This window comes from Ricinus communis, chromosome 7 (genome assembly GCF_019578655.1).
Source record: "Ricinus communis isolate WT05 ecotype wild-type chromosome 7, ASM1957865v1, whole genome shotgun sequence".
Classification (NCBI taxonomy): domain Eukaryota; kingdom Viridiplantae; phylum Streptophyta; class Magnoliopsida; order Malpighiales; family Euphorbiaceae; genus Ricinus; species Ricinus communis.
In genome coordinates this window covers 8,087,890-8,205,333 of record NC_063262.1, presented here as the reverse complement: position 1 = coordinate 8,205,333, position 117,444 = coordinate 8,087,890, and the positions used below count along the sequence as shown (strand labels likewise).

The following is a 117,444-nucleotide window of genomic DNA, read 5'->3' as shown; positions in this document are numbered from 1 at the left end:
ATAAGATTTAAGAATTAATATAATTAGTAATATGTTTTTATTTTTTTTATTAGTCATACCCTAGAAAAATAAAAAATCGATATACCTTCGACAAATGATAAAATAATTATCTATTAAATTAATATAATATAAATTTTAAAAACTTTTTATATACTAAAATTTTATATAATTAGTGAAGAAAATTCACTACTGTTTCAACTTCTACCCACTTTATGAAATGGTCTATGCTACAATCAAGAACTTTTTTTGCCCCGAAGTTTGAGGACAAAGACCTAGTATATTCATCCTCCAAACTGTGAAGGGCCTAGGATTTATGGGAGATTAAAGGGTTACTAGTAAGTGATTTACGTTATGGTATTCTTGACATTGGTGCAAGTCTGAACAAGGAGAGTTGCATCTTTGTACATACTTAGCCAGTAATATCCTTGTTATATGGCCTTACTTTTAATTGTGGTCACTCCTACATGTGCCCTACATATCCCTTCGTGGGTCTCTCTTAAAATGTACTATCTCTAGTCTTTGTTCACACATCTAGACCAAGGGTATGAAAAAGGCATAAATGAAAGATTCTTTGACTATCTTATGGCCTCATTACGGTCTTCAAGTAGTTGCTCTTCATCTAAGTATTTTATGATCATGAGCATCCATAGGTCATAATCTTGGATGACCAACACTTGGGACATGATTAGGAAGCCTACATAACAAGTGTGTTAGCTTATATGTTCCCCTCGTGGAATCTGATTGATTTTCCATCTTCCCCCTATCTCTACTATCTCTTTTAGTAGACTTATTGCTCGATGGACATATTATTTTAAGTTCTCATCTTTTATTTTATGGAAACCTATAACTTGATTAACTATAAATATTGAGTCACTTTGAATTTTGAGATATTCTGCTCGGACTACTTTTGCCATACTTAAACCTATGAGCAAAGCTTCATATCTATTACATTGTTAGATGCTTTAAAGAAAAAGTTTGCAAATTATTTAAATAAGACATTGTTCGGTCCTATTAGGAGTACTCCTATTCCTGCTAAATGAACATTCGAAGCTCCATCCACATATAACCTTCAAGTGATCAGTTGTTCTGTACGGTATTCCTCGGTTTTAGGCATGCTTATCTCTACCATGAAGTCTGCTGAGACTTCAGCTTTCATGGCAGTTCATGGTTCATATCTAACATTGAATGCCCTAATCTAGACCGACCATTGTATCAACCTTTCCGAGGTATCGAATTGCTGGAGAGCTTTCCTGAGAGGCTAATTAGTTATAACAACTATTGTGTGAGCCTTAAGATATGGTCACAATTTTATTAATATTATGGTGATTGCAAGTATCGGCTTCTCTATGCTGGTGTATTTTATCTCTGCTCCTTTCAAAACTTTGCTCATATAATATATTGGTTTTTGTTCACTCCTCTCTTCCCTGATCAATACAGACGCTATCGTCTCATTAGTTTCTGACAAGTATAAGTAAAGAGTTTCATTGTGCAATGGTCAGCTCAGTAGAGGTGGGGAGGTCAAGAATGCCTTCGAATCTTCAAACGCTTCTTGACATTCTTTTGTTCATTAAACATTTTTTATTTCTTTTAATGTTTGGAAGAATGGCGAGCATCTTCTGGCTGAACAAGAGACAAATTTTCCCAGAGAAGTGATTCTCCCATTATGTGTTTATACTTCATTTAAATTGCTTAGTGGTCTCATATCTATTATTGCTCGAACTTTCTCAGGGTATACCCCTCTAGAAAATCATAATACTAAGACATTTTCCTACCCTAACTCTAAAAGCACACTTATCTGGTTAAGCTTTGGATGATGTCTATAAAAAATACTAAATGCTTCCTCTAAATCTCTCGCATGGTTTTCTGCCTTCTCTCATTTGATGATTATATCATCAATATAAACTTCAATGGTTTTACCTATTTGGTCTTCAAACATTGCATTCACCATTCTCTGGTATGAGTCCCTCACATTCTTTAGACTAAATGGTATAACTCTGTAGCAATAAGTTCTAGTATCAGTGATAAAGAAAGTCTTCTCCTTATCTTGCTCAAGCATAGGTATTTGGTGGTAACCTTGTGTAATATCTACAAAGTTATACACCTCATACCCACTTGTTGAATCTATAAGTTGATCAATATTTGTCAAAGGATAACTATCCTTTTGGGAAAGTTTTATTAAGGTCAGCGAAATCAATACACATCCTCCATCTTACCATTGGATCTCTTCATCAAAACTACATTGGCCACCCACTATGGTTACACAAGTCTCCTAATGAAACCTACTTTTAGTAACCTTGTTCACCTCTTCAGCAATTGTCACCTCTCTCTCAGGTGCATGATTCCTCTTCTTTTGCTTCACTAATTTATACTTCGGATCTATATTTAGCTTGTGAGACATAAGAGAAAGATCTACTCCCTCTATCTTTTTTAGCGTTGAGGCTAACAAACTTCTTCTTTTGAGGAGAATTATTTATATTTCTTAAGCAACCTGCTCAGGAAATCTATTCTAATCATTACCTTCTTCTTCGGCTCTCTTCTAAGTATGAGCGACCTTAGTTCTCCATGTGGTTCTGCCTTTACACCCCTCTAACTAGGCTGCTCGATCATGCTCTCCACTGGCAACGATTCATATACATTCTTTAGAGATGTCATATAGCCTTCTCTGACCATTCTATTATTTCCTTTTACAGTGACAACTCTTTTCGGTGTAGGCATCTTCATTTTTAAGTAGGAAATACATGTCATAACTTTTGTCTTATTTAAGAATGGTCGTCCCAAGAGGGCATCGTAGAAAAATGGAATGTTGACCACTATAAACTGAGTTCTTACTCTCTTTTTTAGAACTTTCACCATTGCTCTTCTCTCATATTTCCTCTCTCATCTCCAGATTATTTCAAACTGATCCTTTTGGTCGGATAAGTTGTCCTCCTAATCCTTGCGAAGGAGAAGGGACATACTTTAAATCTAAGATTGCATCTCCCAATTCCTAATAAACCTCAAGAGTTATCAGGTTTACTAAATTACCATGATCTATCAAAATTATTCTTATCCAGAAGTTTTCTATGTAGGATAAGATCACTAAAGGGTCTGAGTATGGTATATCCACCCCTTCAACATCCTCATTTATTATATTTATTATGCTCATCTTCTTTCTTTTATTCTCAGTTCTTGACATAATAGACTGCTCCTCTCCAAATTGTCTTAATTTCTCCATCCTTCTTAACTTTAGATTTTTTTAATCTCTTTCACCATCTTTTCTATTTCTCCTCAAGCAATCCTCTATTCTGTCGAAAAACTATTTCAAATGACTCTTTGGATCAATCTCGTTATTTCTCTCTTTAGGTCTTTACAATCTTCTGTGTCGTGCCCATGCTTGTCTATGGAATTTGCAACATTAGCTTTTGTTTCTACTATCATTATTTCCTTCTCTCATAGGTCTTGGCCATTGTATCTCCCATATATTCCTATGAATGTGCACCGCAATATTTAATTGAGAGTTATTCAGAGGGATATAACTTGGTTCCTTAAACTTATACCTTGCTCGACCATTCGATCCTCGGCCAGATCTGCCTGCTCAATTGTCGTCTTGCCCTGCTCTTCTGAGCTGCTCATCTTTATTTTTATACTCTCTACTATCCATACCCTTCCTTTTACCTGTTTAGTAATCCCCATCTAATATTATAAAATCTTCCATGAGCTCTTGATACGTATTTGGTGGATCGGTAATGAGAAAATCTTTGAACTTGGTCATGTTGGTATTGTTGGTCACAACATCTATGGTTGCTTCATAGTTCAATCTTTCCAGTTGAACAACTTCCTTACTAAACCCCTTCACATAATCTTTTAAGATCTTCTTTTCTCCCTGAGCTCACTTTTTAAGATCGCTAGACTTCTTCTTCAAAGGGATACTAGTAATGAATCGTGCTCGGTAAGCTAAAGCTAATTGCTTAAAGTCCTGCATGGACTCCACGGCTAAGATCTAATACCACTTTTGAGCAGCATCTTTCAGTATTGTAAGGAAAACTCTACATAGGATTGAATCTGATACATCCTACAATACCATCTTAGTTTGAAAATTTGAAACATAACTCTCCGGATCTCTTAGGCCATTATAGGAATTTAGGATAGGCATCTTAAATCCAACAAGGAACTTAGCCATGAGAATTTCCTTTGCTAGAGGATTTCCAGTTGTGAAAATATCCTCTCTTAGATGCTTTTCTTTTTATCTATTTAAAAGCTTCCAAAACTTTGATTCAATGTTCACTTTCTCATTGAATTACTCAAGTACAAGGACTTATATAGACTCTCCTTTGTAAGACTCCTTACAATACAAACTAAAAAGAAAACAAATATTATATAAAATAGAAACATGTATAGTAAGAGACAAATACAAGAGATATATATTATTTAGGAGATAAATAAAATTATATCTTCTATAACAAGGTGCTAGAAAGGTTGTTGTTTGTAAATAGTTTAAGATAATAAGTTTACTATTACCTGGTGGGAAGATATTTCAGTAATATGATGAGCTATAGTGAGCAGTAAAAGATGCAAGTTATGGGGCTGTTGGGTTTAGATTATAGTTTAGATGTTGGTTTAGTAAGCCATGATATATATTGTATGATTTTGAATACTATGAATGTGAATGCTATATTATTATTAATAATAAAATCATTACTATAAGTCTCTTTCTGTCTACTAAAAAACCATTAACTAGATGCAAATATATTTAAGAATGAGATGAAACACGATCTAGTCATTTTTCTCCGGACAGCCTTTGAATCCAAAAGATCGTCATACTGTAAGTCTTGTTGTCCTTTGTCCTTTGTCCTTTGTCTTTGGATTAAGAAAGAGACTCACTCTATGAAGAAGAAAAGAAAGAGTGCAACAGAATAAAAGAATATGGAGAATGCAAAGAAAAGAAAAGAAAAAGGAAGTATTAATAAAAGTTAGTGGGTAAATTTTAAGGTTAGGGTTGCAAGTTAAAGAAATAGTGGGATATGGTTAGGATAAAAAATAGAGTCCACTATTTAAATGGTATGGCGTTTAGTTGTTTGCTATGTTATTTTCTGATTGCTACATAGGCATAAATAATTGAAAATTTTAAAATTTAGTTATTAAAATGAAATAAATAAAAGTTGGGTACCCAATTTAAAATATAGTGTAAAATTTAGTTATTAGATCGACAATTAGCTCAATTAAATGTCAACTCCAGTTCGTGTATATAAGTATAGATATTATATATATAATTAGTTGTGGTTTGCTAGCATATTACTGACTGCTATTATTATATTTTATAAATATTTTTTGTCTAAAAGACTAGAATTGAAATTTTCATATAAAATTATTTATATGTATAATTTTGACTAACCACATTTTGATATCTTTGATATCTTTTTTAACCTAAATGAATTTTTAATTGCTAAAATTCTGTGTGATGTGTTAGTAAATAATAACTATTAAAATAATAAGTTAAGAAAATATTTAATTTAATAAAATTTTTAATATTTCATGATTTTATATTTTATTAAAATAAAATGAAATTATTTTCATATGAATTGATAAATAGTAAAAATCGATCACTCACTATCAAACAATCAAATTGTGAAGAACATCTCAAGATTATAAAATCATATATGAGTAAAATACAAAGTCTGCTAGAACTAGGTTATCATGTTTAAAACAAAAAAGATAAGACCAATAAAATTGAAAGTTGCATCTAATGAATTGCTATAATCCAATTAGAATATGGACAACTAACATAGCCTATGTAAGGACAAGAAAGCATAAGAGATTGCAATTATAATGTGGATTAATTGTTTGATATAAGTACAAGTAAGTGTAATGTGGTTAATGCTTTACAATTTAAACATGTGGTTGTTTTTAGATAAATAAAAATATGTGATTACAAATTATAGAAAAAAAATATCTCATCATTAAAAAGTCTTGATTTATAAGAATTTAATCATATTTACTTTGATCGGCCATCATTATCAAATTTTTTGTATTTGATAATATGAATTTGAAGTTTAATAACTTCTAATTTTATTATTTGATCTTTAAATCACGGTTTAAGAAGTTATTGATCTAATGAGATCAATTTAACAGTTAAACAATGACATTTTATATTATTAAATTGAAACTCGGAATATATGATAGTGACCGATGATCAGAGTAAAGATAACTAAATCCTTGCTAATCAATATTTTCTAAGGATGAAATATTTGCTCATATCATAATTCTTAATCACATACCTCATTTGTCTAAAAAAGAGACACATTTCAAATTGTTAAATAGTAAGACGAAAAGGTACTTTTTTATATGTATTCCTATTTTTTTTTTCTATTCCTACTACTACTTGACAGATTTCGCTATCAGATTGAATTGTTAGATAACTCTATTTAATACTATATTAATATTTTTACAGGATTTTTAGTAATTAAATAAATTAAAAAATTACTGTTGATAGTTAAATATAGAATAATTTTATAATATATTAGCAAAATTGTCAAACGTTAATTTGATAAATTTAGATCCATAACTTATAAAAAGTACTTTGGAAATTTATTAATTAATTATTAAATACATTGGTAAATATAAATAATATACTATTAATTATAAAATTAATTATTTTATTATACTAATAATGCAATAAATTTAAAAATTAGATATCATCACTATTCATATAATTTTTTTTGATAAAAATATTTCTATAAAATAAAATAATGTTTATATATTACAATTAGTTAATTATTACATGTATATTCAGAAACTTTTATATTTCAAGTTTTAGAAATATCAGATGTGAATTATTTATACATCGGTTCACTGAGCGTAACTAAAATTTTATATAGGAATCCAATATACAAAATATCCCATCTTATTTTGTTAACCCAAATATGTCTCATCAATAATATAAAATATTTTTGGAAACTGGAGTCTTATTTCCACCACCACATTCATAAGAAGATTAATATGCCAAAAAGAAATAAGTTTCAGTTTGGCCCCTAAACTTATTGCAGAACACCAAATCGACTATTTTAACTTTTATTGTCCAATTTAGCACAAAATTTGTTAATTTTGGTCCACTTCAACCCAAAAGCCAATGCATGGCAGTCACAGCCTTCCTAACGAGAGTAAATGCTTTTATTCAATAATTAAAACTAAAAAAAGTCTTGTCTCTCTTCAGTCATGAAGATCAAAAGTGCTTATTTTTATTCTTTTTTCTTTTTTTCTTAAATTTACCTTCATCAACCATATTATTTCAATTGTGTAACTAAAAAAAAAATCATTGCAAAAAGATTGCTATATATATAAAAGGAAAAGAGCCCAGTGTGTGAAAATTCAATCAAACCTCTGATATTATCAAGCTAAATAAAAAAAAAATAAAAAAAAAAAAGAAAAGAAATACCATCAACCTGCTTTTCATCTCTTTTTGGTTCTACAAAATGTGTCTTTTAACTCTAGCTTCGTACCTTTTATTTTCAACTGAATTGCTGTACCATTCATGAGCTACTTCTCATAGTCTTTGATTGAGCAAATTATTAATCAACAAAAGAAAAAGAAGTGGAGAGACCAACACATCTAAAAGTTGGAATGTATGCCACGCTATTTTACATCTAAAAATTTGGGTTAATTGTACTAAAAATAGTAAGTTTTGTGTTAAATTAGCTAAAAAGAAGTATTTAGGATTTATCCGGTCTCCAGTATGTTTAGGAGCCAAATTGAACTTTATTCTGTGCCAAAAATTGTCAAGTCATATTAGATATCTAAATATATACTTGGCTACTTTAATTTTTTTTTTTCCTAATACTCTAAAATATATAGATAAATAATAATAATAATAATAATAATAATAATAATATACTATTATCATTATTATTGACACTAAAAGAAACCAAATTTATCATTATTATTAATGTTATGTTAATTTTACAATTGTAAAAGTAGCAACCATAGTATGTGGAAGCAAAAAATGGTCTTTGTTTTGAAAACGTTAAATGAAACAATAGCGCAATATGAAAAGCAACCATGTAGCATGTTGCCACTATATTTAAGTTAGCAACCATTTTTATGTGATCGCTAACTCAGACGCTATATTGGATGTTGATCAAAGAGCAATTCATAATTAGTAGTCATTAAATCCTCTGCTAATTTTGGTATTCGAATCAGCGACCACTTATACTAGTTGCTATTGCTTTGCTCGTTATTGGTATCTATATGCTATGTATTTGGTCATTAGTCTCAAGAAGGTAGCAAAATAGTCGTTAATAGTGGCTAAATACAGACCACGTGTGAGTAGTAGCTAAATTAAGATCTTTTCATAATCTTTTTGTTGTGAATTATTTAATTTTTTAATATTAGTTTTGATCTTGTAATTAGAGATGATTCTAGTTCTGTAATTGCTTCAAAGAATGGTCTCCTCTGTTGCCCACTAAATCATGTTGCTAAAGCAGCCTCTTATAAGGATCTTCAGTTGGGCTAAAAGCTATGGCCTAGCTATTATTATCTTTGAATCAGATTGGCAAATTCTGGTGCAAGCTCTAACAAAGCCTACTGAAGATCGCTCTATTTTTGGTTCTCTAGTTAAAGATTATATCAGCTAATTAACGACTTAGTCAATTGCAAACTCTTGTTTGTTAGACGGTCAGCTAATCATGTCTGCAGTCTGATCATGGAGAGCGTGGTGCTACCTCTCCTTCTTTCATTTGTAATGCTCTTTCTGTTGATTTAAGGGCAAATGTGCATATTTCCTAACGTTTTGAGCGAGAAGCACATAAGCCCCTAATTTTATTTTTGGCGGAAAGATACATGATAAGACATTGTTGCTTCATCTAAGCCCTTAATTAGACGGGGCTTCTTATAGGATTAAACAGATGTTTCCCTCAGCTGATCTGGCATCATATTAACGGTAGCTAATCCTAAAATTGAAATTAAAAATTGGGTAAGGGGAAAAAAGTCAAGGAGATTTTGCGGCATTAGATCGATGGCTTCTTCTTCTTCCTCCTCAGCAAGCTCTAAAAGGTGATCAAACAAAAAAATTCTTTCTGAAGGACAACCAAAATTCTACAAGTGTAGAGACAGAGGTATGAAGGTGAAGGCACCCAGGTGAACATCATGGATTTTTGGGTGCCCTAATTATAAGATAAGATGTCCATTTTTAAATTTATAATTTGTTTGGCAGCAGTGGTAAGTAAATGCTTGTGGATTTATTTGATTGAATTTACAGTTTAGGTTGTGGATATTTTGAGTGGTATGATGATGCATTAAGTGCTAGGGTAAATGAAATAATCAATGATCTGAAATTAGAGAACAAGGTATTGTTAGCTGAAAATAAACAGTTAAAGGCAATGGACAAAGGTGTTGCATCAGATTTGGAGTTGGATAATAAAATTGGCAATATATGGAGAGAGATAAAGAGCTTGAAAAGATCTACTATGGACAAGGCTGAGAAGGCATGAAGGAAGTTGTTCAGGGCATATGCTGTGATTGTTTTAAGTTGTCTATTCTTTAGTAGTTTATATACTGCTTTAGATTTAGATAGTTATAAATTTGTAGTTGGGTATTTGTTAAAGCAATAGCAATATATGATTTAAAATAATCCAATGAAGATAAAAATTAATTGTTTTGCCCAGTTTATTATCAATTTCTTTACATTTTTCTTTAATGTGAATGTTGGGCAGCTGAAAACTTCAATTTATAATAAGAAATGAAATATGTCTAACATCAATCTGTCTTAATAAGATTTATAAACATAAATCTATCTTCAAATTATAAACATATAATTCATTGCAAACTTATCACATAATGTTTAATAACAATGAGATTCGTAAAAGAAGCATCCATGTGCTTGCAAAAACCAAAAGCAATAGTAGCACAAGTAATAACCAAAACTGAAGTGGCTTTTCCGAAACACAAAACTATTAAACCCTTAAATTTGTTATCTAGTTGCATGAGAATTATTACTCTTGTGAACTTGGCCTTTCCTTCTTTCCACCTGCTCCAGCAATTGCCTTGCAGTTAAGGTAGCTTTTCCTCTCCATTGCAAGCCTGGACGTTGAAATGGAAGGTCAGTTGCATAGGTGAGCTCTGATCCAACTCCTCTGAAGCTGATAGTCCTCTCAATCCTTTGTAAAGTAGTCCCAGAACTTCCTCTAGCTTGTCCTCTCTTTATGTCTCTTTCATTAGGGATTGCAAATCTCACAACAAGATTAGTATGAACTAGCATTTCCTCCTCACCTTCTGCAATTACTCTCTCACTGGGCAAGCCAGGCTACAAAAATACGAACTTATAATATCAAGCAGAAAGCACATTGATCTATAAGCAGTCACAAAATAGACAGCAGAAGCACTTACATTGTAAGTAGTCTTCCTTTTTATTGAGGTGAACATGGCAGTCATAACCTATTATTTGACTTCTTCTACCCCTAACACAAGTTCCTCCCATACTTCGAGTTGTTACCTCTGACTAAGTACCACTACTGCTACTTAGCGCAATGTTGACTCTTGGTTGATTGCTGCTACTTGGTGCAGTGTTGCCTCTTGGTATATTTTTGCTAGATCTTGTATTGACCCTATCTTGTCTGGATCCAATTGGTGCAGGGTCTACTCTCAAAAACCTTAGTATAAATGAAATTAATTGAAATTAATTTAACATAATAATAATTAAAATTAAATTAAATTAAAAACTAATAAAGGCTAACTTGGTTACCTTTATTTGAGCATCAGCTCCTATTGTGTCCTTCTTTCTTACATAATATACAATATTGTTTTTTATCTTTCTTGGACATTTTAGAACCTTGACTTGGGGCATGTGACTCGTCGCTTGCCCTCACTCTCTTCTGCTTAGTCTGTTACTCATCTTTACAAATGGTAGAGATTTTATGGGTTGGTGTTCATCAAGCTTCATAAATTTCTTTCCAGGTACAGGTAGTAAAGGGTATTGGTACTTTGCCAGGTAGGGTAGATTAATAGTAAAACTAGTTAATATCAGAGATAGGGTCAACCTTTGAGTTGTATAGGGCATAAATAGCATAAAGGGTTTGAATTCCAGTTAGGTCCCATGCCTTAAAGGTACACAAATGCCTATCCAAAACACAGTATGCATAATCTCCTTCTCCGATTTCATAACCTACGTCCCTATTAAAAACCACTCTACAACCTACAACAAGTTCTTTGTTGTCTTGATACAATATCATATAAGAGGGACTCAAGTCATTATACCATTTCTCACATAACTTCTTATTGTCCTTAATTTTACCCATAGTTTGTAGCCTAATGTCTCCAGCATAAACACAATTAGTTTGTGTCTAGCAATTAAAATCCAATGAATTAAAACTTCACTTATGTTATTATCAACCATGTAGCATTTACTCCTACTATTAAAATAAGTCTTACACTAATTGTGTGGAGGATATCTCATGAGGTCTTCTGCAGCCTTTTTATTTACGCTTCTGTAATACCTGAAATTTTTTTTTAATAATGATAATATTAATAATAATTAATAATTAATCTTTTATTTAAATAAATTTTACTTTATTTTTATTTGGTTTAAATTGGAATGATTAAATGGAAATCTTAATGCTAGACAAATAAAAGAGTTATTTTCTATATCCTATTAGTTTGATTTTTAAGGAATTAATTAAGTAAATTCTATGAGAAATAAATAATATTTTTGGTTAATCAAATTTTCCCCCAAATGAATATATATAAATTAAATTCTATAATTGAGAGTTATGGAAGAATTTGTAAAGGATATTTTATAAAAGATTTATTGAAAAAAAGGCATTTTAATTAGCTAGTGGTGTTAAATTTTAAATTAGAAAATATTTAGCAAATTGATTAATTAAATTAATTGTGTTAGGACTAAATTGGAAATTATTTTGGAATAAGGATTAAAAGTATAATTTTACTAATATGGGATTTTAATGAAAATTTATATGTTTGGTATTTTTATAATTAAATATGTCGTCAAGGGATTTTTGGTAATTTTATATTTAAAAGTAAGGGTAAACATGTAATTGTCTATTTTCAATAATTCTAATTTGGCTCAAATTAAATAGTTAGGGGTTTAATTGAAAAGCTAAAAATAAGTTTAGGGGTTAATTAGAATTTCTACAGGACAAAATTGTTGTAATTAAAAAAGTTGAGGGACTAAATGGTAAGGAAGAAAAGTTTGGGGACCAATTGTCCATATGAAAAGGAAAAAGAAAAGAAAAGAAAAGAAAGGAAAAGATCGGGGGAGAGAGAAGGCGCAGTGGAGAAGGAAAATTTGGGGCTGCGGTCGTCGATGGCCGACCGTCGGGGTGCGGCACGCTGGCCGACGAAGCAGCTAGCGTCGGCAAGTGCAGCGGCAGCGGCACCAACGGGCAGCGACAGCAGCACGCGCGAGGAGGAAGGCAGCGACTTCCGGATGCCATTCAGGGAGTTTTTGGCTGCGTTGGCGGCCGAGTCGGGTGGCAATCGACTCCCCTCGGTGTGAGCTTTCTTTTGGCTACAGCGGCGACGCGAATGGTGGCCGGAAATGAAAGTTCGTGGTGGAGAGAGAAAGTGGGTGGCAGCCACGTTTTTCGGCTTTTCCGGTGAGCTTCGGCGAGGGATGGATGATCAGAGGACATATCCGGACTCTCCTCAGCTCAAGCTTCGCAATGGCACCGTTTTCGTGGCGATCGGACTCCGTTTGCAAATCGACGATCGAGATTGTTCGTAAATCTCTCCGGATGATCAGGGGCCGGATCGGAAGATCGGAAGCAGGGATTGTCATCAATGCGTCGTTTCGAGTCTGTTGGTGTGTTCAGATCGTTGATCGGACTCCGATAGCTGGAGGCGAGTCGACCGAGCGATCAAGCGTCTCGGTAATTCTCTGACCCGTTGATTTTAGAATTCTTTGGTAAAATTATATGCTTATTGAATTGTGTTGACCATTAGAAAATATTATGTGTTAAAATATTTATTTGTCGGACTGCCTGCCTTAGGTTGTGTTTTGGAATGTGTGGTGGAGTCAGGAAATTAGTGAAGTCTCAAGGACCCAACTCCCGTTAAAATGAATTGTTGAATATTTGAAGTGTTTTCTGGCAGGTCCTGGACTCGTTTTACGGGGGGTAAATGTTTATATTGTAGGGGAGGTTCTACCGAATTTTCGGTAGAATTTACCCGAGTCGAAATTTTTAGACAGTCAGTCCTAAGGATCTAGACCTATGATTAATTGTCAACTGTTTCAGCATTATTGATTAATTGTTTTGCGTGATTAGATAAATCCGTCAGTTCGGCTCGCTCCACCCTAGGTATCGGCGCAGAGCTAGGAGGTCGTCAAAGCTATAAGTTAAAGTCATATATCTGCTTACGTATGTCATGCTAATATTTTATATGATATATCTGATTAAATGATTAATATTTTGATTATTTAGTTATGTACAGTTATATATATGTTTCATTTTCTCTACATTACGATTTTATCAATTTTGTGTTTACTCGAGATAGGACAACAGTAGAATATACTATTTTGATGAGTGCACCGGTATAAATTCGAGAGTGATAGAAAATAGGTAAAATGGTAAATTTAAAAAAAGGGGTAAATTTAGGCTTGCCCTGGTCGAGCATTGCTCTCTAGGCTTAGTAGAGTGTGTTTGCCGGAGTAAAGGTCCTTGGTCGAGTATTGCTCTCTGGGCGCCGGCTTATTTGGAAACCTAAGTGACCAGACTGGAGTTAAGGACCTTGGTCGAGCTTCACTCTCTGAGCGTCAGTCTTATTGGAGTAAGAGAGCTGAAAGGCTAAGAGTGTTAGTGATAATTAGTAGCTGAACTGGATTTAAGGACCCTGGTCGAGCTTCGCTCTCTGGGCGCCAGTTCTATTAGAATGAGAAAGTTGAGATGTTAGTGTTGAGATTAGTCGAGATGTTAGTGTTGAGAGTAGGGTTTTGCTGAGGTACCCCGACCCGTTGTATGTGAAGGTTATATTTTTATTTTTATTTAATATTGTTGCATGACTTAATGTTTATTTCAAAATAAATAAATGTGTTATTGAAGTGTTTGTAACTATTTTTCCTTGGATATATGATTTTAACTCACTCTCAAGACTGACACTCTCAATTTCATTATTTTTCAGATCTGTGATTATTAGTCTTCCCGCGGCTCTTATCTAGCAACCCGATCCTTCATCATCGGGTGATGTAATTGATTTGATATGTTAACTTGTAAAAAAATCTTAAATTTTCCGCAGTAGAATTAATAGAATTATCTGTTGTAATTCTATATAGTTTCAGGTCTCGCCTATTTCTTCTGGCAGACCGAATAAAATATGTAAAATTTAACGGTTAAGATAAATTGTGGCATCAATAATTTTATATGAGATTTATTTTAAGTCAGTGAGTGTCAGGCTTACTACGGAATTCAGTGGCCTTACACCTATCCATTCCCTAGTGCCGGTCATGGGCCCACAGCTCGGGCCGTGACAGCTTCCAAGGGCTTCCAACTTGGCCTTAAAATCTTCTTGATATGTGCTCCAAGCAAAAGTCTAGAACTTCTTTTTAAACTCTCTACCTCTCCATTTTTACTCCAATTAGCATAAATATGCATCGCAAACGATGCTTGGGGGAGCACAACATTAACAGCATTAATTATTCCCTACAGTAAAAACATAATCAACAACTGATTATTCATATCAATAATTAAATACCTAAATTAAGTTCAAGGGAAATAAGTGAAGAATTATCATACTCTTTGCATGTCTAATATGAGAATAAGGGTGGCTCCATCTCCAAACTGTAACTCTTGTGTAGCAACAAAGGAACCACCTCTAATTAGCTTATTTTCCTTATTATTAACTGCCCAAGCTACTGGTACAACTTGATTATCTCCATCAATTCCCACAGTAGTTAGTAATTGACCCTTGCATACTCCTTCTAAAAAACAACCATCAAGACTAAGTATAGGTCTACAATCCCCAATCCAATTTCTCTTACAAGCATCAGACTTCATAAATATTCTCCTAAAAATCGTTCTACCTTCTACCTTCTTTTAACTCTTCTCTACATAACTCTATTTCTGTCTTTGTACCAGGATTTGACCTTTTCAGTGTTGCAGTATATGCCTCTAAATAACTGAATTCAATACTAAAACTTCCATCAAGTTCAATCATCATCATTCTTTTGGCCTTTTTATATATGTGAAAACTCACATTGATTTTCAAGTTTCTTTCTACCTCACTCTTCATTTCTGCCATAGAGATTAAAGGCTTCTTGTACACCTTATCCTTGAAGTACTTAGCCATGAAGGTACCACTAGCACTTAGGATAAAAAACTGCCTAAAGCACCTATGTTTCTCAACCAATGTTTTGACTGCTAAACCAAGATTCTTACAAATCTTTAAAAATAAACATAAAGAAAGGGCAACTATCCTCACTCACACACTTCATTTTTAATCTAGCAGGTTCATTTGAATTGATTTTTAACTTATATCCTAATTTGATAGCATAATTTGCTATAGCTATTCTTGCCTCTACAATAGAACCAATTTCATGCCTAGCATAAAAACCCTTTTCCCACCATCCTCATCATAATTAACTCTTTCTTTAGGAACTTTTGTCTCATCTAAATCAATTGACTCTTCATCACTTTCATCCTCACTTGCATTGCTTTCATCCTCATCATCATTGTCCCTAGCTTTCTCATCACTCACATACCTTTCTGGCCCTATATAACTTTGTGATTGACTCTCCTCACCAATACTAAAGTGGTTGCATTGTGTAGGTATATGAGCATTACCCTTAGTACCTCCATCAAGCTCCTCAAACAATGCCATAGCCTCATTTGCATCAGTCCTAGCCCCTTCTATATCAGGCTCAGCTCCACTTGCATCAGCCCCAAGCCCAACTAGATCACCCTCCAGCCCCAACTGCATCAGGCCCAGCCCTACTAGCATAACCATCAACCACAATTGCATTAAGCCCAAACCTACTAGCAGCACCCTTAGCCCCAACTAGCTCAGGTCCTTCAATGGCTAATAACCTTGGCTTAAATATAGGGTCATTCATACAATGGTCAATATAGAACTCTACTTCCCCTACCCAAGAATTCTTTCTTATGTAGTTCATAACTCTCCTAATGGACTCATCATCATCAACTAAATACAGTCCATCCTTCAACTTTTTCCCAACCTCTAACACAAATATTTTTTTACATTTCAGATTCTTAAATGTTCCTCATATTTACTCTTAATGTCATTATAGCACAAATAATCAATATCAAACTTATACACAACCTCCACATCACCACCTACATAGTTCAATCTTGGATTATAAACCCAAGTACTATTATAATAAAACCTTAAATTTATTATGTCATCCATTCTATAAATGGAAAAAAAAATTAAAAAAATACTTCTATCAGCATATCATAAAATAAAAACTCAAAAAAAAGGTCAAAGAATCTATCCAAATAATATACATTATATATACATTTTAAATAGCAAAAATAAAAAACAATAGCTTTTTGATAAATTTGTTATTACGTATATATGACATATCTTTCTTATCGCTTTCAATTTAGCTTTTTCCAGTAGCAATTTCACTAAAATATTTACTACAACTAAAAATTTCATTCTTAATTAGAATTAAAATAGTGAAGAACAAATTGAAGACTGTTTTTTTTTTAGGGTTGCAATTGGTAGTTGGGAGTTTAGGGGTATTAACACTCCTTTCAGATACATCATTTATTTTGGGTTCCTCTCACTTAAGTTTCTTTGTCAGCTTAGCTGAGGAAAAACGGTTGTTTATTTCAAATAGAAGCCCCGTCTAATTAAACGCTTAAGATAAAGCAAAAATATTTTGTAGTGTATTTTTACGCTAAAAATAAGATTAGGGGCTCACTATTTCCCTTCATTTCATAGGAGACCCTTCTCTACTCAAAGACAAAAATGCCGAGCTCCTTAGCAACCTTACCTGTAAGAAGCTTAGCAACTTCCAAAGTTACAAAGACATTTTCCTAACCAGAGTCATGCTTAGGGAAGATTCTAGCCAACCTTTCTGGAAAGAAAAGTTCTTAGCCGGTTTACCTAAGATTTTAGGTGAAAGAGTTACGAATACCATAAGAGAAGCCCATAACGGTCAAATCCCTTATGATTTCTACACTTATGGTGAGTTAGTTAGCCTAACCCAGAAAGAAGGTTTAAAGATTTGTCATGACCTTAAGCTTCAAATACAACAAATGGGAGATGAAAAGACTAGGCAGGGAACTAGGTAGTTTCACAACGTTTGAGTACAACCCAATAGAGCCCGTGTCTAGTCGCAAAGGGAAATGCAAAGTTGATTCTTATTCAAAATCTTTCAAAAAGAAACGATTTTCAAAATATAGAAAGCCTTCTAAAAGCAAGGAAAATTTCTATAAAAAACCGTCTTCTTCCAAATTTCTTTCAAAATTTCCAAAGAAAGATTCCAAAAAAGATTTTTCAAAAATTACATGATTTAAATGTGGTAAGAAAGGCCATACTTCAAAGTATTGTAAATTTTCAAAAAGACTCCATGAGCTTCAAATAGAAGAAGAAGTTTCACAAAAAATTTCTGCTCTTCTAGTTGATTCATCTGAATCAGAGTTCTCAAACAGTGAGGAAGAATTTCAAATTGATGAAATCAAAACCTCAACTGATTGTTCTGAGACAGATTCAGAGAGCTCTTCAAATAACATTAATATGCTCACTAGGCAACAAGAAGCTCTTCTTGAAGCTGTAAAGCATATTAGTGATCCTTTTATTCAAAAACAGGTTTTAAAAGAGATTTTAAAAACTGAATCTCTGGTTCCTTCTTCTAGTAAGAATACTTATGATCTTACTATGATTTTGGACAAAGGGAAGAAGTTGAAAAACCCTCTTCCTACTGTTCAAGAACTCCAGAAGGAGATTAAATCCATCAAAACAGAACTCAAAGAGTTGAAAGAAAAACAACAAAATGATTCTGTTTTGCTTCAAAGCCTGATCGTCAAACAGAATAGTGATTCTGATTCTGATGAGGAAAATGATTTTCAAAACCTTGAAGTTTCTGAAAATGTTCCTGAAAACTTTATCAATGTTTTAAAGGAAATTACTTCAAGAAAATATTTAATTCAAATAAAGCTTGTTTTCCCTGGTGATTTCCAGATAGAAACCATCGCGTTGTTTGATACAGGAGCAGACCTCAATTGTATCAATCATGAATCGGTTCCTAGAAGGTTTCATCAAGAAACCAAAGAAAGGCTGACTTCAGCCAATTCTTCAAAGATTAAGATTGCTGGTAAAACTGAAGCCGCAATTCTTAATAACAATATTGCTTTAAAGAATGTCTTTATTCTTACAAAGGATCTTCAGCAAGCTGTTATCTTAGGGACTCCGTTTATCAATTTGATAACTCCCTTTAAAGTGACAACTGCTCGAATCATTTTCAAAGCTAAAGATTCAAAGATTGTTTTCCCTTTTCTAGAAAAACCAAAAAAGAGAAATTTGAATCTTATCAAAGCACATTCTATTTACAATTTTGAAATCAATGCTTTGATCAAAGGTAAACAGACCCATCTTTCTCATATTCAACAAGATGTGGGTTTGAAGAGAATCCTTGATCAACTGCAAAATGATTTTATTCAAAGAAAAATTTCTGATTTTCAAATGAAGATTGAGAATGAACTCTGTTCTGATCTTCCAAATGCTTTTTGGAATCGAAAGCAACATATGGTAGATTTGTCATATGAAAACGATTTTTCAGATAAGCAAATCCCTACTAAAGCCAGACCCATTCAGATGAATGAGTCTTTAGAGAGCCATTGCAGATTAGAGATTAAAGATCTTGAGTCTAAGGGTTTAATTTCAAAGTCTAGATCACCTTGGTCTTGTGCAGCTTTCTATGTCAATAAGAATAGCGAAATAGAAAGAGGAACTCTTAGGCTAGTGATCAACTACAAACCCTTGAACAAAGCTCTTAAGTGGATTAGGTATCCTATTCCAAATAAGAAAGATCTTTTACAAAAACTGCATTCTGCATTCATCTTTTCAAAGTTTGACATGAAATCAGGATTTTGGCAAATCCAGATTGATCTAAAAGATCGTTACAAAACGGCATTTACTGTCCCATTCGGTCAATATGAATGGAATGTGATGCCTTTGGATTAAAGAATGCCCTTCCGAATTTCAAAAATCATGAATGACATTTTTAATCCATTTTCAAAGTTCGCATTGTCTACATAGATGATGTTTTAATTTTTCAAATTCCATTGAGCGGCATTTTAAACACCTAGAAACGTTTTTCTATGTTGTTAAGAAAAATGGTTTAGTGGTTTCAAAGTCTAAGATATCTCTTTTCAAACGAAATTAGATTTTTTGGTCATTACATCTCTCGGGGTACAATTACTCCAATTGAGAGATCCCTTGCATTTACTTAAAAGTTTCCAGATAAAATTTTGAAAAAAACTCAGCTTCAAAGATTTCTTGGTAGTTTAAATTATGTCATGGATTTTTATCCTAATTTAAACTGTCTCTCGCAAAGCCCTGCATGATAGGCTAAGGAAAAACCCTCCTCCTTCGTCCGATCAAAGATACCAAGATAGTCCAAAGTATTAAAAAACAAGTTTTAGAAATTCTTTGCCTGCATCTAGCTGATCCTTCTGCATTCAAGATTGTAGAAACAGATGCATCAGAGTTAGGATATGGTGGGATTCTAAAGCAAGTTCAAAATTTCAAAGAATGTATTGTCCAGTTTACTTCTGCTCACTGGAACGATACTTAAAAGAATTACTCTACTATCAAAAAGGAAATCCTTTCGATAGTTCTCTGTATTTCTAAATTTCAAAGCGATCTTTTAAATCAAAAATTTCTTTTAAGGATTGATTGCAAGTCTGCAAAAGAAGTTTTACAAAAAGATGTCCAAAATATTGCTTCAAAATAGATTTTCGCCCGTTGGCAAGCAATTCTATCTGTTTTTGACTTTGAAATTGAATTTATTCGATGAGAATCAAATTCTATTCCTGACTTTCTGACTAGAGAGTTCTTGCAAAAACAGGAGTGAAAAATGCCAAGAAAATCAAAGTCCAAAGAAGAAAAGTCCACGGCTAGTTCAAAACCGGCCCAAATTCAAAGCCCAGTGAAGGAAATTCTCCCTTCAACTTCAAAGTCCATCAAGACTTGGACTGAGATAATCCAAGAAGAAATTGATCAACCAGATCCAGTTCAACAACAAATGGATCCTTTCAAAGCCGATCAAGCCAAACAAATTCAGAAATGGCTTGCTCAGCAAGACCCTGAATTTATTCAAAGGGTGGAAGAATACAAAAGACAAATGGTTCAATCCCTGTCTGAACCATCTACAAAGCAAATTATTCCAAAGCCAGAAGCGACTCCAAAGTCGTCCTCTTCCTCTACAAAGGGTAAAGGTATACTATCTATCCCTTTTCAAAATACCGAGATAGAGATTTTCCCTCCAAACCTATCTCAAAACTCAAATAGTTTTTCAAAGCCAAACTCTCAGGAGATTGTTTTGACGCAATCAAAACGTTTTAAATCAAATGAGTATTTGGAAAAACCTATTTTTCAAAATGTTTTAACCATTGAGGAAGGATTCTGCATAGAAAGCCCCTCAAAATTGGTTTCAAAGATTTTCCCTCCAGGTTAGTTTTTTAAACCCTGGAATATTTCAAAGCCTCGAGCTTATTACCAGTCAATCCTCGAGGTTACTTGGTTCGTACCAAATTCAAGCATTTCAAAAAAGACAAAGCCCATAAAGACCCTACATATTCAACATGCACAATCCAAAGAATCCTTCACCCGTCTGATTGGGGTATGGATTTACACTCTCCTCGTTCCTTCCCTACTTTTCTAAAAAGAACCTACCCTTCAAATCTAAACACCTCTTTCTCCTATTGGGATTACCAGCAAGCCTGGTTCAATACCTTTCTTATCCAAAACGAAGGAAGAAGCCACTCCTGGCTATTCTACTTCGACACCAATATCCAAACCTCCAAAATCCCTTACTGGTTTAAACAGTGGTGGAATTACTACGGTAATGCCCCTGAGACTCTTATTCCCAAAGTCTTACCCATGTTCAACCTCTTCAAAGCAAATTACAAACCAAATTCCATGGAAAGCGTTTTTCCCGCTTCTCCTTTTCTGCTCAAATTTCTTTTTACCCGGGTATGTATGGTACTTTCACTTCAACTGCTTCCGGGATGGTGAGATTACACTTATCCGTCGATTCAAAGTAAAATGGTGGGACAAATTCAACCACCAAGACAAACTGTCCCTAAAAGCCGCTCAAAACTTCTTGACCAAACATAGCTTCTTGCCTCCTCCTAAAGAACAAACAACGTTCTTGGCATGTAAGTCTTTTCTCCTTCCAAAGCTTGTCACCCCAAACCAAGAAGATTTCCTACAACTTATAAAACAGTTTGTCCGAGATGGCCTTCTTCTAAAGGCAAATCCAAAGCCTCATCATCATCCTCTTCCAGTTACATCACTGCATTCGATTTGGATGATCCAAATGGGAGACGATTGTTATGGGATACTCAAAGTCTCATAAATATTATCTCCTTCTTTAAAAGCCCATGGGTTGAAAACCAGAAATGGTAGCCCAAGGTTATTTGTGTTGGACCAAAAAGCCCACACTAAAGCCCAGAAAAAGAAAAGAAAAAGAAAAAAGAAAAAGAAAAAGAAAAGAAAAGAAAAGAAAAAGACAAAAGACAAAAGAAAAAGAAAAGTCAAAAAAGCAAAAGATTCCTTCAAAGCATGGCCGACAACTTTCTCAAAAGACGGTTGGCATTATCAAAAGACTCCAAAGCATGTGAAGCATCTCCACAAGACTCCAAAGACAAGTGGAATCATTTCTACTCTACTAAGCAAAGCATCCAAAGCCCGTAACAAGTATCCAAAGCTCCAAGACCTCTATATATAGAGGAGTCCTCCTTCTTCATCCCTCAGAACTTAGAAGAGAGAAGAAAGAATTCTAGAGAGAGAAGCTCTTCTGTTATCTAGTTCTCAGTTTGAAACCACTAAACCATTTTTTTTAACAACATAGAAAAACGTTTCTAGGTGTTTAAAATGCTGTTCAATGGAATTTGAAAAAATTAAAACATCATCTATGTAGACAATGCAGAACTTTGAAAATGGATTAAAAATGTTGAAAATCTAGGTTGTGTTTGGGATGGAATTGGTTCTTTGTAAGGGGCATAGATAACAGAAGGAATTTTGGATACCCTTCCAATATCTATGGTCGAGGTTGAAGAACCATCATCAGAAAATCTAGAGGAAGTTAACTTTCTGTTGATCTTTTGGATCAATCTGGATTTGCCAAAATCCTGATTTCATGTCAAACTTTGAAAAGATGAATGCAGAATGCAGTTTTTGTAAAAGATCTTTCTTATTTGGAATAGGATACATAATCCACTTAAGAGCTTTGTTCAAGGGTTTGTCCTCTAAGGGGTTGTTGGGTAACAAGTGCATTTCTTCTTTTTAATATCTGTGAAATATTTTTTGATGATTTTAATTTTCTTGTATTGCATTTCCTGGGGATTGTAGTTCAAGTGGTCGAACACATGTCATGTTCGAGCCCGTCACCCCAACGGATCCATAAGTACTGTTTTACCTACTCCAGCTCCCCCGAATAGTCTGATTTTTCCTCCACGGCGATAAGGAGCTAGCAGATCTACTACTTATTCCATAAGGGCTTATTCGATTCAATCGTACCACGTAATCCGTTAAAAGACGTTCTGAATGAGTTACTTCAGCTCCATACAATAACTGTCCTAGCTCTACCCTATCATTTGTTTCATTTCTTCTGGAACAATCACAAACACTTTTTTGATTATGGAGCTACTACCAGAAATTCAATGCGTGGATGATCTCGTAGTTCTTGGTCTGTGAAGATACGTTATTAGGTGCTCCAGATTTTACCATGACTGCAATTTTAGAGAGACGCGAAAGCGAAAGCCTATGGGGTCGTTGTTAGGTGCTTTTCGTGAACGAATTTCATAATCTTTCGCCATGTTTTCTTCATTTTCTCCCTCTTGTTGTTCCAAATCGTCAATTAATTTATATGACCAATGAGGAACTTGTTTATTTATTTCTTTTATTCCAAGAGAATTATTTTTAAATGTTTTATTTTTTGAATTCGCTAGAACTAGATCAAATACAAATTTTAGAATTTGTAAGAATTCTAAATTTATTTTTTCTTTTTTGTAATCTGAAAATAAAGGGAGCCCCTTAAAATTGAAACTTGATGTCGATTTTCGGGCAATTCATTAATTAAGTTTAAGAAATAAGCAATTTCTGATGAAAATGATTTTCTATCTGTTTTTTGTTCAAATTATATATATATATATATGTTTTGAACTTGCAAATAAAGAAAAAATAATAAAAGAACCCAACAAGCTTTATATATGAGGGAGTTTCGTGCTTATTTCTTCCTCTTATCGTTCATGCAGTGCAGTGCAGGTGGTTCTGAATCTGATAGAGAAGCAGGTGCCCCCCATTCTCTTTTGTCCTACAAATCCACACCATAAATATATATATCACACACAGATTTTCCTTTTCTTGTGTGCTTCCACCAACTCGATCACCGTCATTACATTGATTTCCTTTTCTTTTCTTTTTTTAATTAATTTCCATTTAAAAAAATTAAAACTAAATTCTTACAATAAATAACAAAATAAATAATAAATGAATCCATACAAAAAAAGAAGTCTCTGACATCTTGATAGAAATTAAACTTTTTTTTTATTTGATAATAATCTTGATAAAACAAAGTTGATTATTATTTCTAAAAATAATAAATTTAATAATTACTTTTCCAAATTATATACCTACAATCTGATCTATTATAAACGAAAATAGGAAGAAAGAGAAAAAAGAAAAAAGAATTGACAAGGTGTTTGCGTTGTTCCAGGAACGGAACCAAAATCTACAGTGTCTCTCACTCATACACAATCCCTGTCTGTCACAATAAATTCAAAAGCTTCACAGCTCCCAATGCGTTACTTAGACAACACACCAAGCGTTTCCCTTCCCCCGAGCGTTCCACATCATATCTCCTTTCATTTTCCCCCGCCGTTCTTAGCCTCCAATTCTACCGTCTCACATTCAATGCCTTTATTATAATAATTAGTATTATTATTGTTATTGCTGTTGTTGTATTCTAGGTCCTTAATAACGCACCCTCTCCCTCCCCCTCCCCCTCCCCCTCCCCATTCACTTCACAATCCATGCAATCCCACCACCTCCTTTCTGTTTCCTTCTCTCCACGTGAATCCATCCCCCTTCCTTTTTGTTTTTTTCTTCTTCAGAAACAAATAAAAGGCATACAAACAAAAATCCTTGTGTCCTGTCAAATATCTCTCTCTCTCTCTCTCTCTCTCTACGTGTGTGTCCTAAATGTATTAAAGAATCTCCTCTATATATATATATTCTCCCTGAGTTACTCTTTCCTTTCAAGTGTCGATCAAAAGGTCTCTCTTTTCTCTTGTTCTCTCTTTATTTTCTTGGATCTTGCTTGTCATTTTTAACAAATGGAACACTTGGGTGCTGGTTTGGTTGCCAAGGACACTAGCTGGTGGGTGTTTACACTTCCAGCATTTCTTGGGTCCAGAAATCTGTTAGATGGGTACATCTTTCTAACTCTCTTTCTAGGGTTTCTTTCGCTTTCCCTTCTCACTTGGGTTTTTGCTGCTGGCGGTATTGCATGGAGATATGGTAGAAACCAGAAAGGCCATGTTCCTATTCCAGGTCCTAAAGGCTTACCTTTCTTCGGTAGTCTCTTTACTTTAAGCCGTGGCTTAGCTCATCGTTCTTTAGCCTCCATGGCTTGGAAACGAGCCAACTCTCAACTCATGGCTTTTAGCCTCGGTTCTACTCCTGTTGTTGTGTCATCTGATCCGCACACTGCTCGTGAAATCTTGACTTCTCCTCACTTTGCTGACCGTCCGATTAAAGAGTCGGCTAAAAGCCTCATGTTCAGCCGAGCTATTGGGTTCGCTCCTAATGGTACTTACTGGCGGCTACTAAGAAAAATTGCTTCCTCTCATCTATTTGCACCCCGGCGTATTTCAGCTCATGAACATCTCCGTCAGCTAGAATGCGCAGCCATGTTTCGTACTATAGCTAACGAGCAGGCGCACAACGGTTTTGTCTCGTTAAGGAAACACCTTCAATTTGCTTCCTTAAACAACATTATGGGTAGTGTGTTCGGCAAAAGATACGACCTTGCGCACGATAGCGAAGAGCTTGAGGAGTTGAGAAACATGGTTAGAGAAGGGTTTGAACTATTGGGTGCTTTTAACTGGTGTGATTATTTGCCATGGCTCAGTTACTTTTATGACCCGTTACGTATAAATGAACGTTGCTTGAAACTCGTTCCTCGAGTTAAGAAACTCGTTAGATGTATTATTGAAGAGCATAGACTCAGTGAATCAAGAAAAGAAAGTGATAGTAGTGATTTTGTTGATGTCTTGCTCTCTCTAGATGGTGAAGAAAAACTCCAAGAAGAAGACATGGTTGCTGTCTTATGGGTGTGTATTTGTGTATTTATGTATTTATCACTAGTTTCTATTTGGCTTTTTACTTTTTCATATTTCTTGCTAATTTGGTTTGGGTTTCTCAGGAAATGATATTCAGAGGGACTGATACAACAGCACTGTTAACAGAGTGGATCATGGCAGAGTTGGTATTACATCCTGCAATTCAAGAAAAACTACAAAAAGATGTAGACACAGCAGCAAAAGATGGGAGCTTGACAGACGCAGAAGTGGCAAAGTTGCCTTATTTACAAGCAGTAGTGAAAGAAACTTTAAGGGTCCACCCACCTGGCCCACTCCTTTCATGGGCCAGGTTATCCACGTCAGATGTCCAGCTCAGCAACGGAATGGTCATCCCAAGCAATACTACCGCAATGATCAACATGTGGGCAATCACTCATGACAAACAGGTGTGGGAGGATCCCTTGGAATTCAGGCCAGAAAGATTCATAGATGCTGACGTGGACGTCAGGGGAGGTGATCTTAGGCTTGCACCTTTTGGCGCTGGACGGAGAGTATGCCCCGGAAAGAACCTAGGGCTAGTGACCGTGAGCCTTTGGGTGGCTAAGCTGGTGCACCAATTCAAGTGGGTTCAGGATGTGGGCAACCCAGTTAAGCTTGGAGAGGTGTTGAAACTGTCTTGTGAGATGAAGCATCCTCTGCGTGCTGTGGCTTTACTAAGGAAGTGATCCATGTTGCTTTTGTTACGGAGTTTTAAATTATTTTTATTAGGGTGTGGGCTAATTAGATAATTAGTGTGGAAACTATTTTACATAGGCAGCAGCTATTATACGGTTAATGGGTTTGCTTGCTTCTAGTTAGAAGTATTGGTAAGTGTTTGAATGGGCTCCAGTTTTGTGTTGTGCCTTCGCGTGGAGTGCCCTTTGATTTGTGAATCATATTTTGAGATATAATTACTTACAAATAGTTCACCACTACATTCTCCTCTTTATTTTTTTTTTTTTTTTCTCTGAAATGGAACTTCTCTATTAGTTAAGAATATTTCACAAAGTCTTACATTACATTTCTCTATTATATATCAAAAATAAAAATAAATTTTTCATACTAATTTTTTAATTTAAAGTGCATAATTTTTGTAATAAAAATTATAATTAAAAAATACTTAAATATAAATTTTAATTTTTTATCTTTAATTTTAGATATTAAAAATATCAAAAATATTAATTAATAAAATATATCAAAATTTATAATATATGTATTAAATTTAAAATAGAAAATAAAGCTTTACTTTATATTTGAAAAATAAGTGATATAATTTTTATATTAAGGAATTTGATATATATAAAAGATACATATGGAATGTTTAAAGGCTCTTTAATAAATTCTATTTTTTTTAAATGTTTTAAAAGTTACATTTTTTTCTTAAATTTAAAGAGAGGGGTTTTTAAAGATATTTTATTATTATTATTATTATTATTTTTCCTTCCGTCTTCACTAAGAGCATTATTTTTTTTCTATACACATTTTTTTTCTTTTTATTATTAATAAAAACTGATTGCCTTTGTGGTAGATAAGCCTAGTGCACCTTTTACCGATTTGATTATACTATAATGGGCAAGAAATTGATTTTCATTTTTATTTATTTATTTACCATGTCAATGAATCTTTTTGTTGCCTATACGTATGCAAGGAATAAATGATGAACTGATTTTGCCATGATAAAATAGCTGCTAAAGACTTTCAAAAGCCTTCATGAGGTGAAGAATTATCTATATGTGACTGAACGAATATATATATATGTTAACAAGCTTCAATTTCCTCTAACTATGCATGGCAATACTAGTTAAATAAAATAAAATGTGTTTTAAAATTAGTTGAAATGAATGAACAGAAAATATTTAGTCTTTGGTTATATAAAATAATTACTAGAAAAAAAATAGGACAATTAATTAAATTTTAAATTTATTTATTACAATAATATTGATAGAAAGAGTAATTTTTCATGCCTTGGAATTTTTAACATCTTAAATTAAAATATAATTAATTTCAATTTTTCTTAAAAAAATAAAAAATATATTCTCGTTCTATTCTCTTTATTTCTTAAAAAATTTAATAGTCAAATACAATTAAAATCAATTCTCATTTTATACATTTTTATTCATGTTTGATTACCTTCTATTCATGAACCGTCTAAAGGAGACAAAAAGATATGTTAATCAATCTTTGCACGACAAAAACTTAATTACTTTTTACATGCAAAAGTAGTTGGTCTTCACTTTTATCTCTCAGCATGTATTACCTATAAAAATTGTTCTAACTTTAATGCACAAACTCTTAGCCGTAGATTTTTAAATAGATTTAATGTATGATGTTATTTTTAGATAAAATTAATTTTATAGTGATATGTGAAATTATTTATTAATTATTCTATTTGTATTAATTAATTTTTAATTATAAATAATTAATAGTAATAAATAAGTCAAAAATCGATACTTAATTTATCTAAAAAAAATTTGTTTTAATATAATAATAGATTTTTACTATAAATTTGCTTCTTTAAAATTAATTTTACGATATGTTCGTATAAAAAATAAATTTAGAATAATATTAAAACAAATTTAATACAAACAGACTTTGGCTCATATGACGGTCACTTTTACTCAGGAGGAGAGGACAGATGGATATACAAAGCGTTTATATTGAAAGTCAATAACAACATTAAAAATTTATATTAGTAGATATGAATAATAACATTAAATATTTTCTGTTGTATTAGATATTTGAACGGTCTTTTCTAAATAAAAAAAAAAAAACTATATCTTTCTATAATTCATTATAGCACTAATTTATGGTTTTCGGATGTTTGTATGAGTTTTTATGTGGCTATTAGAATGCATCCTAATAAACTTAATATAAACTTATTTTAGGGAACATTTTATTGATTTCATCAATGACTAGGTTACTGTAATGGCGATTAATACCTATGAAGAGTTATTTAATAAGTTTAAATATAAAAAAAAAAAAATTAACTAAACTAAACTAAATTATCTTTCTATAAATACTATAAAATTTATTATACATATTTCAATACAATAATAAAATAAAGAAATTAATATTGCATTAAATATATAAAAGTGACAAATAATTTAAAATTTTTTTATTTAAAAAAGAGACAGTTAGTATGAAATGGAGGAATTTTTATTTCCTAATTTTAAATAATAAAATATGTATCAGTGATCAAATATCAAAATATAAAACACTTATATATGTATTGCTCTCCTATTAATTATGATAAATACACTAAATTTATGTAAGAATTCTTCTTAATCATTTTGGGTGAAAAATGCATCGCCTAAACTTAATTTTCTATAGTATAAATGAGATTGAACTTATTGAGTAAAATTAATGAAATAAACTAAAAAGGATTTAATTTATAAGGGTAAAGGTCCAACAAACCAAGTGATTAGTTCTAGTCATTTTAGTATTGGTTGGATTCAAATCAAATTCTATCAGTTGGGCTCTACCCTCACTTATTTTTATCTGACTCCCAGCTTAATCAAATCAATTCAATTTCAATATCTAATAACATAAACATTTGATAACACTACAAAGAGTATAGAAAAGCAATATATTTCTAAATCTAAGGGTTGATATATTATAAAAATAAAAATGCCTATTTCGATCTTCCTACTTTACATAAGAAGCAAGGAGCAATTCATGATTTTATATAAAAATTGAACTTATATAAGCAAACTAACACTCCATCTTAGCTCTTTACAACCTATATAAACACTTCATGTTCTCTCTTTACAACCTATATAAAGAATACTTATTTATAAAACACTAGAAAAGTTTTATTTAAAGGCAAAACCATTCAATCTACCTGACATTTGACCATCTTTGATAATATACCATCACCTTCAAAATTTAGAATTTTGGTCTATTATCTTTGCTTTTTTACTAAGGAAAAACGATCTCAGATACCCTGATCTTTAACCATTTTCTCAAATTTACCCTCACATTTAAAACGTATCAATTTGGTTCATCATGTTTGCGTCTTGTATCATTCCTATCCACCCGTGTTTTGGCGTGTGCCACTAATGACATGGCGTCCACATGTTGCTCTGGTTTGTCTACGTGGTTGCTCTGCTTTGTCTACGTGGCTGAGGACATAGAAGTGCCTCAAAACTTACTGTTTCGTCCCTATTCCTTCCCCAATTTTTTCTCCAATTTTTTTTTTCAATTCTAATTTCTAGGATTTCTAATTACAATATAACTAATAACTTCTATAATCCATTTCTTTAGCTTGTCTAAGGAAAATGATGCTTTCGTTTTAATTTGGCCATTTAGGGGCGGAGCTATGCTCTTATCATGACGATTGGGTGAATAAGAAGAAGTTTGAGGATTGGGGCGAAGCTAAACTCTTACACTGACGAGAAGAAGTTTGACGATTGGAGTGGAGCTATGCTCTTACAATGACGAGAAGAAGTTTTACGATTGGGGCGGAGCTATGCTGTTACACAATTGTAGAAAATATGAAAGAACGTTTGTTACTTTCCAATTTCAGTTTATGTGGTATGGTTGAATATTGTAATGAATGATTAAGTGAAGTTACTTTCCAAGTTCGATTAAGGGAAGTTTGATGAAGGGAAGTTTAATGAATGATTGAAAAGGTTTTGATATCTATGGTATGGTTGAACATTGTAATGAACGTTTGTTACTCTCCAATCAAATTTTGTGCCTGTTTCTGCCAGACAGGAGTTGCACTGCCAGACAAGCTTTATGGTTGATGTAGCAAGGTGTATGATTTTATTTTGTAGTAGATAGGTGGATTGAATCTTAATCAATGGTGAATTGAATTACCAACTTTTATAATTGATTATGCAATGAAGCTCTTATTTTTCTGTTAAGATATTTTGCATGTATTCCTTTTGGCTTTAATGAAGTAAAATGAACCTATAGTTAATATGACAGATTCACATTTGGACAGATAAAATAGGCATTAAATAGCCTTTTAACATTACTATAATATAGAATCCTTACATAAATCATGAGGTACATTAAACATATGTCTTGGAAAAGACAAACACATAAAACAATACATATGAAGGCAAACTAATTGATATGGTCCAAATGACAGTTTTGTTCCATGCAACTTTATAAGCTCTAACAAAAACACAGTACTGCAACTTCTCTAAGGCAACTTTTTAAACTTTTGCATTGGCTTTGGCAAAACATGTTGCCCTTCTTGAATCACTAAATCTGTATTCTTACTAGTCTTTGTCTTTGTAGGTACCAACTTTTGTTTGCCTTTCGAACTAGCTACCATCTTCTCTTTGCCTTTGGAACTAGCTACCACCTTCTCTTTTGCCTTTGTAGCTGTTGAAGTTTGGCTACAAACTTTCACACTTTGTACATGAGTAGCTATAGTTGATCTTTGTTTCTTTGTAGATGTAGTTGATCTTTAGGTGTCAGACCTCTTTCTGGATTGCCTTGCTACTGTTGCTGTTTCTGTATAACCACTAACAGTCCTCACATTCCTTTCCCCTGGCATCTGCATTATGACATTTTATATTTAGAACATGAAACATATGAAAACACACAAAATTAGAGATTCACATCTGACATGTTGAGTACGTACTCTTAAATACATATTACCAGTCTCTGTGGATATGTGCAGGCAATATCTTTTTTTAGTCTGCAATACAACAACACACAACTCATAGGATTACTAAGTATAATTCACATAGAACTAAGTTATGAACAATACCTGAATTCTTTCTTTGGCAATTATTATCTTATCATATGGTGGTTTGGATTGTGAAGGACCAGCTTCTACATCTTCAACTGTAGTCTGATGTGGTACATCAATATTGGTAACATTACTTGTAGGAGCTGGTGGGCATCTACTTCTCCTTCTACTTCTCTGTTACAAGTAGAAAATTCATGAATGAACATACTACTTAATTTGTAATGTGACAGCTCTAACAAAAAAATTATACCTGATTGTCCATAATATCTTTAGATGCAGGTGGATTATCCTTTCTTGGACACCCTTTTTTATTGTTTCCATATGCATAGCAAATTCTACACTGCATCCTTATTCTATTTCTACTTAATTTGTTTGGATCCATTTCTTTTTCATCAACAGCTTTCTTTTTGTTCACCTTAGGTCTTCTTGGCATCTTTCATTCCTGCTACAAACTTTACCTCTTGATGATTACACTTAGGATTGTAAATTATTTTTTTCTCCCTCTTTTTTTTTCTAAAACCACAGTCATACTCATCACTTGAAACAAGAGTATCAACCTCAGCATCACTGTCAGGGTACTCAGAATGGCACTCACTACCATCACTCACATTGCCATCCACTCTAGTATTGCTACTAGCCCCCGCAAACCCAGTGTCATCTCTACCTTGGTCCCTATCCAATCCTAAATTAAATCCATTATCAACTACAGTCTTGCTAAAGTCCTTCAGATTTTGTTTTGCAGTCACATATTCCTCATCCACATCTGAGTCAGAAACATCAGAAGATAGGCTATCCTCATCATCACATTCATCATTTTCAGGGGTATAATCTTCATCCTCACTAGATCCAACATAATCATCAACATTGTTCATACATTCAGGTTCTACTTGATTTTCTCCTTTATTTAACACTTTCAGGTTCAGTTTCATTTTGATTTGCATTTTCAAATCCAATTACAGTCAATGGTTCATCTGCATTGTCATTATGATGTTGATTCTCATTTTCAGTTATAATTTACCCACAATTTGGAATAATTGTTACAGCTTCAGCATAAACTTTTAAAAAGCCATACTCTAAACCTTCTGCAAATATCTTTTTACACTCTTCCTCAGTCTCAACAAAAACTAAGCCTAGTTCCTTCCCTATAGGGTTCCATCTCCTAGGGGGTTCATAGGCAACACTTAAGAAATGTGTATATCCTAATATTTTCACTATCTCCCCAATATCATCCATAGTGAAACTAGAAATGCCACTAAGATTTACAGAACACCCACCAACATAGTTGACTATAGGATTACTAATTAGTGTCCCACCATGATGAAATTCAATAGGAATACTGCAGAAATATACACACATCAATTATATTAGTAATGCAGCAATGCAAATGCCACTTTCTAGTAATAATAAATGCAAATGCATGTAGTAATAAAAAATGCAAATGCAAATGCAAGTGCTCAAAGGTTGTAGTAATAACAAATGTATTTTCCGTACAAAACTCATACCCACGACAATAAGATTCCCCACCACTTGCATTGCTTTACCCATTCAATGTATTAACAAATACATACTTTCGTTGTCTTTTTCTGGAAGGAGCCATCTTGCGGGGGACCACAGGCACGAGCATCAATAATAATGGACCACAGAAGAAGGGACAAAGATAATAGAGCGAAATGAGGCTATATGTGTGGATGAAATGGATAAAAATTTGAAACCCTAGAAATTAGAATTGGGGATAGAATTGGGGGAAAAATTAGGGAAATAACAGGGACAAAACGATGAGTTTTGAGGCACTTCTATGTCCTCAGCCACGTAGACAAAGCAGAGCAACCACGTAGACAAACCAGAGCAACATGTGGACTCCATGTCATTAGTGGCACACGCCAAAACACGGGTGGGTAGGAATGATACAAGATACAAACATGATGGACCAAATTGATGCGTTTTAAAGGTGAGGGTAGATTTGAGAAAATGGTTAAAGATCGGGGTATCTGGGATCGTTTTTCCCTTTACTAAATCTATCCAAGCTCATTTAGGCATGTGCCTTTAATGATGTGACATACAAACTTATTCTATTATTTGCAAGAATAGAATCTACTTCAGACCAAAACTATTCCATCTATCTTGATTTTTTCTATTTTTACAAATTTATACCCTCACCAACGTTTTTTACTAATCAAATATAAAAGAATTAAAGAAAAAGAAAAAAAAAAGTAAAAATGACATTGTTTCTATCTTTTATTATTTTCCTCTTTATCAAAATCTTTTAGATCGAGCGGTGTACTTATAGAGAAATATATTTTAGAGAGAGAAAGTAAAGAGAGGTTTGTATTTATAGAGAAAGAAAAACTATAGAGTAAAATACAAATTCAACAAAAAAATTTATATGATCCAAACAAAATCAATAAGCAATAAGTATCCAAAATTAATATATATCACAAAAAAGTAAAAACAAGAACAATAGACTTCACATTATTGTAAACCAATCAAACAACTAAAAAATCCAAGAAAGAAACAATTACTATAAGATCAGCGAAACTCAAGAAAAATAAACAACCGTAAAAAAAATTAAAAAAAAAATAAAACATCAAGACATCAAAATTACATGTATGTTTATTATGTCTCTAAGTTGTTGATAAGGAACAACAACTTTCGACGCCATTTGATATTCCTCTTCCTTCCCTTTCTTTCTCTATAAACACAAACATCCTTTTTGCTTTCTTTCTCTAAAATCATTATATAAAAAGAAGAATAATGTTGTTTCTACCTTTTTTATAAGAGTATATTTACGAAAATGACCAAAGGTCAAGATAGATGGGATAGTTTTAGTCATGGTTGGATTCCATATTGGCAAAAATAGACACATTTTTATCCACATCATCAAAAACACGTACCTAGATGAACTTAGGTAGATTTGACAAACAACGCAGAGGTAATGGACCAAAATGCTAAAATTTATACGTGAGCGTATGTTTATAAAAATAGTCAAAGATCATGGTAGATAAGATGGTTTGCCTTATTTAAATAATGTGAAACATCTCTATTTTTGAAATACTCACTATACAAATACAATAGAAATTTTATCAAAAACCAATCATGGCATCCCAAAGCAATATTTTATAGATCAGTCCTTGATTAATGTTATCGAAGGAATCTCTAGATTTGGGCACGGGTCGTTTCAGAATCGAACTGCAACTGGATCAATCAAAACTATAATCGACTCAAATGCAGAATCGAAACTGGAAGGGAGAAGGGCAACACTTTTTATAGCAAAGAACCACCCAAGATCGTCAATCTGCTTTCCAAAATTGTAAAGTCTTTCCCGATTCAACATTTATTGGAATCAGAATCGGCAGTTCCAATCCCAAACCGCTCATTTTCTTAAAAAAGTTTAATAACAATAAATAGTAAAAATATTTATTATATTATAATTTAATTTATTATTTATTTCAATTATGATTAACTTCTTTTAAATATTAATAATAATACATATAATAATAATCATAATAACATATATAATATTAAAGATCTTTGATGAATAAAAATGAAAAAGAATAAAATATTAATATTAATATTAAACAAATTATAAAGGTAGGATATGACTCCTCTAGATCCTTAAAGGATCGTAGGCATTTTAATTTTTGGTAAAAAAATTAAGTTTAAGTTTTTCTTTTCTTAATTATTTCCTAAAATAAAAAAAATAGTATGTTTAAATTGACACCAAAAAACTGGCTAGTTTCAAACCAATTCTGAACCATTCAAGGGACAGTTCCAACCCGATTTCAATTTTTACTGAACCGTAAACTGACGGTTTCTGAACCATGGCCATCCCATGGTTCAGCCCTAGAGAATCTCAGCGCTATATTTGAAACATGGCTTGATTTGCTATATCTACTTTTGTGCATGTGCCGGTCGATTACAATTAGCATCCTTATTTGCAACTTAATAAAATGAAAATTGTAAGGAAAATGAAGACTAGAATTTTAATTTATTTTTTTTGAAAATTCTTGCCTCAAGGTAGATGTTGTGTATAGAATCTACATTTTATACAGATTATATCCATGCGCATCAAGCGTGTGCTGATTATACATCAGTTGTAACTTAAAGGCTAAATATATAATTGGGCTTCTGAATTTGTCATATTTTTGTAATTTGCCCTTAAATTTTATTTTGGTTCAATTAGCCTTCCCAACTTCATGAGTTATTACTTTTAATCTCTTAACAGATGGAAGTTATGTGCGTTGCTCACACGCGTGTTGAAAAATATGTTACACTATTGTTAGGGAATTTTGTATTATAAATTAATATTGTTATATTCATAAAATAAAAAATATATAAGAAACTTTAAATTAATAACCAAAACATTGAAAAAAAAAAACCCTAGTTTGTGTTTCACTACAATTCTAACAAACACCATTTCTCTCAAATATTTTATCAAACACTTGTCAAGCAAAGTTCATAGCTTCCATATCTTGCACACATAGTAATAAACGAATTCAAAACATATAAATTCAACTTATATCCATCTTGTATACATAGTATTAAACGAGTTTATAGCTTCCGATCTTATTCATAGTTTATCTATTGATTTTTTTTATATGGTTGGAGTTCAATTATCAGAAAAAGATTTTCTAAAAAACTGATTAATAGACGGGATTTAAATAAAGATCTTTGGATTTTATTATTTCTAACAATCGGTCAATACCTATGATGAATATTTTTATAATGAAATTGATGATTATATATTTTTATTTATATATTATGATTATAATTGCTTTAATTATTGAAAAAGTTGGTGTGGTTGTATGTAGCAACAAAGACGGTATTGTATGATGGGAGGACAATAGTGTTATAGTTCTTGTTAAGGATACTTTAATATTTTTATTTCTAATATAAAAAATAATCAAACACATACATGATTAGAGATAGCTTTTTAATATTTTTTTTCGAGCATGTCCTACACCGGCTATTTCCACCTCAAAGTTGGAGTAATTTAACCTTTAAATAAGAGTTGTGGACTTATTTATAACAAAGGTTAAATTTGGTTCCATTTGATCCCTTAATACAAGTTAAGGTGGTAAACATTCTTTTTTTCTAAAAAATGCATGACTAATTTAACAGGTAATATAATAATTAAAAATATTATATTTATCTATAAACCTAGTGCACCATATAAGTATTTTTAATTATGTACTTTTAAATGTTTTTTAGAAAAAAATTTAGACTCGGTGGTATGTCTTCACATACATATCAAACTAATAAATGATTGGTACATATTTTTCAGTTTTAGATGCTAAAAGTGTGTCAATCATTCAATACCAAATTATAAAAAATCCATACATGTGTGACACTCTCCCATTAATTGTAGTATATACATCAAATTTTGTTTTATATTTTTATTTCTTTGAATACAGTTAAAAATTGTAGTATATATATTAAGTTTTTTGTTCCATATTTTTATTTCTTTGAATACAGTTAAATTGGGTAGATTTTGGCGAGTATCGATGGTTCAGTCCTAACACTATAATTTGTATATATATACACATATATATATTGTTGAGAATAACACCATTGTTATATGTATATATCTGGCTGTTTGTTGTCATAAATGATGAGCACAACTATTAAAAGCATTCCACACAAGAAAACAAAAGGCAGGCAGGCAGGCAAGCAGGCGAGGGACTAGTTGAACTTGAAGTTGAAACCAAGTAAGAAAAAACGTATACAGCTAGCAAATATATATAAAGTGTGCCGTCCGGACATCTAATGGGGACCAGTTCCGGCTCGCTTTTCAAAGAGAAGCAACTCCCAGAAAGGTCAGGTCAGAAGGGCATTCCTCCTCCTCCTCCTCCTCCTCCTCCTCCTCCTATTCTACATATATGTTCCTCATTTTGTCAGTTTTTTTCACCTACATTCACACCCATGCTTTCACTCTCCTCCTCCACATTCCTCTACTTTGACCGTACCATCTCACTTGTACTCTCCTCTTGGGAATTTCAATCTTACATTTCTTTTTCTTCTTCATCATCATCATTTCGTACTCTCTTTCTTTCTTTTTCCTTTTGTTTCTTAATAATTATTCTCATAACAGTCCCCACACACCTACTCTGCCCTGTTTCTCAGAATTCATTTGTTTGTGAAATAAAAAGAAAATATATTCTTAAAGATAACTTTTTTATTTTTTTATCATTGTATATGAAATATAGAGGGAAAGTTAATTTTGATGTTTGATATTCTTAAAAATTCTAATTTCTTTAGTAAAAGAACATTAAAATATTTAAAAGCATCAGCACTTTTATTTTTAATTTAAAGATAATTTTTTTAGAAAAAATCACATTGAAATAGCAAAATAAGTTTTTTTTTTTAAAATATTGTCTATTAATATCCACCAGTAACCACGGCTTATGATGGATGAGAAATGATATATATATATATTTCATAAACAAACATATATTTAATCGATTTTACTTAATTTTTATTTTTATGTTTATAAAAATTTAGATAATGACTTTGTAATTTTTAAACAGTGAATTGTTTTTCTTAAAAATGCTCTAGTTTTTTTCTTTTTTACCAAGACAATGTTTTTTATTGACCATATTTTCCAGGTGTATCATAAGTAATTACAATAAATACTTTATAAATTTATTATAAAAATTCATGAAAAGTTGAAAAGGTAAGATAATTTCTTAAAATAAATTCATATGATATTTTATGAGTATTCAGTAGTTAATGTAATTATAAATCACTTAAAAGTTAATTTTACCATTGAAATTTTACATTATATTAATATCACATCACATAAAAAGAGAGCATGATTAGAAAATCATAATTTTTATTAATTTTATTTAATCTATAGATAAAATTTAATTATTATTGGTTTGACTTTTAAATAATTACAAATCATTTGATTTATGAATTCATAATTCTTTAAATTATATCTAATTCTAATTTTAGTTAAGTTATAAAATTACTTATGTTAATTTTTTATTTGATACAAATATTTTAATACGTAGTATTATTAATTGTTTTGGAATACTGTGGTGCTGTTGCCAAGGATTATTCAAAACATCACATCAGGTTTTTTTTTTCCTCTGCAAGTGTTGAAATGAATGATTTTGGATGAATAATAAAAGAGAAAAATCTCTTATTCTTCTTTTTTATAACAAAGATGGCAACAGCCAAAAGACTACAGACGCAGAGGGTGATAAACAACACACACCACTCATCAAGCCACAACTGAAAACCAGCAGGAGGAGCACTTAACGATGACAGCCAATAGGAAGGGAAACAGCATAGCCAATCTGCACAGAAATTAGATTCCCTGTAGACATGGTGTAACAGGACCGAGCATGGCTTTACATATATGACATCGAGTTTTTATTGATAACAGAGAAAGTCTACGGCAATTGTATTCTTTTACAGAATATTGGTTCGAATGGAATAGATATTCAAGACTATTAGATGAAAATAAAATATATTGCATGCACGAATAAAATATTTATTTAAATTGAATAGATACATCATAATAAATTTAGAAAATATATATATTATGAGTATTTTATAAAACATATATTTTATTATTTAAATTAATATATATTAATTATTTATCAGTTTAATATATAAATAAAATTATTATCAATCCTAAATTAATTCTTTTATTTTATAAACATTTTGCATGCACCAATAATAGTTTCTCAACTTGACTAATACAGTGTCTCAAATAAAATAAAAATAATTTAAAATTTGAAAATGCAGAGAGAGGTAGGGATAGAAGTTGTGCAATGCCGGACCCCATAAAGAAAACCAGTGAAGTTTTCAGGGGCAGTCGCACACATACATTTATATATATATATATATATATATATATATATATATATTCCATATGGGTTTGTAATAGTAGAGTTAATATCTCTGTAAATGCATCAGAATGACGTGTAACGTAGCATGTCAGGGAGAAATTAGGAGGAGAGTAAGAGTGTAGTGATAATTATTGATAAACAAAAACAAACAAGGAACAAAAGCACGTGAAAATGCCAATTATATACTGAACAATTTATAAATCTGGTCTCCAAGCTTAAGTCTCTCTCAATACACTGTTTTCTCTCAGTATTAAAATATTTAAATCTTTTTCTGGTCCTGAATGAAACCAAACAAAAATTACTTTGCATGCGTTGCAGCTAAGGGATTCCACAGATCAAAATAGCAGAACTTTTTGGTTTTCTTTTTCTTTTTCTTTTTCTTTTTCTTTCTGGGCAAAGCAACTAGAGTAGCAAGCAGTATGTTGTCAGGTATCCAATCATATATACACACACATAAATGATGGAAAAAGGGTGGAGAAAAATGGAGGACCACTACTCCCACTATAATATTACTAAGGCCAATTGATGGTGAGATGAAGTGTGTGCCAAAACTAGGTTGGGCTTTTTCTTCGGTGCTCATTCATGGCTGCTGCCACACTTACTTTCTCCGAGACCCTTAATTATTTCCCGTTTTGGAAGAATTGATGATGCCCAAAAGCTCTATTTCTTTTTCTTTTCTTTTCTTTTTGCCAAAAGATCCAACGTATAATTCAAATTCTGAAAGCTTGTTACAATATTCTTTCGAATCATGGTAAAATATCACTAATTTATATTAAATGTATATGAATATATAAATATTTTATATTTTAATATTAAATAATTGATATATTTAATTATTTAAAATTAAAAAATATATATATTAATTATCTATTTATTTAATTAAGTAAAATTTTAAAATATTAGCATGCCAACACTTCAAATGGGGTCGTTAGGACAGAAAATTAATTGGCCACCCAAATTTCACTTTTGCTAATCAATAGTATAGATATAAAACCCTTGTGGCAGATGAACAACGGATTGCACAGTAAAAGCGAGGGTAAGTTTGCAATTTGTTGTACAACTATGGCTCTTTACACATCCTGCTCAATTTCCGTTTCCTTTTGCACCCACAGCTCTTTCTATCTAAACCGACGTCGTTCTGTAAGGACGTAACTGACTTTTCACGGAAAAGGGCCTTTTTGCCCCTTCCTGCCATCATTACACGCAGCCGTTTTACCCGTCCTTTATGGACAATTCGCTTCCTCACTCTTAGTGTCCTATAAACAAGTAGAGGTTTGATAAAAGGATGGGTTAAAGAAAAAAAGGGTATTTACACCTCATCCGCTTTTTTATAAATAATTGTAAAAATACTTTCTTATTTTACTTTCTTACAATTTTACAATTTTAACTTATATTTTTACACTTTTTTTGTTCTACAAGGTAAGTCATATATATGATAAAAAAGTGCACTGAGTAGGAGAGCAACAAATTTTATTTCCAAAATAACCTTTTAATATCTTCTCAATAAAATATGTTTTTATAAAAGAATTAAAATAAATTTCAACATATTTTTATTTAATTGTTTATTTAAATATTATTTGCTCTTTTTTCTTTATAAACAAAAGTAAAAATACTAGTTAATATATTAATTTAGTTTGAGGAGAATTTTAAATCAGTATTGTAGATAAAATATTTATAATATTAAATTTAATTAATTAATTAATGGAAGAGTCAAGTGAATAAGTGTAAAATAGAGTAATATTAATAATATTTAATTTCAATCCAATTAATACTAAAATGATTAAAACTAGTCATTTGGTAGATTAGATCTTAGTATTTATAGATTAATTTTATTTTCTATGTTTAGTAATATAAGAGTTTCACACTACGCTCAAGTGTAGATTTGATTCTACTACATTGAATTTATCATTTTTCTTCTTAAATATGAAATTAATTTGAAATATAGATATACAATCACACCAAGCTACTAAGACTGGATAGTCATTCAAAAAAGAAAGTCAAGAAATTAAAGGATTAAACATTAATTTTGATAGAAAGCTGAAAAAATTAATAAATCGAGTCAATGCATATTTCACTAAGAGAATTGGACTTAATTCCAACCAATATCAAAATAACTAAACTAACCACTTAATTAATTAGATCTTTGACATTAATAAACCATTTGAATTTTTTTTATAATGACATGAAATCCCTAATACATAGTAATTTAAAGAATCATATCAACTAATTAACTTGGTCTATGACTATGAATACACTAAGCCAATAACTATAAAATTAAGTTTATATCATTATTATTTATTTACAATTCAAATATTAATTTAATGCAGTTACTGCTTTAATTTCATTAAAAAATATAAATAAATTAATTAAACAAATTATTATCATAGTTTAATACTAACCATACTTAAAATAATTATTTATTAACATAAAATTATATATTTTATTTTTAGTATTGTTACTAAACTCTATATTAAATATTTATTTTAATTATATATGAAAAGTTATGTAATTCAGAATAATGTTATTACTAAATTACTTCACCTTGAATTATTTATTTATTTATTTTAAAAATCAAGTCCTATAAATATAGTAAATCAAAAAAATTTAAGATATTATATAGTTATTTTGAATTATCTATTTTGTTGATGATTAGTTAATTTGATATGGTAGTTTATGTTTAGTTGATTTTTCAAACTATAAAAAAATTATCTTTAATATCTTTTTTTTCCTTTTTCTTTTGGTCTATACTTCAATTTCTTTTTATCGCTAAACATAATTCTTTTTATAGTGTATCTATAACAGAAATAAGAAATTTATTGTCTAATCTATGTTTGTTTAGATTTTAATTTTATTCTTTGATTTCTATTTATTTAATTTATTTTTAAAAATAAATGACTTGTTAATTTTTGGTTGATGTTTAATTAATGTGTGACTGATTTTATAATTAGTATAGTTGATGTTTAGTTGATATTTGGTTGATTTTAAGATCTTTGAAGAATTATTTTTAATTTTTATCCTTGGACTAGTTTTTTTAGTATCAATTTTTTTCTTTTTTTTTTTTAATTTCTGCCATTTCCGTTTCTTTTATTTATAAAAAAATATTTCATTTTAAATTTTTCTTGAAATTTATTAGATTTTCTTGTATATAAAAAGTTTATTTTTAAATTTTTTTATGTAAAATAAATTATTTTAGTTTGAAGTCTTTTAATTTTTAGGCTAACTTATTTTTTAGTTGATGTTTTGTTAATTTTCATATCTATGAATATTTATCTTCAATTTTTTTAACTTGAATTGCTATTTATCTATTGAATAAAATTCAAAATGTTAGAAATTTATATTTTTTTTGAAAATGTATGTTTCTATGTTTAAAAATATTAAAAATTGAGTTTCACACCTCATAATGATAATTTTCTCCTCTTTCAAAAAATAATAATAATTCTTATCCTAAGGTGGGAGGAAGAAAGAAAAGCAAATTCTAATATAAATGAAGTGAAAGTACTTGTATAAAATTAAAAAAATTACTCTCTTTTAATTAAAAAATTAATTTCTCTATAACAGAAAGATGCATGTTGTAAACAAAAGTAATATATGAATAATCAAGCAAATATCTTTTCTTATAAAAAATAAAAACCTCTAAAATAAAAATAAAATATAGTATAATATAAATAAAGAAACTCGTAACTTATAGTCATATTCATCACTTTTGTTTTTTTCCAAATCTCTTCATAAATAGAAAATTCTATAGTAATATCATATTTGTGAGCTTGTGTTTTTAGAGGGATAAATTTTATTAATCTTGTAAAATCTCAAATTTATAATTTTATAAAATTTTTAAAATTAAACTACACTCAAAAGATCAAGCAAAATAGAGTGTTTAGATAGGCCTAAAGAATGATAAATATATGAACAAGTTAGTATTTATTATCATACTATCTCAAAAAATGTCCAACACAAGCTACAAATTATTCAACTATATAATATAAATTGAATGAGACAAATTATAAATTTTGATTTTGAGAAGATAAGATTTTTGAAAAGTGTCATAGACAATGACATAAAGTTTTAAATTTATAATAATTATTTAAGAAAGTTGTCAATTTTAATTAATTATTTAATGTAAAATATATATTTCTAAAGATTAAAGAAAGAAATTAAATTCATATAAAAATACAAGTCCTAAAGCAAAAAAAAAAAAAAATCAATTATTTACAAATTCTAAAAAAAAAGAATCCACTAATCATTTCTCATTTTTGTGATTACATTAAATAACCTTTCAAGAGAGAGACTTCCTTGACATTGAAAAGAATGTATTTTTGAAGATATCAGTTAAGGAGATTTTTGAAGGAATTTATCGTTTTAAGGTAAAAATGTCATTGTTGTTGTAAAAAATGGTATCTTTTATAAAGAATCTTTAGAAAGAAAAAATTCCAATTCTAGTATGTTTTTGTTACCATTAAATGATTTTTTTAGTTTTATTTTAAGTACATCTTTATGTATTTTAAACTACATTTAGTAATATTTTTTGTATATTTTAATATATTATTTAAAACACACATTTTTATGTTGTTAAAACACATTAGTTGCTACAAAAAACATATAATGTTATTCAATTCATGAATACCAATATAAAAATAAAAATTTAAAATATATTTTGACTGTATTTTATAGGTATATTTTTAATACTTTCTTTTGGATAAAATTCTATAAAGAAAAAATTTATAAAATTAAAATTAAAATAAATAATTTTTCAATATTTTTTAGATATATTTTTAATAATTTTTCTAGTGCTAAAAAAATAATGAATTGAATTAAGGTCATAATAATCTAAGTTAGAAATAATATCTTTCGGATACTTTTAGTATTTTTTAACGAAATTTTGAAGGAAAAATTAGAAAAATAAAAATTATTAAAATATCATGAACAGTCTTTTCTAACTGTAAAACTTTTTTCTTCTAAAGAAAACACACTAATAAGACGAGACCTAAATATTTAGCTCATGACAGATAACACCATGAGGCCAACAAAAGAGGCCCACTCACTGGTCTATCTTCAACCTTTAGGAGACTCTATTTATCGGTTCAACCGCCCAGTCCCTCTAAGCTCACTCGAAAAATTTCGAGATTGGATACGTGCTTTTTACTGAATTTTAAAAAATATATATTAAAATCGATAAGAAAATATTATTTTCATCGTGCAAATATTTTTTTTTTAAATTACAGTTATTTAATTTTTATTTTAATAAAAACTAAAAATAAAAATACAAGAATTCAATAAACTAAATTAAAAATTTAAGAGGTTCATAAAATAAAACCGAAAAGCTCATAAACTTAATAATAAATTTTGCTATTATTCCAATATACCATAAGGTATCTTATAAATCTATAACAATTGATCTTATTTTAATTTTTATCACTTATTCAAATAATTGGATGTTAAGTTACCTAACTATGTAATAGTTAGTTATCAACCAACAAGATATTTTATTTTAATTTATTAATTTTTTTATTTATTTCTAAAATTTAATCGATAATGCTTAATAAATATAAAACTTACCTATATAATTTTAACTTATATAAATAATTAAAAGTTATATATAAATTCATTAATAAAATAAACTAGTAGAAGGGTATATAAAACTCATAAATTAATTTAAAATAATATTAATTTATTATCTATAATGATAAATAAATTTTATACAGATAATGTAGCACACAAAAGAACGTAGTTTACTTTTTTAATGTTTACAAATAATAATATTATTTATTATTATTGGAGATTATTATATACATTTTCAATTATAAAATCATTTATGAACAATTTGAATACTTTTAAGAATCTTATAAATTTAAAAATAAAATAATTGCTTTTTTCTAATAAGATAAGATACATATTCATTTTACTACGTTTTAAACTAAATCACTAAATAAGTAATGTTTTATTATTGAAAATCTAAGATATACTAATAGTTGATCGTAGAAATCTAACAGTATCCATTATATATATATATATATATATATATCTCAATATAGCTATATACAAAGATGTACAATCCTGTAAAAGTATAGTGTTCTTGAAGCTCATTAAGAGTCTTATTCTCTTAGTGATCCAAATCCAAAAAATTTATCTAACTCTTTTGTAATATGATTTGTTTAAATTTGAAACTTATTAATAGGTTAAAGTTGAGATCGAATTTTACTAAATCTTAAATGACAAACTTAAATCGAACTGAAATCAAAGTGAATAATCCGAGCCTAATCAATCAAAGTCTCGGATAGTCAAAAATTAAAAATAATATAAGTTCAAAATTATTTGTATATAAAATCGGTATATGATTCGAAACTCAATATAATTATATTTAAAATTTGAAATAATACAAATATTATTTTTATTTTTTAATTCATCTCCGATTTATATTTTTTAAAAATTATTATTTTATTAATTTTTAATCGTTCTACATCTTCCACCTTAATCTGTCCACTATTCCTATTTTTGCAATTCTCTACTGTACATTTTACACAAATATTTTAGCTTTAGTTTTTCATTGTTCTTTTAAAATCTAAGCAACTTTTCAAAATATAGAGAGTGAGGATCAATCATTTTTCTACTTGAAGGATTCTGAATTTTAAGGGAGCTTTATTTTCAGTCTTATTTTTATGTCTTTTTATTTAATACTATGATTTTGGATTAAATATGTTAGGCTAGTTTTCATAAGTATTTAGTTTACCTTTTTACTTATATATGAACTTTGTTATTTATTTAATGAGTGATCTTTTTATCTTCATATCTCTATTAGTTTTATTTATTATTGTTTGTTAACCATCATATCAATTTAATGATAATTTTTAGTATAAGAGATTTTAGTTGCATCATTAGTTTAAGTAGCTAAAGAAATGCATATCACCATCTCATTCATTAGATCTAGGCTTAAAATATAACAATAAGATTACTAAGTAAATGGCTAGATTAAATACTCGCTTTAGCATATAGTTTTAAATTATAAGCATTTGCATTGCATATTTATTTATTGTTCTGTTACTTTATTTTATGAATATTTTATTTTTCAAAATACTACTTTAGGGTATTTAGATTTATTTTTATTATTTTATGTTAATAATTAGTCTATATAATAAGTGGCCTCATAGTTTCTTAAGATATCGATCTCGGAATGTTTTACTATAAAAACGGTTCATGCACTTGCAGATACTAAGTTAGACACATCAAGACTTTTAAATTTATAAAATTATATTAAATAAAAAAAAATAATAATAATAACAATAATAATACATTTAATTAAATAATTATATGATATATTAAAGTATAAAATACATTTATATTATAAGTTTTATAATAATTGGTCATGCACGTACACGAGTGATGAGCTTAAATTAGTATATATAATAAACTAACTAAAATACGATCCATAATAGTAATTAATTATAATAATAGTATTTATGATCTTTCTTCATAAATACTAATCTTAATCTATATATATATATATATATATATATATATATATATATATATATATATATATATATATATATATATATATATATATATATATATTAATTTCTAAAATTTTAATATTTTTTTTACTTGTATGCTTAATTTTTGATACATAAAATTTTTATTTTGACATGAGTACTTATTTTGACACGTGGAATTCAAGCTTATGTATAATTTTATGATTTTTTCTATTAATTTATTAATTAATAACTTACATTTCTAATTAAACATTAATTTTAATTTTAAGAAATAATATATTAATAATTAATTAGATTTCTAGTTAGATAGTAATTATTTTGAGAAACATATTAATTATATTTAATAATATATTGATTAATAAATTAATTTCTTAATTAAATAATAATTTTAATTATAGAAAATAATATCTTTAAATATTATATTCACTAATAAATCAATATTTAATTATATAATAATTTTTAATTCTAAAAAATATTAATATAGTATTCATTTATATAATATTAGAATTAAATTAATAAATATTCTTAAGATAATTTTTATATTATTGCATTAATAAAATTTTAAGATTTTAAAAGAAAATTAAGGACATCTAAAAATAGTTATTTTATTTTTATTTTTTGAAATATTATAAATTAATATTAAATATAAAAAAATTATTAATTTGTATATATAAATTTAATTTTATAATTGAAAAATAATAATAACGGCATTGCAACGCATAGTTAAATGACTAATATATATTAATTTTTAGGACTTAAAGTTTTTTTGACATGTGTGCTTAATTTTTGACATGTATTCCTATTTATTTTGATATATGTACTTATTTTTTACACATGGGATTCAAGCGATCTTATAGTTTTTTCTATTAGTTTATTGATTAATAAATTACATCCCTAATTAAATACTCACTATAATACTTAAAAATAGATTATTAATTATATTTTAATATTATATTAACTAATAAATTAGTTTTCTAATTGGATAATAATTCTAATTCTAAAAAATAATATTTTAATATTATATTTAATAAAAAATTAGTTTTTTATTATATAATAAATTTTTAATTCAAAAAAATAGTAATATCAATTATCTTAATATTATTAGTTCATATAATACTAATAATTATTTTTAGAATTCTTTATATTATTACACTGACAAAATTTTAAAATTTTAAAAAAATCAAAAAGAATATTTAAAAGTAGTTAGTTTGCTATTATTTTTAAAATATTATTAATTAAAAATTAAATATTTTATTAAATTGTATCTATCAACTTGATTTTATAATCGAAATAATAATAACAATTGTGCAATGCATGGGTAAATGACTAGTTGTATAAGTAATTTACTTAATCTAACGTCTTTCTAATATCCTAGTTTTATATATACAGGTAATTTATTTGTGTTAATACATAATTATTAATATTTTAATTTAGATTTATAATTCAAAATATCTTATTTTGATTATAACATATGATATTATAAGAAAATAATTATATTTAACTATTGTTTTATTTTAATAAGTACTTAATATTATTATTTTAATTTGGTGTTAATAATCTATTCTTTAAATATTTAACTACATCTTTAAATTTTCCGGTTTCCTTTTTGAAGTCAAAACATTTTTGAAACCATATCTCTCTCGTTTCTCCATGTAATAATGTTTTTTAAATTGTATCCATCTCTTCTCTTTAACGTTGAATTATTATTCCAATAGTGCATGCCTTACTTTTATATTACTTCTTGCAATAACAATAAATATGTTAAAAAATTTATTTTCTTTTCCTACACTTTGAATACTTAGTTTGGTATCAAGAGTATAATTATAGCAAGATAATTAAATTCAAATAAAGATTTTTGTAATTACATCTTTGTTAAAGTATAATCTCCTTATAAAATAAAATTAGTTTAATATCAAAAGTATAATAATTAAATTAAAAAAAAAAGACCTAGTCACTATTTTTATTAATAAGTTATAATTTTTTTGTAATAATAGAATTAATTTGGTATCAAAAGCATGACTAGAGGAGGATAATTAAGTTATAATAAATTCTTTCTATAGGTAATACCTTTATTAATTTATAATAATAAAATTATCTTAGTCCCAAAGAACTTTCCAAGAGGTCCCCTATCTTGGAATTTTTATGAACCAAGTATGTTTAACTTTGGAGTTCCTTCAACTCCACAGTCAAACAACAAAAAAACACCTCGTGTGATTAGTTCAAACTCTTTACATATTTGTTATCAACCATTCCCTACTTCATTTCGATGTGCAATTCGATTAAATTCATGTACCCCCGTACCTTAGAGTACTGACATCTTAGAAGCCTGCTAGAAGCCGCTTCTTGTCTAGGCATCCTATGTTTGCCCTGGCGTTCACTTCCCACCCTCATCGGATCGCTTGTCCAGGCAAGGCCGTCACAGTAGAAAAGTGAAGAAATTCTACAGGGCATTATCCTTTTTAAAAGAATTACTTTTATGGTCAAAAGAAAAAAAGATTTATTTATAAGTTTTTATTTTTAAAATATACCAATAATATACCTAAAAGGTAGCGAAATGATATTATTTTTAATTTGTAGTATTATGAATTTATTTTTTCTTTTATATCTTTTTTTTAATAATTTTGTTAGAAAAAATATTAAATGTATATACCTAAAAGATACCAAAATTTTATTTATCTTAACTTGTATTATTATAATTTTTTTTCAGAGTTTCATTCAATAAAGATACTAAAAGTATTCCTAAGAAATGTCAAAAGGATATTATTTTTAAGTTGTATTACTGTGATTCTAATTTTTATTTTATATCTTTTTATTTTTAAAATTTTGTCAAAAAAATATACTAAAAATATATTTAAAAGATACCGAAAATTTATTAATTTAACTTGTATTATTATAATTTTTTTTTTAAATTTCATCTGAAAAAAGATATTAAAAATATATCAATAAACTACTAAAAAAATATTATTTTAACTTGTATTACTGTGAAATCAACTAAATAAAATAGATTTACCGTTTTTATTTTATATCTTTATATTTATTATTTGTGAATCGAATGATATTACATGTTTTTTTTATAGCAATTAACGCCTTTGATGACATGAGATGTTATATTTAAAAAAATATGCAATAATATACTAAAATTATACTAAAATATAGTTTAAAATATATAAAGATATAATTAAAATAAAATTAAAAAAGATATTTAACACTAATTAAAATATATTAAAAAGTATCAAAAAAATTATAGTGCAGTGCAGTTTAATTAAAAATTATTTAAAAATTGGCAAAAAAATAAAATTTTACATCACAATTTCTTGCTTTTGGAAAAAGCCTAGAAAGATTTTATCAATGCATATAACATGCACCGGAGTTTATAAGCCGCACGTGGGTGTGAGTGGAGAGAATGGGAGAGTATAACAACCTTCAAATTGTATAATGGGGAGATTTTTGTCCTTGATTTTTCATATTTTTTCAAAAATTGTACCGTTTCAATTTTTTAAATTATGATAAATTAAATTTATAAAAATTATTATATTAACAATAATTTTTTAAATTTTTCATAAATATTTATAAGAACTAGTCATTTATTTATATGTTATATGATTGTTATAATTATTTTATTACCATTATTTGAAAGATTTTTGTTTTGACATGTGTATTTATTTTTTACACATGAAATTTTAATTTTTAATTGTAATTAAATGAATTTAAAATTAATATTATATTTAAAATAATATTTTAAATATATCTTTTTATATATTTATAAAAACTAATCATTTACCCTCCTGTTGTACGACCGTCTTAATTATTTTGATTATAAATAATAATATAAATTAAATTTTATAAAATTAAATAAATTTTTAATACTTTATAATTAACTAAAATATTTAAAAATAATAGAAAATTAAATATTTTTAACGTCTTTGTTATTTTTTTTATATTTTAATATTTTATCAATATAAAAATATAAAAGCTATAAATAAATTAAAAAACTATAAAATTATACATAAACTTAAATTCTACGTGTTAATAATAAGTACGCATGCTAAAATTAAGAATCATATGTATTAAAATATAGTAACACATGTCAAAATATTTTTATTAGACTAGATATATATTAATTTTTTTTGTTCATTTTACATATACTAAAATATTTATTTTCTATATGTATAATATCCATTAGATGTGATATTCTATAATAATTAATTTTTTTTATATTTAAACTTAATATTCATTAGGGTTAATGTTTATGTTCATTTTGTTTAATGTATTATTCATCAGTGTTAATATTAATGTTCATTATCTAATACTGCAATGTTCATTTTCTGTATATATTCATCAATATTCTCAAATAAAAATATTAACTATTTATGAAAGTTTTTATTATTTTTATGATGCATATTGAAAATATTTTATGATTGATATAAACATTCATAATTTATAGGCATAATGTTCATTAGTTTGTCAATGGATATTCGTCATTGATGAAAATCATATCCACTAATCCATTCAAATGAACATATATAATATAGACATAACATAGATCATTTTTATACAATTAGTAAATTAAGAAAATATCAAACCAAAATTATACTATAAATATTTATATTGTGGTATACATGTCTTTTTAACAAAATTAAGTTAATAAATAATAAATAATTAACGTTTTTAATAAAATTAAATTAATAAATAATGAATATAAATTATTTTTCAAAAAAAAATTATGTCAACATCTAACGTGCATCATGTAAAACTTAAAACACAAATATTTGTACAAGTAAAATGATGCCGGATGGACCCCGAGGTTCATAAAACTATATGCATATGGGTCCATCTTATAATTTGCATACAAATTTCAATTGTTATAACATGGACCGGAGTCCATAACACACGTGTGATGCATTTTCTTTCTAAGATATGTGGTGCATTCTACCTCTAAAGTGTATAATGCAGGAACTTTTGTTCCCACGTCTTCATTATTTTTAAAATTTTTAAATTATAATAAAATAAATTTATAAAAATTATATATAAACTTAAATTCTATGTGTTAATAATAACTATAAGTGTTAAAATTAAAAATGATTTGTATCATAATATAATAATACATGTCAAAATTTTTTTATTAGACTATATACATATTAATATTTTTTGTTCATTTACATGTACTAAAATATTTATTTTCTATATGTATAATATCCATTAGATGTAATGTTCTACCATAATTAATTTTCTTTCTATTGAAATATTCATTATCAGTGAACTTAATATTCATTATGGTTAATGTTCATATTCATTTTGTTTGATGTATTATTCAACAATGTATATTGTCTGGATATATAATGTTCATCAATATTCTCAAATTAAAATATTGATTATTTATGAATTATTTTTGTGATAGATATTGAAAATAATTTATGATTGATATAAATATTCATTATTTATAGGCATAATATTCATTAGTTTATCAATAGATATTCATCGTTAATGAAAATTATACCACTAATTCATTCAAATGAACATATATAATATAAACATAACAAAAATCGTCCTTACACAGTTGGTAAATAAAAAAAAAAAATCAAACTAAGTTATACTACAAATATTTATATTGTAATACATATCTTTTCAACAAAATTAAATTAACAAATAATAAACATTTTACGTTTAAACAATGAACATTTAACACATGTTTAATGAATATAAATTAACGAGCATTTGATATAAAATCAATGAACATAAATTATTTTTTTTTTAAATTATATCAGCGTTTGATATATGCATTCAGGGTCTGATGTGCATATCAGCGTCTGACGCGCATCAGTGTGTGTCGCATGAGTCATGCGCTGATACAATCTTTTTTACAATTAAAACGGTACCGAGGGAACTCTTAAGTCCTCAAAGCTATATATACTAGGTTCCGTCTTATAATTTGGGAGATTTTACTATATATAACAAGAGTGTCGAGTCGAGTGGGCGTCTTCACATTCTCAGCAAATTCTAACATTTCTTTAAGCCCACGTGTATCAAACTCCTCCGCGCGCCAAACTCAAATCTTATCCGCTGCTGTTCTGTTGCCTGTTGCTGCTGCTTCATTATATTATCCCAAAAACTAAATCACTCAATCATATAACTCACTAAAATGGTTAGTTTAAGTTTGATGGCTTCTTCTTCTTCTCTCTCCAATCCTGCTCTGCATTACCATCATCATAAATTCCGAATCAGAGCATCTTCTGCTGCTCCTGGTGTTGATCTCAACACCCTCCAAGCCGCTATTGCTAAGGTGGGTTCTTCATTATATTAACAACGGAAGCGTGTAAGAGGTTCAATGCAATATTCTTTTGATTTAAACGTGTTTTTGGGTCAGAAAATTGTTCCTTAAAATGGGTTTTGTTCATATATTAAATTGATGCAGAAAGACAGCAATGCTGTGAAAGAAGCACTTGATCAGCTAAGGGAAGATGGTTGGGCTAAGAACTGGAGTTCTCAGCCGTATGTCTCTCGTCGTACGGTCAGTCTCCATTACAAGCATGAAGTTCTGGGATAGTACTGCTACTCAAATCTTAGCAACACATGTATATGAATTATAATTTTATTATTTTTCCAGAATTTGTTAATTCTTCACTGTACAAATTGTTTGATATATTCTCAAAACTTTTTGTCCCCAGACATCTATCCGTGAACTTACAACTCTTGGAATAAAAAATGCAGAAAATCTGGCTATTCCAAGTGTTCGAAATGATGTAAGTACCGTAACAAGAATAAATTAGATGAGCGTCAAGTTTAGTTTCAAACTACATACCATTCATATAGTTTTTTTATGTCTTTCATTAATACAGGCAGCTTTTCTTTTCACAGTAGTGGGATCAACAGGTTTTTTGGGAGTTCTTGCTGGCCAGCTTCCTGGGGTAAGCCTTAAACCATTTTCCTGTCCATGTTCAGTTGGCTCTGGAATTGAGAAAGGAATGAAATTCATGCAATAGAAGTGTTTTCCATGTTTGCTATGCAAGGAAACAACTCTTCCACAGTATCTATGTGTATAACTTGAAAGAGGAGAAAATTGCATCTACTTTTATGTGTCATTTTAAGATGATTCTCTGTCTACTCTTAACTTATTATTCAAAAATTAAGATATGAGAATATCTTAAACCATTTTTTTCTTTATTAGGGGTGTATGTACTAATGGTATTATCATTGCAGGATTGGGGCTTCTTCGTTCCATATTTGATTGGCAGCATTTCTTTAATAGTCTTGGCAGTAGGGAGCATCTCTCCTGGGTAAGAGCTAGTAGCTGTTCAGATGCAACTTTCTTGAGATTTTTATTGCAATTATAATATATGAGTCTGTTTCCTTTTCATTAACTTTTGTATGAGAAGCTGACAGATGCCGTTTATAAATCATTTGTAGGCTTCTACAAGCTGCTATCAGTAGCTTCTCAACATTATTTCCTGATTATCAAGAGAGGATAGCTAGACATGAAGCAGCTCATTTTTTGAGTACTCCCTCTTTATCTGCTACATTCTACATAGAATTATTCCTGATTCTTGTGCCAGTTGATGATATAAAGCTCCTTTGCATTTCAGTTGCCTATTTGCTTGGCCTTCCTATACTGGATTACTCACTAGATATTGGGAAAGAGCATGTAAATCTAATTGATGAAAAGCTGGAAAAATTGATATACAGTGGGCAACTCGACTCCAAGGAACTAGACAGGTTGCCTATTTAAAGATTTGAACTTAATATTCAGTATCAAAGTACAGAATTTTTGTAAACCCATTTCTCTATCTATCAGTTATGCCTATACTGTCAAGAATTTTTCGGGGTCATAGAAGAGATTAAGCTAAACACTACACTTCATCAGGTTGGCTGTTGTAGCAATGGCTGGACTTGCTGCAGAAGGGCTTCAGTATGACAAAGTGGTTGGTCAATCTGCTGATCTTTTCACCCTTCAGGTATGCAAAATTATGCATAACTAATCAGGAGTCGAGGTATTCTGGGAGATAGTACCTAAATGTAAACTGTAAATTAATGAAAATTTTACCTTTTCACAGAGATTTATAAATAGAAGCAGACCACAACTTAGCAAAGATCAGCAACAAAATCTTACCAGATGGGCTGTAAGTAATTGCTTGCCTAACTAGCATGCATAGTGTTTTTATTTATTACTTTCCCTTGTTTCCTTTGCAAATTAATGCAACATCACAAAATCCTGCAGTATTTTCTGGTTTCTCTTAATTTCTGAGTACTACAAGACTGCATTAGAAAGAAAAGTAAATGGCAATGCATTTGAATTATTGTGATGATTGGAAGCTAATGATGAGTGAAAGTAATGCAGGTTCTGTTTGCTGGGTCTCTCATTAAAAATAACAAGCTACTTCACGAAGCCCTAATGAAAGCAATGACAAACAAGGCAACTGTACTAGAATGCATCGAAGCTATTGAGAAAGCTGCATAATTCTACAGGCAGAAGAGTTTACTTTTCCTATATTCCTGCCTGTATGAATTCTTATTTTTTAATTTCACATTCAGAAAATTATATGATTTAATGGTATCATAGTCCACCTTGGCCATATACCATTCATTCTGTGAAGCACAAAATATCAGATATCTTGTGTTTCTATATCATTTGATAATAAGGCAATGTCCGAAAGAATTGCGAAAAGGCTAATTCATACCATAAAAGAATTTTACAAGCATAAGTTGTAGGAAGATGAACTTAGAAAAGATTTAACAGAACGCTACACAACTGTAGGGTCCTTTATATTCAGAAGAAAAAGAAATGGAAACAGAGGGGAGGAATGGAGATGAGAAATGAGGAAAATAATTCTGAACAAATTTCAATGAAGCTAGTCCCCTCCAGGCTCCACCCCACTTTTCTTTCTTCGGCTAAGTTCAAAGTTGAGGATTACTTGTCATTTGCTGATATCTTACAAAGATACAAATGTCTTAGGAGAAAGGAAATAATTCAGAAAGTTAGCATCCATATTGCTGCGTGGAAAATAAAGATGTCAAGGGACAAAAACAAGTAAAATTTTATTCATTTGAAATCAGACTCTGCCATCTCACTTGAGGTCAGGCTGATTCATTCATTCTACAAAGCAAGTATGCATGGACTTATTCAAGCAGGAACAAAACAACTTTTACAGCAAAATGGCTAATCTACAATTTAAGGTGCAGGCTCTAAGAAATCTCAGCTTAAAATAAATGAAGGTTTATTGAAACTCGTGGAAGCAAATCTAAATCCAGTAGCATCTATGGTTTTAGCTCGCTACTATATCCGCCCATACATAGACAGCAAATCCCTCAGTTTCATTGATTCTTTCTCCATGTGATCAAAACTCAAGGAAGAAGGTATCCTCCAACTCCAGTTTCCAGACTGCATCCATAATTAAAAAAGGTATATGAACAGATGACCAGACAAGTGACTAAAAAAACCACAGTTCAGTAGTTAATGTTAAACAAAATTATCATCTCAATCCCATGGGAATCAGCTCTGTTCAACTCCCAACTTCACTTGCTTGGTAGATCTGGAGGTGGACTGATTAGGGACTAGTAGTAGGACAAGAACGAGACGAGCGGAGCCAATCCAAATATGTCCTTGTTCAAGCTGGCCCGGTAAAATTATATTAAAATAATAGGGATCAGCGAGAGTTTGAGATATTTTGAAAGAGCTAGAACGAGTTAAAACACGAGCCGAATCCGAGTCAAGTTTGAACAGTTCAGAATATTACAGTTATAACATTTCATTCGTTTTTGTTTTATAAATAGGAACTAATTAAGACAATTTTTACTAATATTAAAGCTAACTGAGAAAGAACACAAAAAAGTAATAAGTTTAAAGTAATGAAAAAGCTCTAAAGAATTAGACAAAAATGACTTATTTTAGTGAAAATTAAATATAACAAAAGAAAAACATTTATCTAATTAAGAAAAATTTCTATTTGTATATAGCTTGTTTAATCTTTTGATTTATAGATATATGCCTTTTCAATTTTCTTTTATGAATTCAGCTATTAATTACTTTTGGCCAGCACTAGTTATGGTTTCAATGAAAATTATCAAAGTTGAATCATTATAACATCATTTATGCTTTAGCCTAACATTAAATTGAATCTCTAATTCTACATTAGTTTAAATAATTAAGAAAACATTTTAGAAAAATGTATAGAAAACGTACATGTAATTTTACCTTTTCTAAATTTAAGTACATGACTTTTTCATGACAAATCGATACACGTGGTATTATTTATTAGCAAAATTAAATATATTGTCATATTACAGTTAATTTGCTGATGTGACGCTTACATGGCAAAAGGAGTTATGTCACAATAGCAAAAAGTGACTCGCGTCAGCCGAATGCATGCCACATAAGCAAAAACTAATGCTGTTATGGCAATAAACTCAATTTTGCTAACGGACAAAACCACGTAAACTAATTTATGAAAAAAAACTCACGTACTTAAAGTTGAAAATGACAGAATTATATGCATATCTTTTGTAATTTTTTAGGTGCATCCAACTAAAGCACGCTAAAATTTACAGTATCTAATCTAGCATTGGGTTGGCATTAATGAAAACTGGCAGCATACCAAAGCCTCCTAATATGATTTTCCAGTGGGATTTCTCCAAGCCAAATTAAATAGAGGGCTGGATACACCAAGACAGTCAAACCCTATGACACAGTCCATTAGCCATTTATAGTAAAGTATGTGTGGCCATATCCTTTACCTGAGTAGCAGGAATATTCATTCTGGCAGAATTCCCCAATCCAAGAATATCTTGCAGGGGTATTACTGCAGTTTCGGCTACTGATGAAAGCGCGGCTTTGATGAGTGCCCATGGGATCTCATCTTCTTCAGCAATTGAAAGATACTTCAATACCTGAATTAGCAATTTCAGTGTGATAAATAAGCAACCATAAAGCATAAGCCCTTGTTACATGTATAGATGTGAGTCTTCATATGGTAATGACAAGCTATCCTACTAAAATCACTCACATTTGACTTCTCCTCTTGCTTTATCACGTCCCACCAACCTCGAATCTGTTATAAATTACATAAACTTCCAACTATAAGATGGCCACAATTTTTAATGTACACAGAATGATCTGATATCAAAATTAAGCAAACAGAAATAGTTGCTACATGTCATTTAGTGTCTAAAACTTAACAACCAAATTGGGTGGAGGCTTAATTGACTGTCTAAAGATGGCAATCTTTACCGTGTCATTATCATGAGTTCCAGTGTATACAACTTGATTTGCGTCATGATTATGAGGTAAATGAGGGTTATCTGCATCACTTCCAAAACCTGGACAAAAAGAACAGTGAACTTAACTACAAGATGCACCATACATGCATCAAGGCGACCATATAGAGATTAGAGGCAAGCATTTATTACGAAAATGAAAAAAAAGAAACGTCTTTTTACCAAACTGAAGAACAGCCATTCCAGGAGCACCAATAGATTTTCTAAGCTGTACTACATCCTCAGTGATAACTCCCTGAAATGTCACAATATATCGATTAGAACTCTAACAAGTGACTGAATATGCAAACGAAATATTTCCTCACACAAATTCATCCCACTGTCTTCTATCCATCTAAAGCTATTTTTCAATTTCATTAGAATAGGAAAACAATAAGAATATTATATAGCCTTCAAAATGTGAACCGACATCCAATAGATGGCAGACATGTTGACCAGAGCACACACTGCTCTGGCCTACAATTCAATTACTGAACTCATTATGTTGTTCAACCATTCATACAACCTACATGTATTATTTGTCAATGTCTTTAAACTTGCACAATACAAACACAGAAGTGATAAACTATAAATTAACCATTCAAAGTGCAATGGATGGTTTAAGCAAATCAGGAGCATTTATCAAAAGCAAGTAATCAAACCTTTACCAATACAAAATATTTTGGGCATTCATTATAATGATATAGAAATTCATAATAAAATTCCGTAACTTGATTGTGATGGACAGATTTAGATAACCTATTCTACGTTGATTTTCACGGAAAATAAAGGTTTAAGATTGAATTTAAGGTCTGGTTTAACAGTTTCGGATTTGAAACAGAGGACTAGAGAAAAAGAAAAACCCCTTCTAAGAGTCAATATTTTGAAGTTTAGGAGTCTTCAAACACCCAATTCTAGAGTAGCAATCTGCAGGAAATCTTTGTTTATTAATCTAAAACTCCACCCTCAACTATTACAAGCCTAGATAAATATAAACTAAAGTAACCTAAAACTACTTGTATTATGAATCCTAAACTATGAATCCTAAACTAGGAAAATTGCAAAGTAATACTAGCTAGGAAATAAACTGGAAATTATAGAAATAACTTTGGCTATTGAAATAGTGAATATATTAGACCAAAATTCTAAAAATTTCTTGACTCTTTGAAATTTGTTTTTCTTGATGTTTTCCTTATTCGCATCACATTGTCTTTCGTTGCTATAAATGCTATTTCTTCAAAATTTAAGATGCATCTTCAAGAAATACTCTGTCCCAACAGATGACAGTTTATTCAATTTCAATAAACCATACCAGTAAAAGTAAAGTTAAACTTGTGTCCACAATTTAGCAATTTTTTAAATATATTCAGCAATTAACAAGTAATACTGTTCATCATAGCTATCCTACAAGAAAAGAAAGGAAACAAAAAGTTCTTTGTATTCTGTCTGATAAAACATACCAAATCCTCTGCTATTATGATGATCTTTCCAACAGCTCTGGTGATGGCATCAAATAGGGATTTCCCAGGCCCAGCCTACTGTCATCAGAATAATATCTAGTGGATAACAGGAAAATTTACCGAATTGTAATTCAATTAAAATGACAGAAAAGCAGACCTTCCAATTTCCGACCATTGCAACTTTTGCATCTGCACAATAATCCAAATCATTTCCTTCATTTATTCAGCAAAACTCACATCAATCTAATCAAATTAAAAAATTTCTCACCAGAAGGAACAGCCCAATAGCCAGCAAAACCTCTAAAGTGGTCAATCCTAAATTCATTGTACAGATGTTGAGCTCGTTGTATACGGCATACCCACCATGAATAATTATCTCTCTCCATGGCTTCCCAATCATAGAGAGGGCTTCAAGTTAGACAAATTCTATTGGTAAGTTGCTAATATATTGAACTGAATTATTGACTGTAAGGTTTATGCTCAAGCAATATCAGCAAGCAAGGTGATGATAATAGGATAGAACATCAGAATATCTTGAATATCATAGAACAAGTTGCCAGATACTTGGAATAAAAGGAGTTTATTCAGATGAATAAACTGTAGACATAGTGATTGTTTTAGGTGAATAGTCTAGCATCATTTGCAGGCCAGAGCCACAGCTAATTTTCTGAGCACTCACTCCAATTCCGCGAACAGTAAAATGATACATATTGCAAGCATGAAATGGCATTTCAAGAAATCTAATAGAAGTCTGAATGGTATACAAAATAAATAAAAGGAGATAAAATCTGTGAAGAAGAATATAGTGTACTAGGCAGTCATTCTTTCAGCTAAAAAGAAACCAAATTGCACTATCAGAGCCATATCTAGACTTCCACATAAGTTTAAAAGATTCTTTAAAGCAAATAAATAAGATGAACATTTGCAGCTATTTACACAAGTATAGAGATCCATTCAGAATGCATTATATCACCATAATATCCGATGTATTTTCAAAGTAATATTTGATTTAGGATAAACCTGCCCCACAATTGACCAGTATTGCTGAAGGCATCAGGGGGAACACCACTAACTAGAAGAGGAAAGCCTTTCCTGTTCTGCAGGACAAACATGAAAATTAGCAAGGGCACCATTACACCTGCATAGGCAACTAAGGATAAGAAAGGGATTGATTACCAGCAAAAAATGCCTCTTATTTGCCCAAACATCAGCACTATGATAGCCTACATAAATGGGCATGTCACCCATTATACTAATACCCTTTTCCTGTGCATAGCTGCGAACTTTCTGCCATTGTCTCTGGAACAAAAACTGCTGGGCAATGAAAATCTCTATCTGTGCAGGTCAAACCACAGCATTGAGGGTAATCATGAGACAGGCATTAATGTTGTGAAAAAGCAATCAATAAACAGAAAGAAGGGTCTATCCCGAGCTTACAAAATCCTTTTTGCTTTGGTAAATGCCCTCCAGAGCTGCAAGATGGCGGTTTTTCAGAGATTCAGGCCAATCGTACCAATTTAAGGTATTTAAAGTATCATCAATAGCAGCAAAATAAGCTGCATCCTCCAGCCAACCTACAAGATCAGGAAAAGAAGTTAGGAGTATTATAAAAACAAGAAATAAAGAGCAGAGCCTGTAGTAATTTTAAGCACTTAAGGGGCAATTAAGACAGACACATAAGTAAATGCAGAATAAGAGAGATGATCAAGAAACTAAATATTTTGTTCCCCTTTACAACATAAAAAGGAGGACAACCCAAAATTATAGAAGTATAAAACTTGTAGCAAACTATCTCTATAGTAGATCCCTCCTCCACTGCAAAGACTCTCATGTTTCTTTCCTCCAAAATATCTTAAGCAAAAGGAGACAACTGGGTAAAGACCAAGATCACGTCTTCTTTGTCCACAAGGGGACAGCCTAGGGGTAAAGATTAGAAATCTACAGCTACGGGTATCAAGTTTGAATCCACTAAGTAGACTGGAGGGAGGGGGTTACGAGATTGGAAGAACTACCTCTAGCCCCCACTGCTAGCTCATTGGTTGTCCCAATGTACCAATAGTACTCAATTCCATTTGTTTTTTATACCACTTCAACCCCATAGTTCTTATCTAATATAAACCTTTCAAAAATTTATATGATAAACATTGAAATCAAGTAAGACTTCCATTAAAATATGAAGTCTGTAACTTTGACCACATAATTATAATTGCATTCATGTGTTGGATCCATTGACCAAGACCAACCAAAACCTGTTCAGCTATTGTTTCTCTAGTTAAGAAGAAAGACTAGAGGAAAAGTGTTTGGTAGGAGATATCACAGACAACGCATCAATCTCTCTTTTCATGTTAAGCTTAATCCTCGCCAGGATCTTCCTACCCACTTTCTTAATATTTCTATCCCCAAAAACAGCCTGAAGATATTAGAGATTTTCAACATTAGAAACAATAATTTGTAGATAAAGTTTCAATATAGTTTCTCCTCACGACGAGGACAGCCACAGTTAGTGGAAAATGTAAAGAAAAGTATTCGAAGTATTGCTCTCGTAGACCCAGTAATTCCTTAGCAGGTCGATTCTGGAAGCATTGGTCAATAAGCTTTGCACAAAAACTTACGAATCTCAAACAAAAGTAGTAAAACTCATGAGCATGAATGATTGATTCAAAGACAATATGGGTCTTACTTGATATATTGGGGTCCTTGCGAAAATCTTCAAACTGAATTTTAAGTTCACCATCACTCAGAATAAGCCTCTCTGCAGCCTAAAGAGGTGCTGAAATTAGACACCTTATTTAAAATATGCCAATTCAAATAAAAATTCAGCATGCAAAACTCTATAAACCCAGAAAACCTTTTTCCCTTTGCTGAAAACTTTCTTCCGTTATACTTAAATATATACTCAAAAGAATTGACAACAAAAGAACCACCAATCCCACCTCTTATTGAAAGCAAGACCAATAGGAACAACAAAGCAGTGATAGAGTGCACATAGTAACATCAAAAGACTAGAAAGAGAATCATAAATTAAAACAAAGCAACAGCCACGCAACAAAATCCATAGTAAATGAAATAAAACATATACGATAAAACATTACTCATCTCTATAATATCTTGCAATTCCTTTATAGTTGGTCTTGTTTGAGTTTATTAAAAAAAGTAATTTTATATCAAGAAAAACCAGCCATGCAGAATGAAAACAAGAATTCACAAGACAAAGACGCGTAAAAAAGTGCAACAGTATGATTTGCCTTAGCTATCAAGGGATTCTTTAGCTCAGTAACAGCAGAAAAGTTCACACGATCAGAGCATCTGCATAAATGACACCATAGTAATTAAATACAAAAATATCAGAAAGACTATGTCATTAAGCTTAATTAGTGATGTATAAGGAAAAAAAAAAACCTTACACTCGCTCTGGCAGCTCATCCTTTGTCAGCAAACCATCCTTGACAAGCTCTTCAAGAGAAATTAAGAGAGTATTACCACAATTAGCATCCTGAAATAAAAAAAAAAATAAGATCAGCATTACATATATGCACCAAATGTGTAGGAACTATTTTAAGAACCACAAAAATCAATTAGTACATTATTTAAGCATTTAGAGGTTCTAGTAACTCCCACAACAATAAGAATTGTACGTTGAGTAACTTGCATAGCTCAGTTTATCACATACTATATGGCAGCTATATTTAACAAGTTTTCTTACTTTGTTATTATCCTTGTATTATTTATTTTTTCAATTTCCCTCAGAGCACTTACTAGTGAACCTATTAGTGGTGCACATATCAATTTGTTGCATCAAAATGCTAAAAACGCAGTTATTTGATATAGGAGTTGAAAAGAAATGCGACCTGGCCTGAGTATGGTGATCCTCCTTCATCTGGAGGTACAAGAGGAAGCACCTGCATTATTGGCATTATAGCATGATAAAATAAAATTACATATAGCTTTAAGAGTAAATTCAGTTTTTTATCATACGCAATTAATTAACTAATATTATATAAACCTGCCAAACAGAGCAACCAGAGTGATGAAGCCAATCAATGAAGCGAAAAGCCTCATCCCCGAGATCTCCAATACCGTGGGGCCCTCTGAACGACGTCGGATGGAGCAAAATGCCAGCTCTCCTCTTCCCTTGACGTTTAGGTAACCAATCTTCATAATCTGACGGCAAGTCCTCGCCGACGGAAGTGGAAGATAAGCGAGAAATAGTGGATGGTGAAGAGACGGCGTTAGCTTTGGAAATGAGAGTGGAGAGTGGACGTCTGGATTGAATGTTGAAGAGAGAGAAAGGAATGGAAGAAGAAGAAGAAGAGCGATAGAGGTTGGTGTTAAAATGAGATGGAGAAGGAAGGAGTGTGACAGAGCTAAGGACCGCCATTGATTTGGCTTTAGTTACAATAATAATAACAGAGTGAGATTTTTCTGTGTGTGTATTTTGATTTTGGTAGGAGCATTAATCGTCAGATCCATGAGAGAAGGCACTGACACCTTACTCTGCCCGAATGGGTCACCTCATAATGCATCTCTCTTGTGATTCATGTATTTGTAAATTAAAAAGACTTAATTACCAATTAAATCCTCAGCTTTCACATTTTTTATAAGATTATCTAATCTCTTCGAGATTTATTAAAATATATCAAATGTTTACAATTTTTCTTTCAAATATATTCAGACAAAAAAATTCAATAACTTTTATTGACGTGGCATCGGAAATAATTAAACGTAAAAGAATATTGAGTCAGCAAAAAAAAATGGGGACGCACTGTATCACAAAGGTGAGTTTTGATTTGGCTTCAAAATTTATTTTTCAAATAAACAACAACAGCCACCGTTACCACCACGAGCAATCAATGATCACCGTAATAATAATAATAAAACTTAAAGTTTCTCGTTGACCTCAGTCTATTCCAGCAAGGATTTGATTGAGTTTAGATTATACAATAATTATGTCTATTAAATCCATAATTCAAACTTATGCGGAGAATAGATTTAACACTATTGCACAATCAAATTTCTCATATTCCTCGAATAGAAAAAGCAAAACACATGCAGTATCTTGTAATTGCACCAACCATTAAGCACCCATCCCATTTCTCTCCAAATTTAATCAAGTGGTCATGCTAAAGAGATATATAATCATAAATAATTATTTAATCATATCATTTATATGAACTTCTGTTTCTGTTGTATCAATTATCATTTCAACAATTAACTTCTCCCCTAACGCTACTGCTATCACTAGTATCCTCTTCTCGTCAAGAACTTAGTAAGCTCGGTCGTCATAGCCTCCAGACTTTATCTGATCAAAACTCTTAAAACCTCAACCTAAAAAGTTGAAAGACAGCTCTCAGCTTAATCATTGTACCATGGTTCAACCACTCCGATTTAGCCAATAATTAGACATGCCTAGTCATCGAGCCCAGGTGGCAGAGCTTAAATCCTCCTACTCAATAACTTAAAGAAATACAATTGAAAGAGTTTCGTGCTATAACAACAGGCAACGTAGATGATGATGAAGCTATTGAAATCACCAATGAAAGTTTGTTTATATGAATAGACGGTGGAACATTCTACTAACGTGACATTAGGTCAATTTGAGCTAGGATTTGTGTTGTTTCCTTCCGACACCTGGTTCTTCTGAATTTTCTATCTTAATTCTTTTTCTCAAAATCCTAATACTAAAACAAGGAGAATGAAGAACTATAATAAAAAGGTAGATGGATCCTTTTCATGAAGTATTCCACCCCTCTTTTCTGATATAGCATGCATTAATTTATTAAGTGGGTGAATCAACAACTAATCTGCTGACTCAATTTTTTTTTTTTAATATACAATTAGTGTTCCACATCAATTATCTCAAGTCAAAATTAAAAAGAAAAAAATTTATTGGATAGTATATTTGTAAAAAAACATAAAAGAAATGGTCTAATTTTGTAATTTTTAAAATAATTAGATAAATATGTTAAAAAGGTGGAAAGTAATGAACTTTTAGTAATTAATCCTTTAAAAAAGAAAAAAGAAAAAGTTTAATCGCTAAAAATTTTATATTTTGCATTTGTTATCAAATTTAGCACACAATTTTTAAATTTTTAATTTAAATATTAATTTTTATTTTAATTTTCAGTGAAATTGACACAACATGAATTTTAGCGACAAAAAAAAAAGACTTAATCGACATATTTACTACTAAAAAATTTTACTATTTAGTACATAAGCATAGTAAATTCTAGAGAAAAAAAAATTAATTTTATGTGTTTAAATTATAATATTTTAATTATAAATTGAATCAATAAAATTTTTAAAATTTATATGCTAAATTTGATAACGAGTCTAAGAAGTGGAAAGCAACTGAAAAATTAAAAAGGCATGCATATAGCCACAGACTAAGGCACACAAGTGGATCGAACCAGCATATAGAAAATCAGACCAAATAAAAAACAGTTTAGGTTACAAATGGAGAGGCGGTTAAAATTTTAGTTTTGTTTCTAGTCACTAAATAGAATTGGACAAAAATCATTGTTGCGGTTCTGTAATAAAAAATTCTAAAATTAGAAAAATCCTTTTGCTTTCAACTTTTTTATCCAAATATTCACTTCACCTCACACCTCACGTGACCGTGCCTTTAGCAGTAGGCAAAGATGACATAGAGTATTTGTACACGTAGCATGTGAGCCTGGAAATGCAATTAGGATAATCCCATTTAAAGTTTACAATTAAAAAAAAGGTTTAATTGCACAAAAATTTGTATTTTTTACTTATTATTAAATTTAATATATATAATTTTTTAATTTTTTAAATTTTAGTATTATATTTTAATTTTACAATTAATATTTAATAAAATTATTAGTCAAATTCATAGATGTAGCATGGATTTTAGTAATAATAAAAAATTTCTAAAACTAAAAAGAAAAACTAATTTTATATTTTTAAATAATAATATTTTAATAATGAGACGAGTCAATAACTCTAATATTAATTTAATTTATTATTTTTATATGTTAAATATAATATTTAAATAACAACAGTATTTTTTGATATTACTAAAATATAACCGATTTAGTTGATAATTTTATTAAATACTAGATATAAAATTAATATTAAAATATAATACTGAAATTTAAAAATTTTAAACATTATATACTAAATTTAATATCAAATGCAAGATATATAAATTGTTTTGGCAATTAAGCCACTACAAATAATAATAAATCAAATTCTCTCAAATTGTCCATTTTTAACTAATTAATTTATATTTTATAGCGTCACTATTTCTAACTTTCCTATGCAACCAAAATCTATAATTTATAATATATATATATATATATAGTATGTCAAATTTTTCATGAAATTTCACTTGGCAATATTTTATAAAACTACATCACATAGAGTTTTAATAAAAATATATATGATTTTGACGTGGTTATATAATAATAATTAATTATTGATATTAAATATTAATCAAATAAAATGATAATATTAAATACATTATAATATTAAATACTAATTAAATAAAAAAATTACTAAATTTCTATTAATATAAAATGATAACTAAATATAATAAAAAATTAGTGATTATATAATGTCACTATTTAATGTATATTTATTATATTTTTTAATATTTTTACAATTATTAAATATTAAAATTATTGAAATAAAATAATAATATTAAATGCTTATTAAAATAAAACAATAGCTAAATAAAATTATTTTATTATAATATAATATTTATAATTAAAATAAAATATTTAAACTAAAAATTTAGATCAAAAGATTATCAATAATTATCCATTAACACAAGCTAATTGCTAGTAATAATAAGAATAACACTAGGATCCCAAATTTAAATATAACGTCTGTTCAAGTTTATAAAAAGAAAAACGATGGCCCGAACTATTAAAAAGAAAAACCTAAATTTTGTAGGATTCAATAATTTAACTAAGTTTTCAAAATCAATAAAAATTATATTCATCTTAAGTTTTTTTTGAAAGATTATTTTCTAATAGCAAATTCCGATTAAAATATTGACATGACACTGTAAGTCAATAAAATATTAAAAAAATTTAAAAATTTATTGATTCAGTAACTTAATTTTGTTAAATATCTATTGAACAAAGAAAATTCCTTTCTTCTCCAATTACTTTTCTTTACTACTATTTCTGTATTTTATTACGTTTTCAATGTCTAAACATAAAACTAAAAAAAGGAAAAAGAAAAAAACAACAACCTTAATAGAGAAATCAAACCAACAATGAAAAGAAAAATTAAATCAATAACTTTATTTATATACTATTTCTTTATTTAAATCAACAAAGAAAAATAAAGAAAGACCATATATACATAGAGAAAGGATCTCTCTTGTTTTAGTTGAATTTATTTATTTTTTTGGAAAATATACTCCTTAAAAAGAAATAATCTCGTAGTAAAGAAAAAATAAAATCTTAAATTACAGTAGGTTTAAAAAATAAAGAAATTATTTATGCTCATTGAATATTTTAAAAGAAATCAAGTGAGTCACTAAGAATTTAATTTTGATTCTAATAATTTTATGAAATTTTTGGTGTTATATTAGTGTTTTATCAATTCGAGCAAATTTAAGATAATTTTAAAAATTTTAAAAAAATTAACTAACATTATCAAATAATGCAAAATCTAATATTTATTACATAACAGTCGTTTACCTGTAGATTTTATAAATATTGTAATTATTTTGATTCAAACTACTAATGTAAATTGAATTATGGAGAAAATTTAATAGAATTTATAATATTTTAAAATTAATAATAATATTTTTAATAAAATAAATATTTTTAAAAATATTTTCTAATTTTCTATAAAAATTATTTACAAGTGTTTATTAAGAGATTTTTAATATTATATAAATTAATAATATAAAAATAGTTGATATTATTCTTTTAGGATTAAAGTGTTAGTTTTGTGATTAAAATAATTTTTAACTACCAAACTATTTTTTTAATTAGTACAATATTAAAAGTATAATTAAAATGCTAAGTTAGGATTATAATTGTGATTTAATAGGAAATGTAATTTAAATATTTAATAAATAAATAAATTAAAATTTATAAAAAAATTTATGAATTTAAATTTTATGTCAAAATAAATACACATATAAAAATAAAAATTATACATATCAAAATATAACTATAAATATAAAAAATATTTTATATCTCAGAATTATATGTATATGTGTGTAAAAATATAAAATTCACAATTTCAAATTATACTTATACAGAGAAAAAAAACAGAAGAAAAAAAAAAGAGATTTATCTATTCTGTCCAAAAAAGGGGCGAATGTGCATTTACTTGAAACAATTCAAAAATAGCTACTTTGCGTCTTTGTGCTCGCGTGGATCCTTTTATTATGTCTCGATGATAAACTAAATAGATTAGATATTAGATATTAATATTAATTAATATAAGGAGTAAAAAGTTAATCTCAAAGTATATCGACCAATGGCAGTATAGCTGGCGACTAATAATCAATAGTTGAAAACTGGTAATTGATAATTTAAATTATTTAAAAAAAATTATTTAATAAAATTATTAATTATTGTTTATACATAAATAGTCGTTGAAGTATAATATACTCTAAGTACATTTCATTTATGATATTATTTTTAATAATATAATAAAAAAATAGTTATAATAATTAAAAATATTACAATTAATTTCATTTATCATTAGTTTATAAGATTTATTTTCATGATAAAAATTAAAATTTGAATTTTACTAATTGAGAAATCTATGATCAGAGACATTATAGTTGAAAATATCACAAGTATTTAATCATAAAATATAATTTTAGAATAATAATTATTCATTATGAATCATAAAAAAAAATAAATTATATTAGATCATTTTAACATAAATTATTATTAGTGATTAAAAAAATATTATCTAAATAAATAAAAAATTAAATTATTAACTGACCATAAAATAAACGAAATCTAAACCAAACACCCACGTAAATAAACAAATCACTTAACAAATTGACCATGTAATGCATAAAAGTAAAGTTCTGATATATGTCTCTCTCGTACACAACAATCAATGAATGTTTGACAAAAACATTGTACATTAAATATTATATGATTTTAGTGTATAAATTGCTTCGATATTGAGTTGATCCCACAAACGATTGAAAGAAATTATATTCACTCTTAATCCGCAATTAATTTCTTTTTGTTAAAAACAACAGACCTTTGGCACACTGCAAGTGCAGATCGATTCTATCTTTTCATCATCTGTCTTCATTGCCTGCCACAAGGAAATATACGACACAACATCCACATCATATCATCAGCAGTACTAGGAGATTGGAGAACCATTCATTACTCATTACCATCAAGGGCATCTCCAAGATATTTACACAACAGCAACAACATTCCAATAATGAAATGATTCACTAAAATATTAAATTATAAATTTCACTCAAGTATAGATTATAGTTTTGATTATACAAAAGATTGGACTGGAGTTATATTAATATTCACTGAAATCTAAAAATGCTTATAAACCCCTCTATTTGTGTTACATACATGCCCTACAACCCACATGATCATTGTTCTATTTTCTTTTCAACAATTACATAGTTTTGGAGAGGGAAAAAGTGGGTCGACACCCACCCTAGGACACAAACGCCCCCTCGCCACCAGGCTACAAGCATGGTGGTTCCACATGATTCATAACATGAGCAATAGCTCTAAGCACAATCTGTAATTCTAGTTAGGTTTATTCTTTATATATATATATATACATATACATACCGGTGATCAAAATGGGAACCCAACTCCTCGGATGCCTTGCTTTTTCTCATATATCATCAGAATAGTCACTGTTCTCTCCTTCGTAGAACAGGCCATCAACAATCTCATCAATTAGCAAATCAATAAATGTATTGCAACTCGTAGTGAATATACGGCCTACTCTATTGCGAGCGCTAGAGAACCAGGCGAAAACCGCGGCGCAAGTCACAGCGCCTAAGCACACGCCAGCTGCTTCAGCAATCCCTTGTACATCCATCTTCCTGAATACAGAGTTTCCAGTCACAAACTCCGTTCCAACAGTTGCAGCAAACACAATCTGCAAAAACTATTCCATGAGTCTGCCTTCTTCGTGATAAAACTTTAAGTTCATTCTTTAGTTAATTTCATTGAACAGACACATAAATGTTGCACAATTATCATTATAACTTTCTTTACACCGGCGTAATTCGCGCCGTTACAAGACCAGAAAAATTGTCAAATGTCAGCATAGGAGGCTTCAAGCACAAGATAAATCTCATATTATTCTAATGAAACTGTGCCATGCTACGTACTAATGAAGACAAAGTTCTGATTATTGATCATATTTCCACTTGTAGCTGCATAAGATACACTGTGAATTTATACTAAATAACAATATTAAAGACTTACCATTGCTAGACGGCCAGAAATGATCTCGAAATCGTGACTCTTTTTAGAGCTTTCAATATACTCCGATAAAGTCTCAAAGAACGGCGATACACCGTCACCACCGTCCTTTCTATTCTTCACAACCGCAACCCGATCTTCACCGTACGATCTCAGGGTACACAACCTCGGTTGCAACATAATCTTCTCGTTAAAATCCTGTTCACCTGCACCTGCAGCTACCTTAATTTTAGAAGCAGCTGCCGGAACCTGAACCGAAATTGCGGGTTCTTTTCTCAAGACTGCAGGCTTCTGAGCACCGAGCTCGCAGTGAATAGCACGCGCCACCGTCCTAGCCATTGCCCGAAAATAGCGGGGGTCTTGACTGATTCCTAAAATGTTTGAGATGCTTAAGGTGCAAATAGTAGAACCGTGGTAGTATCTTATGAATCCACGTCTAGTTGTTTTTGTGAGGTCGAGGACAGGTGTGACGTGCGTGGGGCCTAAGGATGATTACGTGTCGAGCATTTCGTTCGGTGACGTCGTTTTCAAAAGATTGGAATAACGTGTCATTAGATGGGTGGGTGTCTATGTCCAACAACCTGTCGCTTGATCATAAAAGCAGAAGGGAATCTTGGAAACTGCAGTAGTCGATGGCGTCTTGACTGAAACATGAGAAAATTATTTTTGGATTTAATCCACGTTTAAGAGATAATTCTTCATTAGAAAGGGTCTTATTATTATTTTTTCTAAGGAATTATAAAAAAGCAGTTTGTTTATTTATAAACCCACAAAAAGATAATATAAATTGAACGACTATATAATATAAAACTCAGTAAGTGATATTAATCAAATTGTCTAGTGTGATTAGTTGGTTTCAAAAGCTCAAATGATTAAGTCAAATTTTCTTTTGGAAGAAACACGTCTAACTAAAAATTTAAAAAATAAATATATATATTCTAATTAAAATTAAAATTTAAAAGATAATATTTGGGCATGGCCGGTGAGACATATTAATACTGAAATATCAAATTTAATGAATTAAAGATGTTGATTATGGTGTCGAGTGGGTTGTGCAATCAACTTCTTTCTCATCGTGCGATTCCTACAGAAGACTTCATGATTGCCTCCAAGGCATGTGACTTTGGTCCTCTAAGAATTGTACGAATTCAAATAGTCAGCACAGCTAGCAGCTAGATCAACCGATGTGCTTTTAAAACATACCAGTTTTTCTCCCAACGCAGATTACATGTAAATATTAATTATTTAATTTATTATTATCTAATAAATTTTAAAAATGTATTTTAAATCTAACATTATAAATATTTTTAATATTAATACAATAATAAGTATTTTCAAATATAATATATTCATCTATGTATGATTCTATTTATAATACATAAAATTTATTTTGGTATTTCTATATCTAGCAATAAGTAGATTTAGAATATATTTAAAGACAAATCAAGATTCAAGTATATCATTAAAAAATTTATTAATTTAGCATATATTTTAATTAAATTTATATTAACTAATTTTGGTACTTTATTTATTTAATTTATCAAATTAAACAATTTTTTTATATTTTATTTGGATTACATAATATCTATAAGTTATTTTTTCTTATATCTTAGTTGGATTATATAGTGATCCTTTTGTTATCTCAATTAAATTATATACGTTCTAAATAATTACTTTAAGCTTCTTTTGACAGTCTTGTTTGATTTTATAACTAATTAATAGAAGAATTCTAATAAAAAATATTAAAATATTTATTGATATTAATATTATGATATTTATATTTGTTAACCACCTAAAAGACGATATTTAAAGAAAAAAAGTCGAGGGCCTTTCAGCTGTGATACTGGCAGCTGAGAGAAGAGGCGAGATTCATGGTTGTCGTATTAGTAGAGGTGCTCATGTGGTGTCCCATTTTACTCTTTGCAGATGACAATTTTTTCTTCTTTGATGCTTCAACAATTGAGTGCAGGAAAATGAAAAGTATTTTAGCTGAATATGAGCGTGTTTCTAGTCAGGCCGTTAGTCTGTAAAAATCAGAAATTTTCTTTAGCAATATTTTGATCTGGCTATCAAAAATAATATTTCTGCAGTATTAGGTGTTGCTACTTCTCTTAATATAGGCAAACATTTAGGCCTTCCCTCTTTAATTGGCAAGAATAAGAGAGCCATCTTTGGATTTCTCAAAGATAGACTATGGAAGAAGATGAGTAGTTGGCAGGCTAAAACTCTATCTCAAGCAGAAAAAGAGGTTCTTATTGAAGAAATTGTAATTGAAGGTTTTATTAGTCTATGATGATTTACAAGTTGAAATTTTGAGATTATAGGCATATGAATGTTCTGTTATATATAAGATTGAGTATAACGGTCTTCTTGCTATCAGTAGCTTTCCTATGCTCTATGTCAACGTCCCTTTCTAGGTTGGGAAAGATGGAAGCGACCTTTCTTCCATAGGGAAGAAAGGTTGCTCCTTTTCCCTGTTTTAGGCCTGTGATGATCTGTACTGAGGCCTTGACCTTCAGTCCTTGACTGTTGGTCATTGTTGTTTTGTTTCTGTTTTTGCTCTTCAACACTCCCCCTCAAGATGGGTTCGAACAAATTGATAGAACCCATTTTGCTAAGAAAGCTTTGATGATTTGATTTGTCTAGAGCTTTCGTAAAGATATCTGCCAGTTGTTCATGGCTCCTGATGAATGGGGTTTTAATTTCCCCAGATTGGACTTTTTCTCTTATGAAATGGCAGTCCACTTCAATGTGTTTGGTTCGTTCGTGAAAAACAGGATTTGATGCAATGTGCATGGTAGTATGTGTTGGAGATGAGCCAGATTGAATTAAAAGAAACCGACCCGCTACTCATCTCTCGACCCGACCTAGGCGACTCATCATAACCCTTAGGGTTAGATGAGTGAGCAACGCCTAAGCCGCCAAATCTCCTTTTTTCTTTCTCTCGTCTCCCCCAATCTCTTCCTCTCTCAATCCTATTGGGACTTGGCCGTAAATAAGGATGGAGATGCCAACAACAGTCCTGAGAGTGCCCCTGCTTTTTGCAGTGGTCGCACCTCTCGGCGTTGGCAGGCGCTCCTCTTGCTCGAGCCGTCTCGCGAGGATTTGAGAGGTGGGAGATGTAGGCCTTATTTTTTGTGTCGAAGCTGTTCACTGTGCTCAAAGTCGCTCGTCTAGTCTCTTCCTGCTGGATGATGGCTATGACGGCGTCGATTGTGGGAAGGTTGCTTGACAATAGAATCTGCGATCTAAAGCTTCATAGCTCGAATCCAACCCGCCCAGGTGAGTATACATAAAATCTTACTCTGCTCTTCTTCTTGCCTCTTCTGGGTCGGTTGTCGGTGGGAGAAAACTTTGTAGTTCCTCCCATCTGGTCAGTATCTTTATTGGGTAACTCATGCTTGTCCAAGTCCCTTGTTTGATCTGTGCCAGTTCTTGCTTTAAATTAAAGATGTGAGCATAATTTTGCTCATGACCATATAGGCCTTTCATCTTGTTCCATATAGCCTGTGAGGATTCCAGTAGCATGCAAAGTCTGGCTATCAAAGGCTCCATAGTGTTTGTGAGTCGTGACATGACTATATGGTCTGTCGTCTGCCACTCTTCTACTGTTTCCATTTCTTCTTTGGTTGGTTGATTCGGATTGATTGGTTGAGGTTTGCTTCGGGTTGCTGTGATGAAGCCTAATTTTTTCCTGCCATTTAAGCTGATGTAAACTGACCTCGACCATTAAAAATAATTTTGATTGTCTTTTAACACAGTGTTGGTAATTTTGTGATATCACTGTGAGACATGGTGAGAGAGATTTTTTTGTGTTTGTGGTTAGTTTGGATTGGTAGGGGATGACAGGATCAAGCCTGCTCTGATACCATGAAGAAATTGTAATTAAAGGTTTTATTAATCTGTGATGATTTACAAGTTGAAATTCTGAGATTATATGCATATGAATGTTTTCTTATATACAAGATTGAGTATAACGGTCTTCTTGCTATCAGTAGCTTCCCTATGCTCTATGTCAACGTCCCTTTCTAGGTTAGGAAAGGTGGAAGCAACCTTTCTTCCTTAGGGAAGAAAAGTTGCTCCTTTTCTCTGTTTTTAGGCTTGTGATGATTTGTACTGAGGCCTTGACCTTCAGTCCTTGACTGTTGGTCCTTGTTGTCTTGTTTCTATTTTTGTTCTTCAACACTTATCAAATTAGCGGCATAAGCAATTCCATCTTTCTATATGAGTTCTTTTTTAATTATCGTGTCTTTATATGAGGAATTAAAAAGGATGATGAATTCATTTTGGTTGGGTATGAAAAATGGGGGTGGTGGGAGAATAAATTGGTTTCAATGAAAGCTTTTGTATCTAAATAAAGCTGATGGCGGGTTGGGCTTTTATGATCTTTGTTGTTTCAAAGTTGGGAAAGCAAATATAGAATCTAGTCTCTAATCCAAATATCCATATTAGTCAGATTATTAAAGCTAAATATTATCGTTATGAGGACTTTTTAAATGCCCAATTGGGATATAATCCAAGTTTTACTTGGAGAGGTATTTGGTCGGCTTAGGAAATTCTATCCAAAGAATGTCGTTAGCGTATTAGAGATGGTATGAATATCAATGTTTAGTCTGATCCTTGGTTGAAGTGTGATGATGGTTTCAAAGTTAATACTTCCATTATGTCGGGTTTTGAGCTACTCAGAATTGATGATCTTTTGATTCCAAACTCAGGGGATTAGGATGTTGAATTACTACAAGACATTTTAATTGAAAGAGATGTCACAACTATCACTAATATAGCTTTGCCCTTTGTTCCTATGGTTTGGCATTTTAGTAAGGACGGTCGGTACACGATGAAGTCTGGATATAGGGTTGCTTTTGACAGTGAGAATGGGCAAACAACATATATGATTGGTCAAAGCTTTGGGCTTTAGAAATACCACCGCGAGTCAATGTGTTTTTATGATAGGTCCCAGTCAAAGCCTCAAGGAAAACAAATAAGAAAACAGTATTATCCGTAAGGTGATAATGAACCTCAAAGACTTGATTAACTTTTTTTTTTGAACTGCTTACTACTGTCAATTGACAGAGTTTAAATACAAAGAAACTCAACAACTTTTCCTATTCTAGTGGGCAACAATGGCTAGTGCCACTATTTTAGCCAACTATTACTAACTCAACTAAATGCAAATAACTATCTAACTACTTGGACCAAATCAACCATTATCAGTCAATAAACTTGGAATTGGAAATTGGGACACGTTGAGATCTTCTGGGCTTATCAATACCCTCCTCTTGGACTGGAACCTTGTCCTCAAGGTTCATGTTAAAAAACCTGTCGGCCAGTTCCCTTGCATTCTCCCAGGTAGCATCGTCAGCAGATAGTTTCTTCCATTTAACAAGCTTTTCTTCCACAAAGCGAGATCCTTGCTTTACCCACCTAGTGTCCAAGATTGCTTCCGGCTCTACTATAAGTACTCCATCATTCGTAAAAGGAGGTAATTTAGTGTTGGTGACATCAGCATCACCGATTTTCTTTTTAAGCAACGATACATGAAAAACAGGGTGGATTCGGGATTCCCCCGGAAGTCTGAGTTTGTAGGCCACCTGCCCAACCTTGGCTTCAACCATATATGGTCCATAAAATCGACTGGCCAGCTTTTGATGTGCTCTCCGAAAAACTGATTGTTGTCGATATGGATGTAGTTTAAGATAAACCATATCACCAACCTGAAAGTGTACATCTCATCTTTTGGAATCTGCCATTTGCTTCATGCAATTAGATGCAGCACATAAATTAGCTTTGAGTTGCTTGAGCACTTTGTCCCTAGATGTTAATGCCTGGTCAACTTCATTAACGGAAGAAGTACCTACATCATAGCAAGGAATTCCCGGAGGCAACCGCCCATATAATGCTTGGAATGGTGTCATGCCAGCAGATACATGATATGTTGTATTATACCAATATTCAGCCCATGGAAGCAGTGTACTCCATTTCTTTGGTTGTTGAGAAGCAAAGCATCGAAGGTATTGCTCGACACATCTATTGGTCACCTCCGATTGGCCGTCGGTCTGGGGATGGTATGCTGAGCTCATGTTGAGTTGGGTACCAGACAACTTGAAGAATTCTTGCCAAAAGTGACTAACAAAAATAGGATCCCTGTCACTAATAATTGATCTCAGCATGCCATGCAGTTTGACAACGCCATCAATGAATTTTTCAACAACCACCTTCGCTGTGTATGGATGGAATAATGTCATGAAGTGTGTCGACTTGCTTAAACGGTCCACCACAACAAAAATTGTGTTTTTGCCATGAGATGGTAGAAGCCCTTCTATGAAATCCATGGTAATATCGTCCCAAACCTGACATGGAATTGGTAATGGCTGAAGCAGTCCTGCTGGTGATAATGTTTCAGATTTATTTCTTTGGCACACATCACAAGATGAAATATATTCCTGAATGCTCTTATACATAGAAGGTCAATAAAACTGTTGTGCTATCCGTTTGTAGGTCCTTAAGACCTCCGAGTGTCCACCAACTGGAGAGTCATGAAATTCTCGGAGTAGGTGCAGAATTATAGGAGAATGCGAAGGAAGGAGAACTCGTTGCTTATAATAAAGTAAACCATTGCGCCACGAGTAAGGTGCACTTGGACTCTTCTGTGCATATTCACCAATTCTCTGCATGTAAGGATCAACAACAGCTTCTTTTTTTATGGCTTGCCATAAGGATGTTTGCGGAAATGATAAAGCATGTAGTGTAGGACTACTAGCCACTCGAGATAGAGCATCTGCAGCTGAATTATCACGGCCCGGTCTATAGGTAATCTCATAGTCGTAGCCCAACAATTTAGCCACCCATTTATGTTGCTCCTGAGTGGTAATGTGTTGCTCTAAGAAGTATTTGAGGCTTCTCTGATCTGTCCGAATGATAAACTTGCAACCCAACAAGTAAGGCCTCCAAGTTCTGATTGCTTGAATGATTGCAAGCATTTCTTTAGCATAGATGGACCAGGATTGTTTAATAACTCCTAAGGCTCTGCTCATGAATGCAATTGGTCATCCTTGTTGTGTAAGTATAGCTCCGATCCCACCACCTGAGGCATCAGATTCAACAATAAATGTTTCATTAAAGTTAGGCATGGCCAGTGTTGGTGTGGAGGTCATTGCATGCTGAAGTGCTTTAAATGCTGATTCTGCCTCCTCACTCCATTTGAATTTCCCCTTTTTTAACAGATCGGTAAGTAGACAGGCAATGAGCCCATAACTGCGGACAAACTTCCGATAGTACCCTGTGAGTCCTAAAAATCCATGTATCTCAGAAACATTAGTAGGCCGTGGCCAATTAAGTACTGCTGCAATTTTTTTTGATCCACTTTTACTCCTTCAGAAGTCACATTATGACCCAAGTATTCGATTTCTTGCTGGCCGAATGCACATTTGCTCAGTTTGACATAGAATTTGTGTTGCTTTAATATGTCAAGCACCTTTGCTACATGTTTAAGATGTGTGTTCCAATCAGGGTTATAAATGAGAATGTCATCAAAGAAAACAAGCACGAATTTTCGAAGGTAAGGGCGAAAAATGGAGTTCATAATGGCTTGAAAAGTGGAGGGTGCATTACAAAGCCCAAAAGGCATGACTAGATATTCATAGTGACCACTGTGTGTACGAAATGCAGTCTTATAGATATCTAGTGGATGGACCCGTACCTAGTGATATCCTGCACTTAAATCCAGTTTAGTAAAGTAAGCAGCCCTATAGAGTTCATCCAACATGTCATCAATGGTAGGAATGGGAAATCTATCCTTAATTGTGACTGCATTCAAGGCTCTATAGTCGGTACAGAATTGCCAAGAGCCATCTTTCTTTTTCACTAAGAGTATAGGAGATGAAAAAGGACTCGTGCTAGACCGTATAAGCCCTATTTGTAACATGTCGTGAACTTGCTTTTTTATTTCAGCCTTCTAAAAATGGGCATACCTGTATGGCCTGACATTAACAGGTTCTGCTCCTTCTTTGAGATTGATGTGGTTGCTCAATTTCTCGTGTTGGTGGTAATTGTGTAGGTTCATCAAAGAGTTCTTCAAATTGATTCAACAAGTGTTGCATGTCTGCTTGACTTTGTCGTGGTGGCTTTTCCACTGTTGTTTGAAGATATAGTGCAAATAAGGAATGACCTTGCCGAATTTCCTTAGAAATAGATTTTGCAGATGTGGCCTCAATGGGATGATTACGGATGCCGCGTATTTTGTGATGTTGGTTCCCCCACTGAAATTCCATTATCATTGTCTTCCAATTGCATAAGATCGTTCCCAATTCTTTTAACCATTGGACTCCTAACACCAAATCCAATCCAACCAGTGGTAAGGAATAAAGAGTAAGGGTAAATGGTATACCTTGTACCAAGACTTGGACATCTTTAAACTTTCCTTGACATGGTAAAGGATCCCCATTAGCTACTGTCACCTTGAATGGCTTGGTTGGAATCACTGACAGTTGTAGTAGATCTGCTATCTTATGATGGATGAAATTATGGGTAGACCCACTGTCAATGAGCACGACCAGCTCACATGGGCCTATTTTGGCCATTACTCGCATGGTTCGAGCAGGAGACCATCCGGTGAGAGCATGAATGGATATTTCTGGGTTATAGCGCATAACGTTCTCATTTGATTCGTCATCAGTGTTACCATCATTGCTTCCCCCTTCTAACAACAACAGCTGTGGTTTGCGACACTTGTGACATGGTGTAAATCGTTCATCGCAATTGAAGTAAAGACCTTGAGCTCTTCGTTTTTGCATTTCTTCCCATAAAAGCCATTTAGTTGCTGGTGTTATCTTGGCTGCATCTGATGTAATGGTTTCTACTGCTGGTTTGTTAAGTGGTCGTGTTAGCCTCCGCGTACGAATTAATTGTTTGTCTCGCATACGTGCCAAGCTAATGGCTTCTTTCAAGGATTGCGGTTTGAACATCCTTATGCCCTCTGCAATTTCTGGTTTAAGCCCTCCTATGAATGTCCCCACCAGCGCTCTCTGAGTCCATCCTTGCACCCTGTTGCCTAGGTTTTCAAATTCCTTATGATAATCCCTTAATGAGCCCCTTTGCGTTACTCGTGATAACGCTTCATCAAAATTCTCGCATTCTGATACTCAAAAAATTGTTCAACTCGTGAGAACCATTCTGTGGGATCATCTCCTGAGAATCGAGGAAATTCAATTTTAGCCAATTTGGATGAAAATATTGGCCGGCCTTCATCATTTCTATCTCGATACTCTTCTCTGCCAATACGAAGTCGCCTAGTGGAAGAGTTTCCTTGTCGATCATTGTTGTTGGTGACTGATTGTCCCTGCAAGGCGTCAGCCAGTTTGCTGATGGTGGCCTCCAATTGCTTGAATTTGTCGATTATTCCCCTGCTCCATGAGAGAGAAATTATCCCGCAGTCCGCCAATGCTGGATTCCAGATTTTCAATTCTCTCTTTGTTGGATGTCATGGCTCTAATACCAATGATAGGTCCCAGTCAAAGCCTCAAGGAAAACAAATAAGAAAACAGTATTATCCGTAAGGTGATAATGAACCTCAAAGACTTGATTAACTTTTTTTTTTGAACTGCTTACTACTGTCAATTGACAGAGTTTAAATACAAAGAAACTCAACAACTTTTCCTATTCTAGTGGGCAACAATGGCTAGTGCCACTATTTTAGCCAACTATTACTAACTCAACTAAATGCAAATAACTATCTAACTACTTGGACCAAATCACCATTATCAGTCAATAAACTTGGAATTGGAAATTGGGACACGTTGAGATCTTCTGGGCTTATCATTTTATGGAGATTATGCAATCATGGTTTACCCCTTAAAAGTCTCCTTGATGTGTCGTGGGATGCATATAAATACTACTTGTATTATGTGCAATTGAGTTAACGAGGATTATGTGCACTCATGTGTTGCTTGCCATTATGCACATACGGGTTGACAATCTCTGCAGCTTTCTCTTAGTCCAAGTCATGATCAGAATTTTGGTGATTTCTTTTTCGCTCTATTCCAGCATCTTTTTAGACCCGTTATGTGTAATATTGGAATATTGCTTTGGGGTCTAAAGCAGCTTTCTCCTAGTCCAAGTCATTATCAGAATATTGCTTTGTGTAATATCTTTTTTAGGAATAATTTATTTTCAACGAAACAAATGAAGTCTCAATCTCTAGTTCTTCTTTCAATTTTTTTCTGGCCCTCCTACTATCAGAATATCCTTTTTATTCCAAGCCTAACCTTTAAAAGAGAAAATGTGTATTTTTGTCTCTAACGATTCGGTGCGAGGAATGAATTAGCCCTTGAACTATCTTTCGATGCAATTAAACTCTTGAACTGTAATTTAAGCCATTTCCTTAACTGTGCATTAAACTGCCGCACACGTCATCTTCATCTCCACCAACACCGCAACTCTCTCACCATCACTACCGCAACAATCTTACACAATATGCATATATGATGCAGGAGACAAAAACCTCTCGCCTTCCTACCCTTTCTCCCACCACAACGGCAGTGTCTCCTTTTTCTATTTGTTTCATATGTACCCATACATAGAGTAATTTGGTGGGCAGGTGGTATTGCTTTGGAATGGAGTCTCCATATTGGACAACGCTGAAGCTTCTCGTATCATTTTCTCTCTTCAAAGCAAATCCATTCTACTTTTGTGTCCTCTGTTTTAAAAATTTGATTTTATTTGATAGCATTAAAATTGAGCTCTATTTTTGGTATATTTCTATCGTATTATTTTTTTTTCCTGAAATAAATTTGCACAAAAGTTTCTTAGCAAATGCATTGAACAATCGCCATTCGTTGTCCCAGGTGCAGAGAATGAGGGAATTCAAAACTTTGTTTATTTGAGGATTTATTCTTTTCCGTTTTTCCCAAAAAAGAAAAATTGTTAGAAAATGCATTTATTACTTTAAATTCCTAATTTTAAATGAACTCCAAAGAAATTGAAAAAAAAAAAAACAATTTTGTTAAATCTGAAAATCTGTAATAGAAGCTTCATTAGAGATAATTTAAAAGACAGTATTTTTTTTTTATTTTTCAATTGTAATGAGTAATATTTTTTGATATTTTAAATAGTAAAAAATTAAGACAGATTGAAAACAAAAGAAACAAAAAGTATAATGATAAATATTACGATATTGACATTTCTAACTCTCAAAATTCACTCCATTTACTGTTGACAAATATTTTTAATCTCCATCAATTGTAAACTGAGAATAACTTTTATATATATATATATATGTAAGAATGATTAATTTAGATTTAAATTTTACTTTTTATTTAAAGTATCTTTAAGAACATACTTTGTTAAGAGGGGCCACATCACCTAAACTTAACGGTTACCTCAGTTAAGAGAATGGTTTAGATTACAAATATATAAGAGTTTTGAGAATTTAATTGCACCTAAAAATAATGACTTATTTTATCATATATAACATAAAAATTTAATTTAAAAATAATAAAAAATATAAATAATTTAATTCTTTTAATTTATTTAAAATGTGCTTTGTGTTTATACAACTTCAATAACTTTAAGTTTAAACACCTAAATCCAAAAAATTATAATTTATTTTTTAACAGTTTTAAAAGATATATAAATTTTTTAAGGTTCACTCAATTCAACTTTATTTGAATATGATTGCATATAAAATTAATATTTTTTTCCTGCCAAAATCATTTCTTTTAAAATAAATAAAGAAGTGACGCTAAATTGAGTTTCTAGAACTAAACATAAAATGGAGTTAATATCTAACTCAAACAATTTTTAATAAAATCCAACTGATTGAAACTCTTGTTCATTTGAATAAAATTGAAGCAACAAAGAATAAATTGGGTTATGAGAGTTGTTTTGTTGTGGATTATACTGGTCGTAGTGGTGGTTTGGCATTTATTTGGCGCAAGTCCTCAATGTTTTCTTTACTTAGTTTATCCAATAATCACATTGATATGCAGTGTGCAGATGATAATGGTATGAGTTGGAAGTGCACTGGATTTTATGGTTTTCCTTATAGAACAAAGAGACAGGATTTCTGGAACTTGATTCGAAAATTATGTCAAGCATCAAACTTGCCTTGGTATATTTGTGGAGATTTTAATGATCTATTACTTGATACTGATAAAGAAGGAGGTGCTCCTCAATCCCCCTTAGCTTTTTAAGGGCTTTCGAAATGTTGTTGATGAGTGTTTGTTACATGAGTTACCTTTAGTGGGTTACCTGTTTACGTGGGAGCGAGATAGAGGGTCTAATCATTGGGTTCGTGAACGGTTGGACAAGATGATGGTGAATGATGATTGGTTGGCACTTTTCCTAATGCAAGGGTACGTAATCTTATTGCTGCTATTTCAAACCATACTCCTTTGGAGCTAAACACCCTGGGCACTACCCATAAGTCTATTTCTCATGCTTTCAAGTTCGGAAATGCTTAGCTCGTAGAGCAGGAATTAGTAAATAAGGTAGAAGCTAGCTGGTCCAATTCAGGAGGTGCGTTGTTACTTGATCGTCTTTAGTGTTGTATCTTGGACATGAAGGATTGGAGTAAGAATTTCCGGCAACAATTTTTTAGAAAAATTAATCAGTGTAAAAGTGATATTCTTAGACTGAGAAATTATGTGGCTCCAGATGTTGTTGTTATGCTTTCCAAAAAATAAAAGTTGTTGGCTTCTCTTCTTGTGTAGGAGGAAGCTTATTGGAAGCAGAAGGCAAAAAATTTTGGCTTGAAAGTGGGGATTCTAATTCTAAAGTTTTTCATTCTATGGCTTCTATGCGTAAAAAGAAAAATAAAATTATTAGATTGCAGGATGGAGGTGGTGTTTGGATTGAGGATCAAATGGGCTTATGTGATGTTAATTTGAATTATGTGCATGCTCAGGTCTCTATGGAGGATAATAACATGCTTATAGCTCCTTTTTCAACTAGAGAAGTTTCTGAGAGTTATTTTTCAAATGAATCCTTTTTCAACTATTAGTTATAAATTGAGATTTTTCTAATACATTTCACCTTAACTAAAAATCACATAACCCATGAAAATGAACTAAATAACTATTGAGTATCTAACCTTTTTCTCTAGGTAATAAACGAAGGCAAAGTTTAGGGAAAAGAAAGAAAGGAGAGATTTAAAGAAAAAAAATGCTATTGCTTACATGAAAAACAACCAAAAAAGAAAAAAAAATCATTAAAAACAAATAAATGCCTCCAACTTTATTGAGTCAACATCGATCTATTCCAAACCAACGAATTGTGCATGATTATCATTGTATGTCCATCAATTATTAGTTAAAACTTAAGAAAAGAAACTACCTAATGACCCTTCTCTCCTTCTCTATATCTTTAATTATCTACACTCACTAATCAACCTCTTCGCTCCCACAAGAAAGAAGATAGATGCATCATGTAAATAAATCCATAGAGGAACCAACCACCTCCTCATTATCATGTAATTGTTCGAATCAGATCCCGACACCTGTCATACTCGCACAAAGAAAATGCTAAGCTCAGGCCCATTATTACCTTCAGGGCTGATCATGTACAATGTTTCGGAATCTTTGGAGCCCACAACCCGTTCAAAATGGGCCCTAATGTAAGCAAACTCGCTGTCTGGGCCTTCAGCATCTGAACTCCCAGGAAGAACACCAGCCCCCATGGAAACAGCCCTAAGAAGCTCCATAACTTTCAAATCTTCCTCTAGCGCATCCCTCTTCACTCCATAACCGTTCTTTTTACCATTACAGAACATGGTCCATAATGGCTCGTCTAACAACCTAATTTTATCTTTTTCTGGTCTCTTTTCACATTCTAATGCAATTCTCACCATTCCTGAACCTAGTTCCTTCTGCAACACATTAGTTTGTATGGCTAACTCGACGATTACGGAAGGAAAACACCTTGGATTTTCTTGTATAGACAAACTGACCCTACCTTTACGGTACCCAAATAACGTTCCGGTCACCTTATTTCCTGATACGTGCCGGTGGTGGGGGTCAGGTAATAAGCCACCTTGGAGAACAGGAATCTTGCACGCAGGGGTTATGATGGGGAGAGATCGAAAAACCGAGCGGAAAACGCGAAAAACTTTTGTTTTGTTCTTCTTTTTCTCTGAAGAAGGTTGGAGAAGGTTTGAGGTCTGTTGCAGTGGTTGTTGTGGATGTGGAGGTGTCGGTGCTGGTGATTTGGGTGTTCTGGGCGAGTCGTTGGAGGAAGCAGCGGTGCTAGGAGGCTGCATTGGCTCCCCCATTAATGGACTTTGATAAACCAGCTGGAAGGAGAGATTGCCATTAGAGAGAAAGAGAAGGAAATGGAAGGTAATAGTTTAGGGAATCAGATTGGTAAATATGGCCATAAGATTTTGGTCAATGATCCTATGTTTCTGGCTAGACAATGGATATTTTCTTTTCCTTTCACATTTTTTTTTTGGGTTAAATACAGATAAAAAAATAAGATTATTTTGTTTTATAAATAATAATGCATTGCCAACAATATTTAGTAATTTGGCAAGAACAAGATAGGTGAGTTGTTATTTGCTCGTTAAATGGGGACATTTACTAAGATTAGTAAATCAATTTCCTTGCTGAATTACAGTTTTATTTTATATAAATTAAGGTTTTTATTAGGGAAGAGAAATTCACCCTCCCCTAAATATTATCTTCTACAAGGAAATTAGTTTCTAACTTTGGCATGGATTGTTGGACTTTGTTCACCTATTAACATGCAAGCCTGTAATTAAAATAGAAATGATAGTTAATTTTATAGGAATTACTTTAAATTAAATCATGATTGTTCTAAGGAAACACTAAAAAAATAGGATGGGTATAAATATATAATAAAAATAATCTTATATTGTTTTTGATATAATTTGATAACAAAATTCTAATAGTATTTAAAAAAAAAATTCAAATAGCGTTAAACTTCTAGATTTATAGATAATAAATTGTTAGTTTCATTTATTATTAAATTAAGTTGATAAATAACTAAATTAACTCAAGTAGTTAATAAATTTATCTGTCTTTTTCACCTTTGCAGTTTCTATATTTTATGATATGCAATTAATCCAATTTTAATTAATATATTTAGTAGATCAACAAATTATTAAATTATTAATAAAATTAAAACTATAAAATAGTATAAAATTAATGTATTAAAAGTAAATTAGATACATAATTTTAGAATTAAAAAAATTATTATAAATATACAAGCTATATACTTAGTTCTCAGTCTTTAATTACTCTGGCATTAGAAATTATATTCATAAATAATCTCATAATAATTGCTGTTTCTATAAAAATAATATAATTTTTTATTTCAGTACTTTCTTTGTGGGCGCACGTGTATCTCTTATTTAATGAATTTTAGATTTTTTTATATTGGCAACTTCAAATATCCCTTTTTAACTAAAGCATTAGAATTACAAACACTGCCACTCTCTTTAATTAAAATTTATGGAGAGATTTATTTTACTTACAAATAAATGCATATATTTTCTGCGTTAAAATAATATTAGATTTACTTCCAATAAAATGATATTATATTTTGATAATTTATAATAAAAGGTAGGGATAATTATAAAAATAGTATTTGAACTTATTAAATTTTGACAACTAAATATTTAAACTTTTAAAAGTTATAATTTGGTATATGAACCTAGTAAATATTTACGATTGAGTGTATATAGTAGGTCAAACAACAGGTCACAGGTTATCCATATCAACTTATTATAAAATGATGTATCAACTTGTTAAAATTTAATAATAAAGTGTTTAAACTTTTAAAAGGTACAATTTAATTATAAAATTAAAAATTATTAACTTGTAGGAAAATACAACAGGGTAAACTTTTCATGTACACAATAAAAATTTAAAAGATAGATAAAAATGTATAAATAAATACTATACATGTCATAAGAACATGTATTAGTAATTAACATTATAGTTAAATTATCATCGTAAAAAATGATCGATTTTGTTTTAGATGTTTATAGTGATGAGTTGAAAAATACAAAGTGCCGCTTAAAGTTAGATAAAAATTTCTTTAAAAGAATTGATGAAAATATAGCGAGAACAGTATAATGATGGTGGTAATAAGAACAGTGTATTAATCTATTAAAAATAGATAATTTTTAAAGATGTTTTTTGACATTTTTTTTAATCTACTAAGCAGATAATATGTATTTTAAGATTATAAGTCTATAGTTGCTATTAACCTGCTATATATACTCAATAGTAAGATACACTAAATTGTAATTTTGAAGACTTTAAATACTTAATTGTCAAGTTTTAACAAGTTCACATACCATCTTAGTAATTATTTAGTTTTTTTTTTAATATAAGTTACAGGTTTCACACACTTAAATGTTAATAATTTCAGGGTTTACACTAAATTGTAACTTTAAAAGTTTAAACACTTGATTGTTAAATCTTAACAAATTTACACACCATTTTTGTGATTATTCCTAAAAAATATTCATAGAGATAGAAGAAATGAAAAAAATTAACTAAAATTAATCTCATCAAATATATCACTTTATTACTATAGAATCCGTCAATAAGGGTTAATTTTGCTTCCTTATAAACAAGTCATTATAATTGTAAAAATTCTTTAATTCACCTATTATATTAAGAAAAGCTATTTAGATAAATTTTATCAATCTCATTATCTGTAAATAGCTATAATAATTATATAATAATACATTATCTTGTGTCATCATCATTAAATTGAACGAATAATGATAAAGAACAAAGCTCATATAACTAATTAATCTAATATATATATAAAAACATCTATAAAATTAGCTCAATGAAAGCAACAGTGTAAGAAAAAACAAAAAAGGAAAGCTCTTAAACCAATAATAATAGTAAAAGAAATTATCTAGAGATATAGTCGTAAATTGCAATTTAATAAAGCTCAATTTTTGAATAAATAAAAATATTCTACTAGTAAGAATTAATAAGTATATCTAGATATAAAAGATGAAAATAAATATAAAAAAATAAAAAATATATATATAAAAAATTAATTCATAACAATCATCAATTATGTTGATGGAGTAATAAATTATAACTATATGAGAAAAGCGTCCCACTTAATGACACTAAGCCACATATTGAGAAGAAAATTTTTTTGACGCATAAATATTATTGTTGATGTGAAATTTTTATATTAATTATATAATTAATTTAGTAGATAATAAATTAATTCTATAATTATATAATAATTCTAAATATAGTAATAATGATTTAATTATATTTTAATATTATATTAATTAATATATTTATTTTTTAATTATATAATAATTTTTAATTTTAAAAATTAGCATATTAAGTATTTTATTAATTTTGTATAAATAATGAACTAAACATAATTTGTTGACGTATCTACTTATTTTAAATATAAACTTTTAATATGTATATTTATTTTTGATAAATAAATATTATATTAGGTGTACAATTTTTATATTTATTGTAAAATTGATATGTTAATTAATAAATTAATTTCTAAATAGATAGTAATTTAATTATTTTTTAGTATTATAAATAATAAGTTAATTTTTTAATTATAAGATAATTTATAATCCTAAGGAGTAATATTTTTAATTACATTTAATATATATAAGCTCATAATTTAGTCATAATCTTTCAATTCTATTTAGATCTTGTAAGACTGAAATAAAAAATGAAAGTTATTCTAAAAATATTTTACTATTTGGTAGAGCGAAAAGCCAATAGATTAGGTGGAATAAATAGAAAAATGAAAATCGGATTTAGTATGTAAGCGAAACGATATCTTCATTTCACCTATATTAATAATTTTAAGCTTTAAAAATAGCATATTAATTATATATATAACTAATAAACAAATAAATAAATATTTATATATTTATTATATTAGAAGGTTTTAAAATATTAAAAATATTTTATCAAATGTATTAAAATAGATTATTTATAATTAACAACAGTGGCATAATAGGTAAGTAAATGGTTAATTTCTTTTTAAGATCAAGCAACTCTCTAAACAAATATAACGTGCCTTGCATGTCTTAGTTGGGCTTAATTATTCAGATTGTATAAAGATATGCTTTTAAGAGGGCAAAAAGCTACTTTGGGGGGCTAATAGGACTCAACTAAGAAGTTTAGGGGCTTAAATTGGCATTGCAGCCATTTTATTTTATTACGTTATTACAGATAAATACAGTGAACGAAACGTTTCGAATGCTATACTAGATGGACCGCCAGGATTTTGGACACTCTAATTAAACTCAACCAAGACCATTGGATTTATCTGCCAAGTCAGCTACGTGTGTCAGCCTGGCAGTCACGGCTCACGAGCACATGAAACTCCACTGCCAATTCCACGATTCTCAATAGTGTGTGTGAACACGCGCGCACCAAACTCCACTACTCAGTTTCTTTGGAACCGACACTTCACTACTCTTTTTTATATATTATATATATAAAAGAAAACTATATCATGGACTTTGTTTATTAACTAACTGTATTTAATATATTAATTTTTTCTGTAAATCTACCAAATCATAAGGTTTTTTTTTTAAACCATTATGTAATTTATTATTTAATGCTCATGCATAGGGTTAAATCTCTTATTTTTGTATGTCATAATTGTGTAGATTTTCTTTTTATTTAGTAATATGACATCTCTTTTTGTCAAAATATTTTATTTTTTTGAGATGTATTTAAATTTTAAAATTATTTTAATATTTAATTTTTAAATTTAATTTTATATTTTATTATTTTATATTTATATAAATCATTATAGAATTGTCTTGTGAGAAATCAAGCCTATTATTATTATTATTAAGGATAGGCTAGTTTTAGCCATTAGAATTTCTTATTGCATTTTCTCATAGGTAGGTATAAGTAACAAAATATAATAAAATATTTTTATAGTGATACTCTATATATGAATAATTTCTATATATTCATAAAATTATTGTCCTAATTTAAATAAATTATAAATAAAATTAAATTATCTATTGTAATAAATTATACCTTAAGAAAATATTTTTCTATATAGTAATAATTTTATATATAACTCTGAAAAATATATACTATGATATATTTTATTTTTATTATAATATTATTTTATCTCACCAATCTTATTTCTATAATATGACAAGATATTCACATATTTTATATTTAATTCTTATCATTTCATTAATAAAATTAAATATTAAATCTAAAAAATCTTAATACTCAAACCTCCATTAAATTATAATCTCCTTAATAATTATAAATTTTATTTAACTTCAAATGTATGTCTACAAAAAATTTTACTGTATAGTGATAGATTTGTTGAATTTATTATAATGCTGATATCTTTAATAATCTAATTTAGGTGCTACTCCTTCAACTATCTTGCTCATTTTTTATTAATAAATAAATCATTATATTATTATTTATTAACAAAAAAAGAAAAATTAAAACCTAACTAATTGATAAATAAAAGTATAAAATACTCTTGAGTTTATGTTGAGGTGAGATATAATAAAAAAAAAATAGATAATTATATGTTAGGCGTTCCATCAGAAATTGATTTTACCTAATTGAACAACACGAGTGAATGTCAATATCATATCAAAGAATGAAAAATTAATAAGAAAGTAAGCCAATGCTTTTATAAGGAAAGAAAAATATTGCTTCCTTAAAACAAAAGTCATCTACAAAATGGCACATTATTCAATAATTCTCTTTTACTTAAAATAAAGGGAAAAACAACAGTAAAATCCAAAGACACGCGCATCAAAACCGCGTAGGGAGTCTCAAAGAAAAAAAAGAAGTCAAATCTCATGTCCCTGACCCTCGGTAAAGGTCGGTCCAAATCATTCAAAAATGACAGTTTAAAAAATAAAAAATAAAAAAATTATTATCCTTTTGTTAATCTTAACCAAACCTTTCCAGTTTCCATTACGTCTCCACTTGTACAATTGTCTGTGTTTTAAAGCAAGCCATCTATTTCCTCACCAACCCATTGTTTTCTTCTCCATCGGTAAAAATCTTTTTGAAAAGAAATGTTTGATTTAGAAGAGAGTCTTACGGTAGAAAGCTACAGAATTCCATGGCTAATATGGATCCAAATCCTAATCTTTATCCTTCTCCTCTTTCTCTTTTATTGTTTCAGTGTTTTTACTTCTTCAGATCTCTCTCTCAACACCACCACCAGCAGCAACAACAGCAGCAGCATCTCCTCTTTTCCTCCTCCTTCTTCTTCTTCTTCAACTTCAGCTTCCTCTTTAAACAAGGCAACAGGTCTCAACAAACACAACAGCAACACCACAACTGTCACCAATCTCTTGCAGCAGCACCATAATCAGGTATTTAACTTGAATCGGTTGCGGTCTATTTATGCTTAAAATATGCAAATTTTTACTGGGTTTCTCTTCTTTTCTCCTTGTAGTGCGTCTCAATCCCAATTTTTTTAACTTTCAAACTTAAAAAGCTGCAATTTTTAGATATTATATTTTCTTTTTGCCCTTTGGTTGGTCATTGCTCATTGATGAATTTGATGCTAATTATTGACATATTTTTTTACTCTTAAGTTCTTCAAAAAGTTTCTGGTCCACTTTTTTGCAATTGGTTAATAATGGGTATTCATTATTAAATAAGGTCTCAATTTTAACCATCATGGTCCACTGCCTGTTCTAACCATTGATGTTTATATTTCTATATGGGATTGATTTAGGAGGTTCTACTGTAAATTAGTAAGTAAAAAACTAAAAGAAAGAAGAGAAAGCTTTCATTGATTTCATTGATCTCAACTATACCAAACGACATAATGTTTGATGCTACAAAATAATGATAAAAGTATTTTAAATCAAATATTACATCATCAATTATATAAAAATATTATATTTTAGCTTAAACTAGTTTATATGTTTGAAATGTTGCTTGCATGATGATTTCTTATGAATAGAAAACAAATTTAGTTATTTCAGAATACTGCTTGCATTATGACTAGAAAACAAATTAGGTTAATTTTAGGTAAGAATTCATATATAAACAAACATTTGTTTTATTTTGATTTCTTGTTTTATTTTTGGGACCTTATAATATAAATGTGTGTGAAATGTGGAAAACAAGGGCAAAATAATAATAAAAAAAGTCACCAAACATACAAAGAGGCTCCACCACCAGCTGTTGTCTTGTACATTTTAAGTTGGGCTTTATGAAATAGTAATATATTATAGATAGATGGTAGCAATGTAACCTGGTTTGTATTTTAAGACATTATCTAACCATAGCTAAAATGAAAATAGTAATATATTATATTGAGTAAAATAATATTAATTAATTAAAAGAAATAAATACATAAATAAATTTGGTCCAATGTTTTTGACTCTTTGCAACTGCCAAACTTTTTCTAACCTTAGGACTGTGATAATTAATTGCTTAATAAAAATAAAGCAAGTTTGAATTAATTTACTTTACTTAGTAATGTACATTGTGAGAACAAAGTTAATATTTGATAATAAAGAAATAAGATTTATGGCAATGAGATTTGCTTTTTGTAGAAAAATGGAATATTACTTTCTTGATATATTGTCTTTTTCTTGTTATGGAATGAATTCATAGAAACATTGTAAAATATCTTAAAGTATTTCCATAAAAAAATAGAAGTTGATGTGTCTACATCCATTTGTATAACTTTCTTAGAATGACATTAGTTAATCAAATCCCATTGTGCCAACCCATACCTGTATTTGTACTTTGTTGTTATTCAATCAAGTTCCATTAAATTATTTCTTTTAGTTCTAATGCATTTATTTTAGTTTTTTATTTAATAAGTGATAATTGAAACTGCTGCATCATCTTTTAATTAAAAATAGATGAGACCTCCTTGGGGCTATAAATAAATCAAGTTTCTCTAGAACTACTACTTGGAGTTTAGTTCAATAAAAATTCATTCAGGTCTTTAATGGGTATCATCTAATAAACGAATTGAGCTCAGGTTAAACAAAACTCGACTCATTGAGCACATGAGCTGGCTCATTAATGGGCTCGTAAGCTAACTTGTAAAATATAGTACTAAATACCAAGTTTTTTTTTTTTTTTTTTTTTTTAACTTTTACTTATGATAAATATAAAATATCTATCAAAAATTTATTTACTAAAATGAAATTATAAATTTTAGTAAAAAATTTATAATTTATGTATAAATATTTTATTTTTTAATGAATTGATTACGAGTTAAATTTATAATTTATATTTGTGAGGTTTGTTTTAGTAAATTTTTTTTAGGATTATGATTTTTGATTATGACCTATCTTGTTTGGAGTCTCCACTTTTTATTTTAAGACCCCTTTTTAATGTAGTGGTAATGGGACATTAATGTATTTGCATTGAGGCTTTCCTACTATTCTCATCCCTATTCGGTCTGACATGGAAAGATTTATTTCTATAATACAAATGAATATTGCCAAGAAGGTTAAGACACTAACTGAGCGCACGAAAGATTTGGATCATTGGCCTGGCGGAACCCATTGTGTCTCCCATCAATTTAGTCATGCTTTGTTTTTATGCATTCACTATGACTTCTTCTTTTAATTCATCGGAGCGTATATTTATTCTTATGCATTCATTATGACTTCTTTTCCTCCGAATTGACTGTAGCTTATTGGCCATGGATTATACAATATGGATAAAGGCGTCTTCTTGCATATATCTCACCGTAAAAATGATAAATTCTGTACGCTGCATGTTAAAATTTTGGTTCTGTTTTTTGGGCTGCACCCTTCGTTTTGTTGTTGTGCTACTTGTGGGAATCTTGTTTTTGTATATTCGTGCACCCTTCAATTATTTGCAATCACATTCCTTTTGGTAACGGACCAGAAAATGGATTTAACAACTTATAATATACAATATATGTTTGCAGATAGGAGGAAGCCAAAGTATAAAAGGAGAGATAGCAACAAGCACAAGTAGAACAGTAGTGAGAGAAGGTAATGTCATAGAAGGGGAAGGTTTCTCAACAAACTCGGTTATTGATTTCCATCCCTGCAACTATTTTAGGCTTGCCAAGCTTGCGTTTCTCAAGTGTTTGGGATTAGACTTAGACCCTGTGTCCGAGCGATGTTCAAGCTCCGAGCGGAAAAAGGAAAGATAGCCTCTGCTACGAATTCAAATCTGCTGAGAAGCAAAGGTTGAGCTAACACTTTTTAAGCAAGCTGCAAAAACCATTGCACCAAGCAGGCAGAGGGATGGAATGGAAAGCCTGCTAGTGATTTTGCCCTGCAAGGTGAATATATTCAAGCTGTTAAAAGTTAAATGATGATCTATGGAAGCATTGAGATATTAGGAAATATCATTCATTGAAGCAGCTGGAATAAGCAACCATGTAAATATTATTTGGATCAGAACTGGTTCAAAGAATCTTAATGTGTATTTCTTTTATGTTCAGATTGTAAGTTATTATAAGGCTCGAATTGAATTTATTTTGCGAGAAATTCAAGCAACTCTGCAGCAGGTTCAGGGTTGTATCATGGAGACATTTGAGCTCATTGGCATTGGCTTCACAAAATAATACCTTTTAGTTTGTGTTGTCATTTTTCTCCAAAGATTATACAGCATGTTTGATAATAAAAATTAGATTTATCTATGTAGGATTATACTTAATATTTTATCAATCACGGATAAAGGGGGAATAAGTTCCACTCTCACAAAAGAAATTATTATATGAACTTGATCCTTCTCTGTATCATCAAAAGATTCGTCCACTTTTGCACTTTTATATATTTTATGATATACAATTAACATATTTAATAAATCAAAAAATTATTAAATATTAAAATTATTAGATTGGTAATAAGATTAAAACTATAAAATGGTGTAAAATTAATATGTTAAAAATAAATCTTATACTTAATTTTAAAATCAAAAGATCTACATAGAATAAAATAATTTGTTATAAATATACAAGCTAAATATTTAGTTCTTTGTCCAATAATTGTGTGACATAAAAAATAATATTCTAAAATAATTTCACAATAATTTCTATATTTAATAAAAAGAATATAATTTTTATTTCATTGCACACGTATATTTTTTATTTAATGAATTTTAAATAAAATATTAAAATTACAAACACTACCACTCTTTTTATTAAATTTTTTTGAGAGATTTATTTTACTCATAAATGAATGCATATATATTTTGTGTGTTAAATAATAATTAAATTTACTTCCAACAAAATGATATTATATTTTGAATAACTTATAATAAAAATATTCATAGAGGTAGAAGAAATGAAACAAAAAATTAGTTAAAATTAATCTCATCAAATATACTACTTTATTTATTAATATGGAATCCATTTTAGAATTCTAGCTATTATGTTGAAATTAGTTAATTATGATAAAATCTTATGAATCTAATAAAATAAAATTCTAAATGCAATAAAAATAGAACATTTGAAAATTAAATTCTACAAGACATATAGATAATTAGTAATTTTTTTAAAAATAAAAAAAAATTTATAATATTTAATAATTATAAAGATTTGTTTTAATATGTTATTAATAATTGAATAATAAAATTAAAAAGTAACTGGTTTCTCAAAAAACTTGCATATAGGGGAAATAAAACTAATCGAGCAGCCAATTTTAAGAACAAGCATATATATAAAGTGAAATGGAAACTTCAAGGGAAGAAGATCGGAGAAAAAGAGAAGACAGCGGCTATAACTTTGTATCCGGTCGCTGCTCTCTCTGGGAAAAGCTTGTCAAGTCTATCCTCAAGTGCTTGGGCTACGACTCACCACCAACAGTTCGTGATCAATCTTTGCATTCCTCTCCTCATCAAGCACAACAAGGAACCAATATCACTGTAACTTTCTCTCTGCCTTTCTTTCTGATACACTCACAAGTCACTTCCTACGTTTTTGCTAAATGTCATAGATAATAAACGCAGGAGGAAGACATGTCATGGGCGGCAGTAACATTAGCCAGAAGACCACCAAGACCACCTATCAGCAGCGGCGCAGGTGGTCAAATCAACTAATAATTAGCTATACTCCTTTCATATCTAATTATCCAACAGGCTGAGCTTGCCAACCGCTTCACTTTTCGTTTCTCACCAGCAGTTTTTGTGTGCCTTCTCTTCTCCTCCTGCATGCTTTTGTATGTTATATGCCTTCTTTTCAAAGTATTTACAAGGTCAGACTGTTGTGGGTGGATAGACGCGAGACCCTTGTGTTTTATCAGAGTCTAAACTATTCACAGACATGTCTGATTCTCCTTTCTGTACTCTTTGTGAAAATTTCTGTAACTTTTTTATGTTCTTTTCTTTTATTTCGCATGTCAAAATGTTCGAGCTTCATTCAAGTATATATGCACTAGTCCTGAGAACTTTTATTGATTGGCATCTCCAAAATTTTTACAAAAACTTTTAACTGTGATTTGGCCCTGCAAAAATATTACCCAAGATCCACTACTGCTGGAGCAAGTTCCAGTTATGGAAGTAGTACTTGGGAAAGATTACAAGGTATGTCTTCCCTTTTAATTTCTAACTGATTCAGACATTATTTTATAATTAACCTTGTTCTAAATAGCATATTTAGCAAGTAGAAATCCATATTAACAAGTTTAGCTAGCAGAAATCAAGTTGCTTTCAGCATTTAGCAATCCTACATTAATTTTTTTGAACATCAGTAAAAGCAGAAATGCTGTTATTAGACTGAAAACTCAAATTGTTTCATAGACCAAAAAACAGCAGTGAACCTAAAGGAAAAATTCTCACAATGACCGACTCCTAGAGGTGGATTCAATGACAAAGCTGATAAAAGAAAAAGAAAATATAGTAATTAATATCTTTCTATGAAAAAAAGGAACAAATATATAAATAAATACTCTATATATATACATATGTATATTTTTCTCCTGGGCTTGTGTCTTATGTGTTAAATAGGAAAGTGGGCAGGTGTCTCTTTGAGGGGAAATTTTAAGACAGAGTGGCAAAATATTGGAGCTACCAGTTTAAGAAGTGCAGACACAGGAAGTAGCTTGGAAAAAGGAAATGGAAACATCATCAGCAACAGTAGAAGAGCAGAGAAGAAGAGAAGAAGAAGAAGAAAACTATAATATTCTCTACAGTCCCTGCTATTTCTGCCAAAAGTTTGTTAAGTCCATCCTCAAGTGCTTGGGATATGATCACTCAACAAGAGCTGATCAATCTTTCGGGACTCCTGCTCCTCATCGTCAGGCGGAACAAAGAATGAAAATCAATGTAACTCTCTCTCTCTCTCTCTCTCTATTGTATATGAAAAATCAATGATCACTTCTATTTGCTAAATGTTAAAAGTAACAACAAATGCAGGAAGACAAATCAAGGGCAGTGGTACAATCAAGCAGGAGTGCGCCACCGCCGCCACCTGTAAGCGGTGGGGTAGGTGGTCAAATCAACTAGCTACTCTCCACTCTCCACCATATATATATATAACCCAACTATATTTTTATATAATATGTTAAATTACTTCACTTTTTCACTTCTCAATCTCACGAATACTTATGCTCTCCCCTGCTTCTTGTGTTTATCATTTTATAATTTTATGTGTATTTCGCTGCTTTCGAGTAAATCTAAAGTCACTGCCTACACCATTGATATACCTGTCTGATCTTCCTCTCTGTATTTTAGTGGAAAACTTTAATAAATGTTTCTTTTCTTTTACAAAGATTTAACTGTGAAATCCATTCCAAGAATCTTTTTGCATTTTCTTTTCAAAGATGTGCGAAACTAGAGGACGACTTAGTGAGACCACAAGTTCTGTGTATTTCTCAGAATTTTTGGGTCTTTAGTAGCCTCATCTTTACAGGAGTCGCAGCATCAGAAAGTAACGTTACAAAATCAACATAAATCCCAGCATCAGAGGGTAAATTGCTCTCTTTGTACTAAATTTTTAAATAACAATTTAATTTGTTTTTACTTTTTTTGGGTACTAATATTTCTATTATATATATTTTAATTTAGGATATTTATCATTCTTCAACTTATTTTTCTATCGGAAATAAAATATTTCTAATTGATTTCACATTAATAAAATATTTATAATTAATTTAATGCACAGTAATATCAATCTACTAATAATAGGTATTGAAATTTATTTTTAAATTTCTTATAGATTATACACGTTTGGAGATGGTTTCTAGTGCTTAGTATGATAATTTAACAGTCAATTTACTTTATTGATTTTCAGTTAAGAATACTGTATTTTTATATTCACGTTAATAAAAATAGACCATAAAAGTTTTTTATCAAAATAAAAATAAACATATTATTAGTAAAAGTAAAGTATTACATACCAATTTATATATATATATTAATTTTTAAGATTTAAATTTTTTTTGATTACGTGTGACACATAAAATTCCTGATAAAAAATTTAAATTTTTATTAATTTATTAACTAATAAATTATATTTTTAATTGAAAATACTGATATAATCTAAAAAATACTATATATTAATTATTTATTTATTTTATAATACTCTAGTTTTATTCTAAAAAGGTTATACTAATTATATTTAATATTTATATTAATTAATAAATTAATTTTTTAATTAGTTAATGATTTATATTATAAAATATAATATTTCTTTGTAATTGTATAATAATTTTTAATTTTAGAATAATAGTATTTATTATATTGATAGTATAATTTATAAGATATTAAAATTAGTTATTAAATACTTTTAAAACAATCTTCATATCGTGGTACAATTAGATTTTTAAATATTAAAGACCTTAAGAATAATATATGAAATATTTAAGTTATTATCAATATTTTATAAATAAAAAATAAATATTAAAAATTTACTAAATTTTATTTATAAATTTAATTATATAATTAAAATGATAATATAACGGTTTCAATCCTTTGATGCTAAGATAGCAGTTTAGCCATTGGCAGAAGATCCAGTGATAGTCATAGATAGCTGGAAATCTGTACATAATTGATAGAGGGCCAGGCACAGCATCAAACAACATGCCAACGGATGAACTATTAGGTTATTATAATTATAACCGTAAATTCTATTTCTATTTTAATATTTTAAAACAATTATCATTTAATAAAAGTTTTGTTCAATTAAGGATTATTTAATATTTTTAATAACAGAGTATTCTTAAACTTAAAATATAAGTTTATTTGATAAAAAGAATAGAACTGAAAGTAATTTATTTTTATAAGAATTTATTACAAAAGTAGTATAAAATTAAGTGAAAAGTTGAGTTAGTATAGAAGTAAGTGAAAAGTTGAGTATTTTTCAGATAAATTAGATTTGAAGACGCTGGGTTTTGGTTCATTTGCAGTCCCATTTACAATCTCAATAAGTAATAGTCATTATGAAGATGAATGTGTTGGGATTGAGGCTGAGAGGATGCAAATGCAACATTGACAACTACAAAATCCCAAAAATATGTGGGCAGTAGCACCGCAAGAACTAGGTCATACTTTGTCCTCTTTCACCCGCCATGGATAATGCTCGGCCTAATATAGATTTAGACACCTGAATTTGAACTGTTAACACCTTAAATTTTAATATAATTTAATAGACGCTTTATTTTATAATATATAAACACTTTTTGACATATGACTTCATTCAACACGTAGATATATTACATAGTTTGATTTTTCTGTACTGAAAATTTATATATATGTAATAAATTTTAAATTTAAAGTATATGAGAGATGTTAAAAAATAGAAGTGTTATGTATAAATTTAAAACAACTTTATACCAATTAAATAAAATAAAAATTAAAACTATGTAATTACATTTAATATGTAATTTTTATAATTTCTTGTTAATTTTAAGTTGGAATCCAAACGTTGTTCGACTTGATGGATCAAAACTATTAAATACAATATATTTATTAGTATATAATTATTATATTAGCTTAATGAACTAGAAACAAACCTCTCTAATTATGCACTATATAAGATACAAGTGTAATATAATTTTAATGATCTTTATTTTGTGTTGTATATATTTTGAATTAGTTTCAACCTCATTAATTTAAGTTGAAAAATATATTTTTAATTATTTAAAATGGAAAATCTATAAATCTCCATTATTTCATTTAATACCAAACTATCCTATTAAACTCAAATCTCCATACGAAGACTTTTATTTCCAGTACGGTTTTGAAATGTAATTTTTAAAATTTTTAAAATTCAATTTAGTTTCAAAGACTTTCTAATCTTCAGATTCTCCCAAACTGTACTCAGCTTTCTCTCCTTTGCTTAGTGTTAGTTGGAGAACTATATACGCTCTATTTTGTGCATAGTAAATCTACAAATTTACTTTATTTATTACGTCATCCGTTTAATGAATCTGATTCTTCTTTCTCAAGAGATTTTTGCCAAGTCTTGAGTATAGTGACATTTCAGTTTTAAGGCTTTGGATGCTTGGTTTAAAAGTTTTATTAAGCATTAACGTCGAATTAATCATTGGTGGGGCCATATATCTTGTTCCTCGGACTACATTATATTATAGTCCGACCCAAATATAATATATGCGTTAGAATTTCAATGCGTGTATTAGATTTTTGATGCGCATTTAAAAAAAAATTATGTTCATTAAATCTGTACTATATGTTCATTAGACATGTATTTAATGTTCATTGTTTAAAAGTTAAAATATCCATTGTTTATAAATTTTATTTTATTAAGTTATTTATACCACAATATAAATATTTGTAATATAACTTGAACTTTTATATATATATATATATTTTGTTTACTGACCATAATGACAATTTATGTTATTATCTATGTTATATATGTCTATTTGAATCAATTAATGAATATGTTCATTGATGATGAATATTCATTAATAAAACTAATGAATATTATGCTTATGAATAATGAATATTTATGTCAATCACAAAAATATTTTAATATGCATCATAAACACAGTGAATAAAACTTTCATGAAAAATCAACATCATTTTCATTTGAAACAATATTTCATAGTGATACAAAGAACATATATAAAATTATAACTATTGATTTAACAAGAATAAATTAATGAATATGCATAGCATAAATGATGTTCACTAAAACATTATACATTTAAAAGTTAATGTAATAAAAAATGAACATTGATAAAAAATGAATATAATGCATATAAATTATCAATATTGATATCTATCATAAAAATATAATATTTTTGGTTATAAAATTATCAATTATATATTGATAAAGTTCTTAAATTCATATAAAAAAGTTACAAAAGCATTGAAAAATATTTAATTTATTATTTTTTTAAAATATTAAAAATAATTATAAAATTTAAAAATCCTATTTAATTTTATCTATATCCTCAATTTATATTATTATTATTTAAAATCAGAATAATTATAACAAACTCAATTTACATTATTGTTTAAAATCAGAATAATTATGATAATTGTACAGAGCACGTGAATAAAAACAGATTCTCATAAATATAAAAATATTTAATTAAAATATAATTTTTAATATAATATTAATTCTTATAATTTATTTTATTATAATTTCAAATTTATTGTAACACTGTTGTTCTGTTCCGCACGTATGGCAAAGTGGTCCGGAGGACAGGGCATAATTTGCCATCGTTTGGTGGTGACACTTGAAGCAGAGTGTAGTTGAGGAAGAGAATGGTGGCGCATTATAGCACCGGGATCAAACAGCCAAAATTGCAGCCGCACAAATCTATTTTTGTTAGATATGTACAGTAAAGTTAGCTCTTAACGAGCTTGCTATTGGATTTAATATCATATCGTGTATTTTTCAGGCTTTCTAATTGCTTAAGCTTTGTATTAAGCTGTTCCGTTACTGGGCTATTGAGTTGAAATGAACATGAAAAAATAATTAACCTTTGTATGCTTTCCGCCAAGAACAAGGCTCATAATGTCACTTATTGGGGCTGCTTCTGTTAGTATCCCTAACTATATCCTACGTCCAAGGTAGTAGTGGCCTCTACGCTCTTAATCATCTCTGAGCACATAACAGAGATGGAAGGAAGGACACAGACTTCATTCCACAGAAAGAAATTCTTGCAACTTAAATGCTTGATCAATCTGTTATAACTCAAATTACTGCAATTTACATTAGTAATATCTTTCTGATGCCTTGGCTAACTAGTAACAAGGGTTGCCTCTTTGATCCTACCGTAGATACATGTAATCTCAATTACTAATGGCAGCTCCACCCTTCACTGAATTCCTAATTGATGCTCTAAACTGCATCAGGCAAGTAATACTTGAGTGTCTTAAATTCTGTAATTGGAAGACTACAAGATATGTCTCCCCTTTAATTTCTACACGTTCAACCAAGATTTCATAACTACTCTTGTTCTAAATTCCAGAAGCCTTAAACTTTTTCTACTCTAAACATTACTAAATCTAGTAAGTAGAAATCCATATTAATAAATCTACCGGGCAGATATCTAGTTTCAGCATTTAACAAATCCAAAATTTTCATGAACATTACTAAAAGCAAGGAATGCTTTCTTTGACCTGAATGTTTCATACACAAGGACTGCACATGAACCTGCAGAAATATTTCTCATACTGACCCGTCCTAAAGATAGATTTAAGAACAAACTAATATTACCTTTTGCAGAATACAACATTAGAAGAGGGAACCAAGAAGTCTATTCTGTCAATATCTCCTTCACCTTTCCGGTGGATAGTGTCTCATTGCCTGATACCCCCAAATGTCTCAATACTCGACAGCAACCCCAACTGCAAAGTCAAAATTCAGCTACGAAATGGATAAGTGCAGAGGTAAATTTGATATTCTCTCACCAGAAGGTTTATGCCTTTAGCTCTACTTCTTAGCTTGCTTTCTGAAATAGTTAAGAGCTAATCTGGAATAATGGGTGAATGTGAAAAACAGTTGCAAGATTGCACGACCTCTTACAATGCCTTCCTTTATACCCTTAGCAGTCCTAGCTACTACCAGTGCTCCTGTCTCAGTTTTCTGTCTGGGTATCGTCTGCAACAAAGCTAAACAAGTAAAGATGGTATAAAACTTAATGCGAGGAATCCATATAAAATATGAGATTAAAGTGGTGAAAAACTGAAGACAACTTAGATAACCTGACGGTGGCGGTGGTGGTGGTGAAGGCATGTTTGTCAAACCACGAAGCCTCTCCTCAGCTATGCGAACAGCTCTAGTGGAGCTTTTAACTCCTTGAGTTATCTCTTGTCTATGCAAACAGATAGTATAGATGAAATGAACTTACCAATTGAGATAAATCATTCACAGAAATTCAATTGTATGATATTTTAGATTTTTAGACTCTCTGGATATACTTTTAAGCATTATTTGGAATAAGTCATATGCAAGAATTAGATATAAAACCACGTAAATTTTGATTTCATTTGTCTTTCGCAAAATACCCTTTTTTTTTAGCAAAAAAAAAAAAAAGTTGAATGAATTGAATTCTAGCAACTATAAGCTATCAAAACATGAGAATTGAGTAGTTAGACTGGAAGACTTGCTATTGTTGTGCTATCTAAACAAAGCCTAAAAAGAATGTAGTAAAGGAGCAAAAACACCAACCCAAGATCACTAAGCTCCATAGTAAGATCACTAATCTCCATGCCGGATAAACGAATAGCAGCCATTGTATCAGGAAGCTCTTCCCTTGTTGCATCCATCAACTTTTCTAGTGACTCTGCTGCTCTCTTGAATGCCTTTTCATTTTAATCAATTGTACCACCAAAAAACAAGAAAATTCAGAAAAACTTAGTAAAATACTTAACTACTCCAAAGAGTAGGTCACATATTTATTACTAGTAGATCATTGAGATACACATGCCACGTTTGGAATTGCTGTTGGATATTGAAAAATCAGGTTTAGAATTTTTTTTTATTTAACAATATTGATATTTTTAATTTTTATAAACTGCTTTCTCAAAAAGCAACAGTTTACGTGTTTATTTCCAAAAGCAATTTTTAAAGCTCAAAAAATACAATAATTAAAAATTGAGGTTGGATTCCAACCTCACTCGCAGATACTCCTATATTAATTATGCAACGTCCAAACGTATAACACCCAGAATAAAAATACCTATAAAAACAAGTGTGTAATCTTGATACATATCTCCTTGTGTCCAAAGCAATTACCATAGTTTTATATAAATTTTTTAGCAGAATCACAGCAGCTGCACCTTAGCTAGCACCGATACTACTAGAGACATAATAAAGTGGCCAAATTTTAGCTCTTATGTGTTTAATATAATGATTAATTATGTGCGAAATTTAGCAAATAATTTTAGTGTATAAAGGCGACATGCATGAAGACTAGGTAAATAATTTCCGACCTATCATCTAAATCAAGAATTTCACAGTTAGCTTACAAGAAGAGTTGGAATTGCAGAGATGAAAAGCCACGTGGCAGAGACTGCTGCCTGCACAAAACAGTGTTACTTGAAAAAAGAAATAAATAAATAATCAGTGAAATTGAATATTGGTAGAAAGATATAAACATACATACAGCGCAAGCAATGACATTGAGAATGACGATTTGGCGTTGAGTGAAGTTTAAGTGCGAGTGGGAACAATAAGAAGAAGAAGATGAAGATCCGATGAAGGTAATGTAGTCCGGTGAAGTTGAGGGCTCAGATTGTGATGGTGGAGGAGGAGGATCAGGGAGTGATTGTAGGGTAAGAGAGGTGTGGCGTCGAATTGGAAGGCGGAGGTGGTGAGGACAGCGAAAGGAGGGAGATTTGAGAGACAGGAAGGTTTTGTAGGGAGTGAAATGGTGAAATTTAAGCGCATTCATCATCGCTCGGAGCTCTCCGACGTTTGCTTCCTTCACTCTCGTCTGGTTCTGGCTCTGCTATATAATACATCAATTAGTTAGCTTGATATAAGAGATCTGGCCGGCCGGTTCATTCACTGCGAGCCTTCCAATTTTGTATCGCTTTCACTTTTTATCCCTCATAAATATTTTTGTGAAAGAAATTAAAATAATCAATTTTATTATTTAAATATAAACAGAAATTACTATAAACTTTATAAAATATTATTTCTTTTTCAATTAGTACCATGAGAATGGTTTTATCAGTTTATTAAATAAAAGTATTAATTTACCCAATGTGATTTTATCTTTTTATAATTTATTTGACTAAATAAATTATTTGAAATGAAATATACTATATTTTAGGCTAAATATGTAACCCATGAACTTATTATGTTTTGGCAATTGAGCTCCTAAACTAAACTTTAGTTCAATTGAATTCCTGAATTCCACGGGTTGTGCTTTTTAACCCCTCCATTAACTGCTAAAACAAAATAAAAAATAATTCTCCTCATTAACGGTGTTAAGTATAATAATAAAAGATATAAAAAAAAAAATAAATCAGAAATTGAAAATAAGGAAACAAATATATTATAAAAGTCCCAATTTATGGAATTAGGATTTTTTCATTCCATTGAAATCATGTATCCATTCTGTCTACTCATATTAATTTCTCACTTCTTCTTCTCCATTCTTCCCACAATATCTAATGAAATCACTAAAATAGGGGATGTGCTTGCATCTAGAAACAGATTTAAAGAAGTTGAGAATTGTGGAGCACTTGAAATGAGGAATTTAATATGCAAATGTGGAAACTGTGTGAAGCTCATGATTTCCAGGATTGAGAGAAATCCTGACCGAAAGTTTTGGGGTTGTGCTTACCACAATGTAAGTTTTGTTAGACCCACTGTGAAATTGGAAATAAGTTTTCTTACTTGTTTTGTATGATTTTATTAATATTTCCTCATTTTGTTGGGGTCACTATGATTATTTTCGCTGGCATGATAAGTGGATGAGTGAGTGCCAACTTTTGATGCTAAATGAGATGAGGGCAATAAATAAAGCAACTGAAGAGGAGCTGCCAAAATGAATGAGATAAATGCTGAAGTAGAATGAAATAGTAAAGAAATGCTTACTTTGAAGGAAGAGGTTCAATTGTTGATCAAAGAGGTAAAAAAGCTTAAGAAAGAGCTGGATGACTTAAGAAAGCAGTTGTACAAGCGCAAGATTGGGATATTGGCCAAATGCTTGTAATATTTTGTGTGCAATGATCTGATCAATGAAACGACCCTTTAATATTTTATGCGCATGTAATATTTTGTGTACAATGACCATGTGCATCAAAATGTTCATATAATATATGAATTAACAATTTGAAAAAGCTTGACTGTGCAGAATACCTAACATAAAATGACATAGAGTAATTGTGCTAATCAACTAAAAGTGATCTACATTACCAAATAATTTGGTTCATTACAAAATAGTCTTAAAAGCTCTACAAGATATCACCAAAAAAAATAGTCTCGAAAACTATTGTTATAATGACCTGAAAGTGTTTATAAATCTGTTGACAGATCACAGTGTACAAAGCTCTACAAAATATCACTAAAACAACTAAAAATCTTGGGGCATTAGACATTGCATCATTGTGTTTGTCGCTTGATTCCCTTTTCTTTCATTTGAATTTGGTTGGCTTTAGGTGGCTGTGTGCTTGAACCTGGGTACAGACTCCTTTCACTTCTTATACCAGGCTGAGAAAATAACAGGAAAATAAAGAATGAGTATAGTATATAAGCATCATGTACAACAAGTAGAAAAAAATAGAAAATCATATATTTAAAATAGCAAATCCCTTAATAATCTTGACATAATATCCATAACCAAGTCACTTTAGCTTTTTTGGATTCTTAAAGATTGTTGTCTTCTTTTCTAACACTTGCAAATCTGTCAAATTCTTTTTGTCTTTCCTCTAAAGCATGCCTATTTGCTTGTTGTTGCTTTTGAAAAAATCTTCTCGACTAGCTCTACATAGCTTTCAAAATCATCAACAGAAGGATTAAAAGTGGAAGGTCCTCCAATCCCCCTTTTTGTATTCACATTTGCAACATTATCAACTGACTTATAGAAAGTTTTCTTGTTTGCAGCTTTTTTCTTCTTGGTACTCTTAGCATCTTTCTTCTTACTAGCATAGTATCCATTCTTCAGTTGCTCTGCAACAAACTTCCTTTTCTCTTGCCGAGACATTTGAGAACCTTGTTCTCTTTGTCTGCTGGTGGCTCTTTCCTTATTTTTTATAGACAAAAGACCCTATGTATTATAATGCAATGCAAATGGATTAGTAGACAACATTGTAGTTATAATAAAAATTTGAAAAAAAAAAATAAAGTGAATACCTTTGGGGGCTGTTTGCCTATTTGGACAACCAATTTTATTGCGTCCCTTACTACTACACAAGCCACATGTCATCACACGTTTCCTTCTTGACAGCTTGCCTACTTTCTTTGATTTTTTTATATCTTTCTTCTAGCCTTTTTTGGTCTTCCCAGTATCTTCCTCATAATAGGTGGCTCAAGTGGTGGCAACCCAGTCTCTTTTCAAAGCATCTTCCCTTTCATTGGTTGCATGGAGAACTCATAACTCTTTAAATACGTCTCCTTCTTATACCAATAATCTACATAGTCCTCCAGGTCTTGCTCAACATGATAGACATCACATATGGCAATGTGGGCGAGGTATCCCAATTAGGTCAAATGCCTTGCAGGTGCAAGAATTATTGTCCAAACTAACAACATGCCTATTTGCTGTATTTATTATACTTATAACTTAAAATTCAGTCTCTCTATTCCACTCCATGAACTATTTATAAGATGTCTCCTTATTTTTCTCAAGCTTCTCAAGAGCCCTAAGAGAGATGTCAAATAACCAACTTTCCACAAACTTTCTCTTCTCAACAATCCCTCTCATTATTTGAACCCTTATACTATCCAACATAGTTATAATAGGCTGAAACATTGTATCCATGATTCATCCATTAAATGTTTCTGAAAGGTTATTGTCAACCACATTACATCTAATGGATGTGTCGAAATAAAACTTGCACTAAGCATGCATGGGTCTTTCTAACATATCCTTAACTATTCCCACCCCTAGCAGCTATAGTGCAGCAATATTTGCTTTTAACTGTTATTCAAATATGGCCTTAGCACAAGCCTTCTAGCTAGCCTTCTTTCTTCACCCCTCCACCTCTTTAACCAGTTTGAGAATATGTGCCTTGCACACATTCTGTTTTCTACATTAGGCAGCAACTCATTAATAGCATTATTCAATCCTTGAAATAATTCATACATATTAATTTATACACGTTGCAAAAAAACATTAGAAATTAAATATATATAAGACTTACATACCTTTTGCATATCACTTATTAAGGTGTATCCCTCACCATCTCCAAGTGGCAGATTGTACTTCAAGCATATGATAAACTAACTCCATGTGTTCTTGTTTTCAATATCAATAATACCCCAAGCCAAAGGGTACATATGATAATTGTCATCCCTCCCTATAACACAAAGCAACATAACCTTCACCAAGCCCTTAAGAAAATATCTGTCCAATCCAATTATAGGCTTGCATCTAGTTATCCATTCCTTCTTTAGGGCATCAAAGCACACATAAAACTTTTTAAACTTCCTACTTTCTCCATCTTGTATATTGTGAGGCTTTAATACACATGTTGTGTCTGGATTGCTAAGCTTTATCTCTTCCACAAAGTTTGGCAGCTTAGCATATTCTTTCTTATAAGAGCCTATCAATTTTGTATTTACCTTTTTCTTAACTACTTTACAAATTGTTGTTGTAACCTTCAACTTCTAATCTGCTCTATAGTGTTGCTTCACATCCCTTAACCTCATTCCTGGTTGAACATAATCCTCTCCTTCAACAGTTTAGCTAAAAAGTTACTTGTAGCCATTTATTCTTCTCCACCCTTTTACAAGCATGTTGGGGCATGTATGTTTTAACTTTTAGGTTGTTGTCCCTACTTTCCTTAGATATGTATAAATTCCAAGGGCACTTAGTCATACATTTGGCCTTAACCTTGTTCTTTTCATTTTTCTTTAACCACACATCCAATTCTTTTATCATCACTTTTTAATGATGACCCAAATATCTCGTCATCCCTACTTCTCCCTGTTCTTCTTCTTATTCAACTACATAATTTGTAGCCTACAAATTCCTTTTACTTGCTGCTTCCCTAAGCTCATACTCCTTCACCTTTCTTCTAACAGCAATGAGTTCCTCGTTCTCATCACCAATCAATACTGTTATAGGTATATCAAACTCCTCCTGAAAATCAGGTCCCCTCCTTGTTCCTTCTATTTTTCCAACTGACCTAGCCTTATTCCTATTTTGTCTTGGTCTAACATGAAGTTTACTTGCACTTGGGCTCTTACTAACCTCATTCACACCCTCATCTTGCACATTACTCTATTTGACCTACCAACCACATTCATAAAAAGTTGTTCACTAACTCCACTCCCGCTATTTCTAAGATTGATATCAACATGTTCAATATATATATATATATATATATATATATATGTATATATATATACGTCTTTCTATTTTGTTTGGTTTATAATGGGCTTTGAAAAGGTTAAACAGAGGTAGAACTTCTAGAATTATGGTCTCAGGAACATTGCATAAAAATTCCACCATTGTTGCCCAATGCGATGAATCCAATGATTCAGAGCTTGAAAAGTGTCACTGAAAAACCCTCCAACATCAACAGATTGGGATGGCAAGCCCCTAGATTGACCTGGCATACTCTTAGGAATACTGCTCCAGATCTAGGAATAGAAAATAGGAACAATATCCTAACCCAATCTAGATTCAATGCCTCCTCCGTCTATGAATGAAATATAGATGGAATGTCAGAATACAATATTCTTGGTCTCTTACAACAGATGACCATGGCAGCCAATGCTTAAAAAACCCAAAGTGGTACCTCTGATAGAGCCATTGCCGAACTCCTCATAGCTGGATTTTCTGGCCAGCTTAAAGGATGGTGGGATTACCATCTCACACAAGCACAACAGCTCCAAACCACAATAGAAGGGACCCCCATCTTAGATGAACTAGGAAATCCAATTGAGGATGTTGTGTCAACCTTAATCCTAACGATTTCCCTCCACTTCATAAGAGACCCTTCTCTTCTGAAAGATTCCCTGACTGCTCTAGCAAACTCAGTTTGCTTCTGAAATCGGTCTTAGCTAGGCTTTGAGATTTGGTAAGGTTTGAAGACTGGATTTTTGAGCTTTTCTGATCGGCTTATCTCTTTTGGATGTTTAGTGTTGGAGATTAGAGAGGTGAAGACTATAGGAGGTTTTTGGATCTGGCTTTCTATCCTAACAAGCTGCTTCCCAATTGTGTTAAGATAGGTATTCGAGAAATTGTTCTGCTGAATGATATTCTTGACATTCTTCTCAAGATCTTCTCCTATCAATTTGTAAGGTGTAGCCTCTATTTCATTCTCTCCATAAGGAATGGTTATCTTCCTAAGGGGAGGATGTTCAGATTGGATGGTTTGGCTTTCTCCGGCCTTCCACTCTGGAGCCTTGTTTCTTACAGTGACAGGACTAATAAGCTTTTCTTTGAAAGGGTAAAAAATACTATTTTCTTTGCAATAAATCTGAAACCAGTCAAAAAATTTGATTTGGACTTTGTTTTGAATGAAAAATTGATAGTATCTTTCTTGAATACTGTCTTTTTCTTGTAAAAATTCTTAAAAAACCAAAGTTTTTTAGAATGGTTTTTCTTTGAATAAAAATCTTCATGTAAAAGCTTTTTATCGATTTGAAAATCTTTTTAAATCATGTTGATTTATGCTTCTAGATTTTGTGTTATTGCAGATGGTGATGGTGAAGAGGGGGTAGAGACGATCTCTATATCCTCATCTTCTTTCTTTGGTTCATTGTAGACTGGTCTGGGGATATTGCTTTGATAATCAACATTCTGTAGTATATTGTTTATGCTTGGTATATCAGATGTTGAAAATCTGGGTTGTGTTTGAGATGGAGTTGGTTCTTTGTAAGGAGCACAAATAACAGAAGGTATTTTTGATACCCTTCCAATATCTAAAGTCCAAATCAAATTTTTTGACTGGTTTCAGATTTATTACAAAGAAAATAATATTTTTTACCCTTTCAAAGAAAAGCTTATTAGTCCTGTCACTGTAAGAAACAAGGCTCCAGAGTGGAAGGTCGGAGAAAACCAAACCATCCAGTCTGAACATCCTTAGAAAAATAACCATTACTTATGGAGAGAATGAAATAGAGGCTACACCTTACAAATTGAGAAATATAACTTACAAGAGGAGAAATTAAATATAAGAGGAAGGTGTTTCTTCTCACTATCACTCTCACACTATACTCTCTCTTTTCTCACTATATTTCTTCTTTGTGTGACTTGAAGAATACAAGAGGTTCTTCGTATTTTTCAGTCTGTCCTCTTCTTTAGGAAACTCCTCTATTTATAGAGGTCTTGAAGCTTTGGATGCTCTTCTTAGTGGAATAAGGGGCTCCACTTCTTCTTGTAGTCTTGTGATAATGGAGTACGATGCTTCACTCCTTTTGTGGAAGTTGTCGGCCATGCTTTGAAAAAGAATCTTTTGCTTTTTAAAGAGTATTTTGTCTTTTTTCTTTTTTCTTTTTAAATGACTTTTTTTTACATTGGGCTTTTGGCCCATTACATAAATATTTTGGGCTGCCATTTCTGGTTTTCAATCCAAGGGCTTTACAGAGGTGTCATTTGATGGGCTTGAATATCCCAAAACAGTCATCTTCGTTTGAGTCACCATCTAGGTCTATTACTGCCGAGCTGGTGCTGGAAGAGGAAGATGAAGCTTTTGATTTTCCTTTGGAAGAGGCGGTTTCCGACAATTGTTTGATCAACTGTAAGAAATCTTCTTCTGTCTGAGTCGCCACTAGCTTTGGAATTATGAAGGACTTCTGTGCCAAGAAAGTGGTATGTTCTTTCGGAGGTGGCAAGAAGCTATTTTTTGAAAGGAAATTTTGTACCATCTTTTGTGATAATTTTTCTTGGTGGTTAAATTTATCCCACCATTTGACTTTGAACTTTCGGATAAGAATAATTTCTCCATCTGCTGCTTGATTGAAATGGAAATACCATACACATACCCAGGGAAGAAAAAAGTTTGAACAAAATAGAAGTAACGGGAAAAAACGTCTTTCTATTTTGTTTGGTTTATAGTGGGCTTTGAAAAGGTTAAACAGAGGTAGAACTTCTGGAATTATGGTCTTAGGAACATTGCCATAAAAATTCCACCATTGTTTAAACCAATAGGGGATCTTTGAAGTTTGGATTGAGCTTGTATTGAAGTAGAAAAGCCAAGAATGACTTTATCCTTTGTTTTGAAGAAGAAATGTATTAAACCAAGCTTGTTGGTAATCCCAATAGTTGAAAGAAGTGTTTAGGCTTGATGGGTAGGTTCTTTGGAGGGAAGTTGGAAAAGATCTTGATGAGTATAAATCCATTCCCCAATCTGTAGGGTGGAGGATTCTTTGTATGGTGCATGTGTAATATGCGGGGTCTTTATGGTCTTTGTGTTTTTTGAAGTGTTTGAACTTTGCAGAACCAGTTACCTCAAGGATAGACTGGTAGTGGGATTGAGGCTTTGAAATATTCCAGGGCTTGAAATACCATCCTGGAGGAAAAATCTTTAAAATCATTTTTGAGGGGCTTTCTGTACAGAATCCTTCCTCAATAGTCAAAATGTTTTGAAAATTTTGCTTTTCTATATATTCGTTGGATTTGAAAAGTTTTGTTTGTGACAAAACTATTTCTTGAGAGTTGGGCTTTGAAATACTTTTAAAGCTTTGAGATAGGTTTTGAGGAAAAATTTATATCTCAGGTTTTGAAAAAGGGATAGAAAGTATACCTTTACCCTTGTTGGAAGAGGAGGATGACTTTAGAGAGGTTTCGGGTTGAAGTTGTATCATTTGCTTTGAATATTCTTCGACCCTTTTTAGGAATTCAGGATCTTGCTGTGCAAACCACTCCTGAATTTGCAATTGTTATTGGGCCGGATCGACCTTGCTCCTATCAATTTCTTCCTGGATGATTTCCGTCCAGGTTCTAATGGGCTTTGAAGAAGAAGGCAAAATTTCCTTCTTTGGACTTTTCTTCTTTTGCTTTTGATTTTTTTGGTATTTTCACTCTTGTTTTTGAAGAAACTCTCTGGTTAGAAAGTCTGGAATTGAATTCGAATCTCCTCTTATGTATTCGATTTCAAAGTCAAAAACAGAAAGAATGGCTTGCCATCTGGCAAAAAAAAATTTTGAAGCTATGTTTTGAACATTCTTTTGTAAAACTTCTTTAGCAGATTTATAATCAATTCTTAAAAGAAATTTTTGGTTTAAAAGAGCGCTTTGAAATTTTGAAATGCACAAAACTATCAAAAGAATTTCTTTTTTGATAGTTGAATAGTTTTTTTGTGTATCATTCCAGTGTGCAGAAGTAAACTGGACAATACATTCTTTGTTGTTTTGGACTTGCTTAAGAATCCCACCATATCCTAGATTTGATGCATCAGTTTCAACAATTTTGAATGCAGATGGATCAGCTAGGTGTAAACATGGTATTTCAGAAACTTGCTTTTTTCTGCTTTGGACAATCTTTGTATGCTCATCGGTCAATGCATCATATCACTGATAAACAAACATTGTTCATTTATGCACAGTAGTAAGTCCCGTCAGATGTAAGGGCAGTAAAACTGGTGGCTTGCTTCATTTTTGTTTAGAAAATTATTTTGGTTTATTTTAAAATGAATTTAGAACCATTTTTCTGTAGATCTTCTTCTTTCTCAAACTCTTCTACCTCTGAGTCCTCAAGGTACAAAGGTTTAGTAAATAGTGTAGAAATCACTATTGAAGATTTTTCAAAGCAAATTGATGATTGGGAAATACCCAAAGTTCAAAAGAAACAAATTTATGAGTTTTCAAAGTCTTCTCTCTTCAAAACTGATTTTACTATCAAAACTAAAGAAAGAGATATTCAGATTTCAAAGCCTTTTGAAGAAATTTATCTTTTAAATCCAAAGACCCTCCAGAAGCATAAAGAAAAAGACTATAAGTATATCCATATAGGCCTTGTCCAGGTAGGAATAAAGCCCCTTACCAGAGAAGGTTTAGATACTTCTATCTTAGCAGTCCTTAAAGATGCTAGGTTTACAAATTTTTATGATTCTTTGTTAGGTACTGTTGAGTCGAGCCTGAACAAAGGACCAATTTCTTTCAATTGCTTTCCAAACATTACAATTTCATTAAATGATAAAAATATTTTAAAGAGCATCGTTCTTCAAATAAAGACACATAATTACAAAATGCTTGAAGGATCTATTCCGATAGCATTGATTTTCAAAATACATTACAAAGCCATGATTTCTGCTTTTGGTTCAAAACACAAGCTCCATTCAATGGAAAGATATCACTCTTCCAGAAGAATGGATCCTTGAAGGAGCAACCCAACCTGAATCACCAAAGCAAACAGGGCCAAATACAAATCTAAAAAATATAACCCAATTTCGAGATGGAAAAGTAAAGCTTACATTCAACAGGAAATCAACCTCTTCTAGATTTTCTGATGATGACTCTTCAACATCGACCATAGATATTGGAAGGGTATCAAAAATACCTTATGTTATTTATGCTCCTTACAAAGAACCAACTCCATCTCAAACACAACCCAGATTTTCAACATCTGATATACCAAGCTCAAACAATATACTACAGAATGTTGATTATCAAAGCAATATCCCCAGACCAGTCTATAATGAATCAAAGAAAGAAGATGAGGAGATAGAGATCGTCTCTACCCCCTCTTCACCATCACCATCTGCAATAACACAAAATCTAGAAGCAGAAATCAACATGATTTCAAAAGATTTTCAAATTGATAAAAAGCTTTTACATGAAGATTTCTATTCAAAGAAAAACCGTTCTAAAAAACTTTGGTTTTTTAAGAATTTTTTATAAGAAAAAGACAAATTAAATTTTTTGATTGGTTTCAAATTTATTGCAAAGAAAATAGTATTCTTTATCCTTTCAAAGAAAAGCTTATTAGTCCTGTCACTGTAAGAAACAAGGCTCCAGAGTGGAAGGTCGGAGAAAACCAAACCATCCAGTCTGAACATCCTCCCCTTAGGAAGATAACCATTCCTTATGGAGAGAATGAAATAGAGGCTACACCTTACAAATTGATAGGAGAAGATCTTGAGAAGAATGTCAAAAATATTGTTCAGAAGAACAATTTCTCGAATACCTATCTTAACACAATAGGGAAGCAGCTTGTTAGGATAGAAAGCCATATCTAAAAACCTCCTACAGTCTTCGCATCTCCAATCCCCAACACTGAACATCCAAAAGAGATAAGCCGATCAGAAAAGCTCAAAAATCCAGTCTTTAAACCCTACCAAATCTCAAAGCCTAGCCAAGACCAATTTCAGAAGCAAACTGAGTTTGCTAGAGCAGTCAGGGAATAGCTTAGCAAATTAGCCACTTCTGAGTCTTCTAAAAACCTAGCACCAGACACTCCTCAAAGCAGTAGGAATATCAGTGCTATAGATCAAGCCCAATGCGATGAATCCAATGATTCAGAGCTTGAAAGTGTCACTGAAAAACCCTCCAACATCAACAGATTGGGATGGCAAGCCCCTAGATTGACCTGGCATACTCCTAGGAATACTGCTCCAGATCTAGGAATAGAAAATAGGAACAATATCCTAACCCAATCTAGATTCAATGCCTCCTCCGTCTATGAATGGAATATAGATGGAATGTCAGAATATAATATTCTTGGTCTCTTACAACAGATGACCATGGCAGCCAATGCTTACAAAACCCAAAGCGGTACCTCTGATAGAGCCATTGCCGAACTCCTCATAGCTGGATTTTCTGGCCAGCTTAAAGGATGGTGGGATTACCATCTCACATAAGCACAACAGCTCCAAATCCTAGATGCTATCCAAACCACAATAGAAGGGACCCCCATCTTAGATGAACTAGGAAATCCAATTGAGGATGCTGTGCCAACCTTAATCCTAACAATTTCCCTCCACTTCATAGGAGACCCTTCTCTTCTGAAAGATAAGAATGCTGAGCTCCTTAGCAATCTAACCTGTAAAAAGTTTAGCAATTTCCAAGCCTACAAAGACACCTTCCTGACCAGAGTCATGCTTAGGGAAGATTCAAACCAACCTTTCTGGAAAGAGAAATTCTTAGCTGGTTTACCTAAGATACTAGGTGAAAGAGTTTAGAATACCATAAGAGAAGCCCATAATGGCCAGATCCCTTATGATTTCTACACTTATGGTGAATTAGTGAGCCTTACCCAGAAAGAAGGATTGAAGATATGCCATGACCTTAAACTTCAAAGGCAACTCAAATGGGAAATGAAGAAGACTAGGTAAGAACTAGGTAGTTTTTGTAACGAGTTTGAGTATAATCCCATAGAGCCTTCCCCTACCTGCAAAGGAAAATGCAAAGAAGATTTTTCCAAATCTTTTAAGAGAAAACGTTTTTTCAAAAATAGAAGGACTCCCAAAAACAAAGAGAATTTCTACAAAAAGCCATCCTCTTCGAAATTTCCAAAACAAAATTCTAAAAGAGATTTTAGCAAAATTACTTGCTATAAGTGTGGCAAAAAGGGCCATACTTCAAAGTATTATAAGTTTTCTAAAAAATTCCATGAACTCCAAATAGAAGAGGAAATTTTAAGCAAAATTTCAGCTCTTCTTGTTGATTCCTCTGAATCAGAATTTTCGAATAGTGAGGAAGAGTTTCAAATTGATGAAATCAAAACCTCATCCGATTATTCTGAATCAGATTCTGAAGATATTTCAAAGAATATTAATATGCTCACTAGGCAACAAGAAGCTCTTCTTGAAGCCGTCAAGCATATTAATGACCCCCAAATCCAAAAATAAGTTTTGAAAGAAATCCTAAAAACTGAAACCCTTGCCCCCTCTTCTAGTAAGAACACTTATAATCTTACTATGATCTTAGATAAAGGGAAAAAGCTAAAAAAATCCTCTTCCTACTGTCCAAGAACTTCAGAAAGAGATCAAAGCCATCAAAACAGAGCTCAAAGATTTGAAAGAAAAACAACAAAATGATTCTGTTTTATTACAAAGCCTGATTCTCAAACAGAATAGTGATTCTAATTCTGAAGAAGAAAATGATTTTCAAAATCTTGAGGTTTCTGAAAATGTTTCAGAAAACTTCATTAACGTTTTAAAAGAGATTATCTCAAGAAAATATTTGATTCAAATAAAACTCATTTTCCTTGGTGATTTCCAAATAGAAACCATCGCTTTATTTGATACGGGAGCAGACCTCAACTGTATCAATTATGAGCTGGTTCCTAAAAGGTATCATCAAGAAACTAAAGAAAGGCTTACTTCAGCCAATAGTTCAAAGATTAGGATTGCGGGAAAAACTGAAGTTGCAATTCTAAATAATAATATTGCTTTAAAAAATATTTTTATTCTTACAAAAGATCTTCAGCAAACAGTTATTTTGGGAACTCCTTTCATCAATTTAATTACTCCTTTCAAAGTAACTACTGCTGGTATTATTTTTAAAGCTAAAGATTCAAAGATTGTTTTTTCTTTTATAGAAAAACCTAAAAAGAGAAATCTCAATCTTATTAAAGCCCACTCAATTTACAATTTTGAGATAAATGCTTTGATCAAAGGAAAACAAACCCAGCTTTTCCACTTGAAACAAGATATGGGTTTGAAAAGGATCCAAAGTCAAATGCAAAATGATTTTGTCCAAAGAAAAATCTCTGATTTGCAAAAGAAGATTGAAAATGAAGTTTGTTTTGATCTTCCTAATGCTTTTTAGAGAC

At 30.8% G+C, this 117,444-nt stretch overlaps 8 protein-coding genes and 1 long non-coding RNA gene across 17 annotated transcripts; 5 read left to right on the top strand and 4 right to left on the bottom strand.

Moving 5' to 3' along the window:
• The first annotated feature begins 12,072 nt into the window (after positions 1–12,072).
• Positions 12,073–14,358, top strand: LOC125370523. The gene is made up of 2 exons (XR_007216558.1): positions 12,073–12,854; positions 14,104–14,358. It is a non-coding gene; the product is annotated as an uncharacterized LOC125370523 (long non-coding RNA).
• A 9,857-nt stretch (positions 14,359–24,215) lies between these two features.
• LOC8268221 (cytochrome P450 78A7) lies at positions 24,216–26,449 on the top strand. The gene is made up of 2 exons (XM_002532222.3): positions 24,216–25,505; positions 25,598–26,449. Exons 1-2 carry the CDS (start codon positions 24,507–24,509, stop codon positions 26,198–26,200), a joined length of 1,602 nt encoding a protein of 533 aa, XP_002532268.2. The 5' UTR covers positions 24,216–24,506; the 3' UTR covers positions 26,201–26,449.
• Positions 26,450–52,504: 26,055 nt separating this feature from the next.
• Positions 52,505–55,151, top strand: LOC8274927. Of its 2 annotated transcripts, none has more exons than XM_048377097.1 (10): positions 52,505–52,844; positions 52,977–53,072; positions 53,230–53,304; positions 53,401–53,469; positions 53,762–53,838; positions 53,969–54,057; positions 54,145–54,274; positions 54,423–54,513; positions 54,613–54,678; positions 54,897–55,151. In XM_048377097.1, the coding sequence occupies exons 1-10, from the start codon at positions 52,704–52,706 to the stop codon at positions 55,014–55,016; spliced, it is 954 nt and encodes a 317-aa protein (XP_048233054.1). In that variant the 5' UTR covers positions 52,505–52,703; the 3' UTR covers positions 55,017–55,151. The 2 variants fall into 2 exon arrangements, with proteins under 2 accessions (XP_048233054.1, XP_048233055.1); XM_048377098.1 differs by having other exon boundaries at positions 52,703–52,844; positions 52,977–53,136.
• Positions 55,152–55,574: 423 nt separating this feature from the next.
• Positions 55,575–63,807, bottom strand: LOC8274926 (4-alpha-glucanotransferase DPE1, chloroplastic/amyloplastic). Of its 2 annotated transcripts, none has more exons than XM_015725067.3 (16): positions 63,272–63,805; positions 63,117–63,167; positions 62,673–62,761; positions 62,514–62,574; positions 61,949–62,027; positions 60,706–60,842; positions 60,445–60,603; positions 60,289–60,365; positions 59,537–59,676; positions 59,426–59,457; positions 59,269–59,343; positions 57,992–58,064; positions 57,783–57,871; positions 57,559–57,603; positions 57,290–57,442; positions 55,575–55,937 (listed from the first exon to the last, which is right to left on the bottom strand). In XM_015725067.3, exons 1-16 carry the CDS (start codon positions 63,644–63,646, stop codon positions 55,833–55,835), a joined length of 1,740 nt encoding a protein of 579 aa, XP_015580553.2. In that variant the 5' UTR covers positions 63,647–63,805; the 3' UTR covers positions 55,575–55,832. The 2 variants fall into 2 exon arrangements, with proteins under 2 accessions (XP_015580553.2, XP_002528681.2); XM_002528635.4 differs by lacking the exon at positions 55,575–55,937 and adding an exon at positions 55,951–56,168 and having other exon boundaries at positions 63,272–63,807.
• A 5,477-nt stretch (positions 63,808–69,284) lies between these two features.
• Positions 69,285–71,117, bottom strand: LOC8274925 (stress enhanced protein 2, chloroplastic). 2 transcript variants are annotated; one of them, XM_002528634.3, is made up of 3 exons: positions 70,701–71,117; positions 70,053–70,368; positions 69,285–69,543 (listed from the first exon to the last, which is right to left on the bottom strand). In XM_002528634.3, exons 1-2 carry the CDS (start codon positions 71,034–71,036, stop codon positions 70,099–70,101), a joined length of 606 nt encoding a protein of 201 aa, XP_002528680.1. In that variant the 5' UTR covers positions 71,037–71,117; the 3' UTR covers positions 69,285–69,543; positions 70,053–70,098. The 2 variants fall into 2 exon arrangements, with proteins under 2 accessions (XP_002528680.1, XP_015580541.1); XM_015725055.3 differs by lacking the exon at positions 69,285–69,543 and having other exon boundaries at positions 69,693–70,368.
• A 12,784-nt stretch (positions 71,118–83,901) lies between these two features.
• On the bottom strand, positions 83,902–85,119 carry LOC8274923 (protein MIZU-KUSSEI 1). The gene has a single exon (XM_002528632.4). The coding sequence runs from the start codon at positions 84,958–84,960 to the stop codon at positions 84,193–84,195; it is 768 nt and encodes a 255-aa protein (XP_002528678.1). The 5' UTR covers positions 84,961–85,119; the 3' UTR covers positions 83,902–84,192.
• Positions 85,120–90,359: 5,240 nt separating this feature from the next.
• On the top strand, positions 90,360–94,275 carry LOC8274922. Its single transcript, XM_002528631.4, has 2 exons — positions 90,360–91,047; positions 93,606–94,275. Exons 1-2 carry the CDS (start codon positions 90,745–90,747, stop codon positions 93,834–93,836), a joined length of 534 nt encoding a protein of 177 aa, XP_002528677.2. The 5' UTR covers positions 90,360–90,744; the 3' UTR covers positions 93,837–94,275.
• A 1,025-nt stretch (positions 94,276–95,300) lies between these two features.
• On the top strand, positions 95,301–97,240 carry LOC8274920. Of its 2 annotated transcripts, none has more exons than XM_048376325.1 (4): positions 95,301–95,554; positions 95,639–95,711; positions 96,647–96,952; positions 97,043–97,240. In XM_048376325.1, the coding sequence occupies exons 1-3, from the start codon at positions 95,360–95,362 to the stop codon at positions 96,805–96,807; spliced, it is 429 nt and encodes a 142-aa protein (XP_048232282.1). In that variant the 5' UTR covers positions 95,301–95,359; the 3' UTR covers positions 96,808–96,952; positions 97,043–97,240. The 2 variants fall into 2 exon arrangements, with proteins under 2 accessions (XP_048232282.1, XP_015580546.2); XM_015725060.3 differs by having other exon boundaries at positions 96,635–96,952.
• Positions 97,241–102,165: 4,925 nt separating this feature from the next.
• On the bottom strand, positions 102,166–104,638 carry LOC8274919. 5 transcript variants are annotated; one of them, XM_015725051.3, is made up of 6 exons: positions 104,212–104,635; positions 104,075–104,125; positions 103,275–103,408; positions 102,809–102,918; positions 102,515–102,715; positions 102,166–102,451 (listed from the first exon to the last, which is right to left on the bottom strand). In XM_015725051.3, exons 1-5 carry the CDS (start codon positions 104,500–104,502, stop codon positions 102,537–102,539), a joined length of 765 nt encoding a protein of 254 aa, XP_015580537.2. In that variant the 5' UTR covers positions 104,503–104,635; the 3' UTR covers positions 102,166–102,451; positions 102,515–102,536. The 5 variants fall into 5 exon arrangements, with proteins under 5 accessions (XP_015580537.2, XP_025014803.2, XP_025014802.2 ...); XM_025159035.2 differs by having other exon boundaries at positions 102,166–102,715; positions 104,075–104,121; positions 104,208–104,638; XM_025159034.2 differs by having other exon boundaries at positions 102,166–102,715.
• Between the last annotated feature and the right edge of the window lie 12,806 nt (positions 104,639–117,444).

Bases quoted from the DNA above. Each gene is read 5' to 3' on its own strand.
- LOC8268221 (XM_002532222.3), top strand. From the start codon at position 24,507: ATGGAACACTTGGGTGCTGGTTTGGTTGCCAAGGACACTAGCTGGTGG. The intron at 25,506-25,597 runs GTGTGTATTTGT...TGGGTTTCTCAG, and splicing joins ACATGGTTGCTGTCTTATGG to GAAATGATATTCAGAGGGAC.
- LOC8274927 (XM_048377097.1), top strand. From the start codon at position 52,704: ATGGTTAGTTTAAGTTTGATGGCTTCTTCTTCTTCTCTCTCCAATCCT. The intron at 54,514-54,612 runs GTATGCAAAATT...ACCTTTTCACAG, and splicing joins CTGATCTTTTCACCCTTCAG to AGATTTATAAATAGAAGCAG. The intron at 54,679-54,896 runs GTAAGTAATTGC...AAAGTAATGCAG, and splicing joins AAAATCTTACCAGATGGGCT to GTTCTGTTTGCTGGGTCTCT.
- LOC8274926 (XM_002528635.4), bottom strand. From the start codon at position 63,646: ATGGCGGTCCTTAGCTCTGTCACACTCCTTCCTTCTCCATCTCATTTT. The intron at 63,168-63,271 runs GTTTATATAATA...CCAATAATGCAG, and splicing joins CTGGTTGCTCTGTTTGGCAG to GTGCTTCCTCTTGTACCTCC. The intron at 56,169-57,289 runs GTAAAGGATATG...TTACCGGGCCAG, and splicing joins TGAATATTCCTGCTACTCAG to CTTGAACAAGGACATATTTG.
- LOC8274925 (XM_002528634.3), bottom strand. From the start codon at position 71,036: ATGGCTAGGACGGTGGCGCGTGCTATTCACTGCGAGCTCGGTGCTCAG. The intron at 70,369-70,700 runs GTAAGTCTTTAA...TAGTTTTTGCAG, and splicing joins TTTCTGGCCGTCTAGCAATG to ATTGTGTTTGCTGCAACTGT.
- LOC8274923 (XM_002528632.4), bottom strand. From the start codon at position 84,960: ATGGGGGAGCCAATGCAGCCTCCTAGCACCGCTGCTTCCTCCAACGAC.
- LOC8274922 (XM_002528631.4), top strand. From the start codon at position 90,745: ATGTTTGATTTAGAAGAGAGTCTTACGGTAGAAAGCTACAGAATTCCA. The intron at 91,048-93,605 runs GTATTTAACTTG...ATATGTTTGCAG, and splicing joins TGCAGCAGCACCATAATCAG to ATAGGAGGAAGCCAAAGTAT.
- LOC8274920 (XM_015725060.3), top strand. From the start codon at position 95,360: ATGGAAACTTCAAGGGAAGAAGATCGGAGAAAAAGAGAAGACAGCGGC. The intron at 95,555-95,638 runs GTAACTTTCTCT...TAATAAACGCAG, and splicing joins AACAAGGAACCAATATCACT to GAGGAAGACATGTCATGGGC. The intron at 95,712-96,634 runs GTGGTCAAATCA...TGTGTTAAATAG, and splicing joins ACCTATCAGCAGCGGCGCAG to GAAAGTGGGCAGGTGTCTCT.
- LOC8274919 (XM_025159035.2), bottom strand. From the start codon at position 104,502: ATGATGAATGCGCTTAAATTTCACCATTTCACTCCCTACAAAACCTTC. The intron at 103,409-104,074 runs GTAAGCTAACTG...TAAAATGAAAAG, and splicing joins CTGCAATTCCAACTCTTCTT to GCATTCAAGAGAGCAGCAGA. The intron at 102,919-103,274 runs GTTGGTGTTTTT...CTGTTTGCATAG, and splicing joins ATGGAGCTTAGTGATCTTGG to ACAAGAGATAACTCAAGGAG.